The sequence below is a fragment of the Salvelinus sp. IW2-2015 genome, linkage group LG35 (assembly GCF_002910315.2).
Source record: "Salvelinus sp. IW2-2015 linkage group LG35, ASM291031v2, whole genome shotgun sequence".
NCBI lineage: Eukaryota > Metazoa > Chordata > Actinopteri > Salmoniformes > Salmonidae > Salvelinus > Salvelinus sp. IW2-2015.
In genome coordinates, this window is record NC_036874.1 from 2264306 (window position 1) to 2408484 (window position 144179).

Here is a 144179-nt window from a genome sequence, read left to right on the forward strand (position 1 = left end):
TCCAGCCTCTCTCAGCCTATTGCGGACAGTCTGAGCACTGATGGAGGGATTGTGCGTTCCTGGTGTAACTCGGGCAGTTGTTGCCATTCTGTACCTGTCCCGCAGGTGTGATGTTCGGATGTACCGATCCTGTGCAGGTGTTGTTACGCGTGGTATGCCACTGCGAGGACGTTCAGCTGTCCGTCCTGTCTCCCTGTAGCGCTGTCTTAGGTGTCTTACAGTACGGACATTGCAATTTATTGCCCTGGCCACATCTGCAGTCCTCATGCCTCCTTGCAGCATGCCTAAGGCACGTTCACGCAGATGAGCAGGGACCCTGTGCATCTTTCTATTGGTGTTTTTCAGAGTCAGTAGAAAGGCCTCTTTAGTGTTTTCATAACTGTGACCTTAATTGCCTACCGTCTGTAAGCTGTTCGTGTCTTAACGACCATTCCACAGGTGCATGTTCATTAATTGTTTATGGTTCATTGAACAAGCATGGGAAACAGTGTTTAAACCCTTTACAATGAAGATCTGTGAAGTTATTTGGATTTTTGCGAATTATCTTTGAAAGACAGGGTCCTGAAAAAGGTACATTCCTTTGAGTTTAGATACGTTTTAAAAAATACATAAAAAGGATAGTAATGTGTTTGTTCAGATTAAATTAATATACCAGGAGTAACAGAATTAGATCATAAGTGATAAGGAATTTACCAGTACCAGTAGTTTGTGTGAGGTAGCTTTGTCTATTTAATCCATTCCGGATATGAGAAATGATACTTTTATCCTTTCACAAGAATATAGTGAGTGGCTGTATGACAGAATTAGGTACAGTATTTACTTGCCAAACATTTAAGAACTTTTTTTTACGACCAAATATTTGGGCCTCACCACATGATCTGGCCCTGTTTAGCATGTTCACCATTTTTCAATTTCAACAATCCCCCCTTGTTTCCCCACTGACTTAATTTAATGTATTAGTTAATTGTGAGGTAACAGCTTGAATGTATATCATAGTTCCTTCTCCAGCAGTGAGGTTTCTAAGGCCTTTACTGTTATTACAGTCCAGGCCCATAGTAACTGCATATTACACAATAGTGAAGTACAGTAGTAAGTATTTCAACACGGTAACTGCCCAGTACATATGATATTGGCTAAGTCCAGTTTTACTTAACAGCTCATTAATAATCACTTAATTTAATCCAACCCGTGTTCCAACAACAGATCTGTGAGCCATATTAATAGAATGTGTTGGTAGTTTGTGGGATTCAGCTGTCGAAAAAAAAGCCACTCTGTTAATACATCACTTTGACTTAGCCTGGCTGGTAACAGTTGGGTGTTGTATTGCCAGAAGGATCTGTGGAGAGGGGAGAACAGGATGAGGGAGGGGAGGGTGAGGGAGGGTGACCTGTTGGCTCTGGTGGCATGCTACTGGTGGTACTGCTGCTTTAAGGAGTTGCGGTGTTGGTATCACTCCCCTGGTTGGCATGTTGCCATGACAGCACTTTCTAGAACAGCTGAGCCCCGGGGATCACTTCCAATTTGGGGGCTCACGTGGGACTGCATCTGCTCTCTGTGAATGACAGGGACATTCAGGGAAGGAATACACACACTGTCAAAGACGTGCACGTGTGCATGCATACACACGCATGCACATACATGATCATGATGACCTTTATCACCAAAGGCTTTCAACACATGTTGAAACATTTGACTGTTGTCATCCAACTACCTGTTGCTAGCTACTAATAACTGATAATATTCAAAAGAGACGGTTTTATAACAATATCGTCTTCATGAAACGTATCTTTCAACATTCTTGTATGATACTGTAGGCCTACGTAATTCTCAAATAATTCAAGTAATTCTCCTCTCACTAATGAACTTTAATTCAGGTCTTGTTGTTGCCGGATGTCTTAAGGACTAGCAGCAGGCATTGATCTGGGGACCACATACTCCTGTGTGGGCATCTTCCAGCATGGCAAGGTGGAGATCATCGCCAACGACCAGGGCAACAGAACCACACCCAGCTATGTGGCCTTCACCGACACGGAGAGGCTGATCGGTGACGCTGTCAAGAACCAGGTGGTCATGAACCAACACCGTGTTCAGTAAGCACATCACCTCACCTTGACACACAGTGGGTAGTTAGATGAAGCCTCTAGTGGACAAAGGGAACAGAATCAAGGTTTATTTGAAGCTCAGCGCTGTAGCCTCTTGCCTGTTGTTATCAGTAGTCCCTACTTGAGGGCCTTAAAGTACTAGATTTAAATCCATCAGCCTCACCGCAATCCATTAGGGGGAAATGCAAAACTGACCTTAGACCAGTGTCCACAGACAAATTCATCCTACTTTTAAAAATCAACCCTACTCTGCCATCCCTGTGTCCAAAGATGCCAAGTGTCTGATTGGTCGTAAGTTTGATGATGCCGTGGTACAGTCGGACATGAAACACTGGCCCTTCACAGTGGTGAGCGATGGTGGCAAGCCCAAAATGGAGGTAGAGTACAAGGGAGAGAGGAAGACATTTTTCCCTGAGGAGGTGTCCTCCATGGTGCTCACCCAGATGAAGGAGATGCTGAAGCTTACCTGGGCAAGGTAGGGAGTCTGACTAACCAAATGAAAAACCTCAATTCCAAATCTAGTCTTAGCCCCTACCCACTCCATGCACCCCATGTAGGTTTGAAAAGATTGGATGGGTATACATTGTATGTTAATAACTCCAACTGACAATCTATTTAGGGATGATACACACTAGACCTAACTAATATTGTTTTTCCCTCTTCAGCCAGTGAACAATGCTGTCATCACAGTCCCTGCCTACTTCAACGACTCCCAGCGCCAAGCAACCAAAGATGCTGGAGTGATCTCTGGACTCAATGTCCTGCGRATCATCAARGAGCCCACCYCTGCAGCCATCYCCTYTGGCCTGGACAAGAAGGTACAGYAACCKCAAAACAAACAAAAAAACACTGGMTTGTACGYCTCACACTAGGTCTGCTTGATTAGTCCTTTGAAAGTCCTACTGACTTAATTGCTCTCTCTTATCAGTTCGGTGGTGAGCGCAAGAGTCCTGTTCTTCGACCTGGGCGGCGGCACCTTAGACGTGTCTTTGAGGTCAAGTCCACCGCCGGCGACACCCACCTGAGAGGCCGCATGGTGAACCACTTCATCAGCGGGTTCAAGCGTAAATTCAAGAAGGACATCAGCGGCAACAAGAGGGCGGTGCGGCGCCTGCGCACTGCCTGTGAGCGGGCCAAGCGCACCCTCTCCTCCAGCACCCAAGCCAGCATTGAGATTGACTCTCTCTATGAGGGTGCCAACATCTACACCTCCATTACTGGGGCTCACTTTGAGGAGCTCATCGTTGACCTGTTACGCAGCACCCTGGAACCCATGGAGAAGTCTATGAGAGATGCCAAGATGGACAAGGCCCAGATACACGACATCGTCCTGGTGGGAGGCGCCACACGTATCCCGAAGATCTAGAAGCTTCTGCAGGACTTATTCAATGTGCGAGACCTCAAAAAGAGCATCATCCCTGATGAGGCTCTGGCTTATGGCGTCTGTAGGTATCTCAGTGCGTTGCAGGAAAATTTCACTGTGTTTCATCCAACATCTCCTCTCTGTCCTCCACAGCTGTGCAGACTGCCATCTTGGCCGGTGACAAGTCAGAGAGCGTGCAGGACCTGCTGCTGCTGGACGTCCCTTGGTATTGAGATGGCGGGAGGGGTCATGATCGTGCTCATCAAGAGGAACACCACCATCCCCATCAAGCAGACCCAGACCTTCACAACATACTCAGAAAACCAACCCGGAGTGCTCATCCAGGTGAGTCTTTTATCAGCTGCCAACATTTGTGTAAAGTAGCCAGATCACATATACCCTCCATGATTCTATCTAGTATTAATCCATTTCCATTATTTATTTCTCAGGTGTATTAGGGGGAGAGAGCCATGACCAAGGACAACAATATCCTTGGCAAGTTTGAGCTCACCGGAATCCCCCCTGCCTCCAGGGGTGTCTCCCAGATCGAGGTGACCTTTGACTTTGACGCCAACAGCCTCCTCAATGTGTCTGCGGTGGACAAGAACACCGGCAAGGAGAACAAGATCACCATCACCAATGACAAAGGTATGCCTCCTCAACCTTGAACCTCACGACATAATCAACTATCTTATTTATTTCCAACCCTTTCCTCAAAGAAAAGAGTCCCAAAAAGAAAGAGAGACAACAGGAGAGAGTAGGAGATAATGAATGTCACATATGGGCAATTATATAATGATGTGTCTGTATCTTGTTATCCCCAGGACGTCTGACCAAGGAGGACATTGAGCGCATGGTGCAAGAGGCTGACCAGTACAGGGCTGAGGACGAGGCACAGAAGGAGAACGTCACAGCTAAGAACTCGCTGGAGTCCCTGGCCTTCAACATGAAGAGCACCGTGGACGACGAGAAGCTTGCGGAAAAGATCAGCCCGGAGGACAAGAACACCATTGTGGAAAAGTGCAACGAAGTGATCTCCTGGCTGGACAGGAACCAGGTAAACCACAGGGGGCTGGTGTAGAGTTCCACCTAGATTGAGTGTTCTTAGTGGTTAGCAATGGTTTCACATTGATGCATTTCCTCCCATGGTAAAAGTAGGCTTCACAGTATGTTTGAAACAAATAAATCATATAAGATAGAATATTCTGATCACCACCTGTGTCTCTTACCCTCTCATACTCTCTCCCTTCTTCTCTCGTCTCTCCCCTTGTCTTTATCTAGACGGCAGAGAAGGATGAATATGAGCACCAGCAGAAGGAGCTGGAGAAGGTGTGTAACCCCATCATTACCAATCTGTATCAGGGTGCCGGAGGCCCGCCAGAGGTATCCCAGGTGGTATGCCTGGAGGCTTCCCTGGAGGTGCTGGAGCTGGCTCCTCCTCTGGCCCAAACATCGAGGAGGTCGACTAAAATCCCTGACATCTACAGGAAAGAATCCACATCCTATCCACATCTCAGCTCCCAGGCTTCACACAACACCTACTGCAGACCTGGCCTGTGTCATCACTTCCCTTCTTGAGAACATCCTGTGTAATATTTATATCTATGGCAGGCTCCTACAGCCTTGTGCTGTTGTGCAGTTCACACAACCTTCACTTTAATCAGATTGAATATATCACAACCAATTAAGCTGGATTCTGATAAGCATTTTTTGTGTTTTTCTTTAACTTCCCCCCAAATACCCTCCCTGGGGTTAGATTTGACAAATTAATTTTGTACATTAACAGTTGTCACAAAGTGCTTAGTCTTAGAAACTTGTATGAACATCTGCACTATTGCTCATCGGAAAAGTTCCCTCAAAAGTGACATTCATCTTGTAGCAATCTTATTATGAAGAAGTAGAAATAGGTATGTATGTGATTATGATATGTGAAGATGTATATTTTGTTCCTGATTGGTTGATAAACTTGTCTCTTTCTCAAAACTTAATGGGATAAGATCCTATTTTCTGGCGGTTTTCTCAGTGGCCTCGTCCTCATGGTGGTGTGCCCTCTGTTACAACCCTCAAATGTAGTGGCATTTTAAATGTGTCAAAGTATGATCTGGAATAGCAATTTGAACACATGTCCTTACTGCTACTTTGTATAGATGAATAAACAATATCTTCCTTTCTTAATAAAACAAATGTTTTTGTCACAGAGGGCTCCATAAAACATATGATCTGAATCCATAATGTTAATCAAGTGTTTTGTTTTTGATCGTTTTGCGGTCACGTTCAGCTGCATATAAACAGAATGGTCTGACCATGGTTTTCCACCCTGCTTGTGGGATTGCAACACACGGTTATAAGATGTTGTTGTTCTGCCCATCATCAGAACTCCAATTGGACAGCGTGATAAGAAACCAGAAAAATAGGCATCAAGGGCATTTCAGAGGACCAAATTTGGGGTCTGGGCATATTTTCCACTCAGCATAAAGACAAAAAATGATGACTGCATCTTTCCCTGGAATCATTGTGCAAAGCCTTTTTTGCTTAGGCCTGGTCCACATAGAGTACAGTTCACTACATGGCAAACAGAAGCGTGTATCTGACTGTCCCTGAGACGTGAGGTTTTCCCACCTGTTCCACCTGACTGTTCCCAGCTCTATCAGACCTTCGGGGAACCCGTGGGTGAGTGGGAGACATGACTGATGGGCCTGCCAGGGTATAAGAGGGAGAGGGACAAAGAGACGTCAAGCACAGTCTACTTCACTATGGCCATGCTCTGGATCGTCAGCTCTCGCTTTGATGGCCTCAGCCCTGGGTGAGTGGTGTCATCATCAACGTCTGGTAACATGAACTGATTTGATCTTTTTGATCCTTTATTTATTCATATAGGTAAGTCCTAATGAGATGAATAGCTAAAAGAAGCCCTGGCCAAAAAGGAGGTGAAGTGTTCTATTATACTTTGGTAGTTACTGAAGGCATGTCAGTCCATACTCTGAGGCCAATCAAAACGATGTAGGACTTTGGTCAAAAGTGGAACACTATATATGAGGATAGGGTGTTGTTTGAGACTGTGTTTGTGCCCTAGGTTGCGGAGTGCCTAGCATCCCGCCGCAGGTGAGCGGCTTGAAGATTGTGAACGGACAGAATGCCGTATCTGGCTCCTGGCCCTGGCAAGTCTCCCTTCAGGTAACCCCATCCAGGTCAAAAGCATCTCCAGGGTAAGTCCAGAAGCCTGGGGAGAGATCCGCTCACTTAACCACAACATGCCTGCCTGCTTCATAGGTTTTACCAGAGTTCTGAGATTCTGTTCACTTTTGAAGATGAATCACTTCACTATCTGTGTCTACATCTTTCCCTGATCCCTGTAGGCTATCACCCACCCCTACTACAACAGCCAGAACTTTAACAACGACMTGACCCTGCTGAAGCTGTCCTCCCCTGTCCAGATCACCGCCCGCGTGTCCCCTGTGTGCCTGGCCWCCTCRAGCACCRCCTTCCCCTCTGGAACCCGCTGTGTCACCACTGGCTGGGGCAAGACTGGCACCACCTGTGAGTGGCCACACAAGCTACTGAACCATTATTGATACATGATAGATTTACAGTTAATACAAGAGTATGTGCAAATGGATGGTAAAATACACAAAAACTGTTTTATCAGTAAACCAGTCAGCATGGGCATGGCTCTTAAGAAAACAGCTGCATCATAGCTAAAGGCCTAATGTTTGCAACATGATTTCCTTCCTCATTCTCAGTTAGTGGAAAGAAACTCCCACACACTGCACTTGCAAATATAGCACTATTGCATTATTTCCGGAAAAGTATGCACTCACTACAGTATGGTGTTCTGGATAAGAGCGTCTGCTAAATTTCTAAAATGTAAAATGTATTGTGCCAATGTTTCCACCTCAGCTTTCATTAGAGCACTGAGCTCCTTCCTAACCATGTCCCCTGTCCCCAGCAAGCCCCCGTATCCTCCAGCAGGTGGCCCTTCCTCTTCTGAGCCCTGCTCAGTGCAAGCAGTACTGGGGCCAGAACAGGATCACTGACGCCATGATCTGCGCCGGAGCCTCCGGAGTGTCAGGTTAGGACATGACCTCCCATGTCCTCCTGGAGCAAGTTGAGGCTACCTTTCTCCAGTCAGTTACTGAGCATTTCTCTCTAATCACTCTCGTATCATTTCGTCCAGCAATAACCTTTCACCCAAAACATGCACTATCTTAAAGTAGCCAGGTACAGATTTGTTTAACCAAATTCTCTGGCAATGGCATGACAATGGAAGTCAGATAGGCTACAACTCGGCCCCTAATACATAATCTATACCAGTGCCAGTGCTCCTAACCTCTCCTCCATCTCCAGGGTGATTCCGGCGGTCCTCTGGTGTGTCAGAGCAGTGGCGTGTGGTTTCAGTTGGGTATCGTGTCCTAGGGCACCACCAACTGCAACGTCAGTACCCCTGCCGTCTACTCCCGTGTCGCCTACCTGCGTGGCMGGATTGACCAGACCCTCGCATCCAACTAGAGTCACAGTGGACCCCAGCTGCAATAGCAGCCATGTCTCCTCACACAAACTCTTCTTCCTGCAAACAGTGGTCCCACAGATGAGTGTGTGATGTCACACAGGCTTGATCCGGCTAGCTTTCCCATCAGCTAGTGATATTTCAACCTGTCTCATGCACAGCCGCTCACCGTGTTGCCACAGTCTAATTGTTTTCAATGTAACTGAAAAAGATGCATTCAATTAAAGTTGTATAAAGTTATTTTCTGTTTGAAATCAGAGCAGTGCCGAGACCATTCAGGAAAAACATAACCATCAACAAAACAAAACACACACATGCATGCATTAAAAAAAAACTTTGCATTCATTAATAGTAACCCTTGGATAGTCTTACTAAAACACATTTGGCAGTTATGTTATTTTTTTTAAATGTGTGAACTGTCCTTGGGAAAGTAAAGTTTTTTTTGCCTCCCAACTTGTCCCCAGACAGCAAATATGGAAAGTATTAAAAAATGTGTCAAGCAAGCCATAACCGGGTTAAATATTTTCCTGGTATTTTACAAATGTTCCATCCCGAACATAAATGACTTGTCACACGACGAACCCGGTATTTCATGCCAAAACCGGAAGTGCCATTCTAAAGCATATAAATGTGTCTGGATTTGATTAGAGCTTTGATCGGCATGAACATCCAAGCCTGATGAGCCATACATCAAAGACATTTTGTGATCCCAAGCCCAAATGAGTGCCATTATCCAATACATTGTTTATGATATAGGCTACCGCACATTACACAAAAACATAAAAGCCAATAGATGTATACATGCTCTCTTGGGAAAATAAAGGAAACAAGCTCTAGTAGCCTAATCTTTTTGAGTGTGGACTGTATTAGTATACTGTATTGTATTATAAGTACTGGAATTACTGACCTCATTCAAACCATGAAGCTGGGAGAGAACGTGATGCTGGTGCAGGACATGAGGCCTACAAAGTCACATTTATATTTGGAAATATAATATGGCCTATTTTAAAATGTGTATAATTTGCAGGCTGACAGGCTTTCAAAACATTTGCCTTAATGTTTTACCATGTGTGTAATAGCCTACCTCCTCTTTCTCCATTGTTGCTTCATTCCTTCTTTGCTTTCAACAGTTAAATTAAATAAGTTTTGTTGTCCTTATCTTCGCCATTGTAATGACACCCTTGAATAATAAATATAGGACTAGAATAAGATGCAGATGGCTCTCTATTCACTCCATGAAGATTGACCAGTTATGGGTCTGAATAAATAACTGTCAGAGCCTACCATCGTCAATTCTCTCCTCTTTTAAACTCCCTGTGAGTTCCATTGGCTGCTGTAGGCCTATCTAACATTCAGCAAACAAGAGACTGTATCCCTCTTCGAATAGTCTGATAGTCTAATAATGATTTAAAAAATGTCCAGCAAGCTATTATTCTAGTCTAGCTTTTCCTGGGACTCCAAGAGCTAAGGACCATTTTTTTAAGGAGAGAGGCCAGTGGAGCATAGGTGATTATGCAAGAGACTGCTATAAATTAGAAGCTTAACCTATGCATAACCCATCATTCATTAGCTAAATGTAAGGCTAATACTGCATTTCATTTATTACCTGAAAGAGGTAGGCTCAAAGATCTATAGGCTATAGAATGCATTCAGGAAGTATTCTTTGCTTTGTCATTATGGAGTATTGAATGTAGATTTATGTGGGGGACAATTTAATAAGAATAAGGCTGTAACATAACAAAACGTGGAAAAAGTCAAGGAGCCTGAATACATTCGGAATGCACTGTACAGTATAACAATCTTGACCAGGATTAGGCCTATCTATTTTGGATGCAATTTGAATGGAATGGATGGAGCGAGAAAGACAGAAAGAGTATTTGCATGCACACTGATTTAAAGTAATGATATTCGAGTGATAGGCTGTTTTAAAACTCTGCAGCTGCAATTTAAAAATGCATCTTTACAGTGAAAAAAATGGTGACCCCGAAAACCAGATGGAGAAGAGTAAATTGGACCGCATTCAGTCCTTATATTACTGTAGCATAGGCTGTTGCAGCAAATGTAGTCCTACCTTTCACAAGAAAAAAAAAAGTTACCATGATGAGATGATACATGCATTGTGAACTGCACTCCATACTGAGAAGCGTTGATGAGTTATCTGTACTTTACTTTGCTATTTATATTTTTGGCYATTTTTACTTTTACTTCACTACATTCCTAAAGAAAATAATGTACTTTTTACTCCATACATTTTCCCTGACACCCAAAAGTACTCGTTACAGTGACAAGAAAATGGTCCAATTCACACACTTATCATGGGGAAATCCCTGGTCATCCCAACTGCATCTGATCTGGCGGACTCACTAAACACGCGTACTTCGTTTGTAAATTATGTCTGAGTGTTGGAGTGTGCCCTGGCTTCCGACAATAAAAAAAAAAGTTAAGAAAATTGTGACGTCTGGTTTGCTTAATATAAAGGAATTTGAAATTATTCATACTTTTACTTTTGATACTTAAGTATTTTTAAAACGAAATACTTTTACTCAAGTAGTATTTTACTGGCTGATTTTCACTTGAGTAATTTTCTATTAAGGTATCTTTACTTTTACTCAAGTATGACAATTTAGTACTTTTTCCAAAGAAGCCAGATTTAGATATGGCATATAATTTAAGAATTCCATTTCACATCATGCTGATCCTGTTCATATAAATAAATCATTATAAATTACCGGTTTCTCGCAGTTATTCATACTGGGAAAATGGAGTAGGTTTGACAGYGAAATCTCGGTAWCCCAGTTCCTGTTATTCAACCCTACGCCATACCATCTTCAAATATGAAATAAGACACTTTAAACTTTGAGAGGATGTTTGAAGAGAAAGGGAGGGAGGCAGAGGGCGACAGCGCGCGCACGCGAGAGAGAGCTGTTTCATTTGTGGCGAGAGAGTGGATGATATTCATTGCTATAGAGAATAAGATGGAAATGGGTAAGACGCTTTATAGTCTATTTTTTTCTACCCTTATGATCTCTGCACCGGGTGCTTTAACTTTTCATTCAGACTGATGCTTCATTTGTAGAAGTAGAGTTTCATGACAAACATGCAATTCTTAATGTCAWCTCGATTTTTGTCAATTGCTTTTTACTCATACTTTTTTAGAAACWCCTATGCATTAGAATTGTTGCATTATGAGTAAATAGAGAACATATGAGGGCTAAGTCATGTACTAAATGTCTTCTATAAATCTAATGACTTTCCTTGTTGAAAGTCATACCTGGTCATAGTAGGTGGGAAATTGATGAAAACTGGGGTAACAAATTACCACAATGTAACCTTCTCTTTTTCACCATTCCATTGGGACATTTCTTGTGAATAATTGATCCAAATAAACAAATAGATATTTAAGGCTTATCTATAGCAGTGCAGTAGACGTGTGCAAGGTTGCACAAAATATACACTATTTTGCAAGATACTGACTTCCCTTTCAGATAACATCCGTTTCAAATAATCTCTTATAGACAYGTCTACTAATCAGCACTATATTTAAGACTACAATGTGTCGGAGCCTAAAAGACAATTGGTAATATTTCTTTCTAATTTCAGAAAACTCTACCATGGTATATTCCGATGTGACAACTGGGATGGACATAACATCTCTGGTTGTCTACTGTGTGGCGTTTGTGCTTGGCCCCACTGGCAACGGCTTGGTYATCTACGTGACGAGCTGCAGGATAAAGAWGACTGTCAAKTCTGTTTGGTTCCTCAACCTGGCCTTGGCAGACTTCCTCTTCACTTCCTTTCTGCTCCTCTATATCATCAACATCGCCCGTGGTTATGATTGGCCTTTCGGTGACATCCTTTGCAAGTTAAACAGCATGGTGACTGTGCTCAACATGTTCGCCAGCATCTTCCTCCTGGCGGCCATCAGTCTGGACCGCTGTCTGTCCACGTGGGTGGTTGTGTGGGCCCATAACAAGTGCACGCCAGGCAGGGCTGAGGRCATCTGTGTGGGGATCTGGCTAGCCTCATTGGTCTGCAGCCTCCCATTCACCATCTTTCGGAAGATCATACACCATGATAATAAGACAATGTGCAGTTATTCATTTCCCCATTCTTCCACCTACAGGAACTTGGTTGTGTTCCGCTTTCTGCTGGGCTTTCTCATCCCATTCCTGGTCATCATAGGCTCTTACATTGCCATATGGATACGGGCCAGGCGCCTTCAGAAAGGAAGAACGCGCAGGTSCCTCCGGATCATCATCTCCGTTGTCCTGGCCTTCTTCATCTGTTGGATGCCCTTCCACGTCTTCCAGTTTCTGGACATCATGGAAGAAGACAACCAAGGCCTCAAGCTGGTCGTGCATATAGGGATTCCCCTGTCTGCTAGCCTGGCATTCCTCAACAGCTGCCTGAACCCCATCCTGTACGTCTTCATGTGTGACGAGTTCCAGAAGAAGCTGCGTCAGTCCGTGCTGCTCGTATTCGAGAGCGCTTTTGCAGAGGACCACGGGATGAACTTTGTGTCATCAACGCGCTCTCTGAACTCCCATCTCTCCCGGATCTCCCGTAAGTCTGATTCTCTGGCTCCAGGAGAAAGAGGACATTTACACCCCACTGGTGACCAGTCTGATAGTAAAGTGGAAACTGAGGTGTGAGACATCTGCAAAAGACAGGGCTAGTACATCTGTATTACAGAGTAATTTGACTGTATCTATACTGTAGTTATGGGACTTGAAATGGTCAGTAGCTGTTGTCATTGTGGTTTTCATGGTGGTAATCAAATCAATCAAATGTATTTTATAAAGCCCTTTTTACATCAGTAGTTGTCACAAATTGCTTTAAGAGCAAGCAATGCAGATGCAGTTACCAGATTTAACTTCTGTTATAGTGATGTTGAAGTTATGGAGACCTTATTTTGATGTTATGGGAAAATTATGGGGATGTTATGTTGACATTATGGGGAGATTCTCACACAAATAAACAATAACATTCCTAAAACTCTAATTTCAAAATCTTACAAGACTTCGACCAGACGGATCAATTTTGGTATCAAAAATAACTAATAAAGGTCATTTATTAATTTCTTTGTTAATATTTTGCTTGTAGCTAATATAAGAGTTGACTCCTGAAAGGACTCTTTGAAATCTGACCAAAGAAAAACACTTACAATTGTTTTACTTGAGACAACATTCCTTTGTGATCCAAAACAAACAGAACATTTATTGCCTGTATGTGATAGATATCTTGGACCTATTTCATCCATGTGGACTGTGTTTCTGACCTGCAGATGACAAGATCCTTCTGAAAAACCCTCTCCCAAAATAATTGCTGTGGAGAAATCCTTTGAATTACATTTCATCAATCAATTGTAAAAACAGCACTGGCAGATATATTATAGCGATGAATAGATTACAATAGCTCTTTACAACTTTTTATAAATCTTTTTTTTCTTTCAGTTWACATTTTTACATTTTAGATGTGTGAGAGACTTTTCTTTTGAATGTTTAAACAAAAAATATTCACAAGAGCACTGCTTGTCTGGGAAACTGGTGATCCTAAAAACACAAATATTTACCACTGGAAGCCTGGAATTAATTCAAAGTATCCCGGAATTTAGACAAAATGTTGCACACTACTCAACCTGTTCACAAACTTTTCATGACACATTGTTGTGATTGACAACAGACTATAATAATGCATTACCAGATATTCTGTAATATGACAAAAAACATGTAATAATTATTTAAACAGATGAACTTGGGCCCACCAGAAGCATCAACATACTGAAAGTATTGCTACATTTTCAAAACGAGGACTTTGGGTCCCTAATTGTAGCAGTATATGGTAGAAATGGGCTCCATGAGGCTCCTCTGACATTGTCACACATAATGTCCTCCTTGGGGAGAGGACTAGGGCAGCGTCCTGGGATAGATGACTTCCCCGTGGCTCCTACCTGCTCTATTCTTTTCTCCTCCCTCTGCTGTGGGATACTGCCCTGGGGGATTCCCAGCTAGCGGTCGTACATCTCCTTCATCTCTTTCAGGATCTTGATGCTCTCACTATACCTCAGCTGATTCTTGTTGGACGCTTCTTTCCATCTGAACAGTTATGTATATTAATAAGATTGATCGCAGCTAGATAAACAATGTTTACATTGTGACAGAATTTGTATCAACTTTTTTCCCAATKAACATTACATTCGGTTCAATAGTTGATATTCGACTCCACAATCTATTCATGTCAACAAAGTTAGCTTTTGTGATTAGACTTACTTTTGCCTGATCTTTTTCCAGCGTTCTATGTGGTTGTATATGAGGGGACCAGACACAAGAGCTGTATCTGTAGACTGGTGACAAAGACAGACAGGTTGAAGCAATCAACCGTTTTACTGTGGCAAATATGAAAATGATGGCTAGGCGTAGCAGATGTTATACAGTACCTTGCTGATGATAGGCTTTTCTGTGGGCGGGATCCTCAGATTGACAGGATCTCCAGAAGGGTTGAGAGGACAGGAGGTGGGCGGAGGAAGGCGATACACATTCTGTCCCTTACCATTGAGCATGTCTGCAGCCTGGCAAGATGCAGGTAAAAAGTGAGAAAACAAATATGGACAGAGAGCACTAATGAAAAATATATATTTATGCCCACATTGTGGGCATCTTTGTCCTGCWTTTTGGTTGTGAGCTTACCTCCTCTTCCCCCATGCTGTGTGGGGGGCTTGGGGATGCAGCTCTCTCTCTGACCGCCGGGTTGTTCCTCATCCAGGCCCGGCAAATGGGGTAAAGTGGGGTACTGGTGGTGTACTGGGCCAGGTCCACACTGCGGTCAAACAACTTGATAATGTAGGCATCTAGCAGAGAGGGAGGATAACAAATGATTGTATATGTAGGTGAATATCTAGAGCTTGAATGGTAGAGTCAATGAGTGAGGGAGAAAAGGTTTTTAAAAGTCAAACTATCTGTGTTTGGAAGGGGATTGACATCTGCAGCAGACTTACTTTGTTTATGTTGGTTGCTCTCTGTTAAGCTATCATCCATCTCTTTCCGTTTCTTTCTCCGGTGCTGTGGGAACCGTGACAATTGCCTATGACATCAACAACAAGGGAAAGGGGACAGGTCAAGGCCTTTCAGTGTCTAACAGCCACACAGTCAGATGTGTTTAAAAAACTCAAATAAGGCTTACCGCTTCCCAGCAGAAGATGGAGACACATCCCTATGGAAGAAACAGGCAATCGGAATAACTACAGAAGTAGTGGAACCACAATAGGCTATTGAGTGAGTCTCAATAGCATACTTCATTTAATATAAAAAGTTGGAATACCAGAAGGGAAAAAAAATGTTACAGCCATACTTGCTCAGAGACTCTTCTGCCATCTTTGTCTCATCTTCATTTTGTTCCCTGGAAAAACAGCAAAACCAACATTTCCCATCACCTAAGCTTGATTAGATAGTGCACAGCCAAGGAAAGGTTCCYGAAGCTGTACGTTTCAGTGTCAAGCCAGTTAATGTACTGTATCTTTCCAAATAAAATAAAAACACCAACCTCTCACTGTCACTCTTCTCTACCAGCCCCTGTAATACTGCATCTAGTCGGCTGCGTGCACCACTCCCCTCTGCATCTGACAAATATAAATAAACAGTCGACTTTACTTAGGAGAGATATAATAATTCCAGTAGATAGTGTTAGGTACCACTGTATCGTCAGCTGAATGGGTTTTTGGTTTTGAAATGTTCAAGCGCTCACCTGGCTTCTCAGTCTTGATCTTGACGTGATGCATGATCAGTCTACCCGTTCACACTGACATTCAGAAATCCCCAAAACAAAAMATAAAATACAAGTTAGTTGGTAGCTAGTTACAACGACAAGCTTGCTAAAAAGATTATGTACAGGGAAATACTGATGCAAAATATGTAGCTAGATATTAAATGACCCAAGAGGACTGTTGTTGTGCCTGGATGCCGTAGCTAGCTAAAGTAACTGGTTAACGTAAACTAACGCAAATTGAAGCAGTCTTTTCTTGAGTAAGCGTGTATATACGCATTATTCGAATTATGTCTATTTGATACATAACTTTCCATCGGCAGAAAATGATTGTAGAATTAATGTCCAAATGCCACGTATCTATACATAGAACATAGTTTTGTTACCCTCCAACAACTAACAGGCTGGCTGGCTGGCTGMTTGGTTGGTTGGTTGGTTTGTTTCCGCGGCGGTCGGATTTGTTTCAGAAGACTTTCCTCTTCCGCGCGCAGGTCGCTTCCTTTCTACTGGTTGTACAATGTGGAGTCGATTACACGAGTATCATTGGTTCAAATCAATGTCTGTCACTTACCAACTTTTTCTAGATTGGCCAGAATCGATCGTTGTCGATAATGATGTTCTCGGTAAAGATAAACTCTAGATTATTGAATCTGTCAAATAGTTGAATAAAAGGTTATCCTGCGAGGAATGTACCATTTACAAAGGTAGAACTAATTGTCTAGACTATGCATATGATTTTACTAATCTAACTATTTTATTTCGCCGTTTGGTTGCCCGGTAACTGATACAAGCCCAAACCGGATAAAAACCCGGAAGGCGCACCATGTTTTCCTTTCATTGAATCAACCCAGGCAGTGATCAAATCGAGATGCTCAAGTAACATTTACATGGAAAGTACGTGCTTTWAAAAAAGTATTTAATACGTAATCGATGTCAGTGATCTAACCTTTCTAAATGAATAAAAACAGTTTTAAACTGCAATGCTGTTAGCTAGCTAATTAGCTAGTTGTCTCTTTTCACTCTCTTGTTAAATCAAATGCGTGTGTGCTATGCATTTACCCGACACACACTTTAACACTGTCTCATCCTATGATTATAGCTAAGAGTTGTCTACATGTGGGCTATAACACCTCTCTGCCCAGTGTGTGAGTTGGTGCCGGTGGTACTGTCAACATGAAATCCAGGTGAGACGTGGAACAAGTAATTAGGAATGCAGAGCTACCGTTTTCAAACAAGAACGATATGTTTTTACCACAATGAAAATGGTCACCTTTGTCTCTCTTGCTCTCTTAGTGGTGCTGCTCTGTTCACAAGGAAGAATCCCTTCCCGCCAGACCCACCTCTGGGAAAAACACATTACTACCCCTCACGCACCAAGAAGCTTCCAAAGCAACAGAGGAAAACTGTAAACTGGACTTCAGGGGCTGTCGGGGTCTTTTCCAAATACACATACTCCAATACAGTAAATAAATGTATTGTCATTAGTCTCTTCATCAAACTGTAGCTTTTTTCCTGGTTTGTCTTAGACCCTGAGCCCTGTTCTCCTTGCCCAGCTGTCCAGCCCTCCTCTCCAGACACACTCACTGAGCCCAGAGGACCAGTGCTTCCTCGGGGCAGCCAACCACTTTGTCTTCTGTCCTCCTCCTGCCACAGAGGCCCAGCCTAGTTTCTTAGAGTCCTGGCCCTCCACTGACCTTGGGTCCTCCCCGGGCAACACTGCCGCCTCCCCGAACACAGACACACTGACACGGGACCCGACATCGGGAAAGTCCCTGGTCTCCGCTGGGGGAGGAGAGCAGGAAGATTCTGTGTTGGCAAAGTATGCTTAATACTATTTCTAGAATTACATGATGGTAATTTGTTTTATTTGTGACATGTCATACAGCATTTGTGACCCTGCATCCTTATGTATGTCTTCATTATAGTGTGTATCATGATATTATAGTTATAGTGTGTATCCACAATAAGCTTGCAGGTGATGAGTTCATAGGATTTTTGTATTGATTTATGGTTTCATGCCCTTTACATGTCTCATTAGTAACTACAATAATTCCTTTTCCAGGTACATTGAACGCTTTCGTCACGGAAGGCCACAGAGTCGAGAGGAGCGTCAGCAGATGTCGGCAATGGTGGGAGAGGGCCAGCAGCCTTTCTGGTGGCTGTCCTCCTCCCCGCTACCCACCAGTTCTACACCCACTCAAACCACTGACAAAGGTACTTCACTTGGATCATTCATTATTCTTTACATCTCATTGAAACTCACTAAAAGATTTGCTGGCTCTATAAAACAAGGAATCTAGTGACTGTTGTGATGTATTTGACCAACTGTCTTGCTCTGCTCTCCATTTCAAATCAAAGTTTATTGGTCGTGTACACAGTTTAGGAGGTGTTATAGCGGGTGCAGCGACAATCTTATGTTACTAGCTCCTAACAATGCAGTCAAATAATAAAATAAAAAAATTTAAGGAGAGAAATCAAGAACGTCGGGGCGAATCCAATTAACAACCCAAATAGCACTGAATCAAAATGCAATCTATACACCGGATGAATATGTACAGCAGTAGCTATATTAGTGAGATATATCAAGTATATAAATAAATATGCTGTATGTATAAACAGTAAAATACAATGTCTTCTCGTTCATTCCCTATTTCTTTATGTACACAGGCCTTTCCCTTAGAAAAGACTCAGCCACCACCCTCAGTCCAGTTGGGCAGTTTCGGCATGGCACCACCCTCTCCCCATGCAGGGGACTCCTTGATCTTAGTGCCATGGTGAGTACATCATCGTCCTGTTCATGCTCCGTCCTGGTAAGTTTCTTTTTGAGATGGTGAGATATATTGGTATTAGACAGGTGTATGTAATTCTGTCAAGTGTGCAAGAGCCAGAATGGCTGAGATGTATTAGAAGAAAGACTTCCCATMCAGAGTGCCGCTCCTCATAAATATTTGCATACCAACACCAGACGACATGTTCTGCCCAACCACTGTTTATATGAACTAGTTAGAAGCTGTTCCCTTTGATTATGCAACTGTGTTTGATGCCTTCGTTAATACCCCTTCTGGTCAAAACATCGCTCCATATCCAGCTTGCTGCATATCCCTGAGGGAATGAGTTAAACTCGATATGCAACTGACGTGAGCTTTTATAGAACTGATCCATAAAGCGTGTTCAAAACAGAACCCGCTGAGGGCTCAGTTACACAACATTGTGAATGTTGGTGATAGAAATGGTGACAGGAGATGATGCCTCTGGTGCACTCACTGGCCTCTCTCTTTCTGATGCCCTGGCAGGGCTTGTCAGACTCCTCTCACGATGACCTTGGAGACTCTGAGATACAGCATCTACAGGAGAAAGCCAGTAGACTGCTACACAGAAGGTAGATATGCTGGGAGGAATGGAATACACTGAGCAGGGTTGGGGTCAATTAAATGTAGTTCAGTCAGTTGCAATGAGGAGACTTGGATTAGTCTTACAAAAACTAAATGTTATGTTTTCAGTGAGCACTCACTCAGTAGTGGATCTATTCCCATCAGCTCTGAGGGCCTGGGCTGCTCCAATTTTTCCTCCCCTGTGAGCATAGATGAGCCAGTCCGAAGGCCTATAGTTACCAGTCTTATCGACTCAACCACTGGTGAGCCATGGGGGTTGGGAAGTTCAAAACATCTGATTTGCATGAATTTCCCTTGTCTCAACCACATGATATTGCTTTTTCAAACTCCCAGAGCCACTCTTATTCTGTGCTCTTGCCACGTCCCTCATTTCTCATGGTCACGATTTAGTTTCCTTTTGCAACTTTCTTTTCTCACTTTATCTGAATACACATATTGCAATAACTCTTCTTGTGTAACCGCTTTCTCAAGTTGTGGGGAACCTAAGCTCAGCAGACCTCTATGCTGGAACCGCTCCCAAACCGTCTGTGGTTGGTCCCCCTGACCCCCGCACACGCCCAGAGGAGGACATCCTGTTTCAGTGGCGTCTGAGGAGGAAGATGGAGCAGGCCAGTCAGTGGGTTCAGTCAAACCCACAGCAGGGTTACGCCTTTCATCAGCACTCTGTCAGCTGGCAGGCACACAAGGTACTTACCCCCTTGTCTACTACACCTGCTATTAGAAAGAGGTTTTGAAGTCTCTTTGAAATGTCTGCCATTTGTGTGGTAGTATTTTCCAATGCATTTAGCTAATCACAGATCATATGATTTGATTTGTTCCCCTTCGTTAGGTACAGCGGAATCCTCTCCCTGCCTATTCCTCTCATAGAGTTGCCCCCTCCCTCCCCATCTCCAGCCCCACCGTCTCTAAGTTGCAGTCGGATTCCTCGGCCCGTCCCCACATGCACCTTCTCTGTGACATCCTTCCTTGTACCACTCAGCCCCACTCCCCTCCACCCAGCCACCAGAGGAATCCAAAGAGGAGTGAGGTCTCTGGGGCCGACCGGACCGTCAGGCAYCCCAAAGCCCAGTCCAGCTCCACAGACACCTCCACTGAGGAGCCCACTAGTAAACATGAGTCCTCGCCACCACCGCCTGCCTTGTCTGTGACCACAGAGGAAGAGTGGGTAGTTCAACAGAGGAGAACCGAGAGGACAAAAAAGGAGACACTACAGAAGGAGAGGAGTGAGAAGCGGACAGGGCCTTCCTGCAGAAAGAAGAAATCAGCCAGGTATGACCTGTATATAAGAGGGGTGACAGTTTGACTGAATGACATGTGGCCCAGTCTGTAAACTCAATGACAATATCTCTGTAGGTGTCACGTTGGTGACAGGGACCATGCTGAGAGGCCCAGCTATGCAGATTGGAGTGTGAGCCAACACCCCACCAGAGGTAAAGACAGGGTCACCCCATGGAGGGAGGAGCCCAGCAGAGACTGGGGGCAACAGGAAAGGGGGCCGGGGATAGTGAGAGAGGGCTGCCCTGGAGATCGTGCTCCACCACCCTCTCCCATACACAGCGCCCTGGGTCAGGTCAGTTAACACTGTGGGTCAGTTGAAAAATATATGGCAAATAGAAATCCGAAATGGATGATGTTGAGAGATAGATGGGAAGGGTTGAATGGAGCTGAAGGGTGGGACTAATAACAAGATAAACAATGTAAAACATACGGGATCTGTAAAATGTATATAGGTTTGGAACTTTTGTGAAATAGCACAGTTACAAATAGAAATCAAACTGGATGGACATCAGAAAAAAGAGGAAGGACTAAGAACAAACAAGATAACMATTGTAAAGTAGACTGTCTGTAAAATGTGTATAAATTGAAGGTAAAAGCCAAAGTGTTTATTAGTTTACTCCAATTGGGGGATCGGTGGTAGGGTTTGCGGGGAATAATTATAAAGGTATATTCTTTAAAAAAGTATGTATGCCTATATAGGTATGTATATACAGTATATGTATGCATGTGTGTATGGATATATATATTTACCCCCAAAATATATGGGGGATTGGAAATGATGCAGACAATTACATTGATGGAAGCAACATTCTTTCCCGCAATATTAAGCTGATCCACCCCTAAAAAACTAAAAAACAAACACCGTGGGTCATCAGCATCACTGATGCTAGATGCCATTAACACATTGAAGAAAGGCTGTTATGAATTTAAGTCTTACAATAATATTAATTTACTTTATTAATTTATCCAGGTTAGTTTAATTTAAATAAAGATATTAGCTGAGTAAAGCATATTAATTTACCTTGGCAGGTAGTTTCAGAGGTACTGTTCCTGACCACGGACTCCCCGGACCCGCCCAGAACCCCTGTGTCCTCTGACTCTCCCAGATACGCGCCCCCGCAGTCCCCTGCCCCGCCTCCCAGTGCACAGCAGCCCCGGGAGGTTGTAGCTCAGCTGCTGCAGGAGGCTGAAGGTGAGACTGCCTGGTGCAGTGGGGACTGCTGACCTTAACTCTAGGTAGCAGAGGTGGAATAGACTCTGGCTGTATAATAGTGTGTGTATATATAGCCTCCAGTCAAGTTCCACCGGGACTGAATCCTAACTTGAACTTTTTCCTGAATATCCCATTCCTATACATGCATTTCTTACTCTAAATAATAAGTTAGGATTTTTCCCTAAATGCTAAAAGGGGTCTTTTGGGCGGCATAACAATTGAMTGATGCCACTGTTCTCTCTGTTACAGGAGTACATTGACCGTATGGACCAGTGCCAGTTATCTATTTTCACTTCACCTTGCTTGTGTTCATGTGTACATTTCTGGCTATTTATACCTGTGTACAGTTAACATGTGCTCTAATATAACATATTATGAACTCCTGGCATAGCTTTGTTAGAAAGTAGCTAAAGTTACAACAAAAAGAATCGGTAATGTAATCAAATGCTCCTGAAGTTACTTTTGTTATCTGCACAGTGACATTTTAACTGCATATCTTTTCCCCCTTAAGATTCAGATGAGCAGGAGTTTAAAGATGACCCCTTACTGAAGGTCTTAAGGCAGCAGAGGAAGTGGGTGAAGGAGCAAATCAGGTAAAGAACTGGTATATGTTCCCTAGATACAGTACATCCTTCGTCATTTATTTCATTGACCTTTACTCATTAAGATAATGAACTTAAAATATTTTCAGAGTAATTACAGTGCCTTATGAAAGTATTCACTTTTATCCACATTTTGTGTTAAAGCCTAAATTTAAGTTATTAAATCTTTACAAATTAAAAGCTGAAAAATGTCTTGCGTCAAGTATTCAACCCCTTTGTCATGGCAAGCCTAAATATATTTMGGAGTAAAAATGTGCTTAACAAGTCACATAATAAATTGCATTGTTTCACAGTGCAATAAAAGTGGTTAGCATGATTTTTGAATGACTACCTCTATGTACCCCACACAAACATTTATCTTTAAGGTCCCTCAGTCGAGCAGTGAATTTCAAACACAGATTCGACCACAATAGCCAGGGAAGTTTTCCAATGCCTTGCAAAGAAGGGTAGCTATTGGTAGATGGGTAAACAAAGAATAGGAAAAAAGCAGACGTTGAGTATCCCTTTGAGCATTGTGAAGTTATTAATTACACTTTGGATGGTGTAACAATAACAGTCACTACAAAGATACAGGTGTCCTTCCTAACTCAGTTGCTGGAGAGGAAGGAAACCACTCAGGGATTTCATCATGATGCCAATGGTGACAGTTAGAGTTTAATGGCTGTGATAGGAAATTGCAGGGGCTGGATCAACCACATTGTAGCTACTCCACAATACTAACCTAAATAACTGAGTGAAAATAAGGAAGCCTGTACAGAATACAAATATTCCAAAACATACATCCTGTTTGCAATAAGGCATTGAAGTAAAACTGCAAAAAATGTGGCAAAGCAATTCACTTTTTGTCCTGAATACAAAGTGCTATGTTTGGGGCAAATCCAACACATTACTGAGTACCATTCACCATATCTTCAAGCATAGTGGTGGCTGTGTCATGTTATGGGTATGCTTGTAATCGTTAAGAACTGGGTAGTTTTTCAGGATAAAAAAAACGTAATGGAGCAGGCGAAAACTTGGTTCCGTTGCTTTCCACCAGACACTGGGAGATTAATTAACCTGACAGTAACCTAAAACACAAGGCTAAATCTACACTGGAGTTGGTTACCAATAAGACGGTGAATGTTCCTGAGTGGCCGAGTAACAGTTTTGAATTAAATCTACTTGATGATCTATGGAAAGCCTTGAAAAYGTTTCTCGCAATGATCAACAACCAATTTGACAGTTTGAAACATTTTGAAAAGCATAATTGACCAATGTTACCTAATCCAGGTGTGAAAAGCTATTAGAGACTTACCCAGAAAGATTCACAGCTGTAATCACTGTCAAAGGTGCTTCTACAAATTTCTATATTTCATTTTCAATAAATGTGGAATAAGTTCTAAAAACCTAGATGGTTGAGATTTTTTTATATATTTTTTTATCAATTGTGAATTCAGGCTGTAACAACAAAATGTGGAATACGTCCAGGGGTATGAATACTTTCTGAAGGCACAGCCTTATTCTAAAATGGATTAAATAAAAAATGTTCATCAATCTACACACTATCCCATAATGACAAATCAAAAACAGGTTTTTAGAACCAGACAATGACCCTAAGCACACAGCCAAGACAATGCAGGAGTGGCTTCAGGACAAGTCTCTGAATGTCCTTGAGTGGCCCAGCCAGAGCCCGGACTTGAGCCTGTTCGAACATCTCGGGAAAGACCTGAAAATAACTGTGCAGCGACGCTCCTCATCCAGCCTGACAGAGTTTGAAAGGATCTGCAGAGAAGAATGAGAGACACTCCCCAAATACAGGTGTGCCAAGCTTGCAGCGTCATACCCAAGAAGACTCAAGGCTTTAATCGCTGCCAAAAGTGCTTCAACAAAGTACTGAGTAAAGGATCTGAATACTTATGTGACTGAGATTTTATTTAATTTTTTGCAAACATTTCTAAAAACCTATTTTCTTTGTCATTATGGAGTATGTGTAGGTGAGGGGGGGGGGGCAATTTAATCCATTTTAGAATAAGGCTGAACATAACAAAATGTGGAAAAAGTCAAGGCGTCTGAATACATTCCGAATGCACTGTATAGTTAAATCATGATGTTATGCTGGTTTTTGTCTTTGGAGTAAAATGTTACATTTTATTTTCTCACATTGCAGACCCATTTGATTCCTAGAGTTATAGAATATTTGGCTATGCAAAGTGTTGAAGCAACCATAGAACATGCTCTAAAAACATGTTTTTTCTTTCAGTGAGTGGACTCGCTGTTGGATGAATTCCAGGAAGAGTGAGCACTGGTGGTGTGCACGCACACATGGAACAGAAACAACCAATCTATTCAACAGCATTTTTTATTTTTTTTTGTACAGAAATATATAGTGCATTTATTTTTTACTAATTCTCTTACAATAAATAGTTAGAAAAATATACAACAACCTTACTGTTGGGTTTTGTGAACATACTTAAATCTCTGAGTGTTAAAACATTTACTCATGACTTAGACACACCACACAATACAAATCAACATTTTCAATGGTTTTATATCATATTTACAATGAATGGTTCCATAAAAAACATTTTAAGATTGAGTTAAATAGGATTTTTTGGATGAGGGATGCTTTTAAATGAGGAATCTGTCCTGTTAATATGTACAAACCTCAGAGAGAGTAGGGAATTTTAATGGTGTGATGGCATAGTTAATGGGTGTTTTGGTACAGGCAGGCACCAGTTCCTTGGTGAGTGTTTGATATGTCTGGAGGAGTGTGCCTGTATTTGTGTGTGTGTGCATAGTTTACCAAGCTACCAATTACTTCACACTGAAAGAAGTTAAGCTACAATAAAGTTACCTTTAACTACATTTTATTTTCTTTACTAAAATTCATTTGAAAAGAGTTCACTACATCAAACTACTTTGTGATAAATTATCATATTAGTTTGAAATGTCAGACTACAAATTGCAAAGACAGTTCACTCTGGAGTAAGATGTTAACAGAATGTGTAATTTAGCATATTAAACAACTATGTTTCAAGTGAGAACTAGAAGGGAGTAATACTGAAAAAGAAAGGAAATGATTGCTTACTACACCCATATTTAATTTTCTATTTGCAAAAAAAGTAGTGTAATTCCAGTAGTAACTTCTTTTTTTTTTTCCATGTAGTGTAGCTAACTACTAAATACTACCAAGATTTGAACTGCCACCAAGCTACTGCAAAATGTAGTTTAATTACTAGTTGAACTACATGTAGTTTACTACTCCCCAACACTGGTTCCTATGGATTGTGTGTGTTTGTTCCTAGGGCGTGTATGCTCATGGTTCTGAGTGGGACGGTGTGTGGAGTTCTCCCCCTGCAGCATAGGGCAGATATGATGAGGATGCCTTCAGGGACACAGCCGACTCCAGAGCCAGGAGTCCACTCCCTCTGGAATCCTGTAGCGCTGGTTGAACTGTCTCGTCACCAGCCCTGACCCATCCTGCAAACACATGTTTATAGTGAACACGGTCAGTGGAATGCTCCCTTTCAGGCTAACAAGTGGTCTGGTTTCCAGTCTGGTCAGTGGTTGGTTGAAGCAGAAACGGACTGCATAGTAACCAGGCTATATTAATCAGTCTTTCATCACAAACTATGGAAGTGTGATTATGAATAGAGAACAACTCTTGCATAATACATGCAACACAGTAGTTGCTTACTTTTTTCTCTTTGTGTTTCCCTTGGACCTCCACAAAGTCTCCTGTCACTTTGACCATCAGCTCCTCTGGGTTGAAGTGTTTCACATCAACCTGAACTGTGAATTGACTGTGGTCACAACACACCTGGCAACAGGGGAAGATACCCAAATGTATGTACTACTCAAATGACACTATTGCGCTCTATTACTGCTGGTTTAATCTACTTCTATATGAATCCTGTTCAAACGATAAGAAAATGCAAGAGCACCTGCCGTAAATGGGCATTCATTAAAATGTCAGTAGAATATAGAACGTAAAAACACAAAATTAATTAATCAAGGCTAACTCATTGATACAGAACAAAGTCATGAAAAATGAATCCAGAAATTGTGTTGATCAGTGAGAAATAGAGCACTGCATGCATGCAGTGTAACGGGAATAAACCTACCGTGCAGGCCAGTGTGCTCCGTCACTGGGTGAGCAGCTCCGACGGCGTGAATGAGGACAGCCCGAATGTCCTGTTCAGCCTGGGAAGAAGAGCGGAGGACCCTCTCCCATGAGATACCACTGGTTGGCAAAGTGGGTGGCAGATCAAAGTCCATTTCACGTCTGAGGTCAAAATAGAATATCCAGTGATTACTACAGCCTTCACACCCATATGTGCCGATGATGTTACAAATATCTAGGCCACAGGAAGAAATAGCAAATGGGAAAAATGATAGTCCAATAAATGTAGGTCTACTCGAGAAAATATTAGCCTAATAGAAGTTGTTAGAATGAACAAAGAAAAATTCAACCATAATATATATATACACTCTCAAAAAAAATAAGGGAACACTTAAACAACACAATGTAACTCCAAGTCAATCACACTTCTGTGAAATCAAACTGTCCACTTAGGAAGCAACACTGATTGACAATAATTTCACATGCTGTTGTGCAAATGGAATAGACAACAGGTGGAAATATAGGCAATTAGCAAGACACCCCAATAAAGGATGGTTCTGCAGGTGGTGACCACAGACCACTTCTCAGTTCCTTATGCTTCCTGGCTGATGTTTTGTCACTTTTGAATGCTGGCGGTGCTTTCACTCTAGTGGTAGCATGAGACGGAGTCTTCAACCCACACAAGTGGCTCATGTAGTGCAGCTCATCCAGGATGGCACATCAATGCGAGCTGTGGCAAGAAGGTTTGCTGTGTCTGTCAGCGTAGTGTCCAGAGCATGGAGGCGCTACCAGGAGACAGGCCAGTAATCAGGAGACGTGGAGGAGGCCGTAGGAGGGCAACAACCCAGCAGCAGGACGCTACCTCCGCCTTTGTGCAAGGAGGAGCAGGAAGAGCACTGCCAGAGCCCTGCAAAATGACCTCCAGCAGGCCACAAATGTGCATGTGTCTGCTCAAACGGTCAGAAACAGACTCCATGAGGGTGGTATGAGGGCCCGACGTCCACAGGTGGGGGTTGTGCTTACAGCCCAACACCGTGCAGGACGTTTGGCATTTGCCAGAGAACACCAAGATTGGCAAATTCGCCACTGGCGCCCTGTGCTCTTCACAGAGAAAGCAGGTTCAACGAGCAATGGTAGAGACGTGACAGAGTCTGGAGAACGCCGTGGAGAATTCTGCGGCCTGCAACATCCTCCAGCATGACCGGTTTGGCGTGGTCAGTCATGGTGTGGGTGGCATTTCTTTGGGGGCCGCACAGCCCTCCATGTGCTCGCCAGAGGTAGCCTGACTGCCATTAGGTACCGAGATGAGATCCTCAGACCCCTTGTGAGACCATATGCTGGTGCGGTTGCCCTGGGTTCCTCCTAATGCAAGACAATACTAGACCTCATGTGGCTGAGTGTGTCAGCAGTTCCTGCAAGAGGAAGGCATTGATGCTATGGACTGGCCCGCCCGTCCCCAGACCTGAATCCAATTGAGCACATCTGGGACATCATGTCTCGCTCCATCCACCAAGCCAAGTTGCACCACAGACTGTCCAGGAGTTGGCGGAGCTTTAGTCCAGGTCTGGGAGGAGATCCCTCAGGAGACCATCCGCCACCTCATCAGGAGCATGCCCAGGCGTTGTAGGGAGGTCATACAGGCACTGTAGGCCACACACACTACTGAGCCTCATTTGACTTGTTTTAAGGACATTACATCAAAGTTGGATCAGCCTGTAGTGTGGTTTTCCACTTTAATTTTGAGTGTGACTCCAAATCCAGACCTCCATGGGTTGCTAAATTTGATTTCCATTGATCATTTTTGTGTGATTTTGTTGTCAGCACATTCAACTTTGTAAAGAAAAAAGTATTTAATAAGAATATTTCATTCATTCAGATCTAGGATGTGTTATTTTAGTGTTCCCTTTATTTTTTTGAGCAGTGTATATACCCGCTGCTTCACTGCTGAGGTTCAGAAAGTGCTTGATTCGTAAAGGCCACAGCGATGGTTTTTATAGCCCTTGTCAAATCTGGAATATTGCAGTAAATAATACCAAATCCGCTTGACCCTCAAAGACCTTTCAAATTGTTGCTGGGAAGGGTCACAGTGTAAAATCCCAGAGTCATTAGRGTTTACCGTTATGAGATGCCTGCAAATCGTATTATGTTCTGACTGCCAATAGGATGGATTGCTGCGTCCGTGTATCTGACTCTGCCCTTTTCCCTGACATAAATTGTGGAAGTGCCAGTTAAGGTCTGTATTTATGATAGCAGGAGTTACATAATGAGGCGGGAACTTCGCTGTGGGGCACCCTGGATTGCTTTTGATTCACCACCAGACCCCCTGGGAATTATGATTTTGTTTTAGTTGTGATCAAATGCTTCYATAGAATAGGGACCTGCCTTAAGGAACACTCCTCCCTATCATATCAACCTATATACGAGGACCTGTTACCATATTCTCCATTAAAATCATATAGCATTTTTAACTGTTACAATCCTCCTTCAAAATCATATCGCTTTTTCATTTAATTTTAGATCATTTGTATGCATTATACAATTTCACTTTCTCAGYGTTTGTTGCTGTTGTCTGTTTAAAAATAACATCATAGGGGTGAACCCCCCAAACAGTGCATCCGTGCCAGACAGCATCTGACAGTAAAGGGTGATATGCCACGTTCAAGTACTAGTCAGAACTAGGAAACTCGTAAATTTCTGATTTGCTAACTGATTGCATGCGGCACGTGTACTGTATACTGTAACCACGACCAGTTAGCAAGTCMGGAATTTGAGTTTCCTAGTTCCGACTACCACGGAAACGTGACAATATTCTCATGCCAGTGTACGTGTGATAATAGGAATGTTTCCACCTCATGCACCTTTTTAATTAACCTATCATGGTTGTTTTCCTTGACGCCTGTTGAGAGCTCTGGTGGAGCCCCTTTTGGTGATTTGGCAATTGGCATTCAACACAGCCAAAAGCGGTAATCTCAATACAGTGTCCTGCCAGGCAACAGTTCAGACGATTCCTTCTAGTGATACACTGCATAACGGACTGGACTGCTCAATAATTGCTGTTACATATTCCTTGAAAAGTGATTAAATATTGCACTTTCATTTTCTGACAGGCTTAAAATGATTATTCATTAGGCCTACACTGCATAAACTGTGCTTATCCCGGGTTAATAATTGGGGAATGGGAATTTTTATCTTCTACCTCCGCTTATTAAACAGAGGTTGAAAAAGGTCACAAACATTGTCAATGTCACACCATGTAAAAATATTTTCCCAAACACTGGAATGTTAAAGATGTTACAATATTTATTTTATAGGTCTACATACTTCAGAATTTTCTTTTACATTGTTTATGTAATGATCTTTTGATCAATGTGAAGCAGGTGTTAAGCACACTAATCTTCAATCACATTGGCCTTATTTGGAAATCTTTCTATTKAAAATAAAAAATGATTCAATATTTTTATAATTCTGTCATTTCTAAAGATAGAAATCRCAAAGAGAGGGATGAACAAATCCGTGACTAATTTTGGCCAGTCTCCCTGAGCCACTTTGTTCTGGAGAAGAATGGGGGCGTATTAAAACGACCTTATATGACATGCAGGGTGAACATCATGTTCTACAATTACACTGACACCACATGCACAACAATGTCATATAAGCCTCCAGTATGCCACAGGTCTTAGCACCTCATCGATTGGGTATCTTATGACCATCCATCACACACATCTGATTTGGGTTTACATCAACTGCCTCTTGACCCCATTTAGAGCAGACAGTTGTGTGACTTACACAACCTTGGCAGACTCAATGGACATGTGTTAAGTACTGGAGCTGGTGGGATGACGTGTCCTTCCTGCCATGGAGTCGGTTGGTAATAGAAGTAGTCTTTGACTGAGTACCTAAAAACAGCATCAACCATGATCCTGAAGAGAGGGGAGGGGGGGTAACATTTGCTACAGAGGCATTGAGTTTCATAATAAGAGCTTGGCCTAAGGCGGACCTCATTTAAGGACTTAATCATAATGCTGCAATCATAAAGTACTTTACTGGCTAATATCTCATCACTGTCGGAATTGTTTACACTGTGAGAGTACAAAGGAGACTATGAATAAATTATCTGGAATAAGTATGTTGTTATCGTGAGCAGTGTTACACAAATACTGACTTACTAAACACAAAGCCAATTGGATATTGTTATCCAAAGCTATACTCATACCATTCATATTATCCATAYGAGCCAAATGTCTAATGAAATGCACACTAGACCACGATCTAGCATATAAGTTCAAAACTTTATTACAGCAAATAAAAAAAGCATACACTTCCATTTAATTTAGAAAGTTTATGAATTTGCCATTTATTTTTGTCATACATACCATTCGCCTGTTTAACCTTCCAAATGTACTCAAACGTGTTGAGAAATCCACACACTAGACACAATTTGGGGAGGAGGTGCAGTGTTCACAGGAATCTTCCCACTCATTAAAGCCCAGAAAAAATTACTATGATTATCCATTGAGATCAACTACACATTTAACTATTTCAACCTGTTAGATTTGTCTATTAATTCTGTCATGGTCAAGTTTTATACAGTAGGAAGCGTTCTTGTTTCCCCGCCTTGTCTGTCTCAGGGAATGCCAAGTGGAATGGTGAAGGAGAGGTAGTCGCCCACCTCACCCCATTCTGCTCTGAAGTGTTGGAATATGGTTATCCATGTGGTGAGTACTGCAACCCACAGTAGCAACCCCAGCCCTGAACGCTTTACATCTGAAAGAGGGATGTAATTTATTGTAGTCATGTTTGCATAGAAACTGCATTCTTTCACCAATACTGACACTAATGTTAAACTAATACAAAGCCAACTTTGTTTTAGCTGGATCATCTTATCTCATCATGGATCATAGGCCTACATCTCATAAGACACACAATCTGTAACATAAATGTATTATTTATCCAGTATGTGGATAAGCCACAACAAACCTGGACAACTAATCATTTGTACAGGAATCTTTAGCTATATTAATTCACAGAACTTTCTCTGTGTACTCACATGTTTTGATCTGGAGTTGTTCAGTATATGTTGGCTTTACAAAYGCCTCTTTGAAAAACCACACCACATTCACCAGCCACAGGAACGGAAGGAATGCAAATCCCCCTGAGAGAGAGAGAAAGTCATTACAGTATTACTGCACACACACATACATTTGAAGTCGGAAGTTTACATACACTTAGGTTGGAGTCATTAAAACTTGTTTGTCAACCACTCACTCCACAAATTTCTTGTTAACCAACTATAGTTTTGGCAAGTCGGCAAGAACATCTACTTTGTGCATGACACGAGAAATTTTTCCAACAATTGTTTACAGACAGATTATTTCACTTATAATTCACTGTATCACAATTCCAGTGGGTCAGAAGTTTACATACACTAAATTGACTGTGCCTTTAAACAGCTTGGAAAATTCCAGATTATATCATCATGGCTTTAGAAGCTTCTGATTGACTCATGATGTCAATTAGCCTATTGGAGGTGTACCTGTGGATGTATTTTAAGGCCTACCTTCAAACTCAGTGCCTCTTCGCTTGACATCATGGGAAAATCAAAAGAAATCAGCCAAAACCCAGAAAAAAAATTGTKGACCTCCACAAGTCTGGTTCATCCATTGAGAGAAATGTCCAAACACCTGAAGGTACCACGTTCATCTGTACAAACAATAGTACACAAGTATAAACACCATGGGACCACGCAGCTGTCATATTGCCAGCAGCATACCACCCTGCATACCACTGCTGGCTTGCTTCTGAAGCTAAGCAGGGTTGGTCCTGGTCAGTCCCTGGATGGGAGACCAGGTGCTGCTGGAAGTGGTGTTGGAGGGCCAGTAGGAGGCACTCTTTCCTCTGGTCTAAACAAAGATCCCAATGCCCCAGGGCAGTGATTGGGGACACTGCTCTGTGTAGGTGGCCCGTTCTTTCGGATGGGACGTTAAACGGGTGTCCTGACTCTCTGAGGTCATTAAAGATCCCATGGCACTTATCGTAAGAGTAGGGGTGTTAACCCCGGGTGTCCTGGCTAAATTCCCAATCTGGCCCTCAACCATCACGGTCACCTAATCATCCCCAGTTTACAATTGGCTCTTCATCCCCCTCTCTCCCTGTAACTATTCCCCAGGTCGTTGCTGCAAATGAGAATGTGTTCTCAGTCAACTTACTGGTAAAATAACGGTTAAAAAAAATAAAATAAAATATCGCTCAGGAAGGCGACGCATTCTGTCTCCTAGAGATGAATGTACTTTGGTTCGAAAGGTGCAAATCAATTACTTTCTTATCTCACAGAAACAAAGAAAAAAATAAAAATAGAAAAAAAATAAAAAAAAAATATAATAGAAAGAAACAGCAGCAAAGGACCTTGTGAAGATGCTGGAGGAAACAGGTACAAAAGTATCTATATCCACAGTAAAACGAGTCCTATATCGACATAACCTGAAAGGCCGCTCAGCAAGGAAGAAGCCACTGCTCCAAAACTGCCATAAAAAGCCAGACTAAGGTTTACAACTGCACATGGCGACAAAGATTGTACTTTTTGGAGAAATGTCCTCTGGTCTGATGAGACAAAAAAAGAACTGTTTGGTCATAATGACCATCGTTATGTTTGGAGAAAAAGGGGGAGGCTTGCAAGCCGAAGAACACCATCCCAACCGTGAAGCACAGGGGTGGCAGCATCATGTTGTGGGGTTGCTTTGCTGCAGGAGGTACTGGTGCAATTCACAAAATAGATGGCATCATGAGGTAAGAAAATGGTGGATATATTGAAGCAACATCTCAAGACATCAGTCAGGGAGTTAAAGCTTGATAGCAAATGGGTCTTCCAAATGGACAATGACCCCAAGCATACATCCAAAGGTGTCAAAATGGCTTAAGGACAACAAAGTCAAGGTATTGGAGTGGCCATCACAAAGCCCTGACCTCAATCCCATAGAAAATTTGTGGGCAGAACTGAAAAAGCATGTGCGAGCAAGGATGCCTACAAACCTGACTCAGTTACACCAGCTCTGTCAGGAGGAATAGGCCAAAATTCACCCAACTTATTGTGAGAAGCTTGTGGAAGGCTACCTGAAACATTTTACCTAAATTAAACAATTTAAAGGCAATGCTACCAAATACTAATTGAGTGCATGTAAACTTCTGACCCACTGTGAATGTGATGAAAGAAATAAAAGCTGAAATAAATCAATATTTTTCTGACATTTCACATTCTAAAAAAAAAAAACAGACCTAATTACAGGGAATGTTTACTAGGATTAAATGTCAGGAATTGTGAAAACTGAGTTTAAATGTATTTGGCTAAGGTGTATGTAAACTTCCGACTTCATCCACAGGTACACGTCCAATTGACTCAAATMATGTCAATTAGCCTAGAAGCTTCTAAAGCCATGACGTCCTTTTCTGGAARTTTCCAAACTGTTTATAGGCAGAGTCAACTTAGTGTATGTAAACTTCTGACCCACTGGAATTGTGATACAGTGAATTATAAGTGAAATCTGTCTGTAAACAATTGTTTGAAAAATTACTTGTGTCATGCAAAGTAGATGTCCTAAACGACTTACTAAAACTATAGTTTGTGGTTTTGGACTGGTTGAAAAATGATTTTTAATGACTCCAACTTAAGTGTACGTAAACTTCCGACTTCAACTGTGTGTGTGTGTATACACATACACACAACGTTGTGAAAACATCAATTCACAACACTAACATTGGGTAGTTCATGTAATGTTTTTATCTTTGAACCATGCCAGGGGATTTCACGTGGCTTATAATTAGAGCACAACAACACTTGGTAGTTCACTTACCAACTTACCTAAATAGTATTTCCTGCAGAGGGTGAGTTTCTCCTCATTGGGAAGGCGCTCTAGGTTCATGTCGATTTCCTGTTATTTCCCCCTTCGTATTGACAGCTTTTCAAAGAGACCTTGAAGTACGAAGGAAGAGTATAAAAGTGAGAGGGTCTTTTGAAGATCTAGACTGGCACATTTCGGCTTCATTGAACTGCCCGTCTGTAAAATGAGGGTGCCCCCTATTGATAACAGTGGAACAAGTCTTGTGTTTCCACCCAACTTTTGCCTGGCTATCTTCCCAGATTACACGATAAAATAACATATATAAACACCAATTTTGCGAACTATTGAAATATTTTAAGGGGAAATGTGTAGGCTAGTAGCTAAGTTTCGAAAAAGCAGTCGAAAATASTGCGTGCTGGATGGCTAACAATATATGCTACAATGTTAACAGCAATTGTCCTCTATAGGAACCACTATTACAGAAAAGACAGCATTAATACTATTTTCCGAGGCTTTTACCTGTAATCTTTAATTAAATATATGTCAAATAGCTCTGAATTGCTTGACAAATTAACGTTAAACAGCTCAAAACATCAACACAAAAGAGCATTTCAACTCGTTCCTTTCCGCTTCCTGCTCCAGTTTTCTATAGAGGGGGATGTGACATCCATGCTGCCCCCCCCGCCAGTTCATTGTGGGTAATGTAGTTCAGATAGCGTAAATAATAACGTATGTTTTGGCAATTAAATTAAAATATATTTCAACAGTGTAATTCACTTTTGCTTGTAGTAAATCACCCATGATTTCTGACAGTGCAGATTATCTGAATTGCCATGCAAAAGATATGCAAAATATGTGCCTTGCAGTTGCAAAATTACTCTTAACCTGCCTGTCTTATTCTGTGAATATTTTCCATCAATGAAGTTTACTACAATATACAGCCACAATTATTCTCTTATCAATGCAAAAAATATAGGCCTAGACTTGTGAATGTTTTCAATTCTTCTTTTCAAACTATGTTTCGAGCTTGACTCAGGTGCATTGACTCTCTTCTTTTCAAATTATGTTTAGTTTAAGTGCATTGACTCTCTCTCATGTAAGGAGCGTGCACATAAAGTACAGTGGTTCATTCAGTATGATCATATCAGAAGACGAGGACATGCCGCTCGGCCACTGAGGAATGGGGACAAGCCTAAACATCTTGGTACAGCGGTAGATGGCCATTCACAAAATGTGTATTTTTTTTGCATGGAGGGAAGCTGGGCCTTGTAGTTAATTATCAATAATCGTAATGGCTGGAATCAAACGATGATCGAGCAATGTGTCCTTTGTTTAATATCAAATGGGTTTATTATTTGCATTACATATTGAATTGCACACACCACTCCTATAAATTCCAATCATCATTTATATAAAGATTTGCAAGTTACCCTGTGAAGCTTTTCTTGGACTTACTTCATTTCCCGGCAGCCTTGCGGGGTCCCCCCTCCCTATCTCGCGCCTTCCCTCTTGTCTCACCTCAAGTTGATATCGGTGTTGTTTTTGAAGCTATGATGGCGGCAGCGGGATGCGGATCAGCAACCGCGGCTGCCATAGGAGGCCAAGTTGGTACTGCTGCACCCCGAGGTCGCTTCCCTGGTCGGCCTTGGTCGTCTCACAGCCGCTTGCGTTCTGAGAAGCGTTGGCAACTCGACCGATCAGGGGCAGAAGCTGACGATGTGACTAATGCTGGAGGCCCAAGGCCCACAAGCCTGGTACTATCGTTAAACGAGGACCAGTCTCACTTGCGCTTACTTGGGATAGAGTCGAACCACAAGAGCTTAGCGGAGGCTGGGTACAGCTCAAGTGGGAGCGAAGAGGTGAGAGCCCAAATCGCTGCTGGAGTTAGTATATTTTTGCTTCTTTTATCATGTCATTTTGGTTACCTGTGTTGGTGTGTAGTTGTGTGTATGTCATGTAGAGTTAGCCCCGTTTCATAATACTTTGCTTTAAGTGTCAACATTAGTTAGCTAGCGTTAGCAGGAGCGACTTCATGAGATGTTCGTCAATAAAGCTAGCTAACAAAGGGGAAGGCTAATGTAATATTTGTCTGCATTGGAGCTCTACGGATAGTTAGACATACGATTTACCACGAATAACTTACACCCACGCTAGTTAGCCAGGTATTTGTCTTAAATTAGTGTTTAGCTGGTTTATGCCTGTTATTGCTGCAGTGAGTAACGAACGTAGCTACATAAATGGTTCTATGAATTCAAGAGGGGGAGGGGCTACGTCAGATACCTACTGTCAATGATATCTAGCTAACTACCGTTTATGGGGATAATTTCACGTTCCTTTCAAAAACATGGTTTGCAGAGTATCACCCAGGTCAGTTTTTGTCGCAGTCACTGAGTCAATTAATGCAACGCTTGCTAATGTAACTAGCTTGTTGGAGAAGTCATTGGAGGGAAAACTATGATAACGAAACCCGGTAGTGGGTAAATTTGCCATGATGTGAGATGTAAACGTTACTTGGCCTGCTATTGCAGTCCATTTTCTATTTCATTACAAGCGAGAGAGGACCACCAAGCATATTAGATATTTCAATTTGACATAAATGACCTAGGCCTACCTAATGATGTTAAGTATTCATATGTTAATAATCTGTTAATAATAATCTGACTTCAAATCTGACAATGCTGCTGCCACATTATCGACTTTATTTGCATATTAGCAGGCATGTACAGATGTAGTTAGAGGCCCAACCCCTCCCCAGTTCCCAGGCATGACTGGGTAAATTGCTGCTGGTTTCTTGCTAATGCCTRGCCATCCATGAACAAAACTGCATTACCTGGAGGAGAAGAGAATTTGAAGGATGTGCTTGGACTGTTTTTTTTAATGATTAACTTAACTAGTTGATGTAATGGCTTGTCCAGTGCACTTGTGTTGGGTTTGTAATGGTGTAGTTTGGTGCTCAAGACTAGCACGATAACCGGTCATCCAAGTGATGGTAAACATTTGACATGGGAGACCTATTCCAAGAAGGCAGTAACCTATTACACTATACTTGGTAATTTCCATGTAAAAGGACCCATGAGCACCAACGTGAAGTTCGTAGGCYCCTATCAGATTGGGTGTCAAATGAAAGCTAAGTCTATTTTTGGTAAATGAAGGAACAGATGCATAAGAAAAAAACGTTAAAAAAAWWAATAATTGGCATTGATTTCTGGCAAAATAGATGGGAAAGGGTCTTTAAAAATATCTACCAGGAAGTCATAAAAGGTATTAGAAATACATCAAAACACAATGTTGAAGTAAAGACCCCCTGCCAACTAATATAAGCAATTTATATTTTGTTTTAGAGAAATGAAATGCCTTTAAGTTCTAGAAACTTTTCCTTGTGTCTTGTAATTCCGTTACCAAAATCCCACGTCTAAGATACATTTCTATCCCTCAGATGGAGGGAGGATAACGAAAGTTCACAGAAGTAAAAAGTAAATGTAGACCTACCAATTAGTTCATGTTTTTACCGATAACCCATATTTGTTTATCAATTATTAAGTAATCATTAATGGAATTACTGCAATTGTCAACAATGGGAAATCATAGTAGTCACAAACCACTGTTGAATCACCGGCCACTGTCCTCCCTCCCATTTGGCATACTGTTAGTGTACTCGGAACGTATCCAGCCTTATTCTGAAATGGATAAAAAAAAACATTGTTCTCATCAATCTACAAACAATACCCCATAATGACAAAGCGAAACAGGTTTTTAGAAATTATAGCAAATTTATAAAAAATAAATAAAAACAGATACCTTATTTATGTAAGTATTCAGACCCTTTACTATGAGTCTCGAAATTGAGCGCAGGTGCATCCCATTTCCATTGATCATCCTTGAGATGTTTCTACAACCTGATTGGAGTCCACCTGTGGTAAATTGATTGAACATTATTTGGAAAGGCACACACCTGTCTATGTAAGGTCCCACAGTTGGCAGTGCTTGTCAGAGCAAGGAATTGTCCGTAGAGCTCCGAGACAGGATTGTGTGTGTCCAGGCACAGATCTGGGGAAGGGTACCAAAACATTTCTGCAGCATTGAAAGTACCCAAGAACACAGTGGCCTCCATCATTCTTAAATGGAAGGAGTTCGGAATCCCCAAGACTCTTAGAGCTGGCCGCCCGGCCAAACTGAACAATCAGGGGAGAAGGGCCTTGGACAGGGAGGCTATCAAGAACCCGATGGTCACTCTGATTGACAGAGCTCCAAAGTTCCTTGACAGAGCTCCACCAATCAGGCCTTTATGGTAGAGTGTCCAGATGGAGGCCACACCTCAGTAAAAGGCACATGACAGCCCGCTTTGAGTTTGCCAAAAGGCACCTAAAGAACTCTCTGACCATGAGAAACAAGATTGAACTCTTTGGCCCGAATGCCAAGAGTCACGTCTGGAGGAATCCTGGCACCATCTCTACAGGGAAGCTTGTTGGTGGCAGCAGCATGCTGTGGGGATGTTTTTCTTTCAGCGGCAGGAACTGAAAGCCTAGTCAGGATCGAGGCAAAGATGAACGGAGCAAAGTACAGAGATATCCTTGATGAAAGCCTGCTCCGGAGCGATCAGGACCTCAGACTGGGGTGAAGGTTCACCTTCCAACAGGACAATGACCCTAAGCACACACCCAAGAAAGGGAAAGGTGGATACCTAGTCAGTTGTACAACTAAATGCCTCCAACTGAAATGTATCTTCTGCATTTAACTCTACCTCTCTTGGGCTGGCTTTATCGACATCCACGTCTTCGGCGCCCAGGGAACAGTGTGTTAACTGTCTTGCTCAGGGGCAGAACAACAGATTTTTACCTTGCCAGCTCAGGGATTCGATCCAGCAACCTTTCGGTTACTGTCCCAATGCGCTAACCACTAGGCTAGACAACACAGGAGTGGCTTCGGGACAAGTCTCTGAATGTCCTTGTGTGGCCCAGCCAGATCCCGGACTTGAACCCGATCGAACATCTCTGGAGAGACCTGAAATATGCTTCAACAAAGTACTGAGTAAAGGGTCTGAATACTTATGTAAATGTGAGATTTCAGTTTATTTTTAATACATTTGCAAAAATGTCTAAACCTGTTTTTGCTTTGTCATTATACTGTATCTTGCTGCGTGTTGTAAGCACAGATCTAAAATGCTTCTTATAGTAATTTCTGCTCAGCATCAGACATTTTTTGTGCTTCAGTTGGACTTCTCCATTTTTCTCGGTGTAGCCTACTTTTCTCCGGTAAAATGCAAGATTAACTTCAAGCAACACCTTAGGAAATGTAGCTGGCTGCGCTGCGCTCTTTCTATGATGAACAATAGAAATACACTGCTCAAAAAAATAAAGGGAACACTTAAACAACACAATGTAACTCCAAGTCAATCACATTTCTGTGAAATCAAACTGTCCACTTAGGAAGCAACACTGATTGACAATACATTTCACATGCTGTTGTGGCAAATGGAATAGACAAAAGGTGGAAATTATAGGCAATTAGCAAGACACCCCCAATAAGGAGTGGTTCTGCAGGTGGTGACCACAGACCACTTCTCAGTTCCTATGCTTCCTGGCGATGTTGTGGTCACTTTTGAATGCTGGCGGTGCTTTCACTCTAGTGGTAGCATGAGACGGAGTCTACAACCACACAAGTGGCTCAGGTAGTGCAGCTCATCCAGGATGGGCACATCAATGCGAACTGTGGCAAGAAGGTTTGCTGTGTCTGTCAGCGTAGTGTCCAGAGCATGGGGCGCTACCAGGAGACAGGCAGTGCATCAGGAGACGTGGAGGAGGCCGTAGGAGGCAACAACCCAGCAGCAGGACCGCTACCTCCGCCTTTGTGCAAGGAGGATTAGGAGGAGCACTGCAGAGCCCTGCAAAATAACCTCCAGCAGGCCACAAATGTCATGTGTCTGCTCAAACGGTCAGAAACAGACTCCATGAGGTGGTATGAGGGCCGACGTCCACAGGTGGGGGTTGTGCTTACAGCCCAACACCGTGCAGGACATTTGGCATTTGCCAGAGAACACCAAGATTGGCAATTCGCACTGGCGCCCTGTGCTCTTCACAGATGAAGCAGGTTACACTCGCACATGTGACAGACGTGACAGAGTCTGGAGACGCCGTGGTCCAACGTTCTGCTGCTGCAACATCCTCCAGCATGAACCAGTTTGGCGGTGGGTCCAGTCAGGTGTGGGGTGGCATTTCTTTGGGGGCCGCACAGCCCTCCATGTGCTCGCCAGAGGTAGCCTGACTGCCATTAGGTACCGAGATGAGATCCTCAGACCCCTTGTGAGACCATATGCTGGTGGCGTTTGGCCCTGGTTCTTTCTAATGCAAGACAATGCTAGACCTCCATGTGGCTGGAGTGTGTCAGCAGTTTCTGCAAGAGAAGGCATTGATGCTATGGACTGGCCGCCTGTTCCCAGACCTGAATCCAATTGAGCACATCTGGGACAACATGTCTCGCTCCATCCACCACCGCCACGTTGCACCACAGACTGTCCAGAGTTGGCGGATGCTTTAGTCCAGGTCTGGGAGGAGATCCCCAGGAGACCATCCGCCACCTCATCAGGAACATGCCCAGGCGTTGTAGGAGGTCATACAGGCACTTGGAGGCCACACACCACTACTGAGCCTCATTTTGACTTGTTTTAAGGACATTACATCAAAGTTGGATCAGCCTGTAGTGTGGTTTTCCACTTTAATTTTGAGTGTGACTCCAAATCCAGACCTCCTTGGGTTGATAAATTTGATTTCCATTGATAATTTTTGTGTGATTTTGTAGTCAGCACATTCAACTATGTAAAGAAAATGTATCTAATAAGAATGTTTCATTCATTCAGATCTAGGATGGTTATTTTAGTGTTCCCTTATTTTTTTGAGCAGTGTATGATAGCCATGCATCTTTTTTGCAAAAATGCCTTTTTTCATTTTAAGCTAATTTACTCGTATGGCTGCTACCAAATAGTGTTGCACTTCTGTTGTCATCTAATGAAAATGAAGCTATATTCTGCTGAATGTGATGCACTAATGTAAAGAAGAACTATAGTTGCATGCCCCTGATCACTCTATTAAAAAAAAAAAAAAAACTGTCTTTCAACATAAAACGCATGGGAGATGGTTTAAAATGCAGATTTTGATTTCTGAACTCTAACGTGACCCCTGGTACAGTAAAGTTTGGTACAGTAGTCTACTGTACTGAATAGGGATCTTAACAGTTAACCGTTAATTGGTTAGCAGCCGAAAATACATTTGACCGCTCATGCTTATCAGTCTATAGGTTAATTTTTCATAATTTAGGGGAATTAAATTGGCCATGTGTATTTCCGTTGGCTGTCATGTATCTTATCTGTCACACGCACACAGCATACAGAGAATAGCCTATCACCTGTCGGAGAGCAGCTCCTCAAAAGATGGTACTGGTGTGAAACGTGCTTTTATATATAACTTTTTATTTCTCAATCTTAACTCATAATTTAAGCTCGCCTCCCATTCCCCATTCGAGTACATATGCTAAAGTAAACCATAGTCAGGCTAGCAGTGCGTCACCCACCACTGCAGCATGAGCTTTAGGCAGTATAATTGTTTGAAACCTGAAAGTTTTACTTGACTTCAAATGAGGCATGTCTTACTTTGCTTCAAGGTAGCCCATAAAAACGGAGGAAATTATTTTATATAAACTTTCTTATGCCATTAACTTTAATTTTGCTACTGTTCTATTGGTTTTCGTATCAACTTTCTTTTGTTGTCTAGAAACCAAAGGCACAATCCTAGTCATATTAGCAACTCATCCTAATTGTTGCTGTTAGATTTCCCATCTTTTTGTGTGACAGAAATGTTTATATCTATCACACATGAAACCACTCGCATTAGGTGCACTGTTTTAGAACTGTGTTTTCCTCATAATGCATTTTGGCCAATGTTTGAAAATTACATTTTATTTCCTGCTTCATTACAAGCGTTGCATGTTCCATAATAGGCTATAGCCTTTTGACTGTAAGACAATAGGCTTGCTAATGTTGAATGTTTGCATGTAAGCTCCTAATGAAAAATGGTGGCTCCTTTTCCATGTATAGTATTTTTGGTTGATCACGCCATTTTACCGTTTGGAAAAATGTAGCTGTTTTATTGACCGGGTAATGATAGTCAGTTAGTCGGCAGCAAAATTAATTGAAATTTGCATCCCTAGTACTGAACTGTGCTGTACTGTACCCTACATAGAAGTCTATGATTGGTTCAGATTTCATCCGGACCAACCAAATTTGGTCATGAGATCATGAGAATAATGGCCAGTGTGTAGAATAATACCCATATATGCAAAGTATGATATTGCATATTTTTACCTTTGTGTACCTAATTCAGGACACCATGAAGAGTGACATTCATATCCATAATTATGCATTTGTGTAGTACAGATCAGGGACTGATTAGGTAATTCTGCTATCATAGTTATTATTACCGGTTGTAAATTCACTTCACATAGTGTATTCAATAATCAAAATAGATTTTCAAAGTCAAGGTGTCATGTCATAGCTGACACTCCATTCTTTCTGCAAACATCTTTGAAGTTTTTGGGAAATGCAGTTGCATAAACAGAGAGATTTTACTGTTACCAAATTTAGCATCTGCACAGTTCTTCCAGTAAATCTATTTTCGTWAAATTTTCTGTATAAATTGTTCAAAGTAGTCCTTGTGCATAGAGTTGTATGGTTTGTTCTACATTGAAATCAATGTTTTTTGTTTAGAATATATTGAATGTAAAAAAAAAAATAGGAGGCTCAGCGTAATTCCATTACCAGGGAATTATCTACTCACTACATGACATTACACAATCTAATTTTAAATATTTTTTGATTGCCATGCTACTGTTCTCCCTCAAGGTTGGGATATAAAAAAAATATTTTGTAGTCAACAGTACCAGTACTAGCTATCTATTGCATAGGCCTAGTTGTGTTCAGGCGTATGTGTTTTAGGTTATTGTCACTGTTCTCAAAGCTTTTAGGCCTAATTGTTGCATGTAAACTACTATTCATCAATTTCAAATACATATTCGTTATCAAACTGTTGTGAGGTTATGAAAAATTGTGAAACAGTCGGAAAAGAATGTTGGGTGTCCAAAGTTAATAATCTGACCTTGCCTTTCAGGAAGATGATTTCACAGGATTTGAATCTGATCGTAAAGGATATAAAGGCCCTGTACGGTCCAGACAAAATCCCTCCAAAAGTAAGTATTAGCCTATTCTAAACCTATTCCCATCCCTTGCCACCTATCTATTATTCTTGGGCAGAATCGAGATTTTCATACCGTTATTCTGCCATCCCGGGATTTACGGTATAACTGGTATAGCACAGAAGGGGCTCAAAAGGCCCATTGGCAGTCTATTACCAGATTTCCAACAAAATTAGCACAAGTAATGGCAAATTCTCATGGACGCTTTTAGCTAAATGCTAACGAGCGCAAATGAACAAACTAGAGGTCGACCGAATGATTTTTCAACGCCGATACCGATTATTGGAGGACCCAAAAAAGCCGATGCCGATTATTCGTCCTATTTTAATTTAATTTGATATATATATTTGTAATAATGACAATTACAACAATACTGAATGAACACTTTTATTTTAACCTGATATAATACATCAATAAAGTCAATTTAGTCTCAAATAAATAATGAAACATGTTCAATTTGGTTTAAATAATGCAAAAACAAAGTGTTGGWGAAGAAAGTAAAAGTGCAATATTTGTCATGTGAAAAAGCTAACATTTAAGTTCCTTGCTCAGAACATGAGAACATATGAAAGCTGGTGGTTCCTTTTBACATGAGTCTTCAATATTCCCAGGTAAGAAGTTTTAGGTTGTAGTTATAATAGGAATTACAGGACTATTTCTCTCTACACCATTTGTATTTCATATCCTTTGACTATTGGATGTTCTTATATGTACTAGTATTGCCAGCCTAATCTCGGGAGTTGATAGGCTTGAAGTCATAAACAGCGCAATCTTGAAGCACAGCGAAGAGCTGCTGGCAAATGCAGGAAAGTGCTGTTTGAATGAGTGCTTACGAGCATGCTGCTGCCTACCACCGCTCAGTCAGACTGCTCTATCAAATCATAGACTTAATTATACTATAATAACACACGGAAATACGAGCCTTGGTTCATTAATATGGTCAAATCCGGAAACTATCATTTCGAAAACAAAACGTTTATTCTTTCAGTGAAATACGGATCCGTTCCGTATTTTATCTAACTTGTGGCATCCCTAAGTCTAAATATTGCTGTTACATTGCACAACCATCAATGTTATGTCATAATTATGTACAATTCTGGCAAATTAATTACGATCTTTGTTATGAAGAAATYGTCTTCACACAGTTCGCAACGAGCCAGGCAGCCCAAACTGCTGCACATACCCTGACTCTGCTTCCACAGAACGCAAGAGAAGTGACGCAATTTCCCTAGTTAAAATTAATTCATTTTAGCAGGCAATATTAACTAAATATGCAGGTTTAAAAATATATACTTGTGTATTGATTTTAAGAAAGGCATTGATGTTTATGGTTAGGTACACTGGTGCAACGACAGTGCTTTTTTCCGCAAATGCCCTTGTTAAATCATCACCCGTTTGGCAAAGTAGGTTGTGATTCGATGATAAATTAACAGGCACTGCATCGATTATATGCAACGCTGGACAAGCTAGATAATCTAGTAATATCATCAACCATGTGTAGTTAACTAGTGATTATGTTAAGATTGATTGTTTTTTATAAGATAAGTGTAATGCTAGCTAGCAACTTACCTTGGCTCCTTGCTGCACACTCGTAACAGGTAATCAGCCTGCCACGCAGTCTCCTCGTGGAGTGCAATGTAATCAGCCATAATCGGTGTCCAAAAATACCGATTTCCGATTGTTATGAAAACTTGAAATCGGCCCTAATTGATCAGCCATTCCGATTAATCGGTCGACCTCTAGAACAAACCAATTGCAAAGACTGACAAATCCAGCTCATGAAGTTATACAAGTATAGCTAGTAGCCATTTCTGGTGTGGACATTTACTAGCTAAAGTGAACGAGAGAAATTGTGCAAATAAACCAAGTTGTAATGCATGCTTGTCTGAAGGAAGAACAGCATCTGTACGCTGAGAAGATGGGAGAACAGAAAGGATGAAAAAAAGATAGTTGGAAAGACAGAGAAAAAATGGTAACTGTACAGATTCATCCAGAGCTCTTTGACTTTAATAATTTGCAAATAAATTCATTAAAAATCCTACAATGGGATATTCTGGATTTTTTTTCCTCATTTTGTCTGTCATAGATGAAGTGTACCTATGATGAAAATTACAGGCCTCTCTCATCTTTTTAAGTGGGAGAACTTGCACAATTGGTGGCTGACTAAATACTTTTTTGCCCCACTGTACATCTGTAAAATGATAGTCTAGAAACTAAAGCTTTGGTTGTCTTCCTCTCAGGCTTCCATGTCTTCTCCCTAGACCTCCTCAATGTCCACCTCTTGAACATCAGACTGAGGCCTCATCTTCACTGTCACTTTCCAACCTTGTTGAAGATTGCTTGTTTGTCAGGCTCAAAAACCCTCAAATATGCCCAGATGGCCATACATTTTTCAACTCTTGTATTGGTCAGCCTGTTGCGTGCTTTGGTGTGTGTGTTCCCAAACAAGGACCAGTTGCGCTCTGAGGCGGCTGATGTGGGTGGGATTTGGAGGATGATGATGGCAACAGGAGAAAGAGCCTCAGATCCACAAAGTCCCTTCCACCAGGTGGCTGATGAGATATGTTGGCACGACTGCCATATTGCATCTCCATCCCAAAGCCTTTGCTTGGAAGTGTACTTCACCAGACTTCCAATGACCTTGCCTCAACCAGGCCAAGGTGGCGAGACACGGGAGTGATGACACCATTGTCCTTGTTGATCTCTGCACTGCTCTTGCCAGCATACTTGGGGTTTAACATGTACAATGCGGCCTGTATGGGCTTCAGGCAGAAGTCTTCACGCTTTTTGATGTATTTCAGAACTGCAGTTTCCTCTGCTTGGAGCAACAGTGAAGTGGGCAGGGCAGTACGGATTTCTTCTCTTACATCTGCAAGCAGAGTCTGAACTAGTGGTCGACCGATTATGATTTTTCAACGCCGATACCGATTATTGGAGGACTAAACAAAGCCGATACCGATTAATCGGCAAATTTTATCTTTAAATATATATTTGTAATCATGACAATTACAACAATACTGAATAAACTTATTTTAACTTAATATAATACGTCAATAAAATCAATTTTGTCTCAAATAAATAATGAAACCTGTTCAATTTGGTTTAAATAATGAAAAACCAAAGTGTTGGAGAAGAAAGTAAAAGTGCAATATTTGCCATTTAAAAAAGCTAACATTTAAGTTCCTTGCTCAGAACATATAAAAGCTGGTGGTTCCTTTTAACATGAGTCTTCAATATTCCCAGGTAAAAAGTTTTAGGTTGTAGTTATTATAGGACTATTTCTCTCTATACCATTTGTATTTCATATACCTTTTAATTTTTTWATTTTTATTTATTTTACCGTTATTTTACCAGGTAAGTTGACTGAGAACACGTTCTCATTTGCAGCAACGACCTGGGGAATAGTTACAGGGGAGAGGAGGGGGATGAATGAGCCAATTGTAAACTGGGGATTATTAGGTGACCGTGATAGTTGAGGGCCAGATTGGGAATTTAGCCAGGACACCGGGGTTAACACCCCTACTCTTACGATAAGTGCCATGGGATCTTTAATGACCTCAGAGAGTCAGGACACCCGTTTAACGTCCCATCCGAAAGACGGCACCCTACACAGAGCAGTGTCCCCAATCACTGCCCTGGGGCATTGGGATCTTTGTTTAGACCAGAGGAAAGAGTGCCTCCTACTGGCCCTCCAACACCACTTCCAGCAGCACCTGGTCTCCCATCCAGGGACTGACCAGGACCAACCCTGCTTAGCTTCAGAAGCAAGCCAGCAGTGGTATTGACTATTGGATGTTCTAATAGGTAATTTAGTATTGCCAGCCTAATCTCGGGAGTTGATAGGCTTGAAGTCATAAACAGTGCAATGCTTGAAGCACAGTAAAGAGCTGCTGGCAAACGCAGGAAAGTGCTGTTTGAATGANGTTTGAATGAGTGCTTACGAGCATGCTGCTGCCTACCACCGCTCAGTCAGACTGCTCTATCAAATCATAGACTTAATTATACTATAATAACACACAGAAATACGAGCCTTGGGTCATTAATATGGTCAAATCCGGAAACTATCATTTCGAAAACAAAACGTTTATTCTATCAGTGAAATACGGAACTGTTTCGTATTTTATCTAACTTGTGGCATCCCTAAGTCTAAATATTGCCGTTACATTGCACAACCTTCAATGTTATGTCATAATTATGTACAATTCTGGCAAATTAATTACGGTCTTTGTTATGAAGAAATAGTCTTCACACAGTTCGCAGCGAGCCAGGCGGGCCAAACTGTTGCACATACCCTGATTCTGCTCTTGCGTTCTGTGCAAGAAGTGACACAATTTCCCTAGTTAAAATAAATTCATGTTAGCAGGCAATATTAACTAAATATGCAGGTTTAAAAATATATACAGTGGGGAGAACAAGTATTTGATACACTGCCGATTTTGCAGGTTTTCCTACTTACAAAGCATGTAGAGGTCTGTAATTTTTATCACAGGTACACTTCAACTGTGAGAGACGGAATCTAAAACAAAAATCCAGAAAATATCACCTTGTAATGATTTTTAAGTAATTAATTTGCATTTTATTGCATGACATAAGTATTTGATACATCAGAAAAGCAGAATTTAATATTTGGTACAGAAACCTTTGTTTGCATACAGAGATATACGTTTCTGTAGTTCTTGACCAGGTTTGCACACACTGCAGCAGGGATTTTGGCCCACTCCTCATAAAGACCTTCTCCAGATCCTTCAGGTTTCGGGGCTGTCGCTGGGATTACGGACTTTCAGCTCCCTCCAAAGATTTTCTATTGGGTTCAGGTCTGGAGACTGGCTAGGCCACTCCAGGACCTTGAGATGCTTCTTACGGAGCCATCCTTAGTTGCCCTGGCTGTGTGTTTCGGGTCGTTTGTCATGCTGGAAGACCCAGCCACGACCTATCTTCAATGCTCTTACTGAGGGAAGGAGGTTGTTGCCAAGATCTCCGATGCATGGCCAATCCATCCATCCTTCAATACGGTGCAGTCGTCCTGTCCCCTTTGCAGAAAGCATCCCAAGAATGATGTTTCACCCTCCAAGCTTCACGGTTAGGATGGTGTTCTTGGGGTTGTACTAATCCTTCTTCTCCTCCAAACACGGCGAGTGGAGTTTAGACAAAAAGCTCTATTTTTGTCTCATCAGACCACATGGCTCTCCAATTCCTCCTCTGGATCATCCAGATGGTCATTGGCAAACTTCAGACGGGCTGGACATGCGTGGCTTGAGCAGGGGACCTTGCGTGCGCTGCAGGATTTTAATCCATGTCGGCGTAGTGTGTTCTAATGGTTTTCTTTGAGACTGTGGTCCAGCTCTCTTCAGGTCATTGACCAGGTCCTGCCGTTAGTTCTGGGCTGATCCCCTCACCTTCCTCATGATCATTGATGCCCCACGAGGTGAGATCTTGCATGGAGCCCAGACGAGGGTGATTGCCGTCATTTGAACTTCTTCCATTTTCTAATAATTGCGCCAACAGTTGTTGCCTTCTCACCAAGCTGCTTCCTATTGTCCTGTAGCCCATCCAGCCTTGTGCAGGTCTACAATTTTATCCTGATGTCTTACACAGCCTCTGGTCTTGGCCATTGTGGAGAGGTTGGAGTCTGTTTGATTGAGTGGGTGGACAGGTGTTCTTTTATACAGGTAACGGAGTTCAAACAGGTGCAGTTAATACAGGTAATGAGTGGAGAACAGGGGGGCTTCTTAAGGAAACTAACAGGCTGTGAGAGCCGGAATTCTTACTGGTTGGTAGGTGATCAAATACTTATGTCATGCAATAAAATGCGAATTTAATTACTTAAAAATCATACAATGTGATTTTCTGGATTTTTGTTTTAGATTCCGTCTCTCACAGTTGAAGTGTACCTATGATAAAAATTACAGACCTCTACATGCTTTGTAAGTAGGAAAACCTGCAAAATCGGCAGTGTATCAAATACTTGTTCTCCCCACTGTACTTATGTTTTGATTTTAAGAAAGGCATTGATGTTTATGGTTAGGTTGGTGCAACGACAGTGATTTTTTTCGCGGATGAGCTTGTTAAATCATCACTGTTTGGCGAAGTAGGCTGTGATTCAAAGATAAAATGCCGATTTACCGATTTGTTATGAAAACTTGAAATCAACCCTAATTAATCGGCCATTCCGATTAGTCGGTCGACCTCTAGTCTGAACATCAGACAGGATGGCATTGTCTCCCTCAATCCGTGCAATGGCTACTGCTATAGGTTTCAGGAGTTTCAGGCTACTTACCACTCTCTCCCAAAATACATAATCCAGGAGGATCCACTTGATTGGGCTGTCCATATCAGCAGACTGTGATATGGCCATTTCTTGGAGAGATTCCTTCCCCTCCAGGATACTGTAAAATATGATGACAACATCACCCCAACAGGTGTTGCTGGGCAGCTTCAATGTGGTGCTCTTATTTTTCTCACTTTGCTTGGTGAGGTAGATTGCTGCTATAACTTGATGATCCTTCACATACCTAACCATTTCCTTGGCTCTCCTGTAAAGTGTATCCATTGTTTTCAGTGCCATGATGTCCTTGATTAGCAGATTCAAAGCATGAGCAGCACAGCCTATGGGTGTGATGTGAGGGTAGGACTCCTCCCCTTTAGACCAAGCGGCCTTCATGTTCGCAGCATTGTCTGTCACCAGTGCAAATACCTTCTGTAGTCCAAGGTCATTCATGACTGCCTTCAGCTCATCTGCAATGTGGAGACCAGTGTATCTGTTGTCCCTTGTGTCTGTGCTCTTGCAGAATACTGGTTGAGGGGTGGAGATGATGATGTAGTTAATTATTCCTTGCCCACGAACATTCGACCACCCATCAGAGATGATTGCAATACAGTCTGCTTTCTCTATGATTTCTTTGACCTTCACTTGAACTCTGTTAAACTCTGCATCCAGCAAATGATAGATAAAGCATGTCTGGTTGGAGGGGTGTATGCTGGGCGAAGAACATTCAGAAATCTCTTCCAATACACATTGCCTGTGAGCATCAGAGGTGAACCAGTTGCATACACAGCTCGAGCAAGACATTCATCAGCATTTCTCTGACTACGTTCCTCCATTGAGTGAAAAAAACATCTGATTCCAGGAGGACCACGAGCTGTTGCTATCGATAAGGTGTCTGATTCATCATTTTCACCTCGAATAGAAGTAGAGGGACTTTTGTCAAAGGTTGCTTGTTTTGGGCTCTGAGGGAACTTTATTCACTTAGCCAGATGATTTTTAATCATTGTTGCATTCTTCACATATGATTTGGCACAGTACTTGCAAATGTACACAGCTTTACCTTCTACATTAGCTGCAGTGAAATGTCTCCACACGTCAGATATTGCCCGTGGCATTTTTAGTAAAAAAAAATAAAAAATACAATTCCATGTCCAGATAAATAGTTAAGCAGTTAGATTAAACAACTCCTTTGTAAGAAATGTTTTAAAATGAAACATGTATGGAAACAGGTGAATTAACACTGTTAGCAGGCTCAAGCAAGCTAAAACCCACATGGTAGCAAAAACTAACTAGCAAAACCTGTTAACAAGTTAGAAATTATTTAAACACACTTTTCTGAAGGCCACTATTTACTAGTTAACAAAAAATTGTCATAAAAAATATATTCACCCCACCCAGTATTGTAATCAAAACTTCCCAGAAAGCATGTAGTCCTTGGTTCAGACAGTGTAGTAGTTTGGCATCAATAGCATCTCATTAGTGTGCAAGATCTCGAGAATCAGCTATATATGTGATGGAAGAGTGCACTGCACATGTGATGGAAGAATGAATTGTGTATGCAGAGGGTTTCAATTCCATTGAATTGGGTGTAGTTTAACCAAAATATGTCACAAGACTTAGAATTGCCTTATGTGTATCCCACAAAAAAGGTTCACTGTTATAAGCTAACTTTTTTGATAAATTTTAGCAAAATTCCTGGGCTTAACTTTTCGTGGAAAATTTGCTTAAATATTCAAAAAAAATTGCTGGAAAGTTTCCGACCCTTTGCAACCCTAGTCCTGAAATACAAAGCTTTATGTTTGGGACAAATCCAACACACCACATCGCTGAGTAACTCTCTTCATATTTACAAGCATGGTGGTGGCTGCATCATGTTATGGGTTTGCTTGTCATCAGCAACTACTAGTGAGTTTTTAAGGACAAAAAGAAACAGAATAGATCTAAGCACAAGCAAAATTCTAGTGGAAAACCTTGTTTGTGTGCTTTCCAACAGCCAATGGAAGACAAGTTCACCTTTAAGCAAGACGATAACCTACAACACAATGGCATATACATACATACAGTTGAAGTCGGAAGTTTACATACTTGGAGTCATTAAAACTTGTTTTTCAACCACTCCACATATTTCTTGTTAACAAACTGTAGTTTTGGCAAGTCGGTTAGGACATCTACTTTGTGCATGACACAAGTCATTTTTACAACAATTGTTTACAGACAGATTATTTCACTTATAATTCACTGTATCACAATTCCAGTGGGTCAGAAGTTTACATACAGAAGTACATACAGAAGTTTACTAAGTTGACTGTGCCTTTAAACAGCTTGGAAAAGTCCAGAAAATGATGTCATGGCTTTAGAAGCTTCTGATAGTCTAATTGACATAATTTGAGTCAATTGGAGGTGTACCTGTGGATGTATTTCAAGGCCTACCTTCAAATTCAGTGCCTCTTTGCTTGACATCATGGGTAAATCCAAAGAAATCAGCCAAGACCCCAGAAAAAAGTTTGTTGACCTCCTCAAGCCTGGTTCATCCTTGGGAGAAATTTCCAAATGCCTGAAGGTACCACGTTCATCTGTACAAACAATAGTATGCAAGTATAAACACTATGGGACCACACAGCCGTCATACCGCTGAGGAAGGAGACTGTTTCTGTCTCCTAGAGATGAATGTACTTTGGTGCGAAAAGTGCAAAGGACCTTGTGAAGATTCTGGGGGAATCAGGTACAAAAGTATCTCTATCCACAGTAAAACGAGTCCTATATCGACATAACCTGAAAGGCCGCTCAGCAAGGAAGAAGCCACTGCTCCAAAACCACCATAAAAAAGCCAGACTAATGTTTGCAACTTCACATGAGGACAAAGATCGTACTTTTTGGAGAAATGTCCTCTGGTCTGATGAAACAAAAATAGAACTGTTTGGCCATACTGACCATCGTTATGTTTGGAGGAAAAAGGGGGATGCTTGCAATCCAAAGAACAACCATGAAGCACGGGGGTGGCAGCATCATGTTATGGGGGTGCTTTGCTGCGGGAGGGACTGGTGCACTTCACAAAATAGATGTCATCATGAGGATGGAAAATTATGTGGATATATTAAAGCAACATCTCAAGACATCAGTCAGGGAGTTAAAGCTTGATAGCAAATGGGTCTTCCAAATGGACAATGACCCCAAGTATACTAACAAAGTTGTGGCAAAATGGCTTAAGGACAACAAAGTCAAGGTACTGGAGTGGCCATCACAAAGCCCTGACCTCAATCCCATAGAAAATGTGTGGGCAGAACTGAAAAAGTGTGTGCAAGCAAGGAGGCCTACAAACCTGACTCCGTTACACCAGCTCTGTCAGGAGGATTGGGCCAAAATTCACCCAACTTATTGTGGGAAGCTTGTGGAAGGCTACCTGAAATGTTTGACCCAAGTTAAACAATTTAAAGGCAATGCTACCAAATTCTAATTGAGTGCTTGTAAACTTTTGACCCACTGGGAATGTGATGAAAGAAATAACAGCTGAAATATATAATTCTCTCTACTATTATTCTGACATTTCCCATTCTTAAAATAAAGTGGTGATCCTAACTGACCTAAGACAGGGAATTTTTACTAGGATTAAATGTCAGGAATTGTGAAAAACMGAGTTTAAATGTATTTGGCTAAGGTGTATTTAAACTTCCGACTTCAACTGTATATATGTATGTATGTATATATGTATGTGGATATATAGATAGACAAATATTAGATATATATATTATACATATACAGTGGGGAGAACAAGTATTTGATACACTGTCGATTTTGCAGGTTTTCCTACTTACAAAGCATGTAGAGGTCTGTAATTTTTATCATAGGTACACTTCAACTGTGAGAGACGGAATCTAAAAGAAATCCAGAAAATCACATTGTATTAATTTGCATTTTATTGCATGACATAAGTATTTGATCACCTACCAACCAGTAAGAATTCCGGCTCTCACAGACCTGTTAGTTTTTCTTTAAGAAGCCCTCCTGTTCTTTACTCATTACCTGTATTAACTGTGAAGTGAAATAATTTGTCTGTTAACAATTGTTGGAAAAATTACTTGTCATGCACAAAGTAGATGTCCAAACCGACTTGCCAAAACTATAGTTGTGAACAAGAAATGTATGGAGTGGTTGAAAAACTAGTTTTAATGACTACAACCTAAGTGTATATGAACTTCAGATTTCAACTGTATATTTTTGACAGCTTTTATTTGACTACATTCCTAAAGAAAATAATGTACTTTTTACTCCATTTTCTGTGACACTCAAAATTACTTGTTACATTTTGAATTTATCAGGACGGGAAAAGGGTCCAATTCTCACACTTATCAAGAGAACATCCCTGGTCATCCGTACTGCCTTTGATATGTCGGACTCACTTATCACAAAATTATTCATTTGTAAATGATGTCGAAGTGTTTGAGTGTGCCCCAGGCTATCCAGAAAAAAAAATGGTGCAGTCCGGTTTGCTTAATATAAGGAATATGTGATGTATTTATACTTTTACTTTTGATACTTAAGTATATTTMATCAATTTCATTTACTTTTGGTACTTAAGTATTTTTAAAGCTCAATACTTTGACTTTTACTCTAGTATTTTACTGGGTGACTTTCGCTGTTACTTGAGTCATTTTTTATTAATGTTTATTGGTTACTTTTTCCATCACTGCAAGTATATACTGGAGTTGCTTACCAAGACGACATTGAAGGTTACTGAGAGGCCTAGTTACAGTTTTGACTTCAATCTGCTTGAAAATCTATGGCGAGACTTGAAAATGGCTGTCTTGCTATGATCAACAACCAACTTGACAGCTTGAATAATTCTAAAAAGAGTATGATGCAAATATTCTACATTCCAGTGGTGCAATGCTCTTAGAGACTCACCCATAAAGACTCACAGCTGTAATCACTGCCAAAGGTGATTCTGACATGTATTTACTCAGGGGTGTGAATAGTTATGTAAATTCGATTTCTGTATTTCATTTGCAATAAATTAGCAATTTTCTTCATTTTTTTCATGTTTTCACTGTCATTATGGGGTATTGTGTAGATGGGTGAGAAATTTAATTTTAAACCATTTTGAATTCAGGCTGTTACGCAACAAATGTGGAATAAAACAAGGGGTATGAATACTTTCTGAAGGCATTGTATATCAGCTTAGATATGATAGTAATTTCCTCATGTTTTTTTCCTCCATAAGGTAATCCTGTCAAAACAAAATCAAAAAGGATACGAGAGAAGCTACCTCTTGTAGTCACCCCAAAGGAGACAGATGGGTCTCCAACTCCTAAAGAAGATGCACCATCTTCACAAGAGGTCCACTGTGCAATTCCGCCTGATGCAGTGCCTTCCAAGGATGGTAGGAAGGGTTCAAAAAACAAGCACTCAAACCCAGCAAAGGAGAAGCGTCCTGCAAAAAACGGGGCAGCTATAACTCCAAGGATTACCATCAAGTTGGTGGCCAAGAAGACGGTGAGAAAGGAAAAGGGAGGACGTCTAAAATCTGTGGAGAAGCTGAAGGGAAAAGGATTACAATTTCAATCAAAAGCTAATGACGTCAAAGGTGACCAGATCTCCTGTGCCCATGTCAAATTAAAGACAGAGACACAAGCTGATGAGGCACAGCATCTGAATGGCACTGAGGATGAGGGAGGCGGAGGAGCCATACCGGCAAGGAGGCGTGGTAGATCTGCCTCCAAGATCACTGAACCCTGTGTTCAACGTGGGGCCAAAGTTGGGGAGGTTGATGACCAAAAATCAGAGGGGGGTATAAAATCAACAGGCAAACAGGACATTGCACTGGAAAGTGGAAATGCAGAGCCAAAAACAGACATTAAGAAATTCAAACGGAAAGAAAGAACCACAGAGGTAAGCACTGAAGTCAATAAACTGGTGATCCGGAGAAGAAGTAGAACTACTAATCCACCCCCCGAAACAAATGAAGGCCTTGTAACAACAGAATCAAAAAACCAGAGCAATGATAAAGTATGTCTGGCAGAGTCTTTGTTAGAGGTTTCAAGAATAGAGGAAGCCAAACCACCATCCAGAAAGAGTAAGCGTAAACAAAGCAAGGCACATCAAGAAGAGAAGATGGTCACAGAAATCCATGTTCCATTAGCCACAGAACCTGAAAAGTCAATTGTTGAATCCAATGACGGTCTGGCTTTTAAAAATGACGATGACATAATCGGGATTCCAAGTTTTAAACTGATTAAAATCAGAAACCCCAAATTGGAAGGCTCATCTCGTAAGAAGAAACGAAGCAAGTTTGTGTGGACACTTACATTAGTTAAGGGGAAAAGAAAGGACACCCAAGTGCAGGGCTCTGGAAATACTGTCAAAGGAACAGAGAAGCAGCAGAGTACCACTGAATTAGACAAAGACTCTCTTTTTGAACCCAGTGTGATCAAGAGTGTAGAGAACCCCGAAGAAAAAGAGGCCACGAGTTTTACCACTTCCAGAGATGCTGAGCACACACATAATGAGAAGTCTTCCAAGAAGAAGACTAAGGAGACTTCGTCTCTTGAGGAAAAGTCCTCTCTTCATGTTGAAGTGGGACAGGTAATGCAACCACATCCAGAGGAGGCCACTCAAACTGACTGTGGTGATACTGTGGCAAAGGTTGTTCCACCCCTTCAGATAAAAAAGGTCTCCTCACCCGGTAAACCTAAACGCTCAAAACCATCATTCTTGATCCATCAAACTAGTCCTGCGCCGGAAGAAAAAAAGATACTGGTAAACACAACAGATTCAAGTGAAATTCTGGAGGACAATGTTTTTTTATCAGACACAAATGCTGTGCCAACTCCCAAAGCAAGGAGGAGAAGACTGGCAAAGATGTCTACACCACGGAAGAAGCGGGGAAGTCATAAACCCTGGACAACCCACAAACACAAGCTTCAATCAAGTCCAAATGTGGAACATCCATCTGCTATACCTGCCAGTGAAGCAGAACCACAGACCAATGAGGTTTTGAAGACTGAGGTTTCCACATTGTCTGTCTCTAAACCTAGAAGGAGAAGAAGTTTGAGTATTTCAGTTAGAAAGAGGCCAGGGAAGACACAGATGTTACCTGAACCCGCTGAATCTCCAAATACAGAGTTAGCCCCATCTGAACCACAGACAGAGGAGGTCTCCACGTTGTCTGTTGTCTCTAAACATAGAATAACTTCTAGCCTTTCAATAAGAAAGAAGTCAAGAAAGACACCATCTGAAACTCCAAACACCGAGATGGCCCCATCTGAACAGCAGACAGAGGAGGTCTCCACATTGTCTGTTGTCGCTAAACCTAGCAGAAGAACTTCTAGCCTTTCAATAAGAAAGAAGTCAAAGACACCAACATCATCTGAAACTCCAAACACAGAGATGGCCCATTTGAACACAGACTGAGGAAGGTCTCACATTGTCTGTTGTCCTAAACCTGAGAAGAACTTCTAGCCTTTCAATAAGAAAGAGTCAAGACACAACATCATCTGAAACTCCAAACACGAGATGGCCCATTTGAACCACAGAGAGAGGAGGTCTCACGTTGTCTTTGTCTCTAAACCTAGGAGAAGAACTTCTAGCCTTTCAATAAAGAAAGAAGTCAAAGACCAACATATCTGAAACTCCAAACACAGAGATGGCCCATTTGAACCACGAGAGAGGAGGTCTCACGTTCTGTTGTCTCTAACTAGGAGAAGAACTTTCTAGCCTTTCAATAAGAAGAAGTCAAATACACAACATCTGAAACTCCAAACACCGAGATGGCCCCATTTGAACCACAGAGAGAGGAGGTCTCCACGTTGTCTCTTGTCTCTAAACCTAGGAGAATAGCTTCTAGCCGTTCAATAAGAAAGAAGTCAAAGACACCAACATCATCTGAACCTGTGACTTTGGCTGACACTCAACCAGCGGTAAAGGTGGACCAAGAGACCCAGCCAATAGAGAGTGGAAAGGTGCTGCTGTTGGAGCCCTCTGTTATTGAAAAGACAGAACCACGCCGTCATAGAAGTCTGTTCAAACATGGCAAAAAGAAGCGAAGAGCCTTGATTGGACAGAGGCAGAAACAGAAACAAAGGCAGAGGCCAAGAGGGAGAAAGAGTGATGAGAGTAAATCACCTGAAAGTAAGGTACCTGAAGCTGTTGAAGAGGTAGACCTAAAGGAAGTTTCCTCCCCAGAGGCTGCTTCCACACCGGCAAGCTCTAAACTCCTTGGCATCCTCAAGACCAAGTACAGAAGGAAAAAGGTCCCCAATTCAAGCTTTCAGTTCCTTGGTACCAAAAGACCAAGAGCCAGGCCTAAAACTCTATCTAAGCAGGTAGAAATMGATCTCGCCCAGCAAATTTTGGAGGAGCAGGATATACAAGACACTGTGGATGATGAACCACAGTCTGATGCTTTTGATGACCAGCATGGTAAATCAAAGTACCTTAAAAACATAAAGCACTTCATCATGCCWGTRYTCAGTGRCCGGTCCTCACGGGTGATCAAGACTCCACAGAGGTTTATGGATGATGCTGGCATGTCRGTTTTGCCTCGTAGAAACTCCCCGAAGAAAGGCCAACTATTCGGCTTACACCCACGCACTGGAAGGAAACGAGAAGATGGCACAGGTAGAGAGCTTACTCCRGATCTGCCTATCGACGAGGAAGAATTTCTGAATGAGGCTCAGTTAGATGTTGATTTGTTCTCAACTCAGGAACTCGAACAGGAAACCACTGACGTGAGTGACGGCTTATCCTCCGGAAAGCAGTCTGGAAAGAGGAAGTCCCTTTTGAGGAATCCCAGTTTCAAGTGGCATGTGCCAGGAGAGTCTGGTGAGGAGGTATATACACTGGACAAAACTCTACAGAGCGAGTATGAGACTTTACTTTTATCCAAAGAATTTCAAATTGCTTCTGACCCATCAACCGATCCCCAGGAGGTTCAGAAAAAGAAAAGGTGCTACAAGTTCAACAAGCAAACATCTCACCTAAATATGTACAAGCGACTGAAGAAGCTGCAACCAGGACTTCCCAAAAGGAGAAGAAAAAACGTGATGACAGATGGTGTTTGCAATACTCTTCAGTCTTCTGTTCATATGCTAGCGGAAGGTCTGGATGATGAAGTCAAGAGCATCTGTCTAAAGAAACGTCCCACAATCACAGCTCCAAGCAAACCCAAATCAAAGCAAGGCAAATCCAAGCTCAAGATTGAGGACCTTGATAGCCCTGGGGTTGTGCGAAAAGTCTCTGTGTGTGTTCGGACTATGAACTCAAAGTTCTTAACATTTCAATATGGAGAACATGAGGAGTTGACAGAGGAAGACAAAACAAATGCTGAAAATGTTATTGCAGGTAAGCAAAGATCAATCAATTAATGCTGATTGTTGTGTAACACTGGCTTGCTTGATAAATAACTGCACATTATGTAAACCTGGTATTTTTGTTTATTTGTATGTTACTTGGTTTAATGTCTCTGAGTATGTTTTTACTGCTTAAACTACCCTGGAAAGTAGTGACATACTTTTTGGTCTTTCTCTGTCCCAGAAGCAGGAAAGCTTGAGCCACAGGAACTGCATCTGAACATGATCGCTGAGGCTGACCGTGCTACTGCTGAGAAAGGAGCCACCCAGAGAGTTCGCTTCACAGGGGCCAATAAGAGGATGTTCAATCTGCTCAAGAAAGCCAAGGTCCAGCTCAACAAGATTGACCAGCAGAAACAACTCAAGTCCTCAGGGGTAATAATTGTCCCACTCATAAAAAGAATACACTTCAAAATTGCCATGCAAACAGTAATTGTTTTTCAGTAAAGAACATGCATAGTGGGACTTTTTTCTGATACAGAATATGCTTTGTTTCCCTTCATTGTCATTAAATAGGATGATATTCATTAACACCAATATTGTGATATCTCTGGAGAGCTTCCTGTGTAAGCCCATAGTGATGAAACATGTTACCTGCAGCTTCTATCAGGGCCTGCTGGCTCCAGAGATGCAGCAGGGAAGAGACAAAGGAGGAAATCGAAAGAGCAGCTTGAGCCTGCTGCCTCAAACATGACTGACCCTCCCCTGTCACAGGTATGGGCAAATGAACACAATCCTGGTCTGTGCTGTTCTCTGCATGTTTTATGTTCAGTGTCTCTTGCTATTCAATGTGTCTGAATGTTGCTTTGTCTCCTACTTAATAAAGTATCAGTATGTTGTTTCTTCCTCACTAAGACCCACCTTTTCTGGTCATAAATACATTTTTCATTGTGATGAATGAATGTCATAACAGCATCCCTCCCTGTCCCCCCTCTCCTTGTTAACAGGAGTTCCGCAGAGCGGGGGGTCCACGCATCAAGCATGTGTGCCGTGCAGCAGCTGTGGTGCTGGGCCAGCCTCGTGCGCTGGTGTCCGATGACATGATCCCCAGACTCAGTGCTCTGCCTCTGCATGAGAGAACTGGCATATCCCCCTCTGGCAAGAACCAAGGTAGAGCCTCAAGCTTTCAAAACTGATTATCAATGCAAATCTCTCAAACATTTTTAAGTGACATTATGCGTTCTGGTCTTTCCACACAACTTTCTTTGACTTTCCTATGAAAGATTTCATAATTATATACCTGATCTATTGAAGGTGGTGAGTCTCTCTCTGGTCCAGACAGCCCTGGGCTGCTGGACCAAAAGGTTACCAAGGTCAGGAAGTCGGGAGCAGGTTTTGCTAAACAAAAGAGCCTTGCACCAGTTGGACTCCGCTCTCGGAGGTGTGGGATCTGCAAGGGCTGCAACCATGAGGAGGACTGTGGCGAGTGCATGAACTGCCTGGACAAACCCAAGTTTGGAGGGCCCAATACGAAGCGACAGTGCTGCATGTAAGTGTACTGCTCATCAGAATTGCAAAGGTGACCAACTCGCATATATGTTACTGAATTATATAGATTGAATAGACAATTAAATTACCCATTTTTTTCTCTTTCCAATAGATATAAAAGATGCGATCAGATTGAAGACAGAAAAGCACGTCGTTTGAGTGGCAAGTTCCCTGGAGGTCCTGGGAAACGCCCGCGGCACTCCCTCAGCGTGGTTCAGTCTAGCAATGATGAAGTTGATGGGATGGAGGTGGGGGACAGCCAGAGCCCATCTGTGAGGAAGCAGCCGCGGCGTTGTGTGAAGCCGCGCTCCTACTTTGACCTGCTGGACTATGACTCCGACCTGGAGATCACTGTGGGCTCCAACTCTGCCTCCCCCGGCCGGAGGAGAGGCCCCGGCCCACGCAGCCAAGGTAGTAATGTAACATTATTGGGAAGTGATAATAGAAAGGGATTTTACTCTATTTAATATTGTCAGATCTTCTGGAACAGGTATTCCCAAACTGGGGCACGCGCAATACCGTCGGGAGTATGCTAAATAAAAATGTGATTCACATTTCACTTTTTTTCCTTCACATTTTCAAACAGTCCATTTTAGTAAGGCCTGTGTCCATAGAGACACATACCAGTTCTACTGGTAGTACTGCTACTACCAGCAGTACTACACCTGCACCTGTCGACTACACAAGTTATGTTGCTTCCACGAGCACATCCAATGCTAGCATCATTAATTCTACATTTGTTGTTAGCCCAGCTAGCATGGACACTGACAGTTGTGAATCTGATGCAGCCGAAGAGCTACCGTCCCCTAACCCGGGAAAGCACCGAACAACAGACAGGGACATTGGACCATCGAAAAGGCGCAAATATGAAGAGAACTATATTGATTTGGGGTTCACTTATATTGGGAGTAGTGCCTCTCCTCAGCCACAGTGTGTTATGTGCAAAAGTACTATCTCACAACTCGATGAAACCTTCACTCTTGCGCAGACATTTAGAAACAAAACATGCTAATTTGAAAAATAAGCCATGGTAGTTTTTTGAGAGAGAATTAAGATGACTTTCGAGTAGTAAGACATGTATAAAATCAACAGATACCATTAATAAGAATGGGCTAGAAGCGTCTTATATGGTGAGCTACCGAGTGGCTAGAACAGGCAAGCCCCATACTATTGTGGAGGACTTAATTCTTCCTGATGCCGTGGATATGGCTGGGACAATGCTGTGGGGAGAATGCCCCAAAAACGATACAGACAATGCCTTCATCAAACACCACTGTTTCACAACGCATCAGTGACATGGCAGGACATGACAGGGAAACATAGTGGAGTGGTAACGCGCGTGCAAGCAGTTGCTCTCAGCAGTGTACGCCGCTTAGGTACACTGCAGCATCCACCGAGAGGCTCTTGCTGCCAAGGGAATGCCTGACAGCTTGAAAGACGTTTTGCACACTACAGTTTCCACAATATCAGAAGTGCGCTGGTTATCAAGGGGCAAAGTATTGACACAAGCTTAATGTTTTCTTTACTGCCCATAATGTTCACTTGTCTGAACGCTTGCATGATGACGAGTTTCTCACACGACTGGCCTATCTGGGTAATGTTTTTTTCTCGCCTGAATGATCCAAATCTAGGATTACAGTGACTCTCCGCAACTATATTCAATGTGCAGGACATTGAGGCTATGATTAAGAAGTTGGAGCTCTTCTCTGTCTGCATTATCAAGGTCAACACACAGGTCTTTCCATCATTGTATGATTTATTTTGTGTGCGAAAGAACTCAAGCTTATGGACAATGTCAAATGTGATATAGCGAAGCACCTGAGTGAGTTGGGTGTGCAATAGCTGGATTCGTTATCCCTTTCATGCCCTGCCTCCAGTCCACTTACTGATATCTGAACAAGAGAAATCGAAATTGCAACAAACGGTTCTGTGTAAATTTAATTTAATCAGAAGCCACTGCCAGATTTCTGGATTGGGCTGTGCTCAGAGTATCCTGCCTTGGCAAATCACGCTGTTAAGACACTGATGCCCTTTGCATCCACGTACCTATGTGAGAGTGGATTCTCGGCCCTCACTAGCATAAACGAAATGCAGGCAGAGACTGTGTGGAAAATGATTTAAGACAGACTCTCCAATACAACCCAACATTGCAGAGTAATGTGCATCCTTTCAAGCACACCCTTCTCATTAACCTGTGAGTTATTCACATTTTTTGATGAACAAATGTTTTATATATAAGATGGTTAAATAAAGAGCCAAATGATTGATTATTATTATTTGTGACATGGTCGTATAAGAGCTCTTATAGGAACAAAACTCACACTCATTAATACATGTATCATATAGTGTGTGTGTGTGTGGCAGGCTTACAATGGTGGCACATTTGAGAGTGTGCTGTCCCTGGTGCTAGAGAGGGTACGCAGCTGGAGGTTGAATGTTTGAAGGGGTACGGGACTACAAAAAGATTAGGAACCACTGTTCTAGAAGATCCCGGTCAAAGCTGTGAGTTAATGCGTTAACTCTGAAGTATTAACACTGTATGTCTAATGACCACTGCAATGGTTCCTTTTTGTCTTCAGACTTTGTCTCTCTGGATGGATTCCTGGGAGACCTATCGGACGACGGTGTGAGACATCGCAGGCTGCACCACCGAGTCCCTCCTGGTCGCCGTAAAACTGACAAGGTAAAGAATCACAACAGGGCTGCTGCTCTGATGCCACTGAGCAGGCGGTGCATGAATTGACAGTTTCTGGGTCGCCTAGGTGAATAACACAAAGGATCTGCACAACCCACTCCCCCCCCCCCCTCTCTCTAATCTCTCTATCTTTCCACTCACTTCGTCTTCTCTCTGCTGCACCTTATGGTGGGATTCCCTGTCCTCTCTTCCTTCTCTCTCCTCTCATTTCGAGTTAAGCTGCTGCTTGCTTAGGTGCTCGTGGCAGATAACGCTGGTGCTCTTTTGCTTTGGCCTCAGCAGTCCCACCCTTCACAGGCACAGCAGAAGCGGACAGGCCCGTGGAGCGGTGGTGTCTACAGCTGGCTGGACGATGACAACCAGGGAGAGAGAGAGTCAGAGGGACTGTCGGCAGAGCAGCTACTGCTGCAGATGACACAGTCCCCCCCACACTCCCAGTCAGACCTGGAGCTATCCTCRTCCTCCCCCGAGGACCAAGGGTCTCCCCACCCCTGGCGCCTGCTATCCCACACTGGGGCCACCCCGGGGTGGCCAAGGGCCAGGGTGAGGGTAGGGGGTGAGAGGGGAAGAATGTTGGTGGAGGCGGGGTGGGGACGAGCCTGTTTTTATGCTTCGTCGTATTTTTCCCAGACTCCTCTGGAACAGACGCCACCTAGCGTTCTGGCCGCCCTCGCCAATGGATTTGACCAGAGGGAGAGGGAGCCCTCCGAGCCTACGCACAAGATCGGCGTGGACTTCAAGGTCAGATGTTTTTCCTTGACTCTTGTAGCTGTGGTTTTAGAGATCTCATTTACCAGTTATAACCGTGGTATACGGCTGTCAGCCATTCAGCATTCAGGGCTTGAACCACACAGTTTTAATGGCCAATATACCAGAAATCCCAGAGGTGCCTTATTGCTATTATAAGCCGTTACCAACATAAATATAACAGTAAATAAGTTGTTTTGCGTCATACCTGTGATATATTGTATGCTAAATACACGGCAAGAATGCCCATCAGCATCCAGGACCCTAACTACTCAGTTTATAACCATGGTTAAATTAGCCATTATCACCAGGTTTTGTCTTTGGTTTAGTTCTGTAATACCCTTATCTATCCACTGGATGTCAGTGTTCTTCTACATCAAGATTCCAAAAGGCTGTTGTTTCCCATTTCTGTATCTCCCACTCCTGTGTCTGACTCTGTGCTGTGGCCTCTCATAGAGGTGAAAGCTGTGTCTAAGCCTCCCCTGTCTGCCATGCAGGAGGACTGTGACCTCCAGAACGTGTGGATGATGGGAGGCCTGAGTATCCTGACCTCTGTGCCSATCATGCCCCCCTGTGTCTGCCTGCTGTGTGCCAGTAAAGGACAACAAGAGGTAAAGGCTCACAACATGGCTCTGTTATTACAATGTCCATTGGGGGAATGTCTTTGTTTTCAACACTGCTATTTGCTATAGGATGTTTTGACATGTAGGATGTTTTTGTCATAGGATGTTTTGACATGTAGGATGTTTTTGTCAATGTATGGCCATCATGGATCTTTTGAATCCACATTGGAAAGTCTTAAACCTGCAGATCGTTGTCTGTTCCTATCCTAGCAAATGCTGTACTGCCAGGTGTGCTGTGAGCCATTCCACCGYTTTTGCCTTGAGCCAACGGAGCGGCCCTCTGAGGAGAACAAGGAGAACTGGTGCTGTCGCCGCTGCAAGTGCTGCCATATATGTGGCAGAAAAAACAAGCACTCCAAGGTATGGGTCCACACAAGGCCCCAGTCACTCGTCTCACCTGAGGACTGAACCARCTGGTCACTAGTTTTTAGGCTATATCCAGGGTCTATAGTTAACCCAGAGACTGAAGAGTAAGTGAGACACCCCACTCACTGTTTTTTTTTCTGCTTCAATGAGAGTCAATGAACTAAGTAGACCAGATCTAGCTGATATTGCATTGATGCCTATAGGAGAGGAACTTACTTTATTAGACCAGAACTGACATTTTGTTCAATAATTCACACTCAGGCCGTTAACAATCTTCATATATCCACCATCTTTGGTTTTCACTGATCAGGAAAAAACTGTGACATCAGTGTTGCCACCAATCTATGTGTAACTGTAATACTGTATCTCTCTGGTGTTCCTCAGCCTCTGCTGGAGTGTGACAGATGTCAGAACTGTTATCACCCTTCATGCCTGGGTCCTAACTACCCCAAACCCAACAGGAGGAGGAAGGCCTGGGTGTGTATGACGTGCATCAGATGTAAAAGCTGTGGGGTTACACCAGGGAAGAGTTGGGACACCGAGTGGAACCACGATAAAGGACTCTGTCCAGACTGCACCAAGCTCCACGACCAAGGTGAGATGACGTGAGCGCTTTGGGGAAGTCGATCTGCAAACACAAATGTTAAAACATGATAAAAGACAAGCTCATTTATTTGGTTTCACTATTCATATGGGAATGGCAGGATATTGACGATATCACTTTCTAAAGGCAACTACTGTCCGATCTGCTTCAAGTGCTATGAGGACAGTGACTACGACAGTCAGATGATGCAGTGTGCCACCTGTAACCACTGGGTCCATGCCAAGTGTGAGGACCTGACAGGTGAGTCTTAGTGTTACGCCCAACTTATGCTGTGTAACGGGCTCCCATGCTCAGCAGTACCTTTCACAGGGATGCAAACCCGTCACTTTTCCGTGATATTTGCCTTTTTATCTCAGAATAAAGAAGGTCATCCACGTGAGTCATGTAGATCTGACATAAAGTGCGTAGATGTAGTGTATCACTCATTGAGTTATAACGTCGAGGCCCCAACAGATCTTCTCCCTGTGTGATCACTACCGACTGTACAGAATGCATCCCTACCCTCTGCGTCCTACAAATAGAATACCAGAGTTTAGATCATGATGTCAGATATGTCATATCAGAACGAGTGCTTCGTCCAATATCACGTGTGACAGCTGTGAGCAGCCAGCTGTGTCCCACTAACCAGCCGTTAGCCTGCTCAGCGGCTTCTCGCCATCTGTTCTTTCTGCACATCTCTATCACTTTTCAAATGCTATTTAGCCGTGATGGCGAGCTGGGGTGTGCAGACAGTGATGTGGTTTCTGTTACATTTGTTTAATAATTGGAGCTGCTCGCAGTGCAAGGGAAGTGGATACATATTACTCTGTATTATGATACTTGGTCTGGTAGCACATCCTTAGTAAAGTGTTGGTATGGTGACAACCCTATTCTGAAAATAGGCACATTTTCTTGCAGTTTACATAGCTTTTGTCGTGTGTTTCTGTAGGAAGAATTTCTGTCACTTTCACAATAGAGAACATACACTGAGTGCACAAAACATTAGAAACACCTGCTCTTTCCTTGACAGACTGACCAGGTGAATCCAGTTGAGAGCTATGAGCCCTTATGGATGTTACCTTCAATCAGTGTAGATGAACGGGAGGAGACAAGTTAAAGAAGGATTTATTTTATTTTATCCTTGACATGGATTGTGCATGTGTGTTATTCAGAGGGTGAATGGGCAATACAAAATATTTAAGTGCCTTTTTGAATGGGTTCGAGTAGTAGGTACCAGGCACAATGGATTTGAGTGTGTCAAGAACTGCAAAGCTGCTGGGTTTTTCACAAGTTTCCTGTGTCTATTGTTAGGTTCTAATTCTCAGTCGAACTCAATTGATACTATGAAAGTTTAAACAAGTTTATTCTTCCCAGAGGGTCAATACAGCTGCATTCAAACAAAATATGTCTTCACCAACACAAGTATATATATATACTCCAATTTAGGTGCACTCCTCCTCTCCAACCCTTACATCTATTATGGTTCGACAGGAAGACGAAGTGATGGGGTAATGAACCGTTCCTTCTCCCTTAAGGTGACCTGACCTCAACCCCCTTGATGCCTAATCCAAAGCTCTCCACCCGTATCACCTATAGCAATCGTGATTGCCTCCCCTCTACTCAGCACATTCCAAAGCCATCTGGCTCTTACAGATAATCATTAACTTCTGATATAAAAACCAGTCTCTATCACTCCTCAGATACTATAGTATTACTTCTGATCTATCATGTCTCTAGTATAACAATGTTCCAAGTTTAAGATGTCAGAACCCAGAATCTAACAGTCCCCTGTTTCTAGCATTTAACTCCATACTGTTCAACATTACATACACTTGGAAATTACTTTTAAATGGACAAACAATAATAATAAAACATGAATAAAAAATGTAACATGATTCACATTCACAGTTAGGCTTATGGCCTCTGTTCTATATGCACGCTCTTATTTCCATCTCTCATCACACAACAGAATGCCATTCCAGCTGAAGCTGTTGGCTTCCTCCACTTCAGCTGGAGCTGCTTTTCCACTTTCTCCTTCTGGTTCTTAAGAGAGTGATAGCACAGGACTTGGAAAGCCGAAAAGAAACACAAAACAACAGCATTAACAATGTGTTAAGCTATGCATAATTATATATGCATGAAAACCAAAGTCTGAGACCATGACAATTCCCACTCTCTCTCACCTGACTCTATGCCTAGGATACTTTTCTGCTGGATTCCACAAAATTGAAAGCCCTAAAGCCTCCTCATGCTTTCGCCCAGTCTTCCCCTTTCCGGCCCCAGGTTCCGAAAGGTGTTCCCAAGCCATGTCATTATCACTTTGTTCCCCATCTCCTCCATTGCCACCTGATAGGCAAGTGCGTATCCCCAATCAACACTACATCCTTTTGAGGTACCTCAGCACTGTATAGACTTTTACATCAATGCCTCCAAAATGTTGTTTAGAGTACAATTACCCCACCATCTATCCTTTAATTTGATGCATTAACCAATAAAGCAGCTAACCCAACTATGATGTTTAAAGTAGCTCCCTGACCCAACCCATCTACATGTCTACAGTGGAATCTAGTCTCTCTCTCTCTCTCTCTCTTTAGCTCTGCTTCCTCTGTCATGGCGTCTTCAAGCTCACCCATTATGCAGTTGGACCTCACTTCCTATGAGAACTGTGAACCCACCGAGGAGAGACATGACGATCTTTACCGCTGAAGGTGCTGTAAGGAGTACTGTGCGTAGACCAGACCAACACTGTCCCAACACCCCCGCCTGGTGTATCTTGATGTATACTCAATCTCCAGAATTCAACCCGTGCCCTCGGTTATCTCCTGCTCCTCATGTGCTGCTTTCACCTGAGGATATACACACTGCAACGCGTTGGTCATTTCCTGACAACATAGACTCCCCCCTTATGGCAAGATCACTCATTTGTGGCATTTGAATAACAGCCCCTGGTACTCCCATCGGTCTCCCAGTTACCAGCTACCCAGCCATTTGGCAGGAGTCCTCATAAACTGATATCCCAACAATGCTACTAAAGTAACCCCTGCTACTACTAACATGGCCCATGAATATAGCCTCCTTCAATTACTGTCCCTACAGCGACTGCCGTGAGAATAACTACTGCATGTTATCTGTCAAGTGTTCGCCGGCTGTTAGAAATTGGTAAAAAAACTGAGTCACATGTTTCCTGAAAGTTTACCTTAGAGTCTGAAATGCCACCACTATCTCTTCTACTCTCACCATGATCTGGATATGTGTAATGTTTAACTGTAGTTTAACCTCATAATAGTCCCTATATTGTGCACAGTTAGCTGTCCTCCCTCTCCTGTGAGCCATCTCCTGTAACAATATACATAGTCTCTGGGAATGACACCCCTCTATCACCACAACCTTAATTTATGAGCCCCCACAGATCTCTACCCCAGTCACATTCCACCCCACTTAACAGCCCTATGTAATCATTCTGTCTCAAACACAGGCCTCATGTGTACCTCGCCTCCTGCTACAGATACATTTGCACATATATCATTCCATCTAACCCATAACACAATAGTCACTACTCCTAATGCACTTCTACAGTTATTCTCAAATCAATACGTCAATATACATCAGTCTCTCCTCTGGAACAATGATCACTCTGATGTTCCACGAAACCTAAAAACATATTGACTTGCAAAGGAAAGAGCGAAAAAGTACATGTTTAATAACTTCACACCACCCTTGATGTGACTAAAACTGGGGAAACAACCGTCCATCCGTTACGTTCAATACCCATGTGATGCTGGTCTCAATGCCATCTCCTTCATTTTCATCCTTGGGTGTTATCGCAAAACAGACTATGAGCCTTGTATGCAATTAATTGTACCGTATCATCCAGCAATCTCTATGTATCAATGCGATTTAACATTCAAATTCTGATGACAAAAGAGAACAAAAAAAACCTTCATGGTTGACCCAAGCTATCATCCAGTGAGTTCTCTAACAACCTCCCTGTCAGAGGATACTTAGAGATTAGTTTTCTAGAGCCTCCCTAGACCTTATACATTTTAGCAGTGCCCCCACCCCTCACCATTTTAGAGCCTCTCTCTCGCTCTCGCTCTCGCTCTCTGAATCATAACTAAAACATTTTGTAAATGATCCAACCCAAATATAGAGTGACAGTCCTTAGTGCTTACTTTGAGTCTGACTCGAATTTGTCGGYGTAGGTTCCTTGTTCCTTGTCAATCATTGGCTTATTGGTGAAATCAGCAATCAGACCATATCTTCTTTAAGTAAATCAATTAAACCTTTATTAATGCAATTGCAGACAGAAGTTGACAACGGGAACATAGCACGCATGTTTCCGAGTAAGTTCTGCACCCCACCTAAGGGCACAGATGATTTTATACATGTGATCACTCCCTAYTGGTATGATCACCTACGTCAATGTATGTGTGTATCAGTAAACTGAGGTTACCTTATATGGTAGCTTCTCTGAATTTATTAGCATTGTCTATGGTCACACAAAATCAAAATGTCAAAACCAGACAGTGGTTACTTCTCTTTATCTATTTTCGGTCTGACTCAGACCTAGCCTGCAAGCACACTCTCGCAACAGCCAGGGCTTAACCACAAAGACTAATATAGATAGCTTATGCAGTGTAAAGTGGCAGAGTTTTTACACACATAGCAACAGTATCTTATTATTAGGCTTGCAGCAAAACATGAATCTTAAGGTCCCCTTAATCAARAATGGGGAGAGTCTTTGGGACCCACCCCCTACAAATTCAAGCCTCTGAACCTAGCACACATCATCCCGGTTAGAATATACATTTCTAAACTGAACTCTTATAGCGTTACAGTTCATCTTCCAAATGGCACATGTAACTCTTGCCTGTCACATTTGATGGTCCTTGATAATGTCCCAATTTCAATATCCAAATAGATACGTCCGATTTTCCCACGTACACGAGCCTCTCCCCTGAGCTGCTATCACCATCCTGTCTGGCCTATTCCTCCCACCAGCACCCCAGAAACATGAGAGAAATGTGTATGTTATCTCTCTCCACGCTCACTCCACATGCGTGATCTCAAGACTCTAGTGCACTCCTGCCCCCGGTACCCAGGTTAATGGCTCGGACTCATATTGAAGTGTTAAAAGTCACTGTCACATTGAACGCCTTTTGTCYCTCTTTCTTCAGCCGGTTTGGGAGAGTMTTGAGGTTCACACACAGTTTGTGTCCAAATGATTCATACCATGCATTAAGACACGATCTGATGTCACCTTCCATGATAACCTCAGATCAGAACAACAGTTTAGTTAAATTCCTTCCTGTTTCAGGAAATCCAGACAAGCGTTGACTATATAACTATACTATATAAATTATTACATTSCCAATTTTCTTAACACCATGTCTAAGACAAACGTCAAAGAGGATAACATACGGTTACTGTTGAAACCATTTTCAACATTAGTTCATACTCCCTTATTTTACTGGCGACCTCTCGGAAGAGTTACCCGATCAGGGAGTTGGCACCCTAATCCATCTGAGAATCCCACCAACAATCCAGCAGTCCCAATCTGGTGAAATTTGTATCGAAAAATTTAAATCAGCAATTCACATATCAAAGTCCATTTTGATTAACTGTCATCCCTATTTAACATATATTTTTAGTCTATATGCAGACTGAACAAAGTATATTTGTATATTTACCCAAAAACCAGGAACCCGAGGGAACTGGTTATTTTCCCTTCGAACCCATGATTCGTATCGTGATTCAAAAACATGTTAAATCAAGAATAACCAATCAACTTAGAATTACATCTCTTGATAACTCCATCAGGAAATAAAAGTATCTCATAAAGCAATGGTAAAATAGAATAGAAACTGGTGTTTCTCATTCATTTTATAGTTAAATCCCACCTGTTTCGGTCATTTCTAATGAGATTGATCAGGCCTCAACAGAAAGTCAGGATACAGGGCATTCGACACCATTAAATATTTTCCTCTCCCTTTTAATTTCCTCTCCTTCAGAAACCATTTCAAAACCTTCCAAACAGTTTAAACCTTTCCATCCTTCTGCATACCCAATTTTAAAACGGAAGTGAAAAGACCCCATCCAAAATAAATCCCACACTATCAACACCACTAACGCATATTCATAACCAGTAATATGTGTGTGTGTGTGTGTGTGTGTGTGTGTGTGTGTGGTAAACGGTAGGCCCAAAAACACACATGAACAGGCCTTAGTTATCTGGGAACTCTGTTTTATAGCCAAATTCCAATACTTTTATCTTTAACTGTCGAATATCTCTAACTGCTCTCCCCAATAACATAGTCTCCGGGYACATTCCAACGAGAGATAATGAAACCCCCACTTCTGGAAAAGAAAGTGTACATTTCGTTAGCATTCACAATGCTACATTTTAATCAGCAATTCAAAAGTATTAATTATAAACCAAACATGATAATGGTAAATCCACTGTCCTTACTCCAATCATTAAACATTTGTTTCAATCCACCCAAATGTTTATGTATCTTTTATTTAACCTCTCTAGGGTACGTGGGAGGGTAGCGTCCCACCTGGCCAACATCTAGTGAAAGTACAGAGCGCGAAATTCAAAAATACTAAATTCAAATATTTAACATTCTTGAAAATATGTGTTATACATCAAAATAAAGCTTAACGTCTTGTTAATCCAGCCGCCATGTCAGATTTWAAAAAAGGCTTTACGGCGAAAGCAAACCATGCGATTATCTGAGGACAGCACCCCGCATACCAACACTTGAAAATCATATTTCAACCAGGCAGGTGCGACACAAATGTCAGAAATAGCGATATAAAAAATGCCTTTGATCTTATTCTGTTGGCACTCCAAAAGGTCCTAGTTACATCACAAATGGTCCTTTTGTTCGATAATGTCCTTCTTTATATCCATAAAAACTCAGTTTAGCTGGTGCGCTTCAGTCAATAATCCATCCAGTTTCCCTCCATCAAAATGCATACAAAATGAATCCCAAACGTTACTAATAAACTTTTCCAAACAAGTCAAACAACGTTTATAATCAAACCTTAGGTATCCTTATACGCAAATAAACTATAACATTTAAGACGGAGAATAGTATGTTCATTACCGGAAATAAATAAGAAAGAACGCGCTTTCCTCCACGTGCTTGAAAACACTACAGCCAAAATGGGAGCCACCTAGAAAAACTACAATTTCTGGGTCATTTTTCCAAAAACTAGCCTGAAACTCTTTCTAAAGACTGTTGACATCTAGTGGAAGCCCTAGGAACTGCAATTTGGGAGGACTTGGGCTTATAATTATAGTACTAGCCATTGAAAACAGTGGTAAGCTGAATTTGTTTTTTTGGGGGGGGGGGTGGTTTGTCCTCGGGGTTTCGCCTGCCATATCAGTTCTGTTATACTCACAGACATAATTTTAACAGTTTTAGAAAACACTAAAGTTTCTATCTAAATCCACCAATTATATGCATATCCTAGCTTCTGGGCCTGAGTAACAGGCAGTTTACTTTGGGCACGCTTTTCATCCGGATGTCAAAATACTGCCCCCTACCCCAGAGAAGTTAGCATGTCCTACCCTTAAACACAGCAACTTTATCTRGCCACCGAGRCCACCATCACCACCGCYCCACAATCTTTATTATTAACTAAAAAAAATGAATTCATTTTAGGTTTGGTAACCCCTATGCTAATTCCTCGTTACCCCGCCACCCTTTCGTCCATTCTAGAAATCTGTTTCATAATAAAATCACAAATGTCTCATGAGATCAAAAAGTTTGCAAGGAGTGTTTGGCCAGCTAATTGAAATTGTTACCTCTTAAGAATCGATTCCCCCGGAATCCATTTCCCCGGCATTTCGCCTAGATTATTCAACCCAAAATACTTTTTCTGTTGCAAATGTAGCCAATTTCTCATCACAAGGACTCTGTGACATTTGATCCTAGCATCTATTAAAAAGTTTGATAAGATGTGATCTCATACGTTTTCCTTCACATATAAACTGTAATCTCTATGAGCCACTATCAATCGAATCGAGGCTATACACCAATATGACACAAACACTCCTGCTACTCTCAAAATGATTTGTTGTTGCTCTTTTGAAAAAGATGCAAACGCTTGTATAACGGCATTTCATCCGAATGCAGCATGTTCTAGTATCACCTTACACTCATTCTTCCAATGTCCGATAGCTCCCTGTTTTAGATGTTTTTTCGCTACATTTCTTTGTCTTACCGTGGCCATTGAAACCACAATTATTTTTGTTAGAGTTCCTGTATTGGAGATTCAGAAAMAATWATTATTATTATTWTTTWTWTTTTATTTTTTTTCTCTCCATATTCCATCCAGTTTGCTTTATTTTTGTGAAAGATTACATTAGATCGTTCTTGAATAGGTTTCTCAAGTTCTTTTTGATTTCCCTCTAACTTATTTTGTATCTCTGTAGTATAATTGTATTGCTATCTACCTGTACTATTAGTTCATGGATTTCCCTTGTTAGCCTTGTCTTTAGCCAGAAACTGCTTTTTTATTATTGATGAATATTGAATTGAATGTCCTCCTGAAGGTACATTTTAAAGGTTTCCCAAACAAGTACAGCCATGGTGTTATGGAGCTGTCTCGGAATAGCTGTCCATTTATAAAGAGTTTGTCCATAATGAGAAAGGCACGCTTACCCTTCCCCCTCTGTTGCCTTTTTACCGGATACAGTCTCTTACGATGTTCGTTTATCTCCCTTGGGAATTGGTCATTGAGACCAAATTTGGTCCCTTTAAGGTCCCTTCCCCTGCTTTTGATCAGCTCCTTTTGTTGGTTGTGTTCAAATTTTGCGATGATCGGTCGGGGACCCTTGGTCTTGTCGCTCCGAGCTCCAAGTGTGTGTACTCGGTGGAAAGCCACCTTGTTTACAGTCTCTCTATAGGAAGTTTCAGGGCGGATTGTTAGTGACTTTCACTGTGGCCATATTAACCCCTCGCTGGTCTGCGACGTGAGCGGAGTTAAATTTCACTCTCAAAACATCTTGCTCTATTTCATCCACAACCCCCGCAATTGCCGTTTTGACCACAGGTTGCAAACCTACCATCAAAGCCAAAGTGCAAATTCTATCAATGCACTCCCGTACCCAGTCTTTTTGCAGCTGAGTATCTCTACTAATTTAGAGTTTTTTTGGTTTGTTTTTGATATAATGCTGACATCAACACGCTGGTATATTGAGCTTTTGATTCAGTTTTTATGTCATTGTGCCAAGTCATAATTGCCTCCCTGAATTCTTTGTTTGATTTGAATTCTCCGTCAGCAGGGAAATGTTGCCCAATTCTTTCCAGTTTGCTCAATTGCTTCCARATTCGAGCCAAATTGGTAGAATGCTTGTGCGCTTCTTTCAACACCTCCATGGCTTTATTAAAATCCTCTAGCTCCGCTCTACAGGGAAAATCGGGGCCGTATGTTGCGATATCAATTGTTATTATTCCTAAACCTCTCCCGAAGATGTCCAGGGTATTTTAGATTTCTTCACTCCCATCTATAATACACACTTTCGATTAACTATTTTCCAAGGTAGGGCTACCCACTTCCCAGGATAATAGTTATTGTATTTGTGCCAATTAATTGGTCACGGCACTTAATACCTTGTATTAGAACCAATACTATAGTGTCTGCAAATGTATTACTGGAGAATACGGATGACGTAATGACTTATTCCAGTATTGCGCATCAAATATCACTATTATAGATAACACACATTACCAAAATTATTCACACTTGTCTTCCTATTTCCACACAATCTGTCATGGTTCCCCACCCCAACAGGGCATAAAACCAACCTCTCTTTATTGCTATATAACCCCTTTTGAGGACTCAAACCTCTTCTAGAACACATTGTTTCTGTAGGGCCTGGCTACCCATAACTTATGTTCAACATCAAGCTTGTTGAATGCGGCTCACAAGGCTTAAATTTCCACACATGTAAAAATTGCTACTCACTAGCAACTCACTTATATGCAACAAGAAGGTTTCACAAAAACAGAGGCCTCAAACCTTTTAATAGCGGACTCGAACCCCTATAATAGAGCTTGTTCAAACCTTCACACACACACGCACTCTCACACCCTGCGCTCTAACGGCCACTGCGACTGGGCTTCCACCCTTCTTACGGGTCTGGTCACTACACTAGGGTTTTACCCTCTACAGGACCACCCTGTTCAGGACTTCCCCTCTCTCTGAGATGTTATTTTTCACAGGAACTATATCCTGCTCTGGACTTACTCTATTAGCATATACCACAAAGCTATGACCGGTCGTAACACAATGGGACTACTGAATAAGCTCAGGCTTTCTAGGTCCGTATCCTATAATTGGTTCAGCCTACGACTGTCATCTCCCCAAAATGTCAGAATTTGTGATAACAGGTGTAGGAACTATGCCTACCTTTATTTCTGTTGCCGGCTCTTGTTTCACTGATTCGGAATCTTTAGTTCGACTGCAAATCGTGGCGAACCCTGCTCGCAGCGCCAACTGTTAGGTTCTAATTCTGAGTCAAAAGTCCAACGGATACTATGATAGCTTAACCAAGTTTATTCTTCCCAGAGGGTCAATACAGCTGCATTTAGACAAAACATGTTTCCTCCATCACAAGTATGTGTARATAGATGCACTCCTCATTCTCGCCAACCCTTGCATCTTTTATGGTTCGACAGGAAGACGAAGTGATGGGGTAATAAACCGTTCCTTCCCTCTTAACTTCTTGCCGCACCGATCCCTTTAGCGGGATCAAAATATTTATAACATGAAATCACAAAGTGAAATATACCAAAACACAGCTTAGCTTGTTGTTAATCCACCTATCGTGTCAGATTTTGAAAATATGCTTTACAGCGAAAGCAATCCAAGCGTTTGAGTTTTATCAATCACTAGACAAAACCGTAAGAACAGCTAGCCTCAAATTAGCTTGGTAATGAAAGTCAGAAAAGCAATCAAATTAATCGCTTACCTTTGATAATCTTCGGATGTTTGGACTCACGAGACTCCCAGTTACACAATAAATGTTATTTTTGTTCGATAAAGATTAGTTTTATAACCAAAAAACGCCATTTGATTTGCGCGTTATGTTCAGACAGACGAAAATTCCAAAAAGTATCCGTAATGTTCGTAGAAACATGTCAAACGTTTTTTATAATCAATCCTCAGGTTGTTTTTAACATACATAATCGATAATATTTCAACCAGACGGTAACCTATTCAATACTACAGAGAAAGAAAATGTCGAGCTACATCTCTCGCGCGCGAAGACTAATCAAAGGACACCTGGCGCGTTTTGAAAAATCTCGCTCATTTTTCAAAATAAAAGCTTGAAACTATGTCTAAAACCTGGTCACAGCCTGAGAAGCCATTGAAATGGAATCTGGTTGATACCCTTTAAATGGAGGAGGAGCAGGCAACGGAACAGGGATTTTTCCAAATAAAAGGCACTTCCAGGTTGGATTTCCTCAGGTTTTTGCCTGCAAAATCAGTTCTGTTATACTCACAGACAATATTTTGACAGTTTTGGAAACTTTAGAGTGTTTTCTATCCTAATCTGTCAATTATTGCATATTCTAGCATCTGGACCTGAGAATAGTCCGTTTACCTTGGGAACGTTATTTTTCCAAACATAACTATTCTGCCCCCTAGTGAAAGAAGTTTAAGAGGTGGACCTGACCTCAACCCCCTTGATGCCTAATCCTAAACTCTCCACCCGTATCACCTACAGCAATCATGTGATTGCCTCCCCTCTACTCAGCACGTTCCAAAGCCATCTGGCTCCTACAGATAACCATTCACTTCTMATATAAAAACCAGTGTCTATRACTCCTTAGATACTATAGTATTACTTCTGATGTATCATGTCTCTAGTATAACAATGTTTTAAGTTTAAGAAGTCATAACCAAGAATCTAACAGTATCAAGAATGATCCACCACCCAAAGAATATCCAGCCAACTTGACACAACTGTGGGAAGCATTGGAGTCAACATGGGCCAGCATCCCTATGGAAAGCTTTAAACACCATGTAGAGTCCATGCCCCAACGAATTGAGGATGTTCTGAGGGTGGGTGTTAGTATATTAGTGGTGCACAGTATACCAAAAAGTTATTATATCAACATTTTTAGAATGCCATAGTACCGTTCCATATGATACCACTGACTTTTTCAGCCCTACTGATCTAAAGAACCTGTTATAAAGTCAGTTTTGTTTATAAAKTCAGCAAAAAAAGAAAAGTCCCATTTTCAGGACCCTGTCTTTCAAAGATAATTTGTAAAAATCCAAATAACTTGACAGATCTTTTTTGTAAAGGGTTTAAACACTGTTTCCCATGCTTGTTCAATGAACCAAAAACAATTAATAAACATGCACCTGTGGAACGGTCATTAAGACACTAACAGCTTACAGACGGTAGGCAATTCAGGTCACAGTTATGGAAACGTAGGACACTAAAGAGTGACTCTGACTCTGAAAAACACCAAAAGAAAGATGCCCAGGGTACTTGCTCTGTGTGAACGTGCCTTAGGCAAGGAGGCATGAGGACTGTAGATGTGGCCACGGCAATAAATTGCAATGTCCGTACTGTGAGACGCCTAAGACGGCGCTACAGGGAGACAGGACAGACAGCTGATCGTCCTCGCAGTGGCAGACCACGTGTAACAACACCTGCACAGGATCGGTACATCCGAACATCACACCTGCGGGACAGGTACAGGATGGCAACAACAACTGCCCGAGTTACACCAGGAACGCACAATCCCTCCATCAGTGCTCAGACTGTTCGCAATAGGCTAAGAGAGGCTGGACTGAGGGCTTGGAGGCCTTTGTGTTTCTATGTGTTCTATGTGTTTGATGCCATTCCATTTGTGATGTTCCAGCCATTATTATGAGCCGTCCTCCCTTCAGCATCCTCCACTGATGTATATTCCTTCCTCCCATTCCTCCAGCCATATCACAGGTAGAGCTTTGCAAATATGAGCAAATCAGCCATTCTATGCAGTATTCTATTAGMTCAATTTGTTGTATTGAGTGAAAGTGTGAATTTCAGTGACAGGTTTTTGGAGAACGTTTAGAAAAGCTTCCAGGGGATGCTAGGCCACTGAATCTCGGTATTGTGATACTTCGCCTGGTATCGTATCGTTTATATAATGTTGGAATTGTGACAAGCCTACAGTGTATATTGAGACACAAGTCAGTGCATCAGGTGCAATAACCCCAGTAGCATTAAATAGCATTCAACAAATGACTCATCACAGTAAGCGCAGGAGTTTCCAATAGAGAACAAGTATGAAAGGTCGAATGAATTACGTGGGTGATTCTCAAAATAGTTATTTAATGTAATGCCCAGATGTAATTTTCTGCCTAAAGGAGTCGTGAAAATGCACGACTCGAGTTCTGCTTCCTTGCTTTGTCCTTTGCTGTCAGGGTTACCCAGAAACACATATAATAACAAAGTTTCCCATCTTGTGTTTTGTAGTGTGGGTTTTTTCCTCCAGTTATGAAGAAGTTGGCCTTTGCTCTCAGCAACATGTTTCTCACATTTTTTGTTTGTCTAGTTTCAGTTTGTTTTCCTTGGAATTGGCGCCATATGAGAGGGATTGTGGGTGCCGATAGGATGCATGGGGAGTGAGTAGCTCTGTTTAGGATGCATGGGGAGTGAGTAGCTCTRTTTTTTTTTTTACAGACAAAACTGTTATATGTAGAAGTCAGACAACAGTTCAAATTAAGCCCATAAAATTGCTAGATCAATATATCCTCAAGTACCTGGGAGAGAGTGAGTGGGAATCTGTGAATAACAGCGAACCAATCAGTTGGTAAAGCGACGCGGCGACACAACCATGGCTTCCCTCAGAGGAAAAGACAAGGAACAACTTGGAGATGCAAATGAGAGTAATGAATGTCTAAAGGATATCCAGGAAAGTGTAGCTAAAAGGCTCTTGATGCTCACCAAAACAAACGGTTACAATCTGTGGTGAAAAAAGTAGATTTGCTCGAAAGGAAGTCGTCTATCGTGTCAGACACGTACCAACAAGGCATGTGTGTGAGCGAACAAGACGACAAAATTTGCCTTTTGGAAACAAAGCTGCTAACTTTGGAAGAGGAATTGAAAATACTGTAGAACGAGACGAAACATGAGATTATTGTCTTTACCAGAAGACGAGGAAAAAGAAGCCCTTTCCAGCTACGTGATCAAACTGATTTCACTTTGCAAATAAACTTTATATTTCCATGGAAATACATGGGTAGCCATGAGAAAGTTATAAATTATGTAGCTGTCGGCTATATTAGCCACGACTTACCGTTCTTTGTGCAGCTTCAAATGTCGAAATTGGAAGTTGTTGCGCCTCCGTCTGTAATTTTCTTCCCGCATGTTTTGCAAGTTGCAATTCGTTTTTTGTTGATACTGCGTAGTCTTTATATCCAAAAAGAATAATTTTGGGTATCATCTTTCCAAGGGCTCCATCTGAATTCACCCGCCAACGTTCCTCRGCACTGCCACGTGCAACTTTTTCTCAGCTGGCACAATTTGATTGGATGCTGTCTGATTCAAACTGTAATCCGTTAAATGAAGAGTTGACGTGCTGCACACTTTTTTTAATAGCATCATTTTTTATATTTGGGCTTGGGGAGGATATCAAGTCAGTTCCAGTCAAAAGGCTCCAGTCCAAGTTAAGTCACGAGTCATTGATTTCAAAGTCGAGTTGCAAGTTGTCATATTTGTGACTCGAGTCCACACCTCTGCTAAATATCCTTGCATGGTAATCTTCAAATTGTGGAACTATCAGACTAAAGTCAACATTCTGAATGCACAGGGGTGTAAGGAGATTAAAATCCACGGCCAATCCATTAGATTCATCCAGGACCTGTCTGCTAGGCTGTGAAAAAAACACTACGATTTCATTCCGATCAGACCGTCACTGGAGAAAAGTGAAATCAAAACTCATCTACAATTCCTGGCAATGCTGTCAGTATGGAAGGGAAAGCAAAGCATGGAATTCACAAGTGCAGATGATGCCCTGGACAAGATGGAAGAATCCCTTCCAGTTGGAGAGACCCCTTGTCTGAGGATAGGAAGAAGCGGGGAAAGGCGATAAACACTAGGCTACATACAAGGATGCCTAGGACCAGCACATCGTAAATTGAGACATTATTATTCCCCCCTCCCCCCAATACAATCTATACACTACCTTCCCCAAGTAATTCTTCTATATGAAGTAACGATAGAAGTAACCGATGCCAATGGGCCACATGGACATTAGTTGTTACAAAGTGGGATTACAATGGATTTATTTGTCGTCTACTCYAAATAGAAAGATTCTAACTTTTTTTTTATTATAAAAAATAATAACATCTTGGTAATAAACTTATCTTGATTAAGTATTCAACCCCCTTAGTCAATACATGTTATACTCACCTTTTGGCAGTGATTACAGCTGTTTCTGAGTAAATCTCTTAAGAGCTTTTGCACACCTGCATTGTACAGTATTTGCACATTATTCTTTAAATTCTTCAAGCTCTGTCAAGTTCGTTGTTGATCACTGCTAGACAGCCATTCAAGTCTTGCATAGATTTAAGTCAAAGCTAACTAGGTCACTCAAACATTCAACGTCTTCTTGGTAAGCAACTCCAGTGTATATTTCGCCTTGTGTTTTAGGTTATTGTCCTTCTGAAATATTAATTTGTCTCCCAGTATCTGTTGGAATGCAGACCTGAACCAGGTTTTCATCTAGGGTTTTGCCTGTGCTTAGCTCTATTCAATTTATTTGTATCTTTAAAAAACTCCCTAGTCCTTGCCGATGACAAGCATACCCATAACATGATACAGCCACCACCATGCTTGAAAATATGAAAAGTGGTACTCCGTGATGTGTTGTTGGATTTGCCCCAAACATAATGCTTTGTATTCAGCAATGGTGGAACAAGTACTCAATTGTTATACTTGAGATAAAGTAAAGATACCTTAATAGAAAATGACTCAAGTGAAAGTTGCCCAGTAATAGTCTAAAAGTATTTGGTTTTAAATATACTTAGGTATCAAAAGTAAAAGTTTAAATCATTGCAAATTCCTTATATTAAGCAAACCAGACATCACAATTTTCTTGTTWAAAAAAAAATGTATTTACGGATAGCCTGGGGCACACTCTCCCCCTCAGATATAATTTGCAAACGAAGGATTTGTGTTTAGTGAGTCCGTCATAGACCGTAGGGATGACCAGGGATGTTCTCTTGATAACTGCGTGAGTTGGATCATTTTCCTGTCCTACTTAAGCATTCAAAATGTAGTGAGTATTTTGGGGTGTCAGGGGAAAAGTTTGGTGTAAAAGTACATCTTTAGGAATGTAGTGAAGTACAAGTTGTCAAAAATATAAATAGTGAAGTACAGATGCTGGAAAAAAAACTTTAAGTAGTACTTTAAAGTATTTTTACATAAGTACTTTACACCACTGGTATTCAAGACAAAGTTAATTTCTTAGTCAAATTATTTGCAGTTTTACTTTAGTGCCTTACTGCAAACAGGATGCATGTTTTGGAGTATTTTTAGTATATATAGGCTTCCTACTTTTCACTCTGTCAATTAGGTTAATATTATGGAGGAACTACAATGTTGATCCATCCTCAGTTTTCTTCTATCACAGACATTAAACTCTTTAACTGTTTTTAAAAAGTCACGATTGGCATCATGGTGAAATTCCTGAGCGGTTTCCTTCCTCTCTGGCAACTTTGTAGTGACTGGGTGTATTGATACACCATCCAAACTGTAATTAATAACTTCACCATGCTCAAAGGGATATTCAATTTCTGCTTTTTTTAACCCATCTAGCAATAGGTGACCTTCTTTGCGAGGCATTGGAAAACCTCCCTAGTCTTTGTGGTTGATTCTGTGTTTGAAATGTACTGCTTAACTGAGGGACCTTACAGATAATGTGTGTATTTGGTACAGAGATTTAAGAAATCATGTTAAACACTATTATTGCACAGTGTTAGTCCATGCAACTTATTATGCGACATGTTAAAACTCTTTCCTGCAGCCAAATGACCAAATCACCGTCTAGTGGCCTCATGGGTCGAACGTTAATAATATTTAAATGAAAAACAAAAAGCCCGCCGAAAATTTGATGTTTCTTTGTCAAATGGCTTTCGTTATTTTTGTATTTTATGATGTGTATGTAGCGTGGTTCGTTCTGCGTTGTGTACTTTTAATTAGGACGCCGCCACAACTGAAGGTCTGCTAGTTGAATTCTTGAATTATTTTTATTTGCCCTGCACACGAAGAGACAACACACATTATGTTAACCCTTGGCGCAGTCAAAGCTCAAAGGGTCCTTGCTAGCCGAAGGTCAGGCAAAAGAGAACCAAAAGGAAATAACAGCTGTTGCGTGCACACATTCGATGCACAACAGCACACCATACAATACAAGTAAAATTATACAGAAATTAATTCGGACAAAATAAAAGACATACCTGCACACGGAGACAACACACATTAATGTTAACCCTTGGCACAGTCACAGCTCTCAGGCACCTGCGCGAGCACATGGACACTCACTCAAACACTGTCCCAAGTACTCACAAGTTACAATAGATACCCAAGTTAGCGAGCTTTGTGAAACTTGTTAACATAAATCTTTATATTATCCACATTGTAACAAACTTATGGTTGCAAAACAGTACATTCTGTAACATTATGACGGTTTTATATTAAACAATTTCGGAGCCAAGGACAACATACCTTGCTAGCCGAAGGTCAGGCAAAAGAGAACAATAAGGGGGTATGGAAATACAGATAACCCGCGATGGGCCAAACCAAAATATACAAAACTTTTACAATCACATGTATGTACAATATTGATATGAATAAGTGTTTGTACACCAAATAAAAACATTAGCTATGCAGCTGTAATTAAATTWAAAAAATACACTGAATTATTATTATCAAATTATTAACATCCCCTCTTGACCTGGCCTATTTGAATTGGTCCTTGTGTGCAACTTGGTGCATAATCTAGGGGAACAACATCACGCTCTCGACCTTCGCCTCTTCCGAGTCCATACGAGAGTTGCTGTAACTACCAATTTGGATATCACGAAAAAGGGGAGAAAAAAAGGGTTAAAAGTATAAATATATAAAAGATTACAAAGAAACCCTGTGTGACACTGATTTAGCCCACTGCAGTAAACGGTTGAGAAAATGTTTACTCCTGAACCTATTTAGGCTTGCCATAACAATGGGGTTGAATAGTTATTGACTCAAGACATTTCAGCTTATCATTTTTAATTGGTAAAAATGTAGAAAAACACAATTCCCCTGTGACATTATGGGGTATTGTGTGTATGCCAGTGACAAATTTAATCAATTTTAAATTCAGGTTGTAACACAACAAAATGCGGAGAAAGTCAAGGGGTGTAAATATTTTCTGAAGGCACTGTATCTCTATTAAGGCTGACCCCATTAAGTGGACTGGTCGATGGGTTGTTGGTCGACTGAGCTTTCTTTTGTCGAACAGTCCCAAATGTATGTGTTTCTTCATGGTGCACAAGCCGACTGTCTAATTCACGCCTATCTCAGTGGACTGCTCCATTGCCGAGGCCATGAGGATGGCACAGCCCATAACTCCAAAACGTGCTACTGAAATTGTAAATGGTTATATTATGTAACAATAATGGTGCAACGCTAATAAATAGAATATTATTTTATAACAAATGCGCTTTCTCCCGCGATGGATAGTGGTTCTGAAACATAATCTTCAGTGCGCCGTTGAATTGGCGCCTTTCCCCTTTATGTTGCTATGTGCATAATAGCAAACTTAACCAGAATGTTGATGTTGAGAACAATGCGAAGGAGGCAGCAGCTGAATGAGGAGATGAGGAAACAGGTCTTGCCTTAATTGTCTTAAGAAAATTGAGGGGAAACACCAACTTAATTAATGAATAGCCTAACTGTTAAACATGCCTGGTTTTATAAATTATCCATATACAGTACCAGTCAAGTTTTAGAACACCTACTCATTCAAGGGTTTTTATTTTATTTTTCCTATTTTCTCGATTGTAGAATAATAGRGAAGATGTCAAAACTATGAAATAACACATGGAATCATGTAGTAAACAAACAAATGAAAATATATTTGCGATTCTTCAAAGTAGCCACCCTTTGCCTTGATGACAGCTTTGCTCACTCTTGGCACTTTCGAGTTTCTTTTTCACATCCATTTTGCTGCTTTTTTCACATCCATTTTGCTGTCATGTGTTCGGAGTTTGTTAGAACCAATTTATTGATGTGATTATGATAGGCTATAGGCCAGGCCCTATTGGTCACATGCATACATGTTTCACGTAAGAGAACAAGGGTCTAGGGAATGTTTTTCCTTAACAAATGTAGGTATTTCGGTAACAGAACTTTTCAGTTTAGGAACAAGTAAGAAACGAAATCGCTGTTATTATGTTGCAGCTTTGGCATGTAAAGCGCTATAAACACTTGCTGTGGTGTCTGTTTGCTGCACCAGGGAGGAGAGACTTGCTGTCATTTGTTATAAATGTTTTTACACAGCATGGCCAATGGATTCTCTCCCTCATGAGTAATTTGTCTTAATTATTTCATCAAACAGTGTGCTTAAAGCGTCAGACAAGCTCAGTGCATATAGTTGATTTTATTCAAATGCATAGAGCGTGTCTATATTTGAAAAAATGTGTTTTACAATTTTGATTGGTCTAAAGAACAGATGACGACTATCTGGGACAGACCAAATCTGAGTTTATCACCTGCTGTTATCTCCCATGCTTTTGATGTAGTGCGAAGGAATGGTTCTGATGGTTGTCCGTCCCTCCTACCCTCCAGGTGACCTGTATGAGATTCTGTCCAGCCTGCCAGAGAGTGTGGCGTATTCCTGCCGGCCCTGCAGCCAGTCCCAGCCCAGCGCCTGGAGGGAGCTGCTCCACATGGAGCTGAGGGCCGGGGTAGAGAAGGTGCTGGCCTGCCTGCTCACCTCCACTCTCACCCAGCACCTCATCACCTGCTCACAGGTGGGAGATACCAGGCCGTACAATGCTTCTTACCACAGGATGCTAAATGAGACAGGATGCGCAGGCTGAAAATAGCAGCAGGCATTTTAACACCTATCATTACTTGTAGTCAAGTTTTCATGTGGCTTTTCTGAAGAAATAATTTCAAAGAATGAGTGCAACGACTCTCTCCTCTCTTTTTAAAAAGTTTATTAGCTGATATCAGAGATCTGCTAGGACTATTTGCCCGTTCCTCTTGAACTGTTGCACATAAGTGCTTGTGTGGCTATATGTTCAGTGTTGTTTCTCTGTAACATACTAAATTTGTCCATATTCCCCTCCTGTAGTGCGTGACCCAGGTTGACCCTGACAGTGGAGCGGAGGGCCAGCCAGTCTGTGACCTCCGTGCTGTGGGCAAGAAGTTTGACAAAGGCCTCTACACCACCCTGGTCAGTGTCTGTCTATATAGCATCTGAATTGGCAGGACAGGATCTCTTCTACATTAACTCTCATTTGAAGGAACATTTTCAAAGGAAGATGAATGAGTAGTGTCAGCTAAATAACTATGTTTGTATATTTCTATGTCTGTTGATGTTGTAGAAATCATTCCATGAAGATGTGGTGCAAGTGGTGCGGAGGCGTCTGGATCAGGAGGAGTCTCTACCGGAGGATGAAAGGCCCACAGCCTTGGCCCGCTCCTACTACTTGAAGGTAAAAGCTGAGTACTCAGACAGCAACACTCTGGGGGGAAAGCTCTTTACATAGGCAATTMTACAGTACAAATCAGAAATATTTACTTGACCATGTAGCTACAAGCACAGTACTTACAGTTCAACCAACTGTTTTGTGTCATACTGAAAGTCTTCTGCAATGTTATCACGTTTTCCTGTACTTTAGCTACATAAACACAGCTTTTTTGTTAAAAGCACACACACGATAGTAAACGGATATACAAATGTTCTCACTATACTTGGTTGCACTTTGAACACAGCTGTTTACGCTCATCTTGCTTGAGACATTCAACTTAATTTGAAGTATTGTGTATAGACTGTACACACTAGTTTAAATGTTTCATAAAATTCAATATCAGAAGTTAGACAACAGACACTTGAATACCCTCATCCTAACGCAATATATGGTCTGTACTCAGTCAGTGATATCAGTCCTCAGTATATGTATTGTGGTGTCTGCTGTTCCAAATGGCTGTCTAGTCAGCAGAACAGTATGTGATTGGGAATGAGTTATGGGGCTCTGTAGGGCTGTGGTTCTGGTGGTCATGACTCTCCTGGTGGTCATAGGTTCACTTGGTTCAAACTAAAGTCATAGAAGATGGTTGAATCCAAGAATATTTGCAATGTTTATTGGAAAGAAAAAAMCAGTACATGTTGTAAAATGGCKAACAGAYGAGTGTAGATTCACCCTCTSCTCACTGTTCTCTCTGCAGCTTCTGGAGGAGGTCTTCAACTGGTTCAACAGTCAGGACCCCAAAGTGTGGGACCCCCGATCCAAAGACCTGCCTATGTGAGTAGCAATCTGCTCCTCATATCTCCTAGTTTAGGGTATCTCAACTGGTGGCCCACAGTGATTTTATTTCCCATGCATAATAGAGAAATATGTGGTTTTATACCAATGTAAGCAGGTTTTGAAATTATTGTTTTAGTCAAATTATATCTGTTTGGGCTTCCTGCGATCATTTTGCAGTCTACAAATGATGTGTAATTATGTTCCGGCCCCCTGACCATCTGCTCAAGAGAGAATCGTCCCGCGGCTGAATCTAGTTGATGATCCCTGTCCTAGTCTGTTAAACCTAGATTTTGTTATGCTTTTGAACTCGGCGTACGATTTACCAAGGCTCTTAGAAGGTTATCTGTCTGGGAGTTATTGCTCAGACATTAGGATTTGGGGATTTAACACTTAGGTTGAAGAATTTACCATGTCATCAGATATTGACTCATATGGGAAGATTTCAATGAAATTCCAGTTTAAGGTTGGGTTGTGATATATTGCTTCACTACTTCCCTGCAGTGATTTATGTATTTTCCCATGAAGCAGCATAAGCCTACATTCAGTGGCGCAACTGATTGTTTTCTGGTTTGCCACACATTTGTATGACACCCCTGTTGTTCCCATCCTGATGGGAGATGAGAAGTTGATTTGAATTGTACTGTCAACAATGACCTTAAAGTGGGGGAAAAGTCATTCAAATCCAATGTGACAGGAAGTTACAGAAGTTAGTCTTATAATTATTTTCTTCTTCTGTATGTTAAAGCCAGGACAGTCCCCCTCCTCTCCCACACATTCCCAGTTCACAGCTTTCCTTCCCTGCGATGGAGGACACAGAGTAGTGACTTCATTTAGCTCATTGTAGGGTGATGCACAGAGTGGTAAGCTCAGGACTTAACCTGTCTGTCACCTTATCTTCTGGGGGCAAGATTGATTAATAAACATGAATTGTTTCTTAATGTAAATGAGTGTAATCATAATTAGCTAGATGTGAGCCACTGTCTCAGTTGTATGCGCAAAGTCAAATCCTAACTTGAGTAACTGTGTGCACGTGTAACTCAGATGTTTGCCTAAACCATCCAAATTTGAGTTTTGCACTGGTGTCTAACATAGAACTTGACTTCCTCTTCTTTCATCTCCTCACCCCTCCATTTCTCCATCCATTCTCTTTCCCATTGCAGTGGGATGCTGTCCCATGCGGTTCAGCCCCCCACCACTGAGCATGTGTATGCCCAGTGGCGTGAGAGGGAGGAGCTAAGGTCCAGGGCCCCTCTAGGGACCCTGCAGACGGAGAACGTTCCACGCCRGGAGGTGAAACAAGAAGAGGTGCCTCACCCCACCACCCCACTGATCACAGAGCCAACCAGGGGTCTCCACTTTAGGAAAAACAGGGATTTCAGGCTTAATAAACTCAAAGGTACTTTACACAACTGAGGGGAGGAAAAACAATGAGAAAGAAAATATTGAATCAACCAATTTCCTAAGGGAATTGTTTTGGTTTGATGTTTGGCATTTGTCCCTCAGGGAAAAGGGGAAGAGCCAGACTGCAATCCATGTCTGAGGGACGTCCATTCAAGTCTGAGGGACGGCTGTCCAAGGCTGACCTAGACACAGGGTGGTCCAAGGACGACGGGAGGCAATGCTCACTGTGCCAAAAGTATGGAGATGCTAAGTCCAATGTGAGTAAGACTGAAACTAGGTTTCAGAACACTTCTGAGCAGCATGGTGGAAAGAAAACCGCACTCTGACTTCAGAGCACTAAGCCTTCATACCCTTTTTCAACATAACAGCCCTTGACTCACAGGAAATTAAGTCAACCAAATCCACACAGTAGGTAACCCACCAGTTCTGTATTTCTAACCTCCTCCGTGTGTTACTCAGGAGGCGGGCAGGCTGCTGTACCTGGGCCAGAACGAATGGGCTCACATCAACTGCTCCATGTGGTCCGCCGAGGTGTTCGAGGAGGACAATGGCTCTCTGATGCACGTGCACAGTGCCGTCGCTAGGGGGCGCTTCATGGTGAGGCTTCACTTTATTTGTGCAGTGACATTCTTGTTTTTCCAGCAGCTGTAGTTTGTGTATCTTTGTCCAACGTCCATCATCTCTCTCAAACTCATTATCCACCCCTTTTCTCTCCTCCTGGACTGATCTAACCTGTCTGTCTCTTGTTCCCTCAGCGCTGTGAGCGCTGTAACCATACAGGTGCCACAGTGGGCTGCTGTCTGACCTCCTGCCAGAGCAACTACCACTTCATGTGTGCCCGCTCCCGCAACTGTGTATTCCAGGACGACAAGAAGGTGTACTGCTACAAACACAGAGACCTCATCAGTGGCAAGGTAAAGTCCTGGGACTACTCAGCAGTGGGACTGTTATGTTTTTTTATGAGTTTCCTCACGCATGTGTACATTGTTCTTGTTCATTGCAGATCATCACCGGCCAAGGGTTTGAGGTGAATCGGAGGATGTATGTGGACTTTGATGGGATCAGTCTTCGCAGGAAGTTCTTGACCGGACTGGAGCCAGAAAACATAAATTTGATGATTGGTATATTTTCTCAACACATTACATTGTTATTTTTAGCTCACTTGAGTATAAGTATCACAGGACTGGTCATGGGTTTTGCTCATCTAATCATAGTTATTTTCTGATTTCAGGCTCTTTGCAGATTGAAAAGCTAGGTATGCTGACTGAGCTGTCTGCAAAGCAAGGAAAACTCTTCCCAGTGGGTTACCGGTAAGTAGCAGAAATTCATAATGAAACAGAAATATGCATGTTACGACTTGGGTATTTTATGACTTCCTTTCAACTCCTCCTCTCCCCAGGTGTTCTCGCTGGTACTGGAGCACGGTGAACCCACTGCGGCGATGCAAATACACGTGTACGATCCGTGAGGTCCGACCGCCGGTCCCTGAGAAACCTGCTGAAGAGATGCCTGACAAAGGAGAGAATAACACTATAGCACACAGCCCCTGCGCCCAGTCAGGTGAGAGTCCTGGTAACACAACACTGCATCAAACCATCACTACTACACTGAACAAAAATATTGGCGCAACATGTAAAGTGTTGGTGCCATGTTTCATGAGCTGAAATAAAATATCATAGCAATTTCTATACATACAAAAGCTTATTTAGCTCAAATTTTGTGCACAAATTTGCTTACTAATAATGTATAATCCATTCACCTGACAGGTGTGGCATATCAAGAATCTGATTAAACAGCATGATCATTACACAGGTGCACCTTGTGCTGGGAACAATAAAAGGCCACTCTAAAATGTGCATTTTTATCACACAACACAATACCATAGATGTCTCAGGTTTTGCGGGAGCGTGCAATTTGCATTCTCACTGCAGGAGTCCACCAGACATGTTGCCAGAAAATTGAATGTTCAGTTCTCTACCATAAGCTGCCTCCAAAGTTGTTTTGGAGAATTTGGCAGTATGCCCAACTGACGATCACGTTGTATGGCCACGTGTGGGTGAGCGGTTTGCTGACGTTGTGAACCGAGTGCCCCGTCGTAGCATGAGGGTATGGGCAGGGTATGGGCAGGCATAAGCTACGGACATCGAACACAATTGCATTTTATTGATGGCAATTTGAATGCACAGAGATATACCGTGACACGATCCTGAGGCCCATTGTCGTGCCATTCACCCACCGCCATCACCTCATGTTTCAGAATGATAATGCACTGCCCCATGTCGCAAGGATCTGTACACAATTCCTGGAAGCTGAAAATGTCCCAGTTCTTCCATGGCCTTCATACTCACCAGACATGTCACTCCTTGAGCATGTTTGGTAAGCTTTGGATCGACGTGTATAACCGTGTGTTCCAGTTCCTGCCTCTCTCCAGCAACTTCATGCAGACGTTGAAGTGGAGAGGGGACCACATTCCACAAGCTACAATCAACAGCTTGATGAACTCTATGCGAAGGAGATATTGCGCTTCATGAGGCAAAAATAGTGCTCGTACCCGATACTTTTCTGATCAATGCCCCTACCTTTTTTTTTAAGGTATCTGTGACCAAAATATGCATATCAGTATTCCCAGTCATGTGAAATCCATAGATTAGGGCCTAATGAATTTATTTCAATTGACTGATTTCCTTATGAACTGTCATTCAATGAAATCTTTGATATTGTTGAATGTTGCGTTTCTATTTTTGTTCAGTATAAATATTTGTGTGAATGTGTGACTGTTGGCTTTCTTACACTACAACGTGGATATTAGCAAGACTTAGCTGTGGCATAGGAAACAGAGTTGTTGTTGCTTCACCTCTAGAATCTGATGCCCAAGAGGTTGACYTGGCACATTCCCGACCCACTACTCCCAGCTTCTCAGCTCCACTCCCTAAACCTGACCAAGGGGCAAGGCCCAAAATCAGGAGACCAGCTGGAGGACTGTTCCGGCCTCTGCCCTCCCCAGGTAACTGTTCCGTGGTTGGCTAATGTTGTTTTATAAAAAAAACAATTGTCAGGTTTTGAGTGATTTCTAGATATTACTCAGAAAGCATTAATTGTTTGTGTGTCCGTTCAGTTGTCTCACTGCTATCTGATTTTCTTCTGCAGGAGCTACCAAGTCCAAACCCCACCACATCCTGACCATCAGTGACCTGGAGGAGACYCGCAGGCCTCGTCGCCACAGCCCCCACTCCCAAACCCGCAGGGACATGTCCTCCCCACCCCTGGGCTCTCCAACTGGATCTGGACTAATCACCCTCCGCACTGGGGGCTCCATGCATCCCAAGGCCTCCGTACCCACCTCTCCGCTGTTTCCCCTCGGTGCTACTGATATCCTGCTGACCTCTCCCTCTGCCCGCCCTGTCGGAGGTCGAAGTGCTTCCTCTGCCCGATGCCCCGGGAACATGACTCGCTCTACCTCAGGACTCTTTCCCCAGCCACCGTGGGAAGACAGTGTGGGCAGCTTCCCTTCCCCTTGCCTGTCCCTCTCCCCAACCGTCCAGCACTCCCCTAGACCCAGGCTGTCTTTTGACCTGAACCAGTCAGACTCAGTGGAGGTACCACACAACTTCCTGGCCTCCCCAGAACCGGAGGATAACCCTGCACCTAACAGCACCTCACCACTTAGYGGCTCTTTCACACAATTCCACGAGGACTCTGACGTGGCCATGGGCTCCGAGTTGAAGACTGAGCTTGAGATTGAGGAGACGCTAGTGAATGAGGGAGTGGCCATGAACTGTGGCGCCCAGATAGACGTGGAGGGCGACGACAACCAAGAGGAGTTCTGGGAGCCKGAGGTTCGCAAGASGAAGACSCGTACAGCCCTGACCCGCTCAGCTGCCAGGCAAGACTGGGGGAACACTTCRTCRGATGAGGACATGGAGCACTATTTTGACTTCTCGCACACTGTGGTCAGTCGCACAGGCTCCAGGGACACAACCCAGGCTCCTGCCTCTCCCTCTTCAAGATCTATCCCCCAACTGGACGGCGTGGACGATGGGGCGGAGAGTGATGCCAGCGTGACAACCACGGACGGGGCTCAGAAACTGAAGAGCGCCAGTCAAGTTCAGAACCCAGCTCAAACGCATGTTCTGCCTGAAGTAAAAATTACAACAAATGGTCTAAGTGCAGACTCTGGAAGCCCTGTCCCAGATCAGTCACCCCTTAGCAACCCATTCAAGTCTACAACCAGAGTTGTCCTCCCCGCTACAAAACCTCCCCCAGCGTATAGACCCCATGATCCATCCAAAGCCTTTAATGCCACACAACTAGCTAGGACTGAATTGGATAGTGTGACCCTTGCGCCAACTGAGATCTCACCAGAAGCTCGAAGACCAGCTGCAGTGGACCCATATACAACGTACAGCCCTGCTGATGTGAATACTACTCCCCTGCAGTTATACGCCTTCCCAACTCCTCTAGAGCAAAATAACTCAGTCCCCTCCTTAGACGCCCACGAACCAGTGCTGATTGCACCCCTTCAAGGAACGCTGCTGGACTTTGTCCATACTAAGGTGCCTGATACGGTCTACCCAGAGGATTTATTTCAAGTTTCCAGTCTGGATGTTGTCCCTGGGGCTCCACTTGTTCTTGAAAGGTGTGATCCTCCCTCCCCCAGCACCTGTTTCACTGAGCTGGTCCCTGTCCAGGTTGATGCTCCCATGGAAACCCATCAGCCTCAAGACCCAAAAGACCTCTTCTTGGATTCTAACAGCGGCCACTTTGTATCGCCCACAGATGGATCTGCCATTTACATGAACCACTTGACAGAGAGTTCACGAGATCCATCGTTGAGCAGTAGTCAGGGCACCCTGTTGGAGCTTCTTCAACCCTCTTCTCTTATCTCCTCGGACTTCCCTTGCCCCAGCATAGCCCCGATGAACCCTTTACAAATGAGTCCCTCTGTGCAGTTCTCTTTGCCTGGCTTTAACCCTTCAAGGCCACCTCTCACTAGCATCTCACTACAACCCCTGACATCCTCCCAAGGGTCAACAGTCTTGCAGCCCATGGAGACCTTTTGTACCAAATTATCAGCACCTATTCCAGACAGTGCCCTTCCACATTTGTCCTCTCAAATTGATCCCATTTTATCTGCAACATCAAGCGTCAGTCTCCCATCGTATGGATCAGTCTCGCTGCCTATATTCTCCACACAATCCCAGGCCATGGTCTCCACAGCAATTACCATTGTATCCTCCTCTCCCTCCATATGCTCTCTCTCCGATGCTCTATCCACCCAGTGTCACCCCATGCTCTCTTCGCTTCAGCCCTCCTCTGCCCCTGTGATGATTAACGGATACAGCTCCACGTCTCTGCAGAAGGAAGCTGCCATGGGACACACCATCTCCATCAACTTCTCCACCCCCAGGCCGCCACTGGAGCCCCAACAGACGCTGTTACCTCAGGGACTACCTGGCCACGCTATCCTTACTGTGAAGGAAGTGGGTGGTCCTAACGTGGACCCTACACCTCACGTTCTGCTAGTCAACCGCCTGGGCCAGATCTTTGTGAAGAACCCAGAGAGCAACACCTTCCAGCTGCCCAGTCAGAGCTCTCCCTCCTATAACTGTGTCACTCAGATAGCCAGCCTCCTTCAGAGCAATGCCCTGTCTGCCACCTTGGCAGCAGCTGGTACAATGTCCACCCCAGTTACAATGACTGCCATGCCAACCCATGTCCCTAGGATGGCCACGCCTGTGGTTCAGAACCCAGCTACCATCACTCAACTGCTCACTCATAACAACAATGGGACAGTGGCAGCAACTGCGGTCAAGAAACCCAGGAAGAACGCAAGCGTATCTGCAGATGGAGCTATACCAGGGATGAAGAAACCCAGAAAGAAGAAAGAACCTTCCACAACTTCTAGGAGAAAGAAGTCTGACAAAGCTGCAGACCTGTTTGAGTTTGCTGGTCAGGACGGGAGTTCCTCCATGACCAAGACTGAGAGTGCCCAAGCCATCATCAACCAAGCCATGGCCAGTAACTACACCCCCAACCGGACCGGTCCGCGCATACTGAGTCCCTCCACATTCCGTAACAACCCTTCCRTGAAATCTGTGGTCCTGCCCCCAGGACTACTCATCGAACCCGAGCCCGCAGCCACCACACTGTCTGTTTCAACACCCCGCCCTCCTCGTGCCCATGTCCGTATGAAGAGGGTGTCCTCCCTTTCTGATCGCATTGGTGCCATAAAGAAGTCCAAGACAGACTTCCTAGAGCCAGAGCCCCCTAGTGCTAAGGAGGACCTGCCGGTACCCAAAGACAGCTTTGCTGCTGTCTCCAGCAGGGCCGGGGGTGTTCGCATTAAAACCCCAACGGTGAAAGGTGTGTTGGACCTGGACAAGCTAAAGGAGGAGCACTTGAGTGACTCTGAAAGCACAAGGTTAGTCTTTTGGAACTTATCAGGGCAGTGATCTTATGAAGTGAGTAATGAGGTAAAATGTACAAATAATATCTTCAATGAATAATACAAGAATAGTCATGCCTTTATGTTTAATGTCCGCTGAGTCTCTTGTATAATTTTTATTAAAAGTGATTAACTTGCTACATCTCCAACAATGCTCAAGGTCAGAATCATATTGAAATATTTTTTTTCTTCTCACAATTGGCACGTTGCTCGTGTTTCCAGTGTGGGCCTCTTCTCTGTTGTGTCGATAAGATCATGTCTGGCTATTTTTAACCTTCTTCTTAACTCTTCCTCTCCATACTAGTAACCTATAGTATGATATGACAAATGGAACAAGGCATTTTACTCCTGGAATAGAACTGTCGATAGGCTATGTAGAGGTCAGTAAGTAAAGAGCAGGTCATGCATAGAATCCTTTTTTGAAGTCATAACTGAGATTGTCATAACCGTCACCACTCATGTACCAATCTACAATACAGCGCCTAGTTTGCAGGATGACCTCCAATTGTCATCACTGCATTTCTGCCCTAAAGTGTTATCTAATACAGTGAGTGATATACAGCCTGTATCCAGTCGATTTCAGTGTTTTTCTTGTTCTATTCCTCACAGGCCAGGGCCTTGGGACCGCCTGTCTATACCTCGATTTGGGGGGGACATGGGCAAACAGAACTGGGACGCAGTGGGCCGCAGTGCCCTGACTGACTGGAACAAATACTCAGGTACTTATATGTAATGGTGCCGTATGAACAGTATGCCTGTATGACGATGACTGATGATACTTCTTATACCTGTACTCTGTAAACAAGTGTGCTTGATTTGAAAATACCCTGTGGTATTTCCATCCTGTCAGGTGCTGTATCGTGCTCAGATGATGAGCTGCTGCCATCAGACGAGGACGATGAGTGTCCCCCCAGCCYAGACCAGCCCCACCTTCGCTTCGAAATCAAAAGCGATGACGGCTTCAGTGTGGAGGCAGACAGCATAGAGGGTGAGGTTTCAGGGAGGACAGGGCAAATTAATAGACTGCATGTGTCTTATCTGTGGAGTGTTCGTATAGAAAGAATTACATTTCCCAATTCTCAAGGCAATGATTTTTGCACAAATACCCACTATTTCTACATGTGACTAAACAATAGATTATGAAAAATACTTGTTCTCGTACTTGGATAGAATTAACTTGTGTAATAAACCATCTAGCACAAAATGTAGGCTAATTTCCATATGTATTACATTTGTGTGTTATGCTGTGTTACTCACGTCTTACTCTTCTCTCTCTATTTCTCTGCCCCCTCCTTTCACTCCTCAGTGGCCTGGAGGGCAGTGATAGACTGTGTCCAGGAGGCGCGGGCYGGGGCCAGGCTTAGGCAGCTGTCCTTCTCTGGGATGACAGGTGRCCGTATGCTGGGCCTGCTCCACGACACGGTGGTCTTCCTGGTGGAGCAACTTCAGGGGGCCCGCCGCTGCCATAGCCACGCCTTCCGCTTCTTTAAACAGATCAGCCAAGAGGAGGACCTGCCTGTCAACCCCTCTGGATGRGCCCGCTCTGAGGTCTACCTCAGGTCAGTGTCCCTGTGTTCTGTTCACTTCAGGGGCCCTGTAAGTTAAATATATAAATTATAAGGGAAGTCATTATTTTGGAGTGTAATTTGTAAACTGAGTCTTACAGTTGCCTTACAGATTCATCTTACATATCTTGTAAACATTTCACCAATACCTCCTAGGTATCATGAGTAGGGTTGCAAAGGGTCGGAAACATTCCGGTAAATTCCTGGAAATTTTCCATGGGAATTTTTGGGAGTTTTGCTTAAATTCATCAAAAAAGTTAGCTTATGACAGTGAACCTTTTTTGTGGGATACACATAAGGCAATTCTAGGTTTTGTGACATTCTGCTTAAACTATCCCCAATTCAATGGAATTGTAAACCTCTGCATGCACAGTGCATTCTACCATCACGTGCAGTCCACTCTTCCATCACATGTACAGCTGATTCTCAAAATCTTGCACACTAATGAGATGCTATTGTGCCCACGCTACTACACTGTCTGAGCCAAGGACAACATGCTTTCTGGTAAGTTTTGATTACAATACTGGGTGGGGTGAATATATTTTATGACATACATGATTTTTTGTTAACTAGTAAATAAACTCAGCAATAAAAGAAACGTCCGCTCACTGTCAACTGCGTTTATTTTCAGCAAACTTAACGTGTAAATATTTGTATGAACTTAACAAGATTCAACAACAGACATAAACTGAACAAGTTCCACAGACACGTGACTAACAGAAATGGAATAATGTGTCCCTGAACATAGGCGGGGTCAAAATCAAAAGTAACAGTCAGTATCTGGTGTGGCCACCAGCTGCATTAAGTACTCCAGTGCATCTCCTCATGGACTGCACCAGATTTGCCAGTTTTTGCTGTGCGATGTTACCCCACTCTTCCACCAAGGCACCTGCAAGACATTTCTGGGGGGAATGGCCCTAGCCCTCACCCTCCGATCCAACAGGTCCCAGACGTGCTCAATTGGATTGAGTTCCGGGCTCTTCGCTGGCCATGGCAGAACACTGACATTCCTGTCTTGCAGGAAATCACGCACAGAACGAGCAGTATGGCTGGTGGCATTGTCATGCTGGAGGGTCATGTCAGGATGAGCCTGCAGGAAGGGTACCACATGAGGGAGGAGGATGTCTTCCCTGTAACGTGCAGCATTGCGATTGCCTGCAATGACAGCAAGCTCAGTCCGATGATGCTGTGACACTCTGCCCTAGACCATGACGGACCTTCCACCTCGATGCCGCTCCAGAGTACAGACCTCGGGTGTAACACTCATTCCTTCGACAATAAACGCGAATCCGACCATCACCCCGAGTGAGACAAAACCGCGACTCGTCAGTGAAGAGCACTTTTTGTGCCCATAGGCGACGTTGTTGCTGGTGATGTCTGGTAGGACCTGCCTTACAACAGGCCTACAAGCCCTCAGTCCAGCCTCTCTCAGCCTACTGCAGACAGTCTGAGCACTGATGGAAGGATTGTGCCTTCCTGGTGTAACTCGGGCAGTTGTTGTTGTTGCCATCCTGTCCCGCAGGTGTGATGTTCGGATGTACCAATCCTGTGCAGGTGTTGTTACACGTGGTCTGCCACTGCGTTGATGGTTAGCTGTACGTCCTGTCTCCCTATAGTGCTGTCTTAGGCGTCTTACACTACGGACATTGCAATTTATTGCCCTGGCCACATCTGCAGTCCTCATGCCTCCTTGCAGCATGCCTAAGGCACATTCACGCAGATGAGCAGGGACCCTGAGAATCTTTCTTTTGGTGTTTTTTAGTTAGTAGAAAGGCCTCTTTAGTGTCCTAAATTTTCATAACTGTGACCTTAATTGACTACCGTCTGTAAGCTGTTAGTGTCTTAACGACTATTCCACAGGTGCATGTTCATTAATTGTTTTTGGTTCATTGAACGAGCATGGGAAACAGTGTTTAAAACATTTACAATGAAGATCTTTGAAGTTATTTGGATTGTTATGAATGGTCTTTGAAAGACAGGGTCCTGAAAATGGGACTTTTCTTTTTTTAGCTGAGTTTAGTAGCCTACAGCAAAGTGTGTTTAAATAATTTCTGACTTGTTATCAGTTTCTGCTAGTTAGTTTTTGCTACCATGTGGGTTTTAGCTTGCTTGAGCCTGCTAACTGAGTGTTAATTCACCTGTTTCCATACATGTTTCATTTTAAAACATTTATCTTACAAAGGAGTTGTTTAATCTAACTGCTTAACTATTTATCTGGAATTGTATTTAGTTATTTTTTTACTCGTTTTTTTCTAATCTTTACAGGAAAATGCCACGGGCACTATCTGACGTGTGGAGACATTTCACTGCAGCTAATGTAGAAGGAAAAGCTGTGTACATTTGCAAATACTGTGCCAAATCATATGTGAYGAATGCAACAAWGATMAAAAATCATCTGGCTAAGTGAATAAAGTTCCCTCAGAGCCCAKAACAAGCAACCTTTGACAAAAGTKCCTCTACTTCTATTCGAMGTGAAAATGATGAGACACCWTATTGATAGCAACAGCTCATGGTCCTCCTGGAATCAGATGTTTTTTTGACTCAATGGAGGAACGTAGTCAGAGAAATGCTGATGAATGTATGCAACTGGTTCACCTCTGATGCTCACAGGCAATGTGTATTGGAAGAGATTTCTGAATGTTCTTCGCCCAGCATACACCCCTGCAACCAGATATGCTTTATCTACTCATTTGCTGGATGCGGAGTTCAACAGAGTTCAAGTGAATGTCAAGCAAATTATAGAGAAAGCAGACTGTATTGCAATCATCTCTGATGGGTGGTCGAATGTTCGTGGGCAAGGAATAATTAACTACATCTCCACCCCTCAACCAGTATTCTACAAGAGCACAGACACACCGGTCTCTACATTGCAGATGAGCTGAAGGCAGTCATCAATGACCTTGGACCACAGAATGTTTTTGCACTGGTGACAGACAATGCTGCGAACATGAAGGCTGCTTGTTCTAAAGTGGTCCTACCCTCACATCACACCCATAGGCTGTGCTGCTCATGCTTTGAATATGCTCCTCAAGGACATCATGGCACTGAAAACAATGGATACACTTTACAAGAGAGCCAAGGAAATGGTTAGGTATGTGAAGGGTCATCAAGTTATAGCAGCAATCTACCTCACCAAGCAAAGTGAGAAGAATAAGAGTACCACATTGAAGCTGCCCAGCAACACCCGTTGGGATGGTGTTGTCATCATATTTGACAGTCTCCTGGAGGGGAAGGAGTCTCCAAGAAATGGTCATATCACAGTCTGCCGATATGGACAGCCCCATCAAGAGGATCCTCCTGGATGATGTATGCAAAAAACAACTACCTTTAAAATATATATATATTTCACCTTTATTTAACCAAGTAGGCCAGTTGAGAACAAGTTCTCATTTACATCTGCGACCTGGCCAAGATAAATGCAAAGCAGTGCGACACAAACTACACATGGGATAAACAAACCTACTGTCAATAACACAATAGAAAAGTATATATACAGTGTGTGCAAATGTAGTAAGATTAGTGAGGTAGGGCAATAAATAGGTCATAGTGGCGAAATAATAATTACAATTTAGCATTAACACTGGAGTGATATATGTGCAGAGATATTGGGGTGCAAAGGAGCAAAAAAAGAAATAACAATATGGTGATGAGGTAGTTGGGTGGGCTATTTACAGATGGGCTGTGTACAGGTGCAATGATCTGTAAGCTGCTCTGACAGCTGGTGCTTAAAGTTAGTGAGGGAGATATGAGTCTCCAGCTTCAGTGATTTTCGCAATTCGTTCCAGTCATTGGCAGCAGAGAACTGGAAGGAAAGGCTGCCAAAGTAGGTGTTGGCTTTGGGGATGACCAGTGAAATATACCTGCTGGAGCGCGTGCTACGGGTGGGTGCTGCTATGGTGACCAGTGAGCTAAGATAAGGCGGGGCTTTACCTTGCAAAGACTTATAGATGACCTGGAGCCTGTGGGTTTGGCGACGAATATGAAGCGAGGGCCAGCCGACGAGAGCATACAGATCACAGTGGTGGGTGATATATGGGGCTTTGGTGACAAAACGGATGGCACTGTGCTAGACTACATCCAATTTGCTGAGTAGAATGTTGGAGGCTATTTTCTGTATGACATCGCAGAAGTTGAGGACCGGTAGGATTGTCAGTGTACGAGGGTATGTTTGGCACCATGCGTGAAGGATGCTTTGTTGCGAAATAGGAAGCCGATTCTAGATTTAATTTTGGATTGGAGATGCTTAATGTTAGTCTGGAAGGACAGTTTACAGTCTAACTAGTCACCTAGGTATTTGTAGTTGTCCACATATTCTAAGTCAGAACTGTCCAGAGTAGTGATGCTAGACGGGCAGGCGGGTGCGGGCAGCGATCGGTTGAAGAGCATGCATTTAGTTTTACTTGCATTTAAGAGCAGTTGGGGGCCACGGAAGGAGTGTTGTATGACATTGAAGCTCGTCTGGAGGTTTGTTAACACAGTGCCCAAAGAAGGGCCAGATGTATACAGAATGGTGTCGTCTGCGTAGAGGTGGATCAGAGAATCACCAGCAACAAGAGCGACATCATTGATGTATACAGAGAAAAGAGTCGGCCGGTTGATCCCTGTGGCACCCCATTGAGACTGCCTGAGGTCTGGACAACAGGCCCTCTGATTTGACACACTGAACTCAATCTGAGAAGTAGTTTGTGAACCAGGCAAGGCAGTCATTTGAGAAGCCAAGGCTATTGAGTCTGCAATAAGATGTGGTGATTGACAGAATGTGGTGATTGACAGAGTCGAAAGCCTTGGCCAGGTCAATGAAGAAGGCTGCACAGTATTGTCTTTTATCGATGGCGGTATGATATCGTTTAGGACCTTGAGCGTTGTTTAGGTGCCCCATGACCAGCTCGGAAACCAGATTCCGTAGCGGAGAAGGTACGGTGGGATTCAAAATGGTCGGTGATCTGTTTGTTAACTTGGCTTTTGAAGACTTTAGAAAGGCAGGGTAAGATAGATATAGGCCTGTAACAGTTTGTATTTGGGTCTTTTTATTTTTTTATTTTACCGTTATTTTACCAGGTAAGTTGACTGAGAACACGTTCTCATTTGCAGCAACGACCTGGGGAATAGTTACAGGGGAGAGGAGGGGGATGAATGAGCCAATTGTAAACTGGGGATTTTAGGTGACCGTGATGGTTGAGGGCCGATTGGGAATTTAGCAGGACACCGGGGTTAACACCCCTACTCTTACAATAAGTGCATGGACTTTTCATGAGCATCAGAGAGTCAGGACACCCGTTTAACGTCCCATCCGAAAGACGGCACCCTACACAGAGCAGTGTCCCCAATCACTGCCCTGGGGCATTGGGATCTTTGTTTAGACCAGAGGAAAGAGTGCCTCCTACTGGCCCTCCAACACCACTTCCAGCAGCACCTGGTCTCCCATCCAGGGACTGACCAGGACCAACCCTGCTTAGCTTCAGAAGCAAGCCAGCAGTGGTATGCAGGGTGGTATGCTGCTGGCCGGTCTACAGTGTCTCCCCCTTTGAAGAGGGGAATGACCGCGGCAGCTTTCAATCTTTAGGGATCTCAGACGATACGAAAGAGAGGTGTAATAGGGGTTGCAACAATTGCGGCGGATAGTATTAGAAAGAGAGGGTCCAGATTGTCTAGCCCAGCTGATCTGTAGGGATCCAAATTTTGCAGTGCTTTCAGAACGTCAGCTATCTGGATTTGGGTGAAGGAGAAATGGGGAAGGCTTGGGCACGTTGCTGTGGGGGGTGCAGAGCTGTTGACCGGGGTAGGAGTTGCCAGGTGGAAAGCATGGCCAGCCGTAGAAAAATGCTTATTGAAATTCTAGATTATCGTAGATTTATCGGTGGTGACAGTGTTTCCTAGCCTCAGTGCAGTGGGCAGCTGGGAGGAGGTGCTCTTATTCTCCATGGACTTTAGTGTTCCAGAACTTTTTGGAGTTTGTGTTACAGGATGCAAATTTCTGTTTGAGAAAGCTATCCTTTGCTTTCCTAATTGCCTGTGTATATTGATTCCTAACTTCCATGAAAAGTTGCATATCACAGGGGCTATTTGATGCTAATGCAGTACGCCACAGGATGTTTTTGTGCAGGTCAAGGGCATTCAAGTTTGGAGTGAACCAAGGTCTATATCTGTTCTTATTTCAACATTTTTTGAATGGGGCATGCTTATTTAAAATGGTGAGGAAAGCACTTTTTAATGAATAACCAGGCATCCTCTACTGACGAAATGAGGTCAATATCCTTCCAGGATACCCGGGCCAGGTCTATTAGAAAGGCCTGCTCACTGAAATGTTTTAGGGAGCGTTTGACAGTGATGAGGGGTGGCGGACCCATTACGGACGCAGGCAATGAGGCAGTGATCATTGAGATCCAGGTTGAAGACAGCAGAGGTGTATTTAGAGGGCAGGTTGTTCAGGAATATATGTATGAGGGTGCCCGTGTTTACAGATTTAGGGTTGTACCTGGTAGGTGCCTTGATAATTTGTGTGAGATTGAGGGCATCTAGCTTAGATTGTAGGACTGCCGGGGTGTTAAGCATATCCCAGTTTAGGTCACCTAACATTACGAACTCTGAAGATAAATGGGGGGCAATTAATTCACATATGTTGTCCAGGGCACAGCTGGGGGCTGAGGGGGGTCTATAACAAGCGGCAACAGTCAGAGACTTATTTCTAGAAAGGTGGATTTTTACAAGTAGAAGCTCGAACTGTTTGGGCACAGACCTGGATAGCATGACAGAACTCTGCAGACAGGGGATTGCAACTCCACACCCTTTGGCAGTTCTATCTTGGCGGAAAATGTTGGGGATGAAATTTCAGAATTTTTGGGTGGCCTTCCTAAGCCAGGATTCAGACACGGCTAGGACATCAGGATGGTATTAATATTAATTTGCATGTACACTACTGTTCAAAAGTTTGGGGTCACTTAGAAATGTCCTTGTTTTTGAAAGAAAAGCCCCAAAAAATTGTCCATTTAAAAATAACATCAAATTGATCAGGAATACATTGTTAATGTTGTCAATGACTGTTGAATAGAAAGAGTGGGAGGCCCCGGTGCACAACTGAGCAAGAGGTCCTCTGCCTAGAAGGCCAGCATCCCGGAGTCGCCTCTTCACTGCTGACGTTGAGACTGGTGTTTTTCGGGTACTATTTATTGAAGCTGCCTGTTGAGGACTTGTGAGGCGTCTGTTTCTCAAACTAGAGAGACACTAATGTACTTGTCCTCTTGCTCAGTTGTGCACCGGGGTCTCCCACTCCTCTTTCTTTTCTGGTTAGAGCCAGTTTGCGCTGTTCTGTGAAGGGAGTAGTACACAGCGTTGTACCAGATCTACAGTTTCTTGGCAATTTCTCGCATGGAATAGCAATAATTTCTCAGAACAAGAATAGACTGACGAGTTTCAGAAGAAAGTTCTTTGTTTCTGGACATTTTGAGCCTGTAATCGAACCCCAATCAATCAAATTTGATTTGATTTGATGCTCCAGATACTTAACTAGTCTAAAGAAGGACAGTTTTATTGCTTCTTTAATCAGAACAACAGTTCTCAGCTGTGCTAACATAATTGCAAAAGGGTTTTCTAATGATCAATTAGCCTTTTAAAATGATAAACTTGGATTAGCTAACACAACGTGCCATTGGAACACAGGAGTGATGGTTGCTGATAATGGGACTCTGTACGCCGATGTAGATATTCCATAAAAAATCTGCCGTTTCCACCTACGATTGTTAATGTTGTAAATGACTATGTCTACACTGTATTTCTAATCAATTTTATGTTATTTTAATCAACAGAAAATTTACTTTTCTTTCAAAAACGAGGACATTTCTAAGTGAACCCAAACTTTTGAACAGTAGTGTATTTCCGTTAATTCCCACGGAAAGTTTCCACCTCTGAATATTCACCAAAATGTACAACCCTAACCATGAGTCATAGTTTGGAAGAAGTTTAATAAATACAAATGTATTCATTTGGAAATTTCTGAGAATTGTTAATCACCACAAGTGTAATGGTGYGAACCGGTATTATTTTGTCCTCACCTTGCAGTTGGTCAACCCATAGCACTAAAGTCTAGCATATGTTTAAAAAATCTGGGTTTTCCCCTCTGTAGGTGGTTTTCAACTTCAAAGTGGAAACTAGTGTCTGTGTGGAGTATTGGTGAAATGTCTGTTTTGAATGTAGACAGCTGTCAGGTTTAGAGGAACAAAGGATGTCTGTGGTTGTTGTGTTTCAATGCGAGTGTCATCTCCAACTCCACAGTCTGAGTAAGCTGGAAATAAGACCTGTATGACGTCTATGCTGCTCCTTTCATTAACATATGAAGAGTGTGTGGGTGATGTACACATCCCAAATTCTACACCAGTGCTGGGCAAAAAATAACTATGATAAAGAAAGTCTGCATACTGTAAAATTTAACGTAACACCTTGTTCCTGTCTTCTCTTACAGGAAGTCCACCTTCGACATGTTCAACTTCCTGGCTTCCCAGCACCGCCAGCTCCCTGACATCAACCCCTACGATGAGGAGGAGGATGAAGTCCCACTCAAATCCACAAGGTCAGATTACAGAGTTATTGTATGCTGGCCATCGCAAAGGAAGCTAGCTAATATCTTAAAAAAGGAAACTTTGGCTTAAATACTGCAGTAGCTAGTCCATGAAAGATCTTGTCTAGCAGAACATTCTTAGAACGTGTTGTACATGGCCGCAAATGTTGTTCCTTTGAAAAACAACTTTCACATCAACAAATGATCCATTTATAAGTTGGTAGACATATCAATGTATTCGTTCAGCCTGATGAGTAACAAAGGAGCCAGCTGTACAACTACAGGTTTACATAATCGTTTTTATAGCTGTGACTAATTCACTATTGAAATGTTGTCTATTCCTGTATTTGTAACTCCCCTAAAGTGATCTTTGTGGTTGGACTAAACCATTCCGTCATTTCTGCAACTACTTCCCCCAAACAAGCAACGTTAAAAATGTGTTCTACCCTCTTGTGTCTTAGAGTCTCTAGTGACTCTTTTCTCAAAGTTCAACGTGAAAGGTCAGAAGCACATCATCATCTTCTCTGCTTATCCCTTTTCTCCTAGACGTGCCACTAGCTTGGAGCTCCCCATGGCCATGCGCTTCAGACATCTGGAGAGGACATCAAAGGAGGCTGTAGGCGTGTACAGGTCAGCACACAACTAGTCCTGGTCAAAGCCAATACTATGGACAAAGCCTGTGACTATGATCATGATTCTGGGCTAAAGAGCTCATGCGTTTCTCAGTGGGGTGCAAACTGACCCCACCATAGGTCATTTGCGGTCTGTCTGGACAGGAAGCAGTCACTGTGGTTCTCTACAGCAGGTATTCCCAATCTGGGGTACGGGCGTACGCGCAATGCCGTCGGGGGTACGCCAAATAAAAATGTGGTTCACTTTCCCCCCCCCCCCACATTTTCAAACAGTCCATTTATATTTTCAAACGTATATTTGGGTGAGGTTTTTTTCTCGCCTGAGTAGCCTCGTTTCACTGCCAAAAATAAAATTAAGCCATCTAGTGTTCAGTAAAATAACAACACAATGTCAAATATAGGTAGCCTAGTGAAATAATTAACATCCAATCACATTAACCGTTACTCTCTCACGGGAATTCCACTAACGGTCCATATGTAGCCAAACGTAGCTGCTGCTCATGTTGGTAGCTGCTGCTCATGTTGGTAGCTGCTGCTRATGTTGGTAGCTGCTGCCATGACAGGGAGACACAGTGGAGTGATAACGCATGCAAGCAGTTGCTCACTGCAGCATCCACCGAGAGGCTCTTGCTGCCAAGGGAATGCCTGACAGCTTGAAGATGTTTTGGACACTACAGTGAAAATGGTTAACTTTGTTAATTTGGGAAAGGCATGCTGCTAGTGGGACACCTCGACAACATCCGGTGAAATTGCAGGGTGCCAAATTCAAATTAAATTACTATAAATATTTAATATTCATGAAAATACAAGTGTAATACATCAAAATAAAGCTTAACTTGTTGTTAATACAGCCGCCGTGTCAGATTTCAAAAAGGCTTTATGGCGAAAGCAAACCATGTGATTATCTGAGGACACCGCCCCGCATACCAACACATGAAAAACATTTCAACCAGGCAGGTGCGACACGAAAGTCAGAAATAGCGATATAAAAAATGCCTTACCTTTGATCTTCTGTTGGCACTCCAAAAGATCACAAATGGCCATTTAGTTCGATAATGTCCTTTATATCCATAAAAACTCAGTTTAGCTGGCGCGCTTCAGTCAATAATCCATCCAGTTTCCCTCCATCAAAATGCATACAAAATTAATCCCAAACGTTACTAATAAACTTTTCCAAACAATGTTTATAATCAAACCTTAGGTATCCTAATACACAAATAAACGATACAATTTAAGATGGAGAATAGTATGTTCATTACCGGAGATAAATAAGAAAGAACGCGCTTTCCTCCACGCGCTTGGAAACACTACAGCCAAAATGGGAGCCACCTAGAAAAACTACAATTTCTGGGTCATTTTTCCAAAAACTAGCCTGAAACTCTTTCTAAAGACTGTTGACATCTAGTGGAAGCCCTAGGAACTGCAATTTGGGAGGACTTGGGCTTATAATTATAGTACTAGCCATTGAAAACAGTGGTAAYCTGAATTTTTTTTTTGGGGGGGGTGGTTTGTCCTCGGGGTTTCGCCTGCCATATTAGTTCTGTTATACTCACAGACCTAATTTTAACAGTTTTAGAAACTTTAGTGTTTTCTATCTAAATCCACATCCTAGCTTCTGGGCCTGAGTGACAGGCAGTTTACTTTGGGCACACTTTTCATCCTGACGTGAAAATACTGCCCCCTATCCCAAAGAAGTTAAAGCAAGGCCCCTGAATTCTCGTGTATTTTCTGCAGTATGCAATTATATGGGCAGCGACCAAGTAACGCTTTTACAACATGCAGAAGTATGCTGGTTATCAAGGGGTAAAGTATTGACACGAGCTTAATGTTTTCTTTACTGACCATAATTTTCACTTGTCTGACCGCTTGCATGATGATAACGAGTTTCGCACACGACTGGCCTATCCGGGTAATGTTTTTTTCTCTCCTGAATGATCTGAATCTAGGATTACAGGGACTCTGCAACTATATTCAATGTGCGGGACAAAATTGAGGCTATGATTAAGAAGTTGGAGCTCTTCTCTGTCTGCATTTAACGAGGACAACACACAGGTCTTTCCATCATTGTATGATTTTTTTGTGTGCGAAAGAACTCAAGCTTACGGACAATGCCAAATGTGAAATAGCGAAGCACCTGAGTGAGTTGGGTGTGCAATTACTCAAGTACTTTCCCGAAACGGATGACACAAATAACTGGATTTGTTATCACTTTCATGCCCTGCCTCCAGTCCACTTACTGATATCTGAACAAGAGAAATCGAAATTGCAACAAGCGGTTCTGTGTAAATTGAATTTAATCAGAAGCCACTGCCAGATTTCTGGATTGGGCTGCGCTCAGAGTATCCTGCCTTGGCAAACCACGCTGTTAAGACACTGATGCCCTTTGCAACCATGTACCTATGTGAGAGTGGATTCTCAGCCCTCACTAGCATGAAAACGAAATACAGGCAGAGACTGTGTGGGAAATGATTTAAGACAGACTCTCCAATACAACCCAACATTGCAGAGTAATGTGCATCCTTTCAAGCACACCCTTCTCATTAACCTGTGGTGTGGTATTCACAATTTTCGATGAACAAATAAGGTTTTATATGTAAGATGGTTAAATAGAGAAATTATTGATTATTATTTGTGCCATGGGTCCTATAAGAGCTCTTTGTCACTTCCCGCGAGCCGGGTTGTGACAAACTCACACTCATTCTTATGTTAAAGAAGTATATTGTATAGTGTGTTTGTGTGTGGCAGGCTTACCATGATTGCAAAAAACAACATCTGAGAGTGCGCTGACCCTGATGCTAGAGGGGGTACGCAGCTGGATGTTGAATGTTTCGAGGGGTACGGGACTATAGAAAGTTTGGGAACCACTGCTCTACAGCTATCACAGCAAACTAGAGACTGAGGCATGGTTTATATTTCCTGCCCCTCCCTTTTCTGCTATTCTGTTATTCTGCTGCAAAATAAGTAACATGAATTTCCATTGACTCAGGATCAGAAAATAAAAATAATGTGATCCATTGCATCCTTTTTAATAGCCAAGGAGATTAGCTATGGGAACTGTTGTTCATACTTGAACCTCTTCTGACATCTCTCTGGTGTAGGTCTGCTATCCACGGCCGAGGTCTGTTCTGCAAGAGGAACATCGATGCTCAGGAGATGGTCATTGAGTATGCCGGCATCGTCATTCGCTCAGTGCTGACAGACAAGCGGGAGAAGTACTACGATGGCAAGGTGAGATCAATCAGTCCAGAGTGTGTTTGCGGAGACGACATAAATCCTATGGTTCATCCCAACGAGACCTTATTTGGTGGATTTGTTTTAAGTCCACTAATTGTGGGCTTGAATAAATACATGTTATTGATACCAACATAATACATGTTCCTTAAACTAAAACTAAGTCCCCTGTCTCTTTTCCCTCCTTCCTCCACAGGGTATCGGCTGCTACATGTTCCGTATCGATGACTTTGACGTGGTGGACGCCACCATGCACGGCAATGCGGCGCGCTTCATAAACCACTCATGCGAGCCCAACTGCTACTCGCGCGTCATCAACGTGGAGGGCCAGAAGCACATCGTCATCTTCGCCCTGCGCAAGATCTACCGGGGCGAGGAGCTCACCTACGACTACAAGTTCCCCATCGAAGACCCAGCAAGCAAGCTCAACTGCAACTGCGGGGCCCGGAAATGTAGACGCTTCCTCAACTAGGGGCAGGAGGAGGACTTGGTACTGCCACAGTCTCTGCAGAGGGAACAAGGCACAAGGAAAGGGGATGAGAGCAGAGGCAACAGATGAAGAGGTTAAAAGCCTTAAATTAAGGTTTTACTGGGTTGGGAGGTGGGGGAGGAGAAAATACAGGAAAGGATGAGCCACTACGAAAAGACTGGGAGAGGAACCAGGGCCAGGAGATGGGGGAGCAAGAGAGAATAGGCCACACAGGGACATGTATCCATAAGCCCACTTTGGCTCCTAACCGATATGCACCTGCCAGAGGTTGGACAAGTTCACCACAGGAGAGGGTGGAAGTAGCTACCGTTATAGCGTGGGTTGTTTCTTGAGAACAGGATACTGAACGCTGCAGACGTCTGTTGTGGTTATGCTGGTTCTATGTTGCATGAAGGTATTTTCCTTGACGCCATAACGTCAAGCACTTTCTGTTGAAATAAGGGTGGACCAGAAAAGCTAGACTTGGAGAGATTCCTCATCTTTTTTTGTTGGGGGGGCAGGGGGAGATTTTTTAATTTTGACACCCATAATCATGTTGGTCCCTTAGCCATATCTCTATCTTTACTTGATTTATGAATCATTGTTTTATTTATTTGAAATTATTTTTCACAGAGCTCATCATGCGTCAGGTTGTACATATTTGCTTTCCGTTGACTTCAGAGAACCATGGTGCTAGATATGATGGGCCATAGGCTTTGTGGCTCCACGGTCAGAGACCCTGCAAATAATACCTATTTTTCTATCCATTCTCCACTCCCCTCTCACACAGACCGGGGATGGGACCTCCATTATGTTCAGTTAAACYGTTAGATAACGGTTAGTGTCACCCTTAAAGAGTTTGCTGCAGCTAAATCATATCTTTAAGAACTTTCCCTTCAATGTTTTTGTATGTAGCAAACACTACCCAATCCAAGAMTGACGAGTTTAGCTGGAAACCTCAGTGCGTCTTTTTTTATTTAAAAATATATTTTATTACTATCATGGCAAATGCTGATTACCTTTTGCAATAATATTAGGCCTACTGCTTTGCTGCGCTCCAGTTGCACATCTTTAGTGAACTAACAAAATCCAGACTCCATATTTCTCAACAAAGTACAGACTTCTCTCTGACATTCTCTGCAATCCACAAAGGGTGGAACACTGTGTTAGACCACTAAGAGATGTGTTATAAACTCTATATATACCCGACTGTGTGGACTGACAGCACCCCTGTGCACTGGAGATCTCAAGCATAGCGTTAGTACTGTACTCAGCACCTTAACGTTTGCTGTCGTACAACTTTAGAAAAGGCTGTCAGTCAGTTCATTCAGACATATTAGAACATGAAATGTACACCCTGTTGTTCACATCTTTACAATAAGAGATTGCTTGAGCTCTAGAATAGTTGTATTTATTCATGTTTCTGTTCAGATTTTGGACTGGTGAAACTAGCTGTATAAATGGTGGTCTAGTGGGAAATCTTCCTCCCCTCCTTTCCTCTTTTTGTTTACTTTGTTACTTCTTTCTCTTATTTGAACCTGGATGTTTGGGGACAGTTGTGTATTACATTTCAGCCTTTACACAAGACATTGTCCTAAAGCAGGTATTTTTTATTTGTTTTTGATTGTATTTCTTTGTTCTGGTAGAATTTTCATGGAGAAAGTACAGCAGGCCTTAGTATCGGCAGGCCATATAACAGGAGAATATCAAGCATTTGAGTCCACGCTGTTCTTCCCATCTGCGTGCTACAGAGAACCCTTCAAGATAGAGATAATAATCTAAAGGAAATGAGCACTGTCCTTTTGAAATGTAATAACCAGTTAGGAAGAGCTTAAGCCCACCAGCCTGCGTGACCAATCAGTGAGATTGAGCCTGTATTCCCATGTGTCAATCATCTAACACCCTTAGTTTGACAATAACAGGATGCATCTGTTTCAGGGATACGGCTATCCTTAACCTTGCTTCCTTTTCCGCTGAAAACCCCGCTCAGAGCAGGTTTCTCTATACCCACMCCACTCCCCAACCTCTTGCCAGGATTCTACCTCAGTTGTTCTGACAGAAAGAATACTAATGCAAAAAAGAGGATGATGACAATATAATAAGAGTAACTTGGTTTTAATGTCCTGCAGAGCTGGCCTGTGTGTTCGATGAAGCATGCAAAGCACTAGTTGGAAACCTGAAGTTACCATGACGATCTCTCCCAGAAATGGTTCAGAAAGCTGTATGTTCTATATGGTAGGGTTATTTTAAAGTATAACAAAGTGTTAAAGACATGAAAATATGTGTGAACTTGTCTTTGTTACCTTGTACAAATAAGCCCTGAGTTTGTAAATAATTGTATACATATTTCTAAACCCGTTTAATTTTTCTATGCACTTTTTTTATTTATAATGTTGTTTGCTTAATAAAGATGTTAAGATGTTTGAACAAATCAGACTTGATCATTTGAAAATTGAATTAAACAAATGCTTATATGACATTTATATAACATGRCATGTATAAATACAGCGATATTACGTTTGACATAAGATGATAATGATTGTGAGGGCCAGGTTGGGAACTTAACACTTGTTCTGAGTGCCTGAGATTTACTGTGCCATCTGACACATATCAAATCAGTTTCCTTGATCTTCTGATTTTGTGTGAGGATAATTTTCTATATACTGATCTTTACAGTAAACCTATTGATCGTAACAGTTTGAGGGCTTGATAGCTGTCACCCCCGCTTCCCATGGAATACAGTTTGCCCTACAGCCAATTCTGTCYAATCAAAAACAATCAGATTGACAGAAATATGGCTGAGATGCAAAGAAAATTCAAGGAGAGGGGGGTACAAAAATCCATAACCAATTCTTACACAGGGACACTCAATCTTATATGAATAATTGTTTATTTGTCAGCGTGCTGGAGAGGTTCCAACCAACTCAATGCACTATAGTACACATGTCTGTCAGAAAACTCTGCCGGGGCAGTCCCAACCGTTGTCTTATATACGGCTATACACAGACAAGTTATATTTGCATGATTTGGCATAATTCATTAATCATTACCGTTTTGTTTCATCCATGTGACCGACCAATACTGTTTCATAACGTGACAGACCAACACCTCACGAGACTTCTTTCTCTAAGCTGATACCTTGAATCTGAGATCTTTCGTTTATTCTCAAAACACGGTCTGGGCCTACTGCCAAATTTCAGCTACTCATAGGTGTGATTTGTACAGTCAGCCACTTGCAAGAACACAGAAATTAGATAAGAATGGCACAAACATTAAAATGTCCCTTAATCTCTTTCAAGGACAGTCTTGCAAAAAGCAGCATTCTTGCATCCTCACTACCCCTCATTTAAAGTGCTCTGAACAAATTAAGGGAATCGTTCACAAACATTGCCACATTCTACYGTCCGCTGACACTATCGGTAATGTGTTTTCGGACCCTCCCTTGGTCGTATTTTCACGGGGCAGAAATCTCTGATCAATTGGTAAACTGATTTACCACCCCAAAATACTCCTGCACAATGTCTATTTGCACCTCTACCGGATGGAAACTACAAGTGTAACAGCTACGCTCAATACAATGTCACTTACAAATGTAGATCCTTTAAACACTCCCAAACAAAGGTGTTATCACGTGCTTCCCTAAGACAGTTATTTATCTTAGAACTTGTCCTTGTGGTAAAAATGAACACTCGATTTCGTACCTACGTTATATCGGCATCAAACACGTCACCCTCCCTAGGAGGGGGTGACCTCGACAATTTGAAGCCATTACCTTGATCTTGCTGTTCATTATAAATGTTTGTAGGCCTATGTAGCAAAATGTTATCTATGATTGTATGCTATCCATTCATGTTTTTTGTATGTTCTATTTATATCTGAAAATAAACAAATGATATCAAGCCACACCCGGTCATGATTAGAGACACTTGTGTGTGTCCTTCGACAATATAAACTAGTCACCCCACAGTGTTTGTCATTATACCCTGATGAAGACAGGTTGTCTGTCAAAACGTTGGTTATTAGGTTAGTATATTATTGCATCTGAGCTCCTAGAGTGTGCAGCTCTTCTTTTTCAGTACACCGGGGTTAACATCCCTGCATTAAGTTATAAGTGCCATGTTATCGCAGTTAAATATCTTACTTGAACCCTAATGCAAAATAACAGTGCTCCCAATCACTGCCTTGGGGCTTTGGGGTCCCCAAGAAAAGCATGCCACCTACTGGCCCTCCTGTTATATCTCAGTGCCTTGGCAGGGGGTAGAGACTCGCGGTTGTATCTGGATGGAGCCATCTCTTCCGGACCCAACACAGAACACACCCAGACTAGAACACCTTAAGCAAGCTGAGCTTGGTGAGCACCGCCACTGCGTCGTTCCGGTCCATCTCCCTCAGCAGCCTGGCCAGGTGTCCTACAGTCCACTCTGGGTGCTTGGTGGTGACCCCCTCCAGCACGGCCCTCAGGGGGCTCTTGCTCTCCCTCAGGGAGTAGGTGTAGGTAATCCAGGTGGCGGGGAAGGAGCAGCGAGATGCTAGGTGGCTGGTGTTCTTCACCCCAGGGCTCTCCGGGTCCAGCAGGATCACAAGCTCCTCTAGAACATCCAGGTTGTCCAGAACCGTCTGCAGTGGCGCCGACTGGAGGTCAGGACCTGGTGAGACGAGGGGACATATCACTAAGGGTGAGTGACATGCCTGTAATGCTGACGTGTGTCAATCCAGAGCCAAATACGTAAATCAAGTATTAATGGGTCGTTCCACAAAATGAGTCCCTTTTGGGTGGAGAAAAACCTGATTTCACCTCATTTTAACATTCTGTCATGAAGAGCACACGGTCAACTTAATAAAAAACATGATTTCCCCATATCAAGAGGTGAAATAAAATAACTACTATATTAAGTGACTAATAAAGTAACAGGGTTGACAATTTCATCTTAAATTAGCCATAAATCCCCTTTTGACGGGGAATGGAAGCTTTTGTGTAACAGGGAGGGGCAATTGAATGCAAGCTTCACAATGTAAATAGTTGGGTAACAGGGTTGACGTGTTCTGCTCAACCCACTCAGTTTTCAACCTCAAAACACCAGAAAATGTACAAAAAGAGTAGKACCAGCTCACCTGCTTTTACACTATGATTTGACTATTAGATGTTTAATGTTTCTTTTGAAACAATTATTTTAAAAGGAACAGTTTAACGTCTTTTCAGTCTTCATTGAATTATCCATGTGGTCTACATTAAAGGGCACTTCATTTAATGTAACAGGCTTTTAAAATTAAATATGGGGCACAATTTCTAATTAAAATATGAAAGACACAAAAGGGACCCATTTCGTTGAACCAGCCACATGTCATGGGAGATTTGTGCTGAAATTCAAGTGGCGCGCTAAAACATCAAGAGCCTTTTAGCAACTTATGGAAGAGTAGTGATGTAGAGGTACTAGTAATACCACTGAATAACAGKCTGGTAGTAGCTCTATTAGTAATAGCACTTGATAACTCACTCAAAATGTCCTCTAGGCTCCTGGTCTCTGACTGTAACAGAGCAATCTCTTCATTGACAGCTGCTGTTGTCTTACTGCTCTGTGACCGTTGGTGGGTATTCTCCTTATCTGTGTCAAACCACAACCATTCAAACATAGGACAGGAAAAAAGTGCTTTTTACACAGACTAAGGTAAGTGGAAGAGTTAAAGCGGTTTTAAGCAAACATGTGAAACCAGTTGGTCTGTGTTATACATTGACAGTTTGACATTTTTTARTCTCCCTAATGCTTATCATCCTGCTCACCTCTGAAGCAAAAAGCTCTTGATCTTCTCCTTCTCGTCTTAATATAGATGAATAAGAGAAATGCAAGTACAGAGAAAACCAAGATGACAGTAAGCACTATCCCTGAAAGACCACAGAGGAGTGTGACAATGAGCAGTTAGACATGTTCAGCAGTATCCTAACAAAACAGTTTAGTCATATTTTTGAATGGTGGTATTATCTGGTATTATCAAACTCAGTACCTTTTAAATGACTTCTAAAATGGCTCATATTTGGGGGTTGGGTTGGAACTTACACGCAGTCTGATGTAATGTCGGATCAATGTGTTTGGCTGTGGTGGGATTTGATGTTGACACTTGGACCCTTAACGTTGTTGACCGTTGCACKCGTTGAGTCTGAAATTTATGTGAAGTCAACATATTAATTTTGTCATTCATAATGTAATACATTTGTTTTGTTTGCTCATTGCCCTATTGAGAAGACATTGACCAAAATTGAAAACATTTGTGAATAAATATCCTCCCTGGGGCACTGTTGTTGATGTAGTTAGAGTCCACAGATTAATAACAGCCATGATAAATTTGAGAGTGGTCTTCAAAGTCTACCACACAGACGCTCTTAATTAAATAGCATCGTCAGCTTCATCATCATAGGTGAAACTCACCGTGGTACTCAGGGCTCCATTCCAACACCGTGTCTGGTTCCTAGACATAGGGTCTACAGTTAAACATTTTACTCAAACAACCAAGCACAGATAGTTTCAGCACCAGATTGAAAACAAATGGCCATCCTTTATTTTCCAATCAAGATTTGAAGCTATCCCAGAGAGAATTTGCGCTCACCCCTCTACGCAGCATTGCGTGTCTGTCGTTGCGTTGCATTCGGACAGCTTTTGATTTGGAGCGCAAGGAGAACAGGTTTGGCATTTCACGGAGCTCCCGTTATTGAAGGTCTGTGCGGCACACGGTCGATACGGTCTTTCCGCTGTTCCCCCATCGTCATGCCTGCCACAGTTTGGACTAAATTCGTACCCTGATCGAAAATAATATTTGTTTGTAGACCACAYGTGCGCGCTGTGCACAGAAAAACATCAAAACGTAGCAACATCAAAATCTTTATTTTAAATCAAGTTATCTTTGCAGCATGTCGAGCTCACCTGGTCGGATCYGATTATGTTGATGACATGGCACACATGTATTACTCAACTCATCCCAAAATGTATCCAAGTCATCAGAGCAATTATGAGAATAGTGGCCCATTTCGTTCAGAGAAGACGTAAGGAATAGACTAGGCTCTGTTAGAGCAAGCGAAACAGCAACCCTCTGTCTCAGTATTTCAGTGTTGCCAACTCCTCAGTAAGGAAAGTAGCTATTGGCTGTCCTAAAAGTAGCMAGAAGTCGCTAAATGACGTCATCGCCTAATGTGCATAATTGGCCATGTGCATTTAATTGTGATGGACGCTGTAGAAGAGAGGAATAATGTCGTGGGAGAGACAGAAAGTGAGTAAAAAACACCCTAAATATGTTTTGAACTACAAATGAACTTTCTTCTGTCAATTCTTTTTTTTTTTTAATGTCACAATTCCAACCCTCCTCCTTTATCTGGGCTTGGGACCTGCAAAAGTGACCCAAAAGAGACACTGGCAGAGTTACTTAGTTTTTTCATTATATATATATATCTTTTTTTTATATATATATTCCCGCCCTAAACCAGGGCGGGATCAGCCAGCGGCGGCTTCCCGCATGCGCGATTCATTTGCAGTCTGGACTCGGAGGGGTGAACATCTCCTGCTCTGACTGCAGCTGGGAGGGATTACTGCACGAGGACTGGGCCGCCTGTGAGTGCTTTGGGACGGGGGTGGGGAGGGGTGGGACGGGGGCGGGGTGGGTGGGGGGGGGCCGGGCGGGGCGGGGGCGGGGCCCACTGCAGCACCCGCTGCTCGTTGAGAAGAGTAAGAACGATATGTGCTTTCACGTCAGAGTCTCCAAAAGTCTCCAATAACACCAGAAAAAGTTGCTAGATTTGTCGCTAGTTGCTTTTTTGAAAATGTGTCGCTAGAGGGGTCTGAATACTCGCTAAATATAGCGACGGAGTCGCTAAGTTGGCAACACTGCTCAGTATGTTTCGACCTTGTATCGGATTCTGTCTGGACCGAAAGTGTATGGCATGTCATCCTATTTCTGTRCAGAGAGCATCAGATAGGCCTACATGGGCTACATATAGAGGGCGGTTTTTCTCTCGTTCGGATGCTTTCAATTTTATTCACTTCAAGGGCTTTATTGGCATGGGAAACATGTTAACATTGCTAAAGCAAGTGAAGTAYCAACAGGTCACAAATCTTGCTGCTGTGAGTGCACTGTGGTATTTCACKCAATAGATATGGGAGTTTATTAAAATTGGGTTTGTTTTTGAATTCTTTGTGGATCATTGTAATCTGAGGGAAATATGTGTCTCTAATATGGTCATACATTTGGCAGGAGATTAGGAAGTGCAGCTCAGTTTCCACCTCATTTTGTGTGCACATAGCCTGTTTTCTGTTGAGAGCCAGGTCTTTCTCAATAGCAAGGGTATGCTCACTGAGTCTGTACATTGTCAAAGCTTTCCTTAAGTTTGGGTCAGTCACAATGGTCAGATATTCTGCCACTGTGTACTCTCTGTTTAGGGCCAAATAGCGTTCTAGTTTGCTCAGTTTTTTTTATTCTTTCCAATGTGTCAAGTAATTATCTTTTTGTTTTTTCATGATTTGGTTGTGTCTAATTGTGTTGCTGTCCTGGGGGTCTGTGGGGTCTGTTRGTGTTTGTGCTTTCTCTGGTGATATCGTTTCAGCACAGATGAAGCGAGAGGGCTCACTCTCACCAAAATCTGTCCAGAATAAGCCCAATTAGTTTCTATGGGAATAATATGCAGAGCTAAACTTGTCGCCTGCCTTCCCGCCATTGGAACAAAGACTCCCATTTTAAGGGCGGAGACATGAACATCTCATCATTATATACAGATCTCTGGTTTCAGCACCTTGCAAATTGTAAAGGAAAGTTGTTGGGTGAAAAGTGCACTGTTAGGATGCTGGATTGCCCTAAAGTAAATTGATGTTACACCAAAATTATATAATTACTCCTGTCTAAATAATATCATTAAAATACTTCACCAGAGAGCATGACATTGCCACGGAGGATCTTTTTTAAACTTTTTATCTGTGGATTGCTTCAAATCACAAGTGTGTTTGGGAAGCCCAAATTTGGGTAGTGCATGTGTGGCAGTAGGTCTAGCTGATTGAGTTGCAGCTGTCAGTGAAAAGCGTCTAAAAGGTGTGAACATATTGTGCCTTGAGTATAATTGAAAATGTTGCAACAAGAAGAAGGGGAGGGGTGTGTGGCGAAGATATGGTGCGTCTCTCTCTAGAATGCATTCATATGTAGGAAAGTGCCCATTTGGCAATGGCTTATTTCTTATTGTCTTAACTCACCAGGTACACCACAAATACAGTGCATTCGGAAAGTATTCAGACCCCTTGACTTTTTCCACATTTTGTTCCATTACAGCCTTATTCTAAAATGGATTGAACCATTTTCCCCCCTCATCAATCTACACACAATACCCCATAATGAAAAAGCAAAAACGTGTCCCTGTATGGAAATCAAAGGCCCGTCCAACTGATTCGTTCTGCTGCCGGCCCTGGAAAAGGGTAGGAGGGTTGTATTGTGGGAGGTGGCTACATGGTAGTAGATAGAGCTCAACTACATTAGGCCTCTGCTTATTTATTAGATATGAGATACATACACAAGCAGCCCAATTCTGATCTTTTGGTCAATTATGGGCAAAAGAGCTGAGCCAATTAAGACCAATTAATTTAAAAAAAGATCAGAATTGGGCTGCCTGTGTAAATACAGTCCAAGTTATTTGTTCATCTTATTCATTAGTTAAAGGCAGTTGAGGATATTCGGAGGAGGAAGTGGAGGACCATCCTCTTCAGTGAATTTCATAAAAAATGAAAACAGTGAAAAATTTAAAAGTTTAACTTTTTAGATAAAACTATACCAAATATATTCAAATGTCAGCAAGTAATTGAATAAAACACACGGTTTTTCAATGAAGGTCTACAGTAGCCTCAACAGCACTCTCTAGTGTAGCACCATGGTGTAGCCAGGGGAAATCTAGTTTCCATCCTCTTCTGGGCACATTGACTTCAATACAAAACCTAGTAGGCTTGTGGGTCTCACGGCCTTCCATAGACTTACACAGTAATTATGACAACTTCCGGAGGACGTCATCCAACCTAGCAGAGRTCTTGCAGCATGAACTGACATGTTGTCCACCCAATCAAATYATCAGAGAATGAATATAGTACTGAAAGCATAAGCTATAGCCAGCTAGCACTGCAGTGCATAAAATGTTGTGAGTAGTTGACTCAAAGAGAAAAACAATAGTATAACAGTTTTGAACAACTTAATTTATTCCTAAATTAAGGAGAAGCAAGAGAGAGCGAGAGAGAGAGCTATATTTTGTTGTATTTTTAAAAAACTTTCACCTTCACTTAACTAGAAAATGCAGCTAGCTAGTTTAGCCTACTCAAACACCTGGCTCAAACAGAGAGGGATGCTAGGTTAGCTAGCTGGCTATGGCTATCAAACACTGGAACTCTTCCAAGTCGAAGTAAGCTTTTGGTTTTATTGATTTATTGCCACCGGGGCCCGCCGATGTAGCTGCTTACTGTACACTGTACTGCATGTTTGTAGCGTGTTTACTAACYCGTTATTTCTAGTAGCTATGTTGACTATGATGTTAATATGGTGACAATGATGTAGGCTGTGTGTAGCAGTTCAAATTTCTTAGGGATAGGCATCCCGTCAACAGGACAGTTGTAAATCATGCAGCGCCGTGTGTCACGATCGCAGATTTTAGAGAAACAACAAATGTCGGTACATATAAGCTTCTTATATCAGCTGAAAGCTTAAATTATTGTTAATATAACTGCACTGTCCAATTCACAGTAGCTATTACTGCAAAAAAATGCCATGCTATTGTTTGAGGAGAGCTCCTAACAACAAAACACTTTTTTTCACCGCGATAGGTTTGATAAATTCACCTCTGAAGGTGAAATGTGTACTTATATTCTGAAATCTTGCTCTGATTTATCATCCCAAGGGTCACAGAGATACCATGAAGTGTCGTTTTCTCAGATAAAATAATTTTTCATATCCTAAAAAGGTCCATATAGCATGCATGATCGATTTTGCATTCCCCCCCGCAGCTAATCGCCCAAGCCTCCCCACCTGGACTCGTACAAATCAGCTGGGCTAGACAATCTGGACCCTCTCTTTCTAAAACTATCCGCCGCCATTGTTGCAACCCCTATTACCAGCCTGTTCAACCTCTCTTTCGTATCGTCTGAGATCCCTAAAGATTGGAAAGCTGCCGCGGTCATCCCCCTCTTCAAAGGGGGTGACACCCTAGACCCAGACTGTTACAGACCTATATCGATCCTGCCCTGCCTATCTAAAGTCTTCGAAAGCCAAGTTAATAAACAGATCACTGACCATTTCGAATCCCACCGTACCTTCTCCGCTGTGCAATCCGGTTTCCGAGCCGGTCACGGGTGCACCTCAGCCACGCTCAAGGTACTAAACGATATCATAACCGCCATCGATAAAAGACAGTACTGTGCAGCCGTCTTCATCGACCTGGCCAAGGCTTTCGACTCTGTCAATCACCGTATTCTTATCGGCAGACTCAATAGCCTTGGTTTTTCTAATGACTACCTCGCCTGGTTCACCAACTACTTTGCAGACAGAGTTCAGTGTGTCAAATCGGAGGGCATGTTGTCCGGACCTCTGGCAGTCTCTATGGGGGTACCACAGGGTTCAATTCTCGGGCCGTCTCTTTTCTCTGTATATATCAATGATGCCTCTCTTGCTGCGGGTGATTCCCTGATCCACCTCTACGCAGACGACACCATTCTGTATACTTCTGGCCCTTCCTTGGACACTGTGCTAACTAACCTCCAAATGAGGTCATACGGAAGGAGTCATACAACACTCCTTCCGTGGCCTCCAACTGCTCTTAAACGCTAGTAAWACCAAATGCATGCTTTTCAACCATTCGCTGCCCGCACCCGCCCGCCCGACTAGCATCACCACCCTGCACGGTTCTGACCTAGAATATGTGGACAACTATAAATACCTAGGTGTCTGGTTAGACTGTAAACTCTCCTTCCAGACTCATAGTAAACATCTCCAATCCAAAATCAAATCTAGAATCGGCTTTCTATTTCGCAACAAAGCCTCCTTCACTCATGCCGCAAAACTTACCCTAGTAAAACTGACTATCCTACCGATCCTCGACTTCAGCGATGTCATCTACAAAATAGCTTCAAATACTCTACTCAGGAAACTGGATGCAGTCTATCACAGTGCCATCCGTTTTGTTACCAAATCACCTTATACCACCCACTACTGTGACCTGTATGCTCTCGTCTGCTGGCCCTCGCTACATATTCGTCGCCAGACCCACTGGCTCCAGGTCATCTATAAGTCTATGCTAGGTAAAGCTCCGCTGTAACGCTTGTCGTGGTTGGAAGAAGAGGAGGACCAATGCGCAGCGTGGTAAGTGTCCATATTGTTTTAATACGAAATAATGAACACTGAACAAAAACAAGAAAACGACAAACGAACACTCCTGTACGGTGAAACAAAAACACAGAACAGAAAATAATCACCCACAACACACAATGAAAAACAGGCTACCTAAATATGGCTCCCAATCAGAGACAACGACTGACACCTGCCTCTGATTGAGAACCATACTAGGCCAAACACATAGAAATAGAACAATCGAACAAAACATAGAAAAAACAACATAGAATGCCCTGACCAAACTAAAATAAAGACATAACAAAGGAACTAAGGTCAGAACGTGACATCTGCCTTATCTCAGTTCACTGGTCACGATAACAACACCCACCCGTAGCACACGTTCCAGCAGGTATATCTCACTGATCACCCCCAAAGCCAACACCTCATTTGGCKGCCTTTCCTTCCAGTTCTCTGCTGCCAGTGACTGGAACGAATTGCAAAAATCGCTGAAGTTGGAGACTTTTATTTTCCTCACCAACTTTAAACATCAGCTATCTGAGCAGCTAACTGATCGCTGCAGCTGTACATAGTCCACCTGTAAATAGCCCACCCAACTACCTCATCCCCATATTGTATTTATTTATTTACTTTTCTGCTCTTTTGCACACCAGTATGTCTACTTGCACATCATCATCTGCTCATTTATCACTCCAGTGTTAATCTGCTAAATTGTAATTATTCGCTCCTATGGCCTATTTATTGCCTACCTCCTCATCATGCCTTTTGCACACACTGTATATAGATTTTCTTTTTTTTCTACTGTCATTGACTTGTTTATTGTGTTATTGGCTTGTTTATTGTTTACTCCATGTGTAACTCTGTGTTGTTGTCTGTGTCTTACTGCTTTGCTTTATCTTGGCCAGGTCGCAGTTGTAAATGAGAACTTGTTCTCAACTAGCCTACCTGGTTAAATAAAGGTGAAATAAAAAATAAAATAAAACTTGCAAAGAAAGGAATCTGTGAAAATCTAACCCTAAACGTTATTTCAACCAGTCAAATTATGTTCGTATTTATTCCTCAGAGATCCTAGAACGTAACCAGACTTCACTATATCATTAGGAGTGTAGTATATCCTATAAGACACCAAATTTGGTCAGAGAGCGACYCCTTAATGGCGCGCCGATGACACGGGCGGTCTACACTTGATTGACTGTAACTTTGTTAAATATACACCAATCGGGGTCAAACAAAGCTAGCTACAGTTGAAGTTGGAAGTTTACATACACCTTAGCCAAATACATTTAAACTCAGCTTTTCACAATTCCTGACATTTAATCCGAGTAAAAATTCCCTGTCTCAGGTCAGTTAGGATCACCACTTTATTTTAAGAATGTGAAATGTCAGAATAATAGTAGAGAGAATTATATATTTCAGCTTTTATTTCTTTCATCACATTCCCAGTGGGTCAAAAGTTTACATGCACTCAATTAGTATTTGGTAGCATTGACTTTTAAATTGTTTTACTTGGGTCAAACGTTTCGGGTAGCCTTCCACAAGCTTCCCACAATAAGTTGGGTGAATTTTGGCCCATTCCTCCTGACAGAGCTTGTTAACGATGAGTCAGGTTTGTAGGCCTCCTTGCTTGCACACACTTTTTCAGTTCTGCACACATATCTATAGGATTGAGGTCAGGGCTTTGTGATGGCCACTCCAGTACCTTGACTTTGTTGTCCTTAAGCCATTTTCACAACTTTGGAAGAATGCTTGGGGTCATTGTCCATTTGGAAGACCCATTTACGACCAAGCTTTAACTTCCTGACTGATGTCTTGACATGTTGCTATCAATATATCCACATAATTTCCCCCCTCATATGCCATCTATTTTGTGAAGTGCACCAGTCCCTCCTGCAGCAACACCCCCACAACATGATGCTGCCACCCCTGTGCTTCACGGTTGGGATGGGTTGTCATGACGTTGGCCTGTGGGTAAGGTTTATGACCCCCCCATAAATACCTTTCTCCCTTCCCTCTCTCTTGACTCTACAGAGGGACTCTTGAATCCTTTGTTAAACAGAGATTCTGGGAATATCAGAAGGTGGGGGAAATTAACCAATTTTTGGAATCCAATCAGTTGAACATATGCGATGGTACTTAATGAATATGATGTCAGTTTCGGTTGTCATCTGAGACATTCTCATCAATGATAGGCTGACAAACGGTACAGTGGAAAGTCTACACATTATAGTTATCAGATTCACATGGAATTGTTGTGCAATTCAAATGTTTAAATATAAATTATTGGTGAAAAGATTAAATTCATTTTAGCTTCCAAATGAAGAGATTTGGGTTTTCATAAGGTTAGGGCTCTGCTCAATCAGTGGCCCGCCCTGTGAAGGAGACATGGGTTATAAAACTATGAACACACCCTTCTCCCTCCACTATATAAGCCCTTGACGAAAATGTAACCTTCTGTTCCCGGGTACATTAGGATGACGATCCGATGTCAGAAGGGTTCAGATAATAACTACAGAACGAAGCCAACCTCAGCGTGAGCTTTGGTTGCAATGGTATGAACTTTGAACTCTTCTTCACTACAGAAGTGATACCTCCTAGCCGTTGAGTTAGCAACAGCAGTTGCAAACGTGGGCTAGGAAAGAACAGAGATATCCGTCTACCACACAACGACGTTACTACAAACGTATCCAATTTACCACCAGAGACGTTCTTCAAGGACTCTGTTGGGAACATAGCCTTTCATCTACCACCAACCTACCGAAGCGCAGCTCAGAGTAATATTTATTGCATTTTCCTTTTCCAAATGGGCGGTATTTAGAATGCATAAGATCCTGTATTTACGATAGAGACATCGCTTCTCCCTTTGTTTTCAGTCTTCCGCCTTTCACTCAAACCCAACCCCCTTTTCTTTGGGTAACCAGCTGTCATATCTGTTTCCGTCCGCTAGGGATGTTTTTCTTTACGACATCATTTGTAATCAAGGTATGATTAATTCTGTGTATATGTAATTCTGTGTGATTAGTTAGGTATTTAGTAAATAAATAATTAAACCCAATTTTGTATTGCTGATTCAACTTCTTAGCCAGGGTTCGTGAAGATAACCAAGAATTACAACTTTCAGATGAGACTGAAATAAGGTGACGATTAATATTGACTGCTATTGATGTAAAATATTACTAGGTCTTTAAGAGTTTATTTGGAAGAAACTGCTCTATAAATATTATTTCATGGTGCCCCGACTTTCTAGTTAATTACATTTACATATGATAGCTCAATCAGGTAATATTAATCTACAGAGAAAGGATTTTATAGAATAGCATGTCATATCACTTAATCCGGCATAGCCAAAGACACGACAGTGTTCTTCTGCTTGCAAGCCTCCCCTTTTTCCTCCAAACATAATGATGGTCATTATGGCCAAACAGTTCTATTTTTGTTTCATCAGACAAGAGGACATTTCTCCAAAAAGTACGATCTTTGCCCATGTGCAGTTGCAAACCGTAGTCTGGCTTTTTTATGGTGGTTTTGGAGCAGTGGCTTCTTCCTTGCTGAGCGGCTTTTCAGGTTATGTTGATATAGGACTCGTTTTACTGTGGATATAGATACTTTTTTATCTATTTCCTCTAGCATCTTCACAAGGTCTTTGCGTGTTTTCTGGGATTGATTTGCACTTTTCGCACCAAAGTACGTCATCTCTAGGAGACAGAATGCCTCTCCTCCTGAGCAGTATGATGGCTGCGTGGTCCCATGGTGTTATACTTGCGTACTATTGTTTGTGCAGATGAACGTGGTACCTTCAGGCATTTGGAAATTGTCCCCAAAGGATGAACCAGACTTGTGGAGGTCTACAATTTTTTTTCTGAGGTCTTGGCTGATTTCTTTGGATTTTCCATGATGTCAAGCAAAGAGACACTGAGTTTTGAAGGTAGGCTTGAATACAATCCACAGGTACACCTCCAATTGACTCAAACGATGTCAATTAGCCTATCAGAAGCTTCTAAAGCCATGACATCATTTTCTGGAATTTTCCAAGCTGTTTAAAGGCACAGTCAACTTAGTGTATGTAAACTGCTGATCCACTGGAATTGTGATACAGTGAATTATAAGTGAAATAATCTGTCTGTAAACAACTGTTGGAAAAATTACTTGTGTCATGCACAAACTAGATGTCCTAACTGACTTGCCAAAGCTATAGTTAGTTAACAAGAGTTTTAATGTCTCCAACCTAATTGTATGTAGACTTCCGACTTCAACTGTAGATAGCCAATGAGCTGGGCTTTACAGGAGTATGCGATAACCCCGTATCTGTCTCACAATTTTTCTGCTAACCTTGTGCGACAGCAAGCCTTTTCCTGTTGGACAAAAATTGCAAGAATATGGAGAGTTATGAAACCTGGGTGTTTTACAAATGTTGAACTTACAATATGGCTACTAATACTGGAAAAGCTAAATCAATGTCCAAGTATACAGATTTGACGATATTCTTGCAGAAAAATGTAATGTAGATGTGTCCTTCACGATTTGCCCAAATGTTGCTGGGTGACTTCACACTGAATGTCATGAAGCTTGCTCATATTTCAAGTTATCAGTCTGAATCTTTGCACATACACTGCTGCCCTCTCTTGGACAACCATCGGAATTACAACCATAGAGATGCTAGATTTGGGACCTTTCTGTTGCATTTCAAATATGGTGGTAGAATTCTTTTTTTTAAACGGTTGTTTTTTTCTTTGTATTTTCTTCTACCACATCTATTGTGTTAAATTCTCCTACATTCAATTCACATTTCCACAAACGTCAAATTGTTTCCCTTCAAATGGTACCAAGAATATGCATATCCTTGCTTCAGGGCCTGAGCTACAGGATTTGGGTATGTCATTTTAGGCGAAATTTGAAAAAAGGGGGCTATCCCTAAGAAGTTTTAACAGTTATGTTATGAAGGTTTGGCTTGGAAAGTGTTTTCATTAGGTCAGAGAAAGCTCATGGTTTTGTGCACTGAAGTCCATAAGCGAAGGGAAAAAGGTGAGAGGAGGAGAGTGCGTAGATGCAAGAAGGAATTATACAACGAAGAGATCATGCTGTTTGTATGTGGCTGCTATGAAAGTGAACTGTATTTGCATGTGATCAGGGGTGAACAAATTCCACCGATTCTGTTGAAAAACATTTCTTAAACGGAAGCAAACAGAATGAAATTGGGATAAACATACCTGAATTTGTCCAATAGAAACTCTTGCAACTGTTGGAKTAATGATTACACCCTAGATCAGCTAGATACAGGCAATAGTGTGCAAAACGGTATTGAATGTGTTAATGTCTATCACCTTGATTACTCAGATTTCTCTTGACCTATACACCTACTGTATGTTGTAAACTTTCATTCATAGGCTAGGTTGTATCAACCTCATTATGGGTATGGAAACAATTTGAGTATCATGCACTAGCCTTAACCTATCGCTGTTACATTGAACTGGGTGAATGGAATATGAATGACAGTTATCCAATATGCTGTAATACAAATAAGGCCATGTTCATAAAAATTTAAAAAATTGTATAAACGTCACAGACCGCCACTGTTTAAAAGCCAAATGTGTGTAACCAGACTAAAGGATAGTATAAGCAAGTATGTCTGCCTTGACAGACAGACAGACGCATTGACCGATGGTCGATGCCTAGACTGTAGGGATGGAGTGCAGGCCGACCTGGCTACCTTTTACCTTGTGTTCCGAGTATCAACATTTTACTAGGCAAATTCATATATAATATGTCTTTTTTAACAGATTACATTACATTTTTTTGTTCAAATTTTGTAGTGTATTCCCAAATGTTGTTTGTGTTTCCTTGTGCCGAAGGAGTTAAATAATCTTTAAAAGAACAACCTCATTAATCCCCCCCAGTGAGGTATTTCGTGTCACCAAATAAAGACAAGATGCTTTCCAGGTGAACTCCATTGTTTTTCCATGTGTTTTTATGTGCACTGGTTTAGAGAAGATAAGCCGGAGAATGGACACAAAGGTGCGGACACGACAGCATGGCTGTGGGTTCAAATCCTGTATTCACCTCCGGTGTGTTAACAGTAAGTTGCTCTCTGGATAAAAAAGTATACTTTATATTATTATTGTCCCAGTCAGTGTGGTGCTAGGCTGGGACACCATCACAATTCTGCTGAGACAGAGGATGAAGGGGCTTAGAGCAACAGGCCCTGTTTGAGTGGACAGGTTTAGATCCAAAATCTCTCCCCCACCCTACTCTGTCTTTATCTGTCTACTAAATCCTTCTACTGCTGTAAACACTGTTCCCAGGACAACTCCAGACTGTATATCTGATCTCAGCAGTGTGTAGAGTAAACGCTAACAGAGTGGTTCTGTTGCACATGGTTTTATATGGTTCTTGATTGGTGGGTTGCTGCCAGTTAGACTAGGGAGTAGTCTAGGAACATGTTTGTAGGAAAATACTTTATGTGATGTCCCTGACTATGCAAGTGGCAGTGACTAAACACACAACAAGATTTGTAAATTATTCAGGCAGGTTTTATTTTAGGTTGAAGCCTTCCAAAGAGAGTCTCTGGATCAGGAAATGCCCAAATGCAACCAATAKAAGAAAATGGAGACATTTGGCATAACTGCAGACAACAGAGATATGGGTGTCTTTCCCTTTTAATTATGGCATGTTTTGCCATATGTTAACTGTGGCTGATGTGTTGAGTGAGCACTGTTGGAGTACTGTCCTTAACACAGTGTTGAAGTGACCAGGGGCCTCATTCGTTCTGCCTGTGGTGGTTTTATACTCCTGAAAACCCTATAAGCCTACAACAAGTAAGGATAGGCTTCATCTCTTATTTAATTGTATCCACTTCACAGTAGTAAATAGATAAGCTAGTTCAAGTATTTTGCTCTATTTGATCCATTCCGAAGCACAGTTTAACAGTAGAACAGAGGCTCACCTTTTCCATTGCCATTTGTAGGCTAGCTACAGTCTGTAATTTAAACATTTCTCGAGTAGACAATATTTCATTTATAAACATAATACATTTTTCATATTATGATATGTATTGTGTATTATTTATTCTGCAATTGTTATGATAACCATTGTATAATAAATTCCTCACCGTTCATGGCCATGAGTAAATATTCCCGAAGTAACCATACAACAATTTACCATGCGTATCTCATTTATTGGGCCAATCAGATGGGCTATTATAATTTCAGGTTTTTGCTCTATGCATCAGAAGGGGAGCGAGGTTTATAACATACAGTAGAATTTAAGGAGCAGTGGTTACAAAGAGACTGGTTATTATGAACAACCGTAACAGATGCAGGTTTTGGCTCATAGTGCCCTCTTGTGGCAGAATAGGGTAATTGGAAAAATGTAGTTCAAATTATGTATCATTTGCAATGCATTGCATTGGAGGGCTATGCAGCAGAAAGTATTCAGTAGCTTGTTTGCTAAAATGTCCAGATGCAGTGATTGGACTGACTGTATTCCTCTCCCAGGTATGACGTGCCAAGCGAAAATCTCCTACATAGAGACATAAACAAAAGTCTATCTACTTCACTTGCTTTGGCAATGTTAACATATGTTTCCCATGCCAATAAAGCCCTTAAATTGAAATTGAATTGATAGAGTGGGGGGCTCGATGTGAGCCATGCATGACCCTAGAGAAGGGCTCCTTCCGGGTGGACCTGCGTCGGTTCCACTCCACCCCACTGCAGCGCCCGCGAGACCAAGCAGCTTAACGTCCTGGTGGAGTGTACGCTCTTCGCACCCTCCAAGACCAGCGACGACTCCGAGAACTGTGTTGACGGGGCGGAGAGAGAGAGACGGAGAAGAGGAGAAGGAGATGCGGCCGTCGCACGGTGGGTGCTTCACTATAGACAACATCCAAGAGGAACGGGTGAAGTGAACGAGTGTGATGGGAGCCAGGATCAGATTACTACTCTGTGATATCAGGTGCTCTCAGGCTTCCACATTAACTGATTATAATCGCCTAAYATATTTTCATTTAAAATAATAAGCAACTGTAATTTTAAATGTAGAACATTCGTTTATTTAAGACTGACCGTGGCGTTGATTGTTTAAAGTGCTGCATTAGTGAATACTGCTTTTCAGATAGATAGTTCAGATAAATTATGAGGATTGTTTGGACCAGATGAATAAGATGTTAGATATTGTTTAATAATGAGATTATAGTTTTATCTAAAAAATACTGTAAGTAAAATGGTAGAACACTGACACAGACAACCTGTCAAAATAAATAAATATTTATTTAAGACATCAATTCTCTGAAGAGATAATAATTGCAAATACACTCTGCATGCCAGCTGCTGTGTAATTTATGCCAAAACGCATTCATACTCAAGTTCAGAGCAAATCAATGGTCATAACGGTTTGACAGGCTACTGTTTCTTTGTTGTTGGGTGTGACTGTGTGAGGATCTACATTCAATACAAAAACAGGCCATCTGCCAAATGAATACATTTATTATATCAATACTATCATTAAAATAGCAATAGGCTAAAGCAAATATACAGTGCCTATAGAAAGGCTACATCCCCCTTGGATTTATTCACATTATATTGTGTTACAAAGTGGGAATGAAAATGGATTTAACTATTTTTTTGGTCAACGGCCTCCACAAAATACTCTGTAATATCAAAGTGGAAGACACTAATATACCTTGATTAGATAAGTACATTATAAGGCTTTGCATTTAGGCCAAAAAGGTGTATTCCTTTGCCATGTTTTTGTTGTTGTTGCAGTATTACTTTAGTGCCTTTTATGCATGTTTTGGAGTATTTTTATTCTTTATATTTTTATTCTTCTTTTCACTCAGGTCATTTAGGTCATTATTGTGGAGTCACAACAATGTTGTTGATCCATCCTCAGTTTTCTCCCATCKCAGCCATTGAACTCTGTAGTTGTTTTAAAATCATCAATGGCCTCAAAATAACATCCCTAAGCAGTTTCTTTAATGTCCTGCAGCTCAGATCAGAAGGACGACTGCATCTTTGATGTGTCTGGGTGGTTTAATGCATCCTCCACAGCATAATTATTAATTTGACCATGCTTAAAGATATATTCAATGTCTGATTTGTTATTGTTACCCATCTACCAATCAGTGGTCTTCTTTATGAGGCTTTCAAAAAGCTCCCTGGCCTTTGTAGTTGAATATGTGCTTCAAATTCAATACTTGGCTGTATGTATGGAGGACAGAGAAAGGGGTAGTCGTTCAAAAATCATGTCAACCCCTATTATTTCACACAGAGGGAGCCCATATAACTTATGTGATTTGTTAAGACACATTTGACTTCTTTTAGGCTTGCCAAAACAAAGGGGATGAGTAGTTCTGCAGCTACTATATTTTAGTTATTTAATTTTTATTCATTTGTAAAAATGTGTAGAATTTTCTTTTCACTTTGACATTAGGGAGTATTTTGTGTAGATTAATGATTTTAAAAAATTAATTAAATATTTTTCTATCCCACTTTGTAATGCAAAAGAACGTGCAAAATAATTCCAGGAGGTGCAGACTCTATAGGCACTGTAAATATGAATCGAACAAGATCTAAATGTACTAAACACATATGGCTAAATGAAAATCAAGAATTTGCGTACAAAACGATTGCTCCAAGTTGTCTTGAGAGAGATAACGGACAAACATCGATGGAAACATTCATATGAAACAAGGACACATTTTTGCTGCCTCTAAATAGTCTTGATGTTTCCTTTCCTTGTCTCTTGGAAGTGACTGACTCTTCAGGCACTAGCGGTTCTGGGGGGGGGCTCTTGTTATTTTTTTACATCCGTTATTAGACAGAAAATGCAAATCAATAGTTGAATGATAATGAACATGGTCTTTTGCCTGCTAATGCCTGCAATGCAGTGAAGAAAACGATATGACAACAATAACGTCTAATGTAACTGGCCCCTCTAACAGTACAACTGGCCCCAGCTTGGCCCCCCCAGTTGCAATGGTCTAGAACCGCCACTGTCTTCAGGTGCAGCCATGATAGAATGGTAATAATACTGTTTAACTAGTAGTCCCTGACGAAGGCCATGCAGCCGAAACGCATCGGTTTTTAAACAACTTTGTTTCTATTGAACATGCCATACTAATAAAGGCATTTTAATTAATTATATGAAGAGTGCCTTGGTCCTCCTTTCTTTTTGATGAGTAATAATACTGTGCTTGATAATGATAATGCTGTTGATGCAAGACATGTTTTACGTTCTTTTCTGAGACCCAGTGTCCCTCTAGTGGTGAAAATATGCATTGACGTACTCCATGCACTTTTGGAGTACATGGATAAATTCTACGGTAACTGGTGTCTTGTTACCATGTATGTACATTACATGCTATGAGTTAGTTTCCCTGAGATGTAGTTGTTTGGCAGTAAAATTATTCTCTATTGACATTACATTTGCCTTCAAGCTAGCTCAGGTATGGCATGTGTACAGGTAGGTGCTGCTGATGGTCCAGTCTGGGGGGAAGTCCTGCAGCGGGTGGTTCTTCAGGTGTTTCTGCATGGCAGCCAGGCTGCTACAGAACTCCAGCAGCAGTACACTGGTAGGGTGTGGCCCCGCCGTGGGTCCGCAGGTGGCTTGATCATGGCTGAGTAGTCCCTTGACCGCTGGCCACACAGACGGCACTCAAACGGCTTCTCTCCTGGTGACATTGAGAGTGAGCAGGCAAGCACATACACAATGACTGACACATTAAAACACACACCCACGCCTACACCCACACCCCAACCCACACACACACACACACACACACACACACACACACACCACACAACACACACACACAACACACACACACACACACACACACACACACACACACACACACACACACACACACACACAACAGGGATATAATACCTGTGTGTACCCGGTGGTGTGTATCCAGTTGGTGTTTGAGGCTGAACCTCTTGGAGCAGCGTTTACACTGGTAGGCTTCTCTCCTCCCTGATCTCGCCGGTGGACGACAGTGACCGTTCCACCTTGAAGCCACGATCACAGTACTTACACCCCAGAGAAGTCTCACCTGAGCCTGGGAGGAGAGAGCAACAAGAGGGGTGGGGTAGAATTGTAATCATTCCATGTCATATAAATTCCTTTTTTCATTTAGTATTTGTGATGAGTAACTTAATTTAGTTATAGTTAACTTCACATGAATATACATTATGTGTATACAGACAGAACCGTCCAATGGACATCAGTATTAATAAACCTAGCTTAGCTCCATTTCTATACTGTAATGGTTTCTTCCCCTGACGTTCCCCCCGTGCTCCCCACTGCAGCCTGTATAATTGAGAGTATGGGTTAATTGTTTTTCACACGTCTATATTTATCAGCACAATCATTGGTGACCATTACCCATTAAACAATAGTGTCAGGCCAGAGTGATGACCTACTAATAGCACTAAAGGGTGATGTGAGCTCAGCCACATTGCATGCTGATGGATTCTCTGTAGGACAGGTCACACTCATGACTGTAAAGCTCACTGTTGTCATAGCAGCAACCTTCTTCACTCAACATTTTTTGTTGTCTTCATTTGTGACGATAATCAAAGATTCTTCTTTTTTTTTATTACAGTGGGTATGTATGAAATGGTATTATACAACTTATGTAGCTAATTGTGTTTGTCACACACCTAATAAAGATAACTAAGACCTCCTTTTACCAAAAGTTCTATAAATACACCACATTCTTTCACGAGGTTCAAATTGACAAGAAGAACCTTGGTTTCCTCTCATGTCTACCTTTGTATTTCTCTATAATCTGACCGAGGTGTGATTCTGAAGTAGAGCTGTCATCTCTCTAGCCCTTTGGTGGCAGTTAGTGATACTGTTTTACACAGTTACTATGGGGCCCTGTAGAACACATACAGGATGCTGAATAGGGGTGGGGAGGGGGGGGGGTGGAGAGGGAGATTGAGATGAGAGAGGAGAGCGAGAGAGAGAGAGAGAGGTGCGGGAGAGCAAGGACCAAGACCACAAAAAGTGTTCACTCCTCTCTCACTAAATTCAGCCTGTTCTCAATTAGCTTCCTGTCCAAACCTTCCTTGGCCTCTCGCTTAGAACACACAAACCTCTGATGTCTAAGCTTGATAAGTATCCCACTTATGGGACTAAAATGATCAAGTCTGATAAAAGTGACCAGTTGAAGTCAGTGAAACACTCATTATTCAACTAAATGTTTACTCTTGGCTGTCCATTCAATTTGGTGGAACAATCAGTGGAGATAATCTTGAGTCACATGAATACCGTCTCTCAGTCGTACTGTAACGAGCGAGTGACAGTGCTAACCCCATCACACAAACACAGACTGTAAAGATGTGAGGCTGATTTGACCACCCTACATAGAGTGAAAAAAAGATGTACGTTTTTCCCCTTGGCATGTATCAAAACCACCAGCACATTGCAGAACGTACTGTTTGTTCTGCCAGCTTACCGCACTGCTGCACCGCCAGCACAAAGCCACCAACTCACTCACTCTCTGTTCTTTCTGTTTCTGTATCTCTCTCTCTCTCTCTCTCTCTCTCTCTCTCCTCTCTCTCCCTCTCTCTCTCTCTCATACTCTTTCTCTCTCCCCCACCTCTCTCTCTCTCTTCACTCTTTCACTCTTTCACTCTCTTTCTCTCGTTCTCTCTCATTCTCCCTAAGGCACACTTCTCCTACTCTCTTTCTCTTTCTCACACTCTTTCTCTCTCACTCTCTTTCTCTTACTCTTCTCTCCCCCCACTCTCTCTCACTCTTTCACTCTCTTTCTCTCGTTCTTCATAAGACATGCTTCTCTCGCTCCTTATCTCCCCTACTCTTTCTCTCTCACTCTCTATTCTCTTTCTCTCTCGTTCTCCCTCTGGCACTCTTCCTCTCTCTCTCTCATGTTTCCTATATGCTCTGTCCCTATGACGATAGAGGTTAAGGGTCCCACTGTAGAAATGTCACTGCCATGTATCCATTAGAATATTAAGAATACAGTCACGTCTTAGTTCTGTACAGCTCCCAATACAATATTCACATTTTGAGATTATGCTTTTTGCAATGTACCCCAGTTAGAGGTCTAGTGAAAAAGCACTGAGTGAATGTTGTGACATTACAGTACCTGAGGGGTTGGTGGTTGAGSCCTGCAGCCATGAGCTGCCCAGGAGGACCTTGCTGCAGTGCTGACAGTCCTGGGTTCTTCCTGGACGCTCCTGGGAGTATCTGGCCCCATAGAAGACAGGTTTAAAATAAAACTTTATTTAAAGGACAAGAGTCAATGTAACTYTTGTAAGGCAAACACGTGAGCATGGTGGTCACCGAACCACTATTAGATAACCCAGTTGATGTGTTGCAATGAGTGTCATGCCAAAGCAGATTGATTTGCACACCATCTTGTGACATCCTGTCCTTCTCCCCTGCCTCTCCAACCACAGGCTATATGTACCTGTCTATTGATGTCAAATGTAAGCACCCAACTGTCGTAGGTTGGGGTTCTGAGGAAGAGGCCAGGCGTTACAATGGTACTGTATGTTTAGTGTCACATAGAAAAGGGACTTTCCACAGRATCTGACGCACTTTGTTAGCTAGACTGAAAAACCATAGGTGAATGATTTTTCAGAGATTAAAGGAAAAGTGGTAACGCTCTTTATGGCCCTAAAACCCACAAAATAAACAAGTGACAAATCTGCTACAAAGTCTGCTTGATGGTTTTCTACGCCACCTAAATGAAATGGCCAGAGATATCAGAAAAACCTCAGAGATCAGCAACAGGAGGGAGGAGGAAGTCAGAGAGATGTTGACGACCGATAGTTTCCACACTGAAACAGGATCACATAAACACAGTTTTAAGACTACTTACACTCATTCTGTAGTACTTTGTCGTACTCTGATCTGAGCCACATGTTATTTCTGACCTGGAGGTCAAGGTGGTATCCGAGGGAGTGCAGTATGTATCATGTTATGCATGCGTGTGTGTGTGTGTGTGTGTGTGTGTGTGTGTGCAATGTGCAATGTGTATTACGGGGACCTTATACCAAATTGTAAACTGCATTTCTTTATATATTTTTTTATTGGAATGTTCGTGTAAAATGTGTTGTCCTCAGGGCTCAATGGACTCCCCTGATTAAATAAAAGTTAAATAAAWAAAAAATAGGCAGACATTGTTTAAGAACAGGACTGAAACAGCTTGTAACTGATCCGTAGTGGATCTGAATGTCTTTCATGGTTGATATTTGCAAGGGAGGGGAGAAACTAAGGGGGCTCCCCCTTTAGATACTATGCAGAAAACTGCTTTATAGAGCCTTTCAATTACACCATACTGTACATCATGTCTCTGCATTAGAAAAGAGGAAGTAGCTTCACTGTAAAACCAGAAACGAGATACAGTGTAATGCCACCATCAAGGGACAGACCACATAACATGACTTCAGCAGCTGTTCTGTGGTTTGGACACAGCTAATATGAATGACCATCTACATCCATAATATACATCATGTGAATATGACAGACAGGAGAGTGTTAACTGGAGACAGGGGAAACTCTGCTTGTAGGAAAGAACAGGAGACTAGAACTTTCACTCAGATCCACCCAAACAACAATGAGTCAGATAGCTGTGTCGATATGTGCTACTTAATGTAAGCAAATTAGGGATATTCTGACCTATATTGTAGAAATGAGAACAGGGAAAGAAGGAGAAGAATGAAGACCAAAACGTCTGTAGTATAAAACCCCTCCAGAGTGGTCTTACCTTTGCCCTTCCCTGGGCTCCACCTATCAACACTTTATCCATCGGGTCTCTTTTCCCCAGTAAACCTTGCGTCAGGATGTCCCCCAGCTCCGAGACCCAGAGAGCAGGGGTGGTGGTATGGATGCAGGATACCCGGGTAGCCAGGACGGCGCGTGGACCTGGGCGGGATGGAGGACGTTAGCAGGGGGTACATGTGGGGAGTGGAGAGGTGGAAGGGGTATGTCACCAGGTGCTGTGAGGGGTGAAGGGAAGAGGAACTGGCTGCTAGGATGTCGTTATAGTTCAAGGCCATCTTCCTCAGGTGTTGACTTGGTGCCACATGACCCTCGCCGCTGGGGGAGGAGGGGGAGGGGTTGGATGGTGGCAGCAGTGGTGGCGATGACACTGTCTCTGGATGGAGGCGGTGTGGTGGTCAATAGTGTGGGTGTGAGTGGCTTTGGCCTTTTTCTCTGTGGGGTGATGAACCAGAGGAGTTACCCTCGTGTCAGGAAGAGTGGGGTCCTCAGTGAATGGGCTGCTCTGGGGCTCCAGATCAATGGAGGGAATTGTCTGGGGATCCCCCTCTTCTGGAATGGGACTCCTTTCAGGGATTCTTTCTCATCTCTCTCCTCTGTTATCTGAAGTTCTTCTCGTTCTGTCATTTCTCTAGTTTCTTTGTTCCTCTCACTCTTATTTTCTCAACTCTCTTCTCTCTTCTCAGGCACCCCCGATTTCTCTTCAGCTGGCTGCGACACTGCTCCTCCAGGGAATGCATCTCCAGGAGCTTGGCGGCCCTCAGAAGCTGGGGCAGATCATCCACAGGGACCTCCAGGGTCTCGGTGTATGCAAAGTCCAGGACCTGCTGGAAGGTGTGTGAAGAAAGGAGCTCCAGACTACAGTGGTAAGGTTGGTCGAGGCGATCAGGCTGGTCTGAGTATGCAGCCTGCAGGGTGAGCTGATGCTCCAGGGTTTTGCTTGCGCAGGCCAGCACCAGCCGATGGGCCCTGAACACCTGGCTCTCCACTGAGATGACAGCGTCACACAGCGTCCCCGAGCGACGCAGGACATCTGCCTGGCGCAGGAAGAGGGAGTACTGGGTGTTGTGAACTCGGATCATCTTAGAGGTCTGGAGGAGGAAGGYAGGTGTGATGGGAAGAGGAGATGGGCAGGTGAATAGTAGATGGTTTAGAAACTGTTTGAGACAACTCCATTCAACCTATAGGAAAAAGTAGACAGTGAAATTATCTAAATGTGGTCCTTTTTTGTAATGTTTCTGAGAAATAAAAAATGTCAGATAGCAAGTTGGAAAATGTATTTGTATAAATAGGTAAATTGCAGAGATTGGGTTTGTGATAAATAGATTATATCCCACGCCTCTGGTTCTTAGTGTTTTTCCATCGATGCCAGACGTTTAGGATGTTTTCAAGCTATCAGGGGTGAGAGAAGAGGGGGTTGGAAACTCAGAGGGCAGATCATATCACCTGCTGACGTAGGTTAGGTTGATAACGTGTTGTTGGTTACTAGGGTTTTGGAAATTCATAGCCCGAAAGGGACTGACACAATGCAAGAATGACTTAAAAAGTTCAACATTACAGGAGAAATTGATATGTCGATTATGTTACATATCAATAAATATTGAGTGGCATTTCATAGTCTGCAGCATGAACTGAAATGAATCTCAAGAACATGTTGTATTAAATTATATCCATTCATGATATTATCTTTAAGTCCATTTCCCCTGAAGTCCTTGTTTAGCAATCTGGGGCTTAAAAGGTCTATGTCAATTCTGTGGTTGATGAAGTACAGCATATTTCACAGATGTTTTTAACACTTCTTATATCTGACCACTGTAGTAAAAATAAGTGGCGGAGGCTGTATGTCTGGTTGACGTGTGGAAATGTTTTGTTTCATGTCAGCTTTGAAATTCATCTCTCAGCTATARGCTCAGAAGCCACAAACCTCCTAAGAATATGACACTATGACTAATGCCAGTACACACAGGCTTCACAGACAGACGACAAGTTTGTTTGATCAACAATAACCTATAGTGTACTGTAATTTGGTTTAGATAGGCATCTACAGTTGTAACAGTGTGCAGTATGTGGTATAAATCAAGTTGTGCTATTGTAACATGCAGTAGTGAGTCTTGATATGACAGGATTGTGTCGAAAAGAAACGGGTCACATCTATTTACAAAAGTGGGTTAACCGCAGTTCTGTACTATATTGTGCACAATCCTACTAAACAGCAGTGGTGGAAAAAGTACTCAATTGTCATGCTTGAGTAAAAGTAAAGATACATTAATAGAAAATGACTAAAGTAAAAGTGAAAGCCATCCAGTAAAATACTACTTGAGTAAAAGTCTAAAAGTATCTGGTTTTAAATGTACTTAATTACAATGGTGGAAAAAGTACTAAATTGTTAAACTTGAGTGAAAGTTAAAAGTAAAAATAAATGCTGTACATAAAATTCCTTTTATTAAGCAAACCAAGTGYCAAGAATTTCTTGGTTTTCTTATTTACGGACAGCCAGGGGCATGCTCCAACACACAGACATCATTTACACATGCAGTAGTTGCGTTTAGTCAGCCAGATCAGAGGCAGTAGGAATGACAACGTGTTATATTAATAGATGCGTGAATTGGACCATATAGCTGTTCCGCCTGAGCATTTGAAATATAACGAGTACTTTTCGGTGTCAGGAAAAATGTATGGGAGTAAACCGTACATAGGATTGTAGTGGAGTAAAAGTAAAAGTAGTCAAAAATATAAATAGTGAAGTACAGATACTAAAAAAACCCGACTTGCTGCAAAACAGCTTAAAATCGACATTAAAACCCCCTTCATTAAAATATCCAAGTGGTCAGTGATGTGTGGTTGTGTATCCTCTGTTCTGCTCCTCCAGCTGACCTGTCTCTGAGAGAACTGTCCCATGGAGCACTTTGGCACAGTAACCTCTGCTCAGTACAGTAACTCCATTTCTATCGGCCGACGGCGACAGTCGATAAGATCGAGAGTAGACATACCGGTACTGAAATGACAGTACTTTAATGTCATCGTTACTGTAATTGATGCTTAATCTCTCATGCCCAAGAACAGCCCTTAGCTGTGGTATATATGACAAAATATTTATTTTGACTGTTCTAATTACGTTTGCAAACAGTTTATAATAGCAATAAGGCACCTCATGGGTTTATGGTGTATGGCCAATATACCATGGCTCCATGTTGCATCATGTCTGCGTTGCATCACCCCCCCACATTATGCACCACATAATGGCTTCACATTGTCCACAAATGTGGAATACATTTTCCCTGCCAAGACACACACACAAAGGCTAATCATTCAATGCTAAATAACGCTGGTTATTGGTGGTGGGGACAAAACAGATCATAGAAATCATCATATTCAGATTTAAATGTTGTTGCTAAACTTTCTGTACGCAACATGAGGGATCCCACAATCACCTTTTTGAATTTCTTATTGTTGAGAAGCAACTGCTTTAAGTAAATTGAATTTAATTAAATTGACCACCCTTCTCGAAAAGGGCAATGAAGTTCATGCGAAAGTGAAACTACAGATTAGCAGTTATCGTACAATTTCCAGCATCACTTTATCCCTATTTTTGTTGGTACAGTAATACTTTATAGGGTGCAAATTTATAGAYCGTATTCACTGACATTAATTTGACTATTTACTGTATACTAGAGAATTGTATGAGTGCATTTTTTWAAATAAAGTCATGACAGAAATGATTGTCACCCTTGAAAAAGATGAGCAGTAAATACTGTATAAAATACATAATACAAATACTGAGCTATATTGTATGCTGACAAAAAGGGGACATTATATTATTTTCTACTAATACAATTTTGCTCACAGAAAGAGATTTTGTTTAACAATAAATACCTTTCCCCCTTGAAAAGATAGGGATCAGAAGTATTATCCTCCCTTTGTGAGGATAACGGCACTGAACCTTTTTCTAAAATGTTTTATGAGATTGGAGAACACATTGGGAGGAATCTTAGACAACACCTACGTACAGAATCTTTCCAGATCATTGATATCCTTCGTCTGCGTTTATGGAGTGAGGGCCCTCTTCAATTCAAACCACAGATTTCAATGGTGTTCAAGTCTGAGGTGGTCATTGCAAAATGTTGATTTTGTGGTCAATGACCCATTTCTTTGTGGAATTTGATGTGGGATTGGAGTTATTGTCTTGCTGGACAATTCACCTCTGGCCAAGTTTCAACCTCCTGTCAGAGGCAACCTGGATTTTGTGTAAAATGTCCTGGTACTGGGTAAATTTCATGATGCCATTGACCTTAACAAGGGCCCCAGGACCAGTGGAAGCAAAATAGCCCCATAACATTAAAGATCCACCTCCATATTTTACTGTAGGTATGCGGTTCTTTTCTGTTTATCACATCCTTCTTGCGTGTCCAGAGATGTCTACTTTCATGTCATCTAGCCATAGCACAATAACTCCAAGCACACATAAAATTCCACAAAGAAATGGTTAATTGACCGCAAAATTAAAATTTTGCAATGGCCATCTCAGTCTCCGGACTTGAACACCATTGAAAACCAGTGGTTTGAATTGAAGAGAGCCCTCACTCCATAAGCACAGACGAAGGATATCAATGATCTGGAAAGATTCCGTATGGTGGAGTTGTCTAAGATCCCTCCCAATGTGTTCTCCAGTCTCATAAAACATTTTAGAAAAACACTCAGAGCCGTTATCCTCACAAAGGGAGGGTGCCGGAGTGTTGAAAACAGGGGTGCCAATCATTATGACCCCTATCTTTTTGAGAAAGAAAATATTAGTTGTTAAACAAAATATCTTTCTCTGAGCAATTGTATTAGTAAAAATAATACCATGTTCTAATCTTTTCAGCATAGCTTGAACTATTTATTTAATAGTCTTTTTTGCTAATCTTTATCAGGGGGCTAATAATTTAAGCCACGACTGTATGTTCCTTTACTGATACTGACATGTGCTATAGAAGTAAAATGCATTATTATTATTGACATTTGCAGGTAGAAATGTTACATGCAGAACCTTTAACAACAGCTTGATCCACTATCAATGCAACCATCCATACAAACTAATCGATCCACAAAGTTGAATGAGTAGATTTTCCCTGGCTATACGCATATAGAACAGTACCTTCATAAATCAGGAACTGATGGCGATATGATTACTGAARATCACACATACAGTAGCGGGCTATATACAGACATTAGGCCAACAGTATGCAGGCCTCAATATTACCACAAGCAAATCTACATGTCCTCAATAGCCCATAAAGCTAAGGGGAAAACCTAGTGTGCACTGACATACCTTCAACATCCTCTGACAACACATGAAAAACCAGAGGGCCTCTCCTCTACTCACATGTAAAGGCTGGAGTTGCATGCGAGGAACCTTTTGAAGCTAAAAACCACAGAGACACCAGCTAGATGACAGGATCAACAGAGAGGAGATAGTGAAGAGAACAAGTTAGAGAGAAAGAGTGAGTGAGAGAGAGAAAGAAAGATAGAAAGAAAGAGAGAGAAAATTTGTAAAATTGAGCAGAATGGCTTGGGAGACCATGCAGGGACGGAAAGTGTAGTAAAGCAGAGGTGTTCAGTGCGATGGAGAGACTCACCAGTTCACGAGTGACTCAACCCACCCACTGTGGAGAGTGTTGACCCTATACGCATTGTGACCTGGCTGTTGAATGACAGGGTAGGCTGGGTGTCAGTTTAGGTAAGGGAAAGGGTGGTTACCTCTTCTCTCTTCTCAGTCCCTCCTCTTAACCTCATCTGGCCCTGATTGGTCTGTCATGGGAGCATCCGTGATATATGATTGGTTAGTACAGTATACAGAGTTGAACTGGCAAGTTATTGATCTTGGTTGATAATCTCATTTCAAAATAATGTGTTAGGCTGAGACTGTCCGTTTGAAATGTAGCTACGCACAGGTTATGCCAGAGTAATCTCTTTAATCATATTTATGATCTTATCCTAAAAGGCACAAATATTTATTCATTTTTTCCCACCCACATCAGTCGCAGGTTACTGAAATGTTGTAATGGGCTGAAGTACAGTGCTCAGAGAAAACCATTTGCACTTAGTTTAGCTTTGACAGGATGTTGAACGCTAGAGAGGCTGGAGAGGCTGTAACAACATAGAACCAAGCTAAAACCTGTCTACCTGAAATAGCACATGCATTAGCCTGGATGTGCTGCATTTATGGCGTGTGAGATGGCTGATTGAAAACTATTATAAATTAATGATATAGACATGTAGGTTACTACTGTGGGGTCATGGTCAAAGATCTTGCACCTTTACAATGCATGCAGCATCTTAGTAAGTACGTTATACAGTAAGTGAACGCTTGGAATTTTAAGGCTCTGTTTTTCAAGATATTATATGTTTGATTAAAGGACCAGTTCAGTCAAAATCTCATTGTACATATTGTACAGCTGATTGAAACAACACTGTAAAAGGGTGAAATACATTTGACTCCACGCTGTTATATTCCTGAATTTGCTGGTTGAAAATACAGGACCTACACGTTTTGCATGGGTGACGTTTCCGTCTTGCCTGTTGAACCAGGTGGACAATTACTTAAACCTTCGTGTTGTCTTAAGGGTAAACATGACCGCCACTATGTTACAAGCAGAGAAAACCCCTAAATGATATTTTTTCAAACTTGAAATGGATGACTTTTCCTAGAGTACCCAACATTAGAAAAACGTGAACATCGCTTTGTTCATATTCCATGAAGCTTGTACACCAGCCAGGGTAACAAAGATTGTTCTTCAGGTCATTTTAGACGCCGGCAGTTATAAAATTAATTTACACACCACACCAAGACCACCAACACACACCACAACACGCACACGCACACGCACACACACAGACACACACACACACAGCACACACACAACCACACAACCACACACACACAACACACACACACAACACACACAACTATCGTACCACACACACACACACACCACACCACACACACACACCACGAGATATTGAATTATCGTGGTGTACTGATGTGAACTCATGACAAGAACTTTACTGGGCATGTGCAGCATCTCCCCTCACAACGACCCCACACATGGGACTCAAATTCACAGACAAAATAAATATAAAATCTGACAAAATAAACAACATTTCAGACAAAATAAAAATGTATTGAAAGCATTGTTTACTAATGGGGAATGCAGTCAGAGGCTATAAAGGTGGTGCAGATGACAGTCCCCCCAGTTCTCTCTTTGCTGAAGCCATGACTGCACGTTTCAGTGCCCAACAGGTCGTAGATCWGATTTTTTCAGATGTCCAGGAGGAACAAGAGAACAATGATTTAGAAGAGGAGGAGGTGTCTGAAGAAGATGAGGAAGAATACAACCCAGAGCACGATGCATCATCTTCAGATGAAGAAGAAATCCCCCAATCTGAAAGAGAGGCAATTTTATCAAAGAACACCAAAATAACATGGTCCTTGTCACCATATGACAACCTGGGCAGGATGGCAGCACAAAATGTCATAAGGATGACCACAGGGCCCACAAGACATGCAGTTTCCCATGCCCAGAACATCGCCTCAACATTCTACATGTTCATCACACCGGCCATTGAAAAAATCCTCCTGGAGATGACAAATTTGGAGGGTTTCCATAAATATGGAGACAACTGGAAAAGGATGGACGAGATTGACCTGCGTGCCTATATAGGGCTGCTAATCTTAGCGGTGTGTGTAGGTCCTGAGGCGAGGCTACATGTAGTCTC

General features: G+C 42.3%; 7 protein-coding genes and 3 pseudogenes across 11 annotated transcripts; 5 read left to right on the top strand and 5 right to left on the bottom strand.

Moving 5' to 3' along the window:
- The first annotated feature begins 1890 nt into the window (after window positions 1–1890).
- On the top strand, window positions 1891–4934 carry LOC111958973 (heat shock cognate 71 kDa protein-like; annotated as a pseudogene).
- A 1290-nt stretch (window positions 4935–6224) lies between these two features.
- On the top strand, window positions 6225–7986 carry LOC111958967 (chymotrypsin-like protease CTRL-1; annotated as a pseudogene).
- A 2876-nt stretch (window positions 7987–10862) lies between these two features.
- Window positions 10863–13056, top strand: si:dkey-42l23.2 (C3a anaphylatoxin chemotactic receptor). Its single transcript, XM_023980347.2, has 2 exons — window positions 10863–10954; window positions 11570–13056. Exons 1-2 carry the CDS (start codon window positions 10918–10920, stop codon window positions 12619–12621), a joined length of 1089 nt encoding a protein of 362 aa, XP_023836115.1. The 5' UTR covers window positions 10863–10917; the 3' UTR covers window positions 12622–13056.
- Window positions 13057–13384: 328 nt separating this feature from the next.
- Window positions 13385–16213, bottom strand: lin37 (lin-37 DREAM MuvB core complex component). 2 transcript variants are annotated; one of them, XM_023980360.2, is made up of 10 exons: window positions 16114–16213; window positions 15710–15763; window positions 15509–15578; window positions 15317–15364; window positions 15149–15178; window positions 14964–15049; window positions 14656–14816; window positions 14406–14537; window positions 14239–14312; window positions 13385–14064 (listed from the first exon to the last, which is right to left on the bottom strand). In XM_023980360.2, the coding sequence occupies exons 2-10, from the start codon at window positions 15741–15743 to the stop codon at window positions 13977–13979; spliced, it is 723 nt and encodes a 240-aa protein (XP_023836128.1). In that variant the 5' UTR covers window positions 15744–15763; window positions 16114–16213; the 3' UTR covers window positions 13385–13976. The 2 variants fall into 2 exon arrangements, with proteins under 2 accessions (XP_023836128.1, XP_023836126.1); XM_023980358.2 differs by having other exon boundaries at window positions 15509–15584.
- An 87-nt stretch (window positions 16214–16300) lies between these two features.
- proser3 (proline and serine rich 3) lies at window positions 16301–22222 on the top strand. 4 transcript variants are annotated; one of them, XM_070437487.1, is made up of 13 exons: window positions 16301–16621; window positions 16827–16911; window positions 17021–17189; window positions 17281–17546; window positions 17790–17941; window positions 18395–18501; window positions 19021–19106; window positions 19228–19361; window positions 19591–19805; window positions 19949–20388; window positions 20473–20689; window positions 21427–21589; window positions 22122–22222. In XM_070437487.1, exons 2-13 carry the CDS (start codon window positions 16901–16903, stop codon window positions 22205–22207), a joined length of 2046 nt encoding a protein of 681 aa, XP_070293588.1. In that variant the 5' UTR covers window positions 16301–16621; window positions 16827–16900; the 3' UTR covers window positions 22208–22222. The 4 variants fall into 4 exon arrangements, with proteins under 4 accessions (XP_070293588.1, XP_023836096.1, XP_023836095.1 ...); XM_023980328.2 differs by having other exon boundaries at window positions 19264–19361; XM_023980327.2 differs by having other exon boundaries at window positions 17021–17132; window positions 17254–17546.
- Window positions 22223–25469: 3247 nt separating this feature from the next.
- LOC139023694 (alpha-crystallin B chain-like) lies at window positions 25470–26775 on the bottom strand (annotated as a pseudogene).
- Window positions 26776–30584: 3809 nt separating this feature from the next.
- On the bottom strand, window positions 30585–34804 carry psenen (presenilin enhancer, gamma-secretase subunit). Its single transcript, XM_023980368.2, has 4 exons — window positions 34666–34804; window positions 34167–34277; window positions 31362–31466; window positions 30585–31078 (listed from the first exon to the last, which is right to left on the bottom strand). Exons 2-4 carry the CDS (start codon window positions 34225–34227, stop codon window positions 30939–30941), a joined length of 306 nt encoding a protein of 101 aa, XP_023836136.1. The 5' UTR covers window positions 34228–34277; window positions 34666–34804; the 3' UTR covers window positions 30585–30938.
- Window positions 34805–35685: 881 nt separating this feature from the next.
- On the top strand, window positions 35686–111762 carry LOC111958933 (histone-lysine N-methyltransferase 2B). The gene is made up of 36 exons (XM_070437496.1): window positions 35686–36029; window positions 43302–43380; window positions 54870–56915; window positions 57542–58987; window positions 59180–59370; window positions 59596–59709; window positions 59943–60105; window positions 60250–60484; window positions 60596–60894; window positions 63063–63166; window positions 63413–63715; window positions 63809–63919; window positions 64423–64536; window positions 64759–64908; window positions 65299–65509; window positions 65645–65758; window positions 85350–85534; window positions 85861–85962; window positions 86114–86224; window positions 86958–87034; window positions 88198–88433; window positions 88541–88695; window positions 88898–89035; window positions 89194–89352; window positions 89442–89559; window positions 89670–89748; window positions 89838–89998; window positions 91299–91442; window positions 91586–94859; window positions 95493–95602; window positions 95734–95871; window positions 96190–96442; window positions 104904–105011; window positions 105546–105629; window positions 108730–108859; window positions 109059–111762. Exons 1-36 carry the CDS (start codon window positions 35697–35699, stop codon window positions 109332–109334), a joined length of 12051 nt encoding a protein of 4016 aa, XP_070293597.1. The 5' UTR covers window positions 35686–35696; the 3' UTR covers window positions 109335–111762.
- A 442-nt stretch (window positions 111763–112204) lies between these two features.
- igflr1 (IGF-like family receptor 1) lies at window positions 112205–116428 on the bottom strand. Its single transcript, XM_023980350.2, has 7 exons — window positions 116246–116428; window positions 115932–116121; window positions 115754–115793; window positions 115385–115484; window positions 115111–115212; window positions 114827–114934; window positions 112205–113977 (listed from the first exon to the last, which is right to left on the bottom strand). Exons 1-7 carry the CDS (start codon window positions 116346–116348, stop codon window positions 113655–113657), a joined length of 966 nt encoding a protein of 321 aa, XP_023836118.1. The 5' UTR covers window positions 116349–116428; the 3' UTR covers window positions 112205–113654.
- Window positions 116429–129915: 13487 nt separating this feature from the next.
- Window positions 129916–142105, bottom strand: zbtb32 (zinc finger and BTB domain containing 32). The gene is given in 9 exon segments (XM_024134878.2): window positions 129916–132228; window positions 132230–132270; window positions 132272–132336; window positions 132555–132726; window positions 134785–134917; window positions 136476–136642; window positions 136735–136929; window positions 137078–137605; window positions 142040–142105. Coding segments are annotated over 8 exon segments (1323 nt in total). The 5' UTR covers window positions 137507–137605; window positions 142040–142105; the 3' UTR covers window positions 129916–132107.
- Window positions 142106–144179: the final 2074 nt, after the last annotated feature.

Coding starts and splice junctions, on each gene's coding strand:
- lin37 (XM_023980358.2), bottom strand. CDS start 15,743: ATGCATCACGTCAAGATCAAGACTGAGAAGCCAG. Junction 15,365..15,508: donor GAGAAGAGTGACAGTGAGAG/GTTGGTGTTTTT, acceptor CTGTTTTTCCAG/GGAACAAAATGAAGATGAGA. Junction 14,065..14,238: donor TGGAAAAAGATCAGGCAAAA/GTAAGTCTAATC, acceptor ATAACTGTTCAG/ATGGAAAGAAGCGTCCAACA.